The sequence below is a fragment of the Staurois parvus genome, unplaced genomic scaffold (assembly GCF_062004578.1).
Source record: "Staurois parvus isolate SC_StPar_1 unplaced genomic scaffold, SC_StPar_1.0 ptg000717l, whole genome shotgun sequence".
Lineage (NCBI taxonomy): Eukaryota > Metazoa > Chordata > Amphibia > Anura > Ranidae > Staurois > Staurois parvus.
This window is the reverse complement of record NW_028318513.1, coordinates 176,496-278,305: the sequence shown is the minus strand read 5'-3', so window position 1 is coordinate 278,305 and position 101,810 is coordinate 176,496. Positions and strand designations below refer to the sequence as shown.

General features: G+C 43.7%; 1 protein-coding gene across 1 annotated transcript; it reads left to right on the top strand.

The window, feature by feature from the left end:
• Positions 1 to 20,387: 20,387 nt before the first annotated feature.
• SHISA4 (shisa family member 4) lies at positions 20,388 to 88,968 on the top strand. The gene is made up of 5 exons (XM_089653627.1): positions 20,388 to 20,877; positions 80,582 to 80,753; positions 80,880 to 81,013; positions 85,746 to 85,997; positions 88,183 to 88,968. The coding sequence occupies exons 1-5, from the start codon at positions 20,820 to 20,822 to the stop codon at positions 88,221 to 88,223; spliced, it is 657 nt and encodes a 218-aa protein (XP_089509753.1). The 5' UTR covers positions 20,388 to 20,819; the 3' UTR covers positions 88,224 to 88,968.
• The last annotated feature ends 12,842 nt before the right edge of the window (positions 88,969 to 101,810 follow it).

Genomic DNA, 101,810 nt, shown 5'->3' with positions numbered 1-101,810 from the left:
GTTAAGGGTGCCAATACTTTTGTCCAGCCCATTTTTGGGGTTTTGTGTGACATTATGTCATATTTGCTTTTCTGCCTCTGTTTTATATTTGTTCCAATACATACAAAGGGAATAAACATGTGTATAGCAAAACATGTGTTAATGCAATACCTTTTTTGTGTGAAATACTTGATTTTCAGGAAAAATATCAAGGGTGCCAACAATTTCGGCCATGACTGTATATATATATATATATATATATATATATATATATATATATATATATATATAGTGGGGCAAAAAAGTATTTAGTCAGCCACCAATTGTGCAAGTTCTCCCACTTAAAACGATGAGTGAGGCCTGTAATTGGCATCATAGGTAGACCTCAACTATGAGAGACAAAATGAGAAAAAAAATCCAGACAATCACATTGACTGATTTGGAAAGAATTTATTTGCAACTTATGGTGGAAAATAAGTATTTGGTCAATATCAAACATTCATCTCAATACTTTGTTATATATCCTTTGTTGGCAATGACAGAGGTCAAACGTTTCCTGTAAGTCTTCACAAAGTTGGCACACACTGTTGTTGGTATGTTGGCCCATTCCTCCATGCAGATCTCCTCTAGAGCAGTGATGTTTTGGGGCTGTCGCTGGGCAACACAGACTTTCAACTCCCTCCAAAGGTTTTCTATGGGGTTGAGATCTGGAGACTGGCTAGGCCACTCCAGGACCTTGAAATGCTTCTTACGAAGCCACTCCTTCGTTGCCCGGGCGGTATGTTTGGGATCATTGTCATGTTGGAAGATCCAGCCACGTATCATCTTCAATGTCCTTGCTGATGGAAGGAGGTTTGCACTCAAAATCTCACGATACATGGCCCCATTCATTCTGTCCTGTACATAGATCAGTCGTCCTGGTCCCTTTGCGGAGAAACAGCCCCAAAGCATGATGTTGCCACCCTCATGCTTCACAGTAGGTATGGTGTTCTTTGGATGCAACTCCGCATTCTCTCTCCTCCAAACACGACGAGTTGTGTTTCTAGCAAACAGTTCTATTTTGGTTTCATCTGACCATATGACATTCTCCCAATCCTCTTCTGGATCATCCAAATGCTCTCGAGCAAACTTCAGACGGGCCCGGACATGTACTGGCTTAAGCAGGAGGACACGTCTGGCACTGCAGGATCTGAGTCCCTGGCGGCGTAGTGTGTTACTGATGGTAGCCTTTGTTACGTTGGTCCCAGCTCTCTGCAGGTCATTCAGTAGGTCCCCCCGTATGGTCCTGGGATTTTTGCTCACCGTTCTTGTGATCATTTTGACCCCACGGGGTGAGATCTTGCGTGGAGCCCCAGATCGAGGGAGATTATCAGTGGTCTTGTTTGTCTTCCATTTTCTGATTATTGCTCCCACAGTTGATTTGTTCACACCAAGCTGCTTGCCTATTGCAGATTCAGTCTTCCCAGCCTGGAGCAGGTCTACAATTTTGTTTCTGGTGTCCTTCGACAGCTCTTTGGTCTTTACCATAGTGGAGTTTGGAGTGTGACTGTTTGAGGTTGTGGACAGGTGTCTTTTATATGGATAACAAGTTCAAACAGGTGCCATTGATACAGGTAATGAGTGCAGGACAGAGGAGCCTCTTAAAGAAGAAGGTACAGGTCTGTGAGAGCCAGACATCTTGCTTGTTTGTAGGTGACCAAATACTTATTTTTCACCATAAGTTGCAAATAAATTCTTTCCAAATCAGCCAATGTGATTGTCTGGATTATTTTTCTCATTTTGTCTCTCATAGTTGAGGTCTACCTATGATGCCAATTACAGGTCTCTCTCATCTTTTTAAGTGGGAGAACTTGCACAATTGGTGGCTGACTAAATACTTTTTTGCCCCACTGTATGTGTGTGTGTGTGTGTGTGTGTGTATGTATATGTATGTATATATATATATATATGATCCACAGCATACCAGTACACTTGTGGGAAGTTTTAACACAGATTTAATAAGACAGGTAAAACTGCAAATTAACTTGGAAAATAGCAGTTAAATGCAATGAATACACAAACCGTTTAGAATTGGTACAATAACATCAATAAACACAATATTCATGTATATACATATATATTGGTATAGCTATAGATCAGAATTAACCCCCTGCAACTATAGCAGCAATATGTCCCAGCTAAACTGACATCTCTTTAGGCTCAGTCCCAAATTCACTTGTATACAGTGGGATTGTAACACTATGTGAGTCTATGTGTTGCACAGGCCTGTATTAGTGAATCAGTGGAGCGCTCTTAAGGGCTGACGTTACTGGTTAGCAGTTGCAGACCACATCCACAAACAGTCTCCAGGGGTTAACTCCTTGAAGGGATGATGACGGGCTTGGTCTCTCTGGGGCTAGTTTTTTTCTGTTGTCAATTGTCGGTATTGCACAATCTCTGAGGTGCCTCACCTGGGATGGTCACACGCCTTCTCTGCGATTTCCAACATTCTGACCTCTCTCTCTTTGCAGTGGGAGATGTTGTTGCTGTCTGTAATTTCCATCGCGGGTGACTGGTACAAATGATCACAGTTGCTGCTGACTTCAGCTGCTGTAGATAACTGTTGTCCTTAGCAACCTTTGCTGTTCTGGAAACTGTCAGTGTACTTCAACAGTAGGGGCTGCAGACCAGCTTCCACATGTCCTCTGCAAAGGCACACATGGCTCCTCTACCCCCTTCCTCCTTGCAAAGCATCCTGGTCTTGTAGTTCTGTGCAGTATAAAGTTACATTGTCTGCCTCTGTAATGAAACTGCAACTCCCACAAACACTCCAGTACTGCTGAGAGCTGAGCCAATCAAACCCTTTCTGACAACATGCAGTCTTAAAAGGGAAACAGTTCTTTAACCACTTCCATATAGGTCTCTTTTACCCCCTTCCTGCCCAGGCCAATTTTCAGGTTTCAGCGTTCTCACACTTTGAATGACAATTGCGCGGTCATACAACATTGTACCCAAACTAAACTTTTATCATTTTCTTCACACAACTAGAGCTTTCTTTTGGTTTTATTTAATCACCGCTGGGGTTTTTATATTTTGCTAAATTAACAAAAAAAGACCAAAATTTTTGAAAAAAAAACATGTTTTTCTTTGTTTCTGTTATAGAGGTTTGCAAATAAATAATTGTTCTTCATAAATTTAGGCCAAGATGGATTCTACTACATGTCTTTGGTGAAAATAACCCAAATCAGGATGTATTATTTAATCTGTAGGAAAGTTATAGAGTTCACAAACTATGGAATATATCTGAAAATTGATCAATCCTGAAGTACTGACAGTCAATCTAATTTCTTGAGGTCCAAGAATGTCAGAACAGTACAGATATCCCCCAAATGACCCCTTTTTTGCAAAGTAGACAGTCCAACGTATTTCATAACAGGCATGGCGGGTTTTTTTAAGTTGTAATTTTTTTTGTCATACTTTTTCAGAAATGAAGAAATAAAAAAAATGATTTTCACTATTTTTTTTTTACATACTGTCACCAGTGCACTACAGCGTCATCATATAACTGGCATGGTCAGGGACACTGGTGACAGTACAAAAAAAAAATTGATAATTTTTTTTTATTGTTTTATTATTTTTTATTACAATTTTTTCTCTAAGATTTTTTTTTCATATTTCACTATGACCAAAGTAGTATAATGCTACCATAGTAACATTGTACTACTTTGGGGAAGTGATCAGTATTTTTTTTTTTTTACACAATTTTCTTATACCAAAGAATTTCTTTGCTATAAGCAAGCATTTATCTGAATGAAATCGATTAATTCAGGGTTTTTTGTGATCTCTGTGACCATTCACAGGTAGACACACTAGTATACAATGGATGGCATGAAAGGAAGCCATCCATTGTATACAACTGTCATGTGACCTGCTGTGATTGGTCACAGCAGGTCACATGGTACTGGCAACCGGGCCGGTACACGGATCTGTCATTGGCCATGTCCGCGGTACACGGCCGATGACAGATTGCGCCACTGCGCGGCTCTGCGGGGAGGCAAACTGCGCATGCCTGAAAGGACGCCATATGGTGTCCACCCGGAGGGACGAGCTGGTCGCCCGACCGCCATCTGGCTACAGGCCGGGCGGCAAGTGGTTAAAAGGGAAACAATGGCCCCCGCTACATTAAAATCCCCTAAATCTACTGAGGTCAGAAAGCAATTTGGGGGAAGAAAGGACCTGATTGAAAAATTTCATACAAAATGTTTTGTATGCTATGGACACATTCAAAGGTTCAGAATAAGTTGTGTGTGGGGAACTGTGTCACATACCTTTATACTACATCCACAGCCACTCCATTGTCTAATGTTTTTGCTTACCTCCTCCATAAAAAGAAATCAGATTTGTTTGACATCTTCTGTCATGAATCCTTAGTCCTATTTTTTCCAAGCAAAAACTCCTCTGTGTTTTTATTAAACTCAACAGGTCTATAGTTACTTGGTAAATACTTTGATCTCTTTTTAAAAGATAAGTTCACTTTTCATATTACATGTTACACCTATATTCAGAGTGTATTTACCATAAGGCAAACAAGGTGTTTGCCATGGGTGGCATTTTTTGGAGGGCAGCACCGCCACCACCCACAGAAGGGACACATGCGGCATGGGGACCAAGTGGCATCTGAGAGAGGCTGCGGTCTGCTCGACAGTGTAGGTAGAGCCCGACTCTCGTTCCTGAGGGGGAGGGGGGGTGGTAGTGGAAGGCTTTCTTGGCAGGTGGGGGGGGGGTGGCTCTTGGTGGTGCTGTGATGTTGGTCAGTGTCAGGCTCTCTTGGCGAGGGGGGGGGGGAGTATAGGTGGAAGGCGGATGATTTTTGTGCTGTCTAGGGCAGCACAGAACCTACGAGTCACATGACACCGGCGAGGGATAATGTTTGGACATTTTTACTTAAGGGTGTACTCACTTTTGTTACCTGTGGTTTAGACATTAATGGCTGTGTGTTGAGTTATTTTGAGGGGACAGCAAATTTACACTGTTATACAAGCTGTACACTCACTACTTTACATTGTAGCAAAGTGTAATTTCTTCAGGGTTGTCACATCAAAAGATATAATAAAATATTTACAAAAATGTGAGGGGTGTACTCACTTCTTTGAGATACTGTATTTGCCTTATGTCAATCCTGTGGTACTATGCCAGTCATTAGAGTCCTTAAAAATTATAAACAATGGCTCTGAAATTACAGCTCATTTCTTTTAGGACACGTGGGTGTATGCTGTCTGGTCCAGATGCTCTCCACAAGCAGAATAATCAGGCAGGCCTGCATGTGAGGTGACAACGCAGTTAGTGCCATCACAGCTGCTTGGACTTCCCACACATTGGAGATTACCCCGTTTGTCCGGAAACTCCACCTGCCATGAGATGAATGGTGGTTTAAGTGAAACAGCTGTATCACCACGCACAGTGGCTGTTTCGACTAGACCATTATTCATTTCATGGGCTAATATGCCACCCGAGCCTCATATGGTACTCCAGACAATCCGTATATTCATACGATTTGGAGATCCTACCAACGGGAATCGGCATACATGTTGCTATCTGGCGAGCGGTGAAATGACTGCGGAAGAACTGCTGACATAGCTGATAAACACATATTTTAGAAGGCTGGGTGAGCTGAGGTCTATGACCCGTTTATTTTGGTGGTTTTCGAGCCCTATCATGCTTTACATTGGATGCAAATTGAGGCGTTTGGTATTTGGTGACTTCTGTGGGACATTCAATTGCTTTAATACCATCCTGTACCCAGATTGTTTTCCATTTTAACGGACTACTCGGACATCTATAGGATTATTACGGGCCGTTCTATATACATCTAGGAGATATTCATGACTGAAACTGTCCCATATGTTAATTATCAATGATACGCCTTGTATTATCTCTATATAAGTGATTCACACTTTGGTGCATTAGTGGAAGATGTACACATATGTATATATTTGAATGTTACCCACTACCTACCCTATTACCTTCTCAGGCCTCTTGTAATCCAGCTATTAACTATTTATTAAGGGTATATCACACCATCGTTCATGAATGAATGTCGACTGAAGTGAGCAGCTGCCCGGGTGACAAGACCATGTTGTCTTTTTTCACTTTAGTGTGGTGGTGGATAGTGGTTTTAGCTCATGTTTGTGTATATACAATTTTTGTTATATTTTCAATAAAGCCATTCTTCACTGAGCTGCATGATCCCTTTAGAAGCCTCCTTTTGGGGTGATCTATTACCCTTGATTGTTCTACAAGGCATTATTCAGACATGTTGGTCTGATAATTATACCACCATAGGCCCAGCACTTCTTACACTTTTGTTGCTGTTAGTGCTCAGAGGAAGAGGACTGGTGACACTCACTGGCACTCCCCCCCCCCCCCCCTTCCTCCCAGTATCTGCAGCAGGGAAAAAAACTAATTTTCCTCCCCCCACATTAATGTTTCAAATTAGCACATAATCAACGGCCCCCTATCTGCATTTTTCCCTGCAGGGAGCTGTTTGCCAATTCCACAAGCTTCCTGTCCACATCCAAAATGGCTGCAAAGTGGCCCAGTCCACTCTGCACCCCAGCAAACACAACAAATATAGCTGATGTAGTGGACCTTCCCGCACACCTTGTGCATTGAAGCTGCCACTGACATTTAGAGCACTGACTCCAACGCCAGAAAACAGGGTCAGATGCGCCACAAGAGGTATAGCGTTTCTAGTTAAAACACTTCTCAGCCCCAAAAGACCTCCAGAAGGGGCTCCTCCACCTTGTTGGCGCATTTAGTGACCTAAGATGCGAGACTGCACCTTGAGGAGGCTGAACCCAGAAGGATGCTGACCTAGTTAGTAGGTACTAGACTTCTCATTATAACAGTCTTATGGCTGTAGATCTTGAGGACAAAAATTAGAATGAGGTGGATCTCACTTTATCCTTTTATATAAAAATAAAAATTATGTGCACAAGCCTTCAAAATTTCACTTTCAAATAACATTCAGTGCTGCATGGGTTATTCCAGCCTTTTTCAACCAGGGTAACATGGCACCATGAGGTGTCTTCTGGGTTCTTTAGGGGTGCCTTACAAAAATGTCTAAAAATTGCCAAAAAATTGTCAACAAGCTGGTGGGTAGAGCAAGCCTGCCTTTTTCTGTTACACAAAGCCTCCGGTTTTTAATGTGCAGCATTATAAGCTTGGGCATCATGTGGGTCAGCTGCTGGTGTCCTAAAAATCAATGAAGTTGATAAGGAGGACGTCCATGTTTGTACCTATCCTGCCCCTCTCTCAGCACTGGGGTCAGGTTAGGTGAATGAAACTAAAGAGAAGAGAAATGCTGGAATACTAGTCAGTACATGTGTGCAAAGGTGCATTGTTTTGTTAGAATAAATCATCTCTAATGTTGGGTGTCCTACTTGTGTAGATGGTGCTGCTTTTTATGTAAGACTAATATTTTCATTTTTTTAGATTTTAGAATGGGGTGCCTTGAGATTGTGCATAATTTTAAAGTGTGTCTTGGCAGAAAAAAGTTTGAGAAACAATGGATTAGTTAACCATTGACAATAAACTTCTAATTTCTGCAGTGCTCAAAGAAAAAAAAAATATTTAATAGTGCTCACTGCTTTTCACCTTGTGTATGAAACCACAAAGATGTTTTTAGCCTTTTGTTTTCGGTATTGTTTACTTCTGCGTCAGTGACATGGGCTGACTCTGTTTATGTGGAATGGTATTTTCACTTGTGTACAGAAAATAAAGAATTTGAAAAAAAAAAAAATTAGGTTTTGGGCTCTCATTTCTTTAGACTGGCACTCGCATTGGACCTCTTAGAGGTATATTTTTACAGGTGTCCATGTCCCCTCACTTCCTGCCCCTGTGACAAAACAGAATGTAAGGTAACTCTTCACAGCTGGATACAGACAGCAATAAAAACACAGCAACGTTCTTAAATTGGTTCTAAAGCAGAAACATTTTTACCTTAAAGTGGTAGTAAGCTCTTCTTTAAAAAATGTACCTACAGGTAAGCTTATAATAAAGCTTCTCTGTAAGTAAAAGTAATATCTCCTAAACATGAACCATTTAGGAGATATTAACTCATTTTGATATTCGGTGTATGCGCTCTGACGGAACGGCATACCCATGCCGGGTTTACTACCACTTTAATGTATTCTCTGCCCTAAGGTAAAAAATGTTTAGATATTAGTATTGCTCCCCCCATATATTTTCCTGAGTTCTCACTCGATCCAGCACTGTGCCCATCTGCAGCAGCTCTGTTTTCTCTCCTTGCTCTCAAAGGCTTTGCTGAGGCAGCCTTTGGCTATTGCTGCTGACAGTCAAATCCTGTGAGGAGGGAGTGGAGAGTGGGGCCGAGCCATGCTGATTCTACGAATACAGGCTGCGCAGCTTGGGATTGTGCAGCAGGCAAGCCACGATAGGAAGTGGCTTCCTATGTTGGTACACTGAAACGAGGAGGAGGAGCCAGGAACTCCAGCAGGGGACCTCAGAAGAGGAGGATCAGGGCTGCTTTGTGCTATTCCGTTACACAGAGCAGATAAGTATGACATGTTCAGGGGCGGACTGACAACTCATGGGGCCCCTGGGCAATAGGGGATCATGGGGCCCCTCTGTCCTTGCCCAAACTCAAAAATGCCTATGAAAAAGGTACCAGGGGCATCTCATGGGGCCCCCTACTGACCCCGGGCCCTCGGGCAGTGCCAGAGTTTCCAAATGGTCAGTCCGCCCCTGGACATGTTTGTTATATTACAAGTAGGGGCGGACTGACAACTCATGACAACTCATGGGGCCCCCGGGCAATAGGGGATCATGGGGCCCCTGTGTCCTTGCCAAAACTCAAAAAAAGCCTATGAAAAAGGTACCAGAGGCATCTCATGGGGCCCCCTACTGACCCCGGGCCCTCGGGCAGTGCCCGAGTTTCCAAATGGTCAGTCCGCCCCTGATTACAAGTGAATTATAGTGAAGCACTCTACTCACTACATAATAAGTGCATAAATCTTTCAATACCAAAATACATGTTAAAATTAACAAATTTAGTAATGCTAACATATATGTGTCTAAATATCTTCTCAAAAAATGTCCAATAAACAGATGTCAGTAAACCTCTGTGGATTGAGACTTGCCTATTTATATTCTTGCATCCTTTTTGTAAATGTGAGTGGATGTTTTCGGAAGGTTTTAAATAAAAATAATGGTATGCACTATGAAGTCTCTTTTATATTTGATCCCCTGATCAGAGAGAGGTACACTGTGAGAGGAGATCTGTGAAGCCTGTTTCATAAAATGATATCAGACCTGTTATATAGTGGTGAGGTCCAGCACAGGAGGTGAGGTTATATCTGTCAGTGCACTTAGGAGGCCTGCGTGAAAGTCCCAGTGTGATTTACGTGTTATTTTTTTGGACTATTTATTGGACCAGTCTGCTAATTTTTTTGAAAAGATATTTATTCACATGTTATATAAGTTTATATACATATATTTGTTAATGTTTACACTTTTTTTACCATTGGAAGATTTGTGCACTTGTTATGTAGTGAGTGGAGCTCTTCACTATAACTCACTTGTGTATTAGTAATTTATATGTTGTGACTAACATTCTTAGTGGGAGCTTCTCCAGTTAGTGTTTTTTTTTTAACTTTCAATAGATTGTTATTGAAGTTTTGACAGAACAAAACAAATAACTATCATCAGTATCAAAATAGATTAGCACAAGAGATAAGAGGATAATGAACACATATTGAATACAGAGGGGTGCGCAGAATCCAATTCCAGCAATAACAGATGAGCTCAAGAAAATCCTGTGAGTTGTGTCTATGGGAATGTTTGACCATTCTTCCAGAAGTGCATTTGTGAGATCAGGCACTGATGTCAGATGAGAAGGCTTGGCTCACAGTCTCTGCTCTAATTCAAAGGTGTTCTATTGGGTTGAGGTCAGGACAATCAAATTTCTCCACCCCAAAATTGTTCATCCATGTATTTACAGACCTTGCTTTGTGCACTGGTGTGCAGTCATGTTGGAACAGGAAGGGGCCATCGCCAAACTGTTCCAACAAAGTTGGGAGCATGAAATGGTCCAAAATGTCTTGGTATGCTGACACCTTAGTGCTGATTCATGCATGTGAGGTGTGGATTGAAGCTCAGGTTTCACAGCTAATTGACACAGTAGCTGTTCACCGGTTCAGGTCAGGTTTTTATGTCAGGTTCAGGACAGGATCAGCTCAGGATTTTATCCTGTTCACACATGTCAGATTTAGAAATGGTTCTCATAGAAGTCAATAGCCTGTAATCCGCACCTTAACCGGACCGCACTGCTCAGCAATTGAACATGACTCTTTTTTTAAACCACACTGAATCTACTCTGGCAGTGCACCGGACATAAATGAACAGGCACCATAGGAAGCAATGTTATTTCACATGTCATGCGGATTGGATGCGGTTCAAACCGCATCCAAAATGCATATATGTGAACAAGCACTTAAGAGTTCCCTTCACTGGAACTAAGGGGCCAAGCTCAACCCCTGAAACACAACCCACACCATAATCCCCACCAAACTTTACACTTGGCACAATGCAGTCAGGCAGGTACCGTTCTCCGGGCAACTGCCAAAAACACAGACAGGTTCATTGGATTGGCAGATAGAGAAGAGTGATTCGTCACTCCAGAGAACACATCTCCACTGCTCTAGAAGCCAGTGGCAGCATGCTTTACACCACTGCATCCGACGCTTTGCATTCCACTTGGTGATGTAAGGCTTGGCTGCAGCTGCTCATCCATGGAAACCCATTCCATGAAGCTTTTTACACACTGTTGTGCTAATCTGAAGGCCTCACAAAGTTTGGAAGTCTTTAGCTATTGACTCTGCAGACAGTTGGGGACTTCTATGCACTGTGCGCTTCAGCATGCGCTGACCCCTCTCGGTCATTTTATGTGGCCTACCACTTCGTGGCTGAATTGCTGTTGTTCCCAGTTGCTTCCACTTTGTTATAAAACCACTAACAGTTGACCATGGAATATTTAGTGACAAGGAAATTTCATGGATGGAATTATTGCACAGGTGGCAACCTATCACGGTATCACGCTTGAATTCGCCGAGCTCCTGAGAGTGACCTATTCTTTCACAAATGTTTTTAGAAGCAGTCTGCATGCCTAGGTGCAAGGTTTTTCTACACCTGTGGCCATAGAGGTGATTGGAGCACCTGAATCCAATGATTTAGAGGGGTGTCCCAATACTTTTGGCAATTTACTGTATATACACCGCATTCCAAATTATTATGCAAATTCTATTTAAGTGTCACAAAGATGAAATATTTTGTTTTTCAGTTTAACTCATGGATGGCATTGTGTGTCAGGGCTCTTTTGATCACTGAAAACAATCTTGGACACCTGTGATAATTAGATTGGCCGGTGAGCCCAATATAAGAAAAAACTACTAAAGGAGGGTGTTCCACATTATTAAGCAGAGCACCATTTTCAAGCAATATGGGGAAGAAAAAGGATCTCTCTGCTGCCGAAAAGAGTGAAATAGTTCAATGCCTTGGATGAGGTATGAAAACATTAGATATTTCACGAAAACATAAGCATGATCATCGCACTATTAAGAGATTTGTGGCTGATTCAGAGCACAGACAGGTTCGTGCAGATAAAGGCACATTGAGGAAGATTTCTGCCAGATCCATGCATCGGATCAAGAGAGCAGCTGCTAAAATACCATTACATAGCAGCAAACAGATATTTGAAGCTGCTGGGGCCTCTGGAGTCCCACGGACATCAAGGTGTAGAGCCCTCCAGAGTCTTGCAACTGTGCATAAACCTTCTATTCGGCCACCACTAACCAATGCTCACAAGCAGAAACGACTGCATTGAGCAGAAAAATACCTGAAGACTAATTTTCAAACAGTCCTGTTCACTGATGAGTGCTGTGCAACCCTGGATGGTCCAGATGGATGGAGTAGTGGATGGTTGGTGGACGGCCACCCTGTTCCAACAAGGCTGCGACGTCAGCAAGGTGGTGGTGGAGTCATGTTTTGGGCCGGAATCATGGGAACAGAGAGGGTCGGCCCCTTTAGCGCCCCTGAAGGTGTAAAGATGACCTCTGCAAAGTATGTGGAGTTTATGACTGACCACTTTCTTCCCTGGTACAGAAGGAAGAACTATGCTTTCCGTAATAAAATCATCTTCATGCATGACAATGCACCATCTCATGCTGCAAAGAATACCTCTGCATCAATGGCTGCTATGGGGATAAAAGGAGAGAAAGTCATGGTGTGGCCTCCATCCTCCCCTGACCTCAATCCTATTGAGAACCTTTGGAGCATCCTCAAGCAAAAGATCTATGAGGGTGGGAGGAAGTTTACATCCAAACAGCAGCTCTGGGAGGCTATTCTGACATCTTGCAAACAAATTCAAGCTGAAACTGTCCAAAAAGTTCAATGGATGCAAGACTTGTGAAGCTGCTATCAAATAAGGGGTCCTATGTTAAAATGTAACGTGACCTGTTAAAATGTTTAAAAAGTTAAAATGTTGTTAAAAGTTTGATTGAAATAGCTTTTGATTTCAGTAAATATGCTGCAAACACAACAAATGACAATTTTCAGTTCTTTACAACCTATAAAGTGTTTTGAAACTTACTGTGCGTAATAATTTGGAACAGTGCATTGTAAGTTTTTTATGTTTAAAAAAAATACTGTTATTAGGAGGTTTGTTCAATAAAATTTGAATTGTACTCTTAATAGTTGATAACATGAGAATTATGCTGACTGTTATTTACATCAATTATTTAGGTAAATGAGAAAAAAAGCATTTGCATAATAATTTGGAACACGGTGTATACAGCCCTCAAAATTGCCACTCGCCCGCTCACATTGGGTGAGTGGAAATAAGGTAGAGGCTAGCAGTGCTGGGACTAGGGGTGTGTGGGAGGGGTGGCGGTGACAAGCAGTGATCTCCTGTATAGCTTTCAAAGAAGCAGCTGAAAGCCGCTTCATTGAAAGTCATACAGGAGATCGCTGCTTGTCACTGCTGCACAGATCATACTTGATTGTTCAGTTTCTTTTCTGGCCCAACTAGCCCCTCCCCCTATCCACTGCTCCAATAGGAGAATGGGCACTGAGGCGCACACAGCAGGGGGGATGGGGGCTAAGAAAGAAACAGAATGATCAGGTATGATCTGTGCAGCGGTGACAAGCAGCGATCTCCTGTATGGCTTTCAATGAAGCAGCTGGAAGCCAATTCTCCTCCTCTCCCTCCTGAGGCTTTCAGCTGCTTCATTAAAGAAGGAGGAAGGAAAAAGAAAGAGAGGCTGGAATTGCTCTCCCTCCCCCCTGTGCCCACTCACACTCTAATCAGTGCAGCTTCAGAGGATGTGTGGGCGGGAAATTGAACACAGAGCAGCTCTGATGCTTCTGAATAAGCATGTGAGTCCAACCTACCTTCCTTCCTTCCACACACCCCTTCCTTCTTTCCACCCACCCACCCTGTTCTTCCACCTCTTCCTTCCTTTCTTCCACCCCTTCCTTCCACCCACTGTTCCTTCCTTCCACCCACCCCTCTCTTCCTTCCTTCCACCCACCCTTCCCTTCCTTCCTACCACCCACCCTTCCTTCCACCCACTCACCCTTCCTTCCTTCCAACCAACCACCTCTCCCTTCCACCTACCCTTCCTTCCTTCCAACCACGCCTTCCTTCCTTCCACCCACCCTTCCTTCCTTCCTCCTACCCTTCCTTCCTTTCTTCCAACCACCCTTCCTTCCACCCCTCCCTTCCTTCCTTACACCCACCACTCCCTTCCTTCCACCCACCCCTTCCTTCCTTCTAAGCCTCCCTTCCTTCTTTCCTCCCACCCTTCCTTCCTTCCAAACATCCCTCCCTTCCTTCTTTCCACCCACCCTTCCTTCTTTCCACCCACCCCTCCGACCCTTCCTTGCACCCCTCCCTCCCTTCCTTCCACCTACCCTTCCTTCCCTCCTCCCACCCTTCCTTCCTACTACTCACCCTTCCTTCCTTCCAACCACCCCTCCCTTCCTCTCACCCTTCCTTCCTTCCTTCCTTCCTTCCTTCCTTCCACCCTTCCTTCCAACCACCCCTCCCTTCCTTCCTTCCACCCCTCCCTTCCTTCCACCCACCCCTTCCTTACACCCACACCTTCCTTCCTTCCACCAACCCCTTCCTTCCACCCACCCTCCCTTCCTTCCACCCTTCCTTCCATCCACCCCTCCGATCCTTCCTTGCACCCCTCCCTTCCTTCCTTCCACCCACCCCTCCCTTCCTTCCCTTTCTTCCTTTCCTCCATCCCTTCCACCCCTCCCTCCCTTCTCTCCCTTCCTTCCAGCCCTCCCTCTTTGCCTGCTTTCCTTCCTTCCACCCCTACCTCTCTCCCTGCCTTCCTTCCTTCCAACCCTCCCTCCTTTCTTTCCACCCTTCCACCCCTTGTCACTGCTGCACAGATCATACCTGATTGTTCCATTTCTTTCCTGGCCCCCCTAGCCCTTCCCCTATCCACTGCACCAATAGGAGAAAGGGCACTGAACAGCACACAGTGGGGGGGTGGATGGGGGCTAAGAAAGAAACAGAACGATCGGGTATGATCTGTGCAGCGGTGACAAGCAGCAATATCCTGTATGGCTTTCAATGAAGCAGCTGGAAGCTTTCTTCCTTCCACCCACCCTTCCTTCCTTCCACCCACCCTTCCTTCCTCCTACCCTTCCTTACTTCATTCGAACCACCCCTCCCTTCCTTCCTTCCACCCCTTCCATCCTTCCACCCCTTCCTTCCTTCCTTCCTTCCACCCCTCCCTTCCTTCCACCCACACCTTCCTTCCTTCCACGAACCCTTTCCTTCCACTCACCCTCCCTTGCTTCCACCCTTCCTTCCACCTACTATTCCTTCCACCACTTCCTTTATTCTACCTACCCCTCCCTTTCTTCCTTCCACCCACCCTTCCTTCCTTCCACTCACCCCTCCGATCCTTCCTTGCACCCCTCCCTTCCTTCTCCTACCCTCCCTTCCTTCCAGCCACCCCTCCCTTCCACCCACCCTTCTTTCCTTCCACCCACCCCTTTCTTCCTTCCACCCCTCCCTTCCTTTTACTCACCCTTCCTTCCACCCACCCCTCCCTTGCCTTTCAACCATCCTTTCCTTCCTTCCACCCACCTCTCCCTTCCTTCCACCCACCCTTCCAACCACCCCCCCTTCCTTCCTTGCACCCACTCTTCCTTCTAACCACCCCTCCCTTCCTGCCACCCACCCACCCCTCCCTTCCTTCCCTTCTTTTCTTCCATCCCTACCTTCCTTTGTTCCTTCAACCCTGCTGCCTTTCCATCCACCCTTTCTTCCCTTCTTTCCACCCACCCCTTCCTTCCTTTCACCCACCCTTCCACCACTTCCTTCTTTCCACTCACCCCTCCCTTCCTTCCACCCACTCTTCCTTACTTCCTTCCTTCCACCCACCCTTCCCTCCAATCCTTCCTTGTACCCTTCCCTTCCTTCCTTCCTTCCACTCACCCCTTCCTTCACCCCCTCTTTTCCTCCACCCCTACCTTCCTTCATTCCACCCACCCCTTCCTTTCATCAACCCCTTCCTTCCATCCACCGTTCCTTCCTTCCACCCACCCTTCCTTACTTCCTTCCCTCCAATCCTTCCTTGCACCCCTCCCTTCCTTCCACCCACCCCTTCCTTTCACCACTCCCTTCCTTCCTTCCTTCCTTCCACCCATCCCTTCCTTCCAGCCACGTCTTCTTTCCTTCCACCCAATCCTTCCTTCCTTCCAAACACCCTCCCTTCCTTCCACCCACCATTCCTTCCACCACTTCCTTCCTTCAACCTACCCCTCCCTTCCTTCCTTCCTTCCACCCGCCCTTCCTTCCTTCCACCCAACTCATCCTTCCTTGCACCCCTCCCTTACTTCCTTCCACCCATCCTTCCCTCCAATCCTTCCTTGCACCCCTCCCTTCCTTACACCCACCCACCCCTTCCTTATACCCTCCCTTACTTCCAGCCCTCCCATCCACCTCTCCCTTCATTCCTTCCCGCCACCCTTCCCTTCCTTTGTTCCTTCCTTCCACCCACCCCTCCCTTCCTTCTTTTTCTTCCTTTCCTCCACACCTCCCATATTTCCTTCCATCCACCCCTCCCTTTATTCCACCCCTCCCTCTCTCCCTGCTTTGCTTCCATCCACCCCTCCCTCTCTTCTTTCCACCCCTTCCTCCCTTCCACCCCTCCCTTCCTTCCATTTCCTTTCTTCCTTCCTTCATTCTGCATAAAACATTTAACAGTGCCATTTAATGAGATAATTTACGAGGGCGTGTTTAGGGGTGGAATTAGGGGCAGGGCAGATTATGGGTTGGGTGGAGCAAATGGTGGCAGATAACTCTTAAGTCCTGGCTAGTAGCTGAGGACTTGACATTTTGTGCCCTGTATGTATATATATATATATATATATATATATATATATATATATATATATATATATATATATATATAAAAAACATAATCAATTGAGCACAGTGTTGCATGACTGAGTAACTGTCAGAGTATGACAGTGCTGGAAACTGAAAAATGGCCTGGTCAGAAAGGGAGTTTAACCTGCCTGTCTTCTAGTGGTTAAGGTTAATAAAAAATGTATAATACCTACCTCCTTTGCACAATGATGTTGCACCAAGAGTTTGTAATCAACAGGTTTATACATACGAACAGCCCTGAACCTCATCTTTTCAGGTACCCAACCTTTACTCCTGGCTGCTCCCTCGCGCCAAGTGCCCCCATAGAATGCAGCTTTCTATGGGGGTACTCATATGGGCTCGGGAGACAGACTCGCTGTCTGCATTTATTGACAGAGATAGTGGGACTCAGCCCTGACTTTCGCCCCCTCGTCACTGGCTTTTATCGATAGCAGCAAAAGCCAATGGTTCCCACTGCCTCAACAAAGCCAGTGAGTCCAGGAAGTGAGAGGAGAGAAAGCTGAAGACGTACACTGTGCTGGATCGAATGAGCGCTCAGGTAAGTAAAAGGGGAGGTGAGGGGGCATACTGATACCTAAACATTTCTTACCTTAAAGTGGAACTTTATGTAATTAATAAAAATGGGTGAATGAGCAGGATTTTTAGCAAAGCAAACAGACAGGGTTTTTAATGCAGAAGAGACATGCTTTGTCTGTTCTGCATTAAAATTACCTACCTGTCTGTCCACCCCTGTACAGCGAGTTGCGCACACTGTAGAAATTCAGCAATCCCGAAGCAAGCGGAACTCCCATGCATGAGTCATAGCTGTCCAGCCAATGAAGGTGGATGGTAATTGATGCCCGGAGGCCAGGCTGCTTGGGGATGCCATCGGTGAGCTCCAAACAACAGGAAACATCCCACTTAGACTGGGACTTTTAACCACTTGCCCTCCTGAGGATTTACCCCCCTTCCTGACCAGGCCATTTTTTGCGTTACGGCGCTGCATTACTTTAACTGACAATTGCGCAGTCATGCAATGCTGCACCCAAATGAAATTTACGTCCTTTTTTTCCCACAAATAGAGTATTCGTTTGGTGGTAATTGATCGCCTGTGCGTTTTTTTTTTTGTGCTATAAAAAAAAAGCCCGACAATTTTGAGAAAAAAAAACAATATTTTTTACTTTTTGCTATTAAACATGTCCAGTAAAAAATTTCTAAAAATCTAGTTTCATCATAAATTTAGGCCAAAGTGCATTCTGCTACGTCTTTGCTAAAACAATTAAATTGGTTCACGTGAAAGTTATAGCGTTTACAAATGGCGGTATATATACTGGGATTTTTTTTTTAATTTTTACTAGCAGGACTTATAGCGGGACTGCGGTGGGCATTCTGACATTGGGGGGAACTGACTTGGTGTCACTGACATCCCCAGTGACACCAATACAGTGATCAGTGCTAATAAAAAGCACTGACACTGTACTAATGGCACTGGGCAGGAAGCAGTTAACATGTAGGACGTTCAAAGGGTTAACTGTGTGCTGTGTGCCATTTTACATACTGGGATGTGTTTGTGCCTTACTGTAAGCACACTGCTTTGCATGGCTGCAAAGCTGCAGAGCCATGCAAAGCAGTGTGCAGGAGTTGACGAGAGAGAACTGTTTTGTCTCTCCATCGGAGATGCTTGGCAATCACCAGATGCCGGCAGCCAAGGCCGCGAATGGCGGTGCGCGCCCCCCCCTACCTGGAAATGCAAAATCATGTATATATATATACACGTGATTTTATGCACCCATGCCACCCTGTAGCAGTACTTCTCCTATAGGGCGGACGGGAAGTGGTTAAAAGTCCCAGTCTAAGACGGATGTTTCCTGTTGTCTACATATTTTGAGGATGATGACACTATCCCACACCACAGCAATATTTATTGGCGGTTAGCTCCAAGATGTTACATATCTGGAACCGAGGTGAGTATAATTCTGCTTTATTGCAAGGACTGCATTTAAATGGATAGTTCACATTCACCAAAGGACTGCCTATGCAAATAAGTGGTGTCTGTGGATAATAATAAACTATGTGTATCTGACTAAAGTTGAATATTGTCCTTGCTATAGGTGTAGGCCATTTACGTACCTCATGAACCGATTGGAATACTCCCAGGACATTGCTAAGTACTTCCAGGATGTTGCTAAGTGAGGCCTAGTTATTACTTCTCACCCCCACCATCACAGGAGTGTTTTTTTCTCTGATTCAGACCTCCTCACATGCTCTTTCTCTCCCCTGATGTAGTAGCTATGAGCTCAACATCTGAGAACTCACTTCTATGATGGAAGAGATGAGCAGTGATGACTAGGGCCTAAGTTAGCAACATCCTGGGAGTATTCCAGTCAGGCTCCATGAGGTACATAAATGGCCTCCACCTATAGCAAAGGCATTATTTAACTTTAGGCATAGCTGCACAATTTGTTTTGATCTGTATAGGCAGCTTTTTGGTAAAGGTGACCTATCCCTTTAAAGCACGGTCGTCAAAATGGCGGCACTCCAGCTTTTGCCAAACTACAAGCCCCATGAGGCATTGCAAGATTGACAGTTACAAGCATGACTCCCAAAGGCAGAGGCGTGATGGGACTTGTAGTTTTGCAACAGCTGGAGGGCCGCCAGTTTGACATCCCTGCTTTAAAGTAACAATGCTTTATAACTGCTTTAACAATTGCTCCCTTTGAGCTCAGTGTAGGGTTGCCACCTCATATAACTGAACACATATCAATTACACAGGTTCTGTGGCTGATTAAGGTGGAAATTAAACTCACCTACTGCTTTTTTCTGCATTAAATTAGCCTCAGAACCTGTGTAATTAATGTGTTCTGTTTTAACCACTTGCTATCCGCGCTATAGCCGAATGACAGCTACAGCGCGTTTATCCAGTTCTGGGAGGGTGTAATATGACGTCCTCCCAGAATGCGCCCCCCAACAAGCTCCGTCATCGCTGTGTCCTACGTATATAGCTGATCACGTGATGAGGTAAAAGGCCAATCACAGTGGCCTTTTACCACGTGATCAGCTGTGTCCAATGACACAGTAGATCACGCAGTAAATACAGTTGACAGTTATCTGCAGTACTCACCTCATGCTGTCACAGTGTGAAAAAAGTGCTGCCGATAACCGGCAGCTGTCAGAGAGCAGATCGGCACTGATCACCAAGGTACTGATGATCAGTGCCCTGCAGTGCCACCCATCAGCCCCTCCCACCAGTGCCCATCAGTGCTGCCCAGCAATTGTGCCCATCACTGCCGGCAAAATGTTATAATAGAAACAAAGAAAGGCTTTTTTTTTCAAATTGTTTTATTTTTTGCACTATAAACAAAAGAGCAAACACCCAGTGGCGATTAAATACCACCAAAAAAATGGTCTATTTGTGTGGGAAAAAATGACAAAAATTTAATTTGGGTATAATGTTGCATGACTGCGCAATTGTCATTCAAAGTGTGACAGCACTGAAAACTCAAAATTGGCCTGGCCAAGAAGGGGGTAAAAGTGTCCGCTAGGCAAGTGGTTTTTAAAGGGATGAGGTGGCAACCCTTGTTCAGTGGCATTGGGATTCGCACCTGAACTCCAGTCATGTTCACTGAACCCAGGTACATTTGGTATTCACTGAGGGAAATGTGTCCAGCTCATCAGGAACCAGCCGAAATTCGTAGAGTATTTCCTTTACTCTTCCCACAGTAGAACAGAAAAGCATTTCTCTTGCCGCCTGCATACCTGTGGCCAGGCTGGCTGTCACGATGGCCCACACTTTCTGTGGTTTTGGAGACAGGAAGTGAAGCCACAGACAGCAATAAAAGTGATCTAGGTCCACGCCCTTCTGTACTGTATCCCAAACCAAACCACGTTTTCCTGAGGACACCCTGTCACGTCATGCCATATTCATATGGAAAGGGTTTTCTATAAGCAGTCTGTGGAGGGTCAGGCCCACAGGAAGGAGACAAGACAGCCAAGAAGTGTGCTCCTACAAATAAGCAGGGAGAGGACAGGAACCGTTGGAAATAGCCAGTTTCTTTTTTTGTACCACCCCTATGACGGTGTGTAATCTAATACACGTCGCCTCGCCATTCGGTGCATAGATAAACGAGAGCATGGCTTCTTTTAGGCCTGGTCCCCCCTATGTTTGTGTGTGTCTCATGACAAGTGCCTGATGTAGACGTTCCCAGAACAGAGCCAGCACTCGGGAGGTTTACGTGTAGCAGTGAGAGGCGAAGTGTGGAGGAGAAGGCTGGCCGAAGCTGCGCCTCTTTCATACATTCATATTTACACGCAGGCTCCGAGCCGCTGGAGACAGGGAGCCTCAGACACTGACTGCCTCCTCCCAGCGCCTACAGCAGTGCTACTGAAGATGGCACCGCAACTTCTGGGAGCCGCCTGGATCCTACTTCATGTCATGTCACCTCTGGGTAAGTCGGGGGCTACACCCTTCACGAAAGCTCCGTTGGTTTCTAGCTGTATGAGCTACATGATAGCACACCACTTCAATGCCGGGTTTATTTGGCGTGGGGTGGGTGCCCATAGACTTCTGAGGGGAGCAGCTTCGCCTGGAGATGCATAAACAGGGCATCTTGGTTCTGCTGAGCTTCATGAAGGGGAGGTGGGCGAAGGTGGCAAATGCACTTCTTGGGGGGTTACTTTCGAGGTCTAGACTGGTTTATGTAGCTGGGAGGAAGGGAGGGGATGAAAAAGATCGGAACATCATGTTTACATAGCTTTTTGGGAGAGGGGGTTACTTTAGAGATCTAGGTTTGGGTGTGACAGCAGAGAACAGGACAGGTTTACCTAGGTTTGGGGGTGACAGCAGATAATGGGACAGGTTTCCCTAGGTTTGGGGGTGACAGCAGATAACGGGACAGGTTTCCCTAGGTTTGGGGGTGACAGCAGATAACGGGACAGGTTTACCTAGGTTTGGGTGTGACAGCAGAGAACGGGACAGGTTTACCTAGGTTTGAAGGTGACAGCAGATAACGGGACAGGTTTACCTAGGTTTGGGTGTGACAGCAGAGAACGGGACAGGTTTACCTAGGTTTGGGGGTGACAGCAGAGTACGGGACAGATTTCCCTAGGTTTGGAGGTGGCAGCAGAGAACGGGACAGGTTTACCTAGGTTTGGGTGTGACAGCAGATAACGGGACAGGTTTACCTAGGTTTGGAGGTGACAGCAGATAACGGGACAGGTTTACCTAGGTTTGGGTGTGACAGCAGATAACGGGACAGGTTTACCTAGGTTTGGAGGTGACAGCAGATAACGGGACAGGTTTACCTAGGTTTGGGTGTGACAGCAGATAACGGGACAGGTTTACCTAGGTTTGGAGGTGACAGCAGATAACGGGACAGGTTTACCTAGGTTTGGAGGTGACAGCAGAGAACGGGACAGGTTTACCTAGGTTTGGGGGTGACAGCAGAGTACGGGACAGGTTTCCCTAGGTTTGGAGGTGACAGCAGAGAACGGGACAGGTTTACCTAGGTTTGGGGGTGACAGCAGAGTACGGGACAGGTTTCCCTAGGTTTGGGGTGACAGCAGAGAACGGGACAGGTTTACCTAGGTTTGGGTGTGACAGCAGATAACGGGACAGGTTTCCCTAGGTTTGGAGGTGACAGCAGAGAACGGAACAGGTTTACCTAGGTTTGGGGGTGACAGCAGAGAACGGGACAGGTTTCCCTAGGTTTGGGGTGACAGCAGAGAACAGGACAGGTTTACCTAGGTTTGGGTGTGACAGCAGATAACGGGACAGGTTTACCTAGGTTTGGAGGTGACAGCAGAGAACGGGACAGGTTTACCTAGGTTTGGGGGTGACAGCAGAGTACGGGACAGGTTTCCCTAGGTTTGGGGTGACAGCAGAGAACGGGACAGGTTTCCATAGATTTGAGGGTGACAGCAGAGAACGGGACAGGTTTCCATAGGTTTGAGGGTGACAGCAGAGAACGGGACAGGTTTACATAGGTTTGAGGGTGACAGCAGAGAACGGGACAGATTTACCTAGGTTTGGGGGTGACAGCAGAGAATGGGACAGGTTCAACTAGGTTTGGAGGTGACAGCAGAGAACGGGACAGGTTTACCTAGCTTGGGGCTGGGGGGTGATAATAGAGATAGGGACAGGTTTACACAACTTATGGGTGACAATAGAGATCGGGGCAGGTTTACACAGCTTAGGGGTGACAAAAATGATCAGGACAGGTTCACATAGCTGGGGGGGGGGGGGGGTTACAGTAGTGATCAGGACAGATTTGCATAGCGGGGGGGGGGTTACAGTAGCGATGGGGACAGATTTACATAGCGGGGGGGTGACAGTAGAGATTGGGACAGATCTATGTAGCTGGGGGGTGACAAAAGAGATCGGAACAGGTTTATATAGCTGGGGGGATGACAATCGAATTCAGGACAGGTTTACATAGTGGGGGGGGTGGGATAGCGATTAGGAGCGGTTTACGTAGCTGGGGGGGGGGGGGGTGACAATAGAGATGAGGACAGGTTCACATTGGTTGGCAGTGACAATAGAAACCGGGACAGGTTTACACAGACACAGCATAGAGGTGACAATAGAGATCAGGATAGGTTACACATAGTGTGGGGGGGGGGTTGGGGGGTGTTACAGTAGGGATCAGGACAGATTTACATAGCGGGGGGGATTGATAGTGGAGATTTAGGACAGATCTTCGTAGCTAGAGGGTGACAAAAGAGATCTGGACAGGTTTATATAGCTGGGGGGATGACAATAGAAATCAGGACAGGTTTACATAGTAGGGGGAGTGAGCATACAGATTGGGACAAGTTTACATAGCTTGGGGGTGACAGCAGAGAACGGGACAGGACAGGTTTACTTAACTTGGGGGTTACAGTAGAGATTGGGACAGGTTTACATAGCGCGGCGTGACAGTAGAGATTGGGACAGGTTTACTTAATTTGGGAGTAACAATAGAGATCGGGACGGACTGGTTTACATAGCTCGGCGTGACAATAGAGATCAGGACAGGTTCACATAGCTGTTTGTGGGGGGGGGGGTTACAGTAGAGATCAGAACAGATTTAGGGTGCGCGCGGGGGGTGGGGGGAAATGGGTTGACAGGAGACACTTATGGACAGGTTTACATAGCCGGGGGGGGGTGACAATAGAGATCAAGACCAGTTTACATAGGAGGGTGACAGTAGAGCATCGGTTTTCGTAGCTCGGGGAGTGACAGTAGAGATCAGGACAGCTTTATGTAGCTGCGGGGTTTACTGAGATCGGAACAAGTTTACATATCTGGGGAGTGGTGACAGTAGGGATTGTCAATGGTTTATGTAACTGGGGCGATGACAGTGGAGATCAGGACAGGTTTACGTACCTAGCCGACTGACAGTTTCCAAGGCATAGGGACCATAGACCTGAGCTTCATGAATATAGTCCATCTGGTGTTTGCCATACCATGTTTGAGGAAATGGATTGGATGGCCCTGGAACCCTAGGTGGATGTTACTTGGTATATGCGATTGGTATTATCAAAATTGTACTAATATTATCCTGATTGGGCATCTAGGTGATATGTGGGCTGCTTACATACATCAAGGAACTCCCATGGGAAATCTCTGGATAGAAGTATAATGGTTGGTTCAAAATATTGGCGTGCCACACCAAAAAGGTGAAATCCAAAAAAGAGGTTTTATTCCGAACATGTAGTCAACTTAATAGAAAAGAGTTAGTGTTACTAAACCCACAACCATAAAATCAGTCTATATGCAGTAAAGCATTCTTGTTATACTCACTGTGGAACCTAAGGGGTTAATCCTCTGCATTGTGTAAAAATGCTGTTTGATCTTGACTTCTCTGATCCTCCCCTTCTTCCAGTGCCCCTCTCTTATCTCCAGGAGACACTCTGCAGTTTGGTGTGTATTGCTAGAGTTTTTTTTTTTCTTGGGAAAGTGCATGTGATCAGCACAAGGCCAATCAGCACTGTGCTGACAGAGGTCAGGGGTCCTGCATCCTCCTAGAGCAGAAAGAAAACTCCTACAAGCTTTATCCAGTACTCTGCTGGACACTGATCGAAGTTACAAGACTGCTGTAACTGCTGATGAGAAAAGGTATTTAGCAGTTTATAGTTACTAAAATAATTGCATTTCCATGTTGTACTGTGGGAGACCAGATATAGTGAATGCAGGGTCTGCATCATCACTCTCCCCGCTTCCTGCTCTCACAGGAGACACAGGCAGTAACGGGAGCCATAGTCACCTTCTGCTGTCAGTCAAACTCCTGTGAGGAGGGAGCAGGGGGAGGCTTTCTGGCTCTGAGTCTGGCTATGGACCCACATAGCGTGGCTCTGGAGCATGCCTGCACAGGTGACTTCTAAGCACATGGCTTGCTCAGGGGGCAGCTAGAGGAATGAGGAGTGAACAGTGCCAATGCAGAAGAGAAGGTAAGGGACAACCCTGTGCAATACGATGGCACAGAGCAGGCAAGTATAACATCTTTTTTATTTTAGATTTAAAAAAATATTCTTTACAATTATTTTAAATATAGCTTTTTTGTGGTTATAATATGGCAAGGAGAAAATGGGTCTCTGTACTGAGTATTTGTCTTCAGATGATAGATGACAGTTTACTGATGGTCTTAGGAGCATGAAAAACCTCAGACAGCCTTCGATGACATATAGGGTTGCCACCTATTTGGTGTATTACCAACCTGGCTGATAAGAATGGGTTTTGTATTAGTAATAGGAAAGAGATCATGAGGCTGGTATTTTTCCCAGAAAAGGCAGCAAATTTAAAGTGGAACTAAACCATTGGCTAGTATTATAACTGATCACATGTTCAGCATAATGACCAAAACAGATCAAACAAAGGCTAAGATGGTAGGTTCCTTGGATGTAAAGGATAGCAGGGTTTTGTTCTGCATTAATGAAACAAAGTGATCAAAGAGGTAAAAAATCTGTAGGCCTAATTCATAAAGCTGCACAGAGCTCAGGATTACATTCCAGAATACCAGATCGCAGTCTTAGACCAAGGGTTTTCCTTCTACCTTTAAGTGATTGGAAACTGGAAAATAAAGCTGTAAGGATATCCCTAGTATAACCTCTCCCAGCAAGCTTCAGTATTTGTTAGTGTCTTTAGGTATACAGGCATCTTTTCAGACTCCTATTTTATTCTTGGGACCGGTAAAATCTCAAACCATTTGTGGCCACTGTGGTTGAACAGAAATGGTTCTATCGATTGACTTCTGTACCGCCCTGTCGGTATTTTATTGCAAAATCAGCACTATAGACAATAGGTTGCAGCGGTGACCTGCGTATTCTGATGGTGGGAGATTCTCCCCGCTGTCAGAATACAATGACACAGTTGGGAGGATTCTCCCATCCACATCAGATGTGTGGATGGGGGAATTGGCTCAATTTTTTCCTTCAGCCGCCGGTTTCCCCATATAGAATAAATCTTCATTCCTGCTTCAGTTGTAACCTAAAATGTTAGATTTACCTTCACTTTTATTGCTGATGACATTTGTAATCAGGACAATTAAAGTAGAACTTCACTCTCTCAATCAATAGATAGGAAAGTATATCATATTTACTCATTGTAAAAGTTTTTTTACATTTCTTCAGATACATCCTGGTTTCTGGCCTCGGCAAATGATGTTATACATCCCAGGAGTCTTCAGGAGGAAAGGAGGGGCTTTCACAGCTAAGCACACCCTCCTGCCTGCATGCTTGAGCGAAGGGTAGATAGATTCCAGGAAGTAAATGTTACATGAATCATCTGCCCTTGCTCAGGATGGCTGCCGCTAAAAATTCCTGTGCCTGTATTGCATAGTGAAGCACAGCGACCTAGTGATGATGTCACTGGGTCTAAAATAAGTTATGGTATGAAAACAGGTTCTGTTTAATCATTTCATTACCATGATAAATTACTGGGGGGACTGGGCATGACCCAGCAGTCTTGGTCCATGTTGGAACCAATGACAGAATACATGGAAGGTGGAGGCTCCTGAAGAATCAATTTAAAAAACTAGGCTGCAAGTTGAAGGGAAGGACCTCCAAGGTGATATGCTCTGAAATATTACCTGTGCCATGCGCAGCTCCGGAAAGATGGGAAGATTGGAGAACTCAATGCATGGCTGAAGACCTGGTGTAAGAGGGAAGGATTTGGGTTTCTAGAGCACTGGGCTGACTTTTCATTGGGGTGCAACATATATGCTAGAGATGGTTTGCACCTAAATGGAAGGGGGTCTGCTGTGCTTGGGGAGAGGTTATTGGGAAGGCTGGAGGAGTATTTAAACTAGGTTCGAGGGGGGAGGGAGAATTAGATTATAACGGGGTAGACAGATCAGACAGTACTTATTGGTGGTGTCAGAGAGACAGGGTAAATAGGAAAGGTGGTGGTGTTTGTCTCTATGTGAGAAGTGATCTCCGAGCGAGTGGGAAAGAGGACCTAGTTGATGGAGAGTGTGATGAGGCTGAAGTATTATGGGTGGAACTGCATATGGGTGTGCGTACTACAAAGGTAAACATTGGAGTTTGTTATAGGCCTCCCAGTGTTAATGAGGAGGTGGAGACTCAGCTCCTTCAACAGATCAAAAGGGCTGGAACAGTGATAATAATGGGGGATTTTAACTACCCGGAAAATGGTACTGCAGGAACAGTTAAAGGGTTAAAATTTTTGAACCTGCTACAGGACATTACAGGGGTAAATCTACATGCTACTGTAACCGCCATCCTCAACCAACTTCTTGGAAAACCCCCCACAGCTGAACTGGAGCTTGATCAGGTGCACTGGGTTCTGGGCCCCCGCCAGTCCTCTACATCTTCTACTGCTAATACCTCTATTTTGCCTCCCAGAGACGTTCTCTGCCGGGTCCATTTTTACACGTTAAAGGGAGAAATACTACGCCGCGCTTGGACTGCTTGTCCAATTGACTTTGATGGAGTTATGATCCATATATACCCTGACCTCTCTAGGCAAACCCGTATGATGTGGGGGATGCTGCGACCCTTGCTGGAGGTAATTTGTGAGGCTGGGGTAACGTGCCGCTGGGGCTATCCATTCCATCTCATCATCTGTAAAGAAGGGGCTGAGTTACCTCTTTGCTCTCCGGACAAACTACTCGCACTTTTTAACCTCCTGCTGGGCAAGTCTGCTGTTGAGGTGCCAAATTGGCTGGACTCTCTACTGCATTCGGATGCTTCAGCTGCTTCATTTCCGAGGCTGCAGAGGCTCAGGAGGCCCCGATCCAGAGCTTCAAGCCAAGACTCTGTCAGGAGGAGACCCCCTAGGCCTACGCCTGCTGTTCCCGATGATTGATTGGTCCTTTTGCTTGTTACTGTCTGGGTCTCATTGTACCAGGGGCTGCTTAGGGATAATGGAGGGGGCTTCGTGCTTTCCTCTTCCCTTGTCTCCTGAATGTGGGGCGACTCTTTTTTTTTTTCTACTGTTTTTGTTTTTGACTTGGACACCTGATTTTTGCATTTAGGGTGATAACCTCTGTTTTTGATGGATCCAGGTGCTGGAAAGGTCGCTACTGTAACCTACGTTTTTTAATGACATCTGGAGCTCTGTTTGTTGTTTGGTGGGGGTGAGGGGCTTGGTTCCCAGCTGGCCTGGTTCTGTTGGCTAGGTATTATGCCGGTATTATCTCTCCAGGCCGTTCGGGAGGTGGTTGCTTGGCCTCCTCCTCACCTTTCGGTGTGGGGGATGCCTCTGGGGGGGGGGGGGTGGGATGTGCCCCTCCTTTTGGCCATCTATGTGGGTCACACTGTTGGCCCTATGTGATACCTTGCTGCTACCTTTTTCATTATTTGATATTGTCTTACCTGCCCCTGCATATTGTTAACTGCTGTTTGCTTGGGGGGGTGGGGGTGCATTTTACAGTTTCCCGGTCCCCCTGTGCCTTTGGAGTGTGGATTGGCTACCCCGGATTTTTGGTCCTCCTCTTGCCTGGACTCCCAGGACGGATTGGGGGTGTCCTCTCCTCTGCTCCGATGGTGGTAGGAGGACATATATGTGGTTTCCCAGTGTTGTTCCTCAGTGGATCCTAGGGGGAAACTCTCTTACCTGTGTATGCTATACTCCCTCTCTTTATCTTTTGTGTGCCTTTTCTTACTTATCTCTTCTCTTCTGACCTCACCCGCCTGCTGTTTTGTTTTGACTCCTCATAGGGATAATCCTTGTGGAGGTGCTTCGTTCTCCTCCCAGGGACTTCAGTTTGTCCACTATTGTATATATTTCCCATTCCACTCCTCTCCTTTTTACCCTTTCTCTCCCCCACATTCCCTCCTTCTCACCCCCCCCCCTTTTTTTTTTTTTTTTTGTTTCCCACCTGGGGCCCCATGTCGGGCCTCTCTCCTTGTTTAGCAGTTTCTCCTGGCCTCCTTCCATCGTGGGTTCCTTGAAGATAGCCACTCTTAATACTTGGGGTCTCAACACCCCCGAAGAGCGATCGCGGCTGCTGGTTGACCTCAAAAAGAGACTCAAATTGCCTTTCTACAGGAAACACACTTCAAATATGATCATATTCTGAAATTAACTAATTAAGGTTTTCCGTGGGTGTATCACAGTTCTTCCCCCATTTCTAAATCCAAAGGTGTTAGTATTTTGATCGGCAGTGCAGTGACGTGGTCGTGTGTCTCATTGTGGTCGGACCCGCTTAGCCGTTTTCTGTTGCTTAAGGGCACGATTCAGGGAGTGCAGTATGCCTTCATCAACGTCTATTTCCCCAGTGTGGACCAGGTTCAATTCTTGCATGCTCTGCTACCCATTCTTTTGGGCTTTGTCGAGGGGACTTTGATTTTTGGGGGATCTTAATTTTGCAATGTATCCCTTGCTGGATGTTTCTCAGGGCTCCTCTTATCTTTCCTGTGCTTGTCTCCGATGCTTGAAGGGTGACTTACAGCTCTTACGCTTAGTTGACCCGTGGCATCTGCTGAATCCCCAGGGTCGTGACTACTCCTTTTTTTTTTTTTTTCCCCTGTTCATCATACCTATTCTCGTCTCGACTATCTTTTGATCTCACACTCAGCTTCACTGCGGTGCTCCGCTCACAGATTGATGTTATCTCCTTCTCGGACCATGCTCCGGTTTATCTTACCCTTCGACTGGACTCATTGACCCGAGGCCCCCCTCTTGGAGATTGAACGAGACCCTCCTTCAGTCCCCAGATACCTTCAATGCCTTGCGAACAGCTCTGGCAGAGTATTTTGCGACTACTACTGATTCGGTGGCCAACCCCCTCATGGTTTGGGAGGCCCATATTCCAGTGATTAGAGGCCTTTTGATTTGTGCAGGAGCACATCTCAAGCGAGAGCGTTCTCATCAGATTGACAGCTTATTGCAGGACCTTGGCAGGTTGGAGCACTCCCATAAAGCGTCTTTGGCGCGGGCCACCTATCTAGAACTCTCCAGAGTTCGTGAGGACTTGCGATCCCTTCTCTATCTCAAGACCAAACAAAAATTGGCCTGGGCCCGTCGCTTTATGTATGAATTTTCCAATAAACCGGGTACTCTGCTGGTGAGGGCTCGTCGGGCCCCCGAACCTACATTCCACATGTCCAAAATTGTTTGGATCAGAAATTGACTAAGTCAGCCGATATTGCTGCCGAATTCCATAGGTATTATCGTGATCTCTACAATTTTTAGGCTATTCTTCACTGAGAGTCCCCCCCACACACACAAGGGGCACCTTTCCCTCTCTCCTATATTTCAGCCTAGGGTATGCCGTCTCTTACCCCAGAGATTTGTGCAGAGTTAGAGGCCCCTATCACTTTGGAGGAACTTGGAGTTGCTTTGGCCCAGTCAAAGCCCAAGAATGCCCCTGGGCCTGACGGATTTACTCCGACCTATTACCGGACCTTTCTTGATGTCCTCTCTCCCCAATTTTTCTCGGCTCTCAATTCCATTGTCCAAGGACATCCTTTGCCTTGTGATACCCTCAGGGCGTACATCTCTCTGATACCTAAAGAGGGCAAAGACCCTTCCAGGTGTGGAAATTACAAGCTGATTGCTCTACTGAACTCGGATCTGAAATTATTTGCCAGGATTTTGGCAAACAGGTTGTTACCACACTTATCGTCTTTCATTCACCGGGATCAGGCTGGGTTCGTCCCTCTACGGGAACTGAGAGACAACACTGAGAGTCCTTAACCTGATTCATTTGGCCAGAACCTCTCGCCGCCCCCTTCTTCTGCTCTCTACGGATGCAGGGAAGGCCTTCAACAGGGTCAGTTGGCGGTTCATTATGCCCACTTTGCGTCATATTGGCCTGGGACCAGCTATGATGTCATGGATTTCCTCTCTCTACTCTTGCCCCTCTGCGGCCGTTAAGGGCAATGAGACTAGGTTGGACTTTTTTGACATAACAAATGGCATTCGGCAGGGCTGCCCCATTTCTTCATTGATTTTCGTGCTTTCCTTGGAACCTTTTCTCTGCACGATTCGAAGAGATCCAAATATTCCTGGCTTACTCAAGCCCTCCGGGGCTCATAAGGTGGCTGCCTTTGCTGACGATTTGATATTTTTTTAACTGACCCGCTTACCTCCTTGCCAGCCCTGGTAGATGCCTTCCGTGTCTTCGGTTCTCTGTCCTTCTTTCAGATTAACTTTTCCAAATCTGCTGCCCTCAATATTACGACTCTAGATGCTGTGGTGAACCAGCTTCGTCCTATGTTTCCCTTTCGCTGGGCATCTGAGTCTATCTGTTATCTTGGGGTCCATATTACTCCTGCTGCTCTTTACTCGGCCAACTTCTATAGTGTACGAAAACAGATTTATTGTGCTGGCATTCTCTTGCTCTTACATGGTTTGGGTGGTGTAGTGCCCTCAAGATGACGTTGCTCCCCCGGATCCTCTACGTCCTACAGGCCCTCCCCATTCATTTGTCTCCTCTCTTTAAGAAAATTCATGCTCTTTTCCGAAACTTTGTTTGGTCTCATTGGAAACCTCGTCTGCAATTTTGGCTCTTACATTTACCTAAGCGCCTCGGCGGTGTGGGTCTCCCGGATGTCTGCGCTTATTACAGAGCAGCTCACATGACGAGACTGGTGGATTGGCATTGTCATGCGGGGACGAAGCTCTGGGTGGCTATGGAGTTGGAGGATTCGGGAGGGCACTGCCAGAAGCTGGCCCTGGATTTGGTTGAAACTGCCTAGAGCCTTGTTGGATGACCCTACTCTGGGCGGTACTTTACTGGTGTCCCGCAAGACTTTTCGTAACTCCTCCCTCTCCCCACTGCCTTGTCCTATGCTCCCCGTTTTGCGAAACCCTGAGTTTTCTCCGGATTTGGAGGATCCACAGTTCCACCGCTTGGAGGCCTCGGGGCATTCGCACTTTTTCGATTTCCTGGATGCGGATGGTAATCTTGCTCCTTCTGCTTTCTCGATGGCTGCAGATCCTCCGTTGGCTTTCTGGCACAGCCTGCAGCTCCGTACCTTCCTCCGAAAATGTTCTTGTTCTCCGGGGATCAGCTGTTGTCTTATGCTCTTGGAAAATATCTGTCATAAGAGGGAGCCCATTAGGCATTGTCTGTCCATTCTTTATTCTGCCTTGATCAATCCACAAGATGACTTTCAACCTTCTTTTTTCGCTCACTGGGAAGTTGATTTAGGTCTTAGCCTTATGGAAACGCAGGAACTGAAGATTCTACATTTTGCTCAGAAGTCTTTCATTGCATCCAGGGTTCAGGAAACCAGCTAAAAGATTTTAACCCAATGGTATAGGGTCCCTACGACCCTTCACCGTATTTTCCCGCAGGTTTCGGATCTATGCTGGCATTGTGTGCTTGAGCGTGGCACGATGTTTCACATCTTCTGGACTTGCTCTAAGATCCAACCTTTTTGGCAGATGGTAGCCTGATGGGGCCTGATGTCTGTGCATCCACCCACGAGGTCCCTTTTGGTTCTCTAAGGTCAACGAGCTGCGAGATATGGAGGACCTCACGGCCTCTCTGTATGACCATGGGGAGGTATTTAGAGATACTTGGAGGTCCTGGCAATATATTGTCTACACCGATGCCTATTTTCAGGCATCCCCTTGATTTTTCTCGTGGTTGGCCTGACATGCCCACTGTCTGATTGGGGTCTGTCCGGGCGGCCCTTGGGTGGTGTGGCCGCTCTGTTTTGTCCTGTTTTCCGTCGCGGGATATATATATATAATTTCTCTATTTCCTTTCTCTTTCCCTCCCCCCTCTCTCTGCTTCTTCTTTTTTTTTTTTTGACATGTCATTTTTGACATATCATTTGTGCAACCGCAATTTCCAACGTTAATGCAATTCCCCGAGAGGCAATCGGATATTCCCTGGCTCAACTTTACCTATAAATGTTCGTATCCAGTTATACTATGTGTATCTAGGAAAGAATCCAGCCCTTTTTTAAAGCAATCCACAGAACCAACGTGAGGGAGTCTATTCCACATTTTCACAGCTCTCACTGTGAAGAAACCTTTCCGTGTTTGGAGATTAAATTTATTTTCCTCCAGATGTAAAGAGTTCCCCCTTGTCCTCTGTGATGACCTCAGGGTGAATAACTCTACACCGAGTTCACTATATGAACCACTAATGTATTTATATATGTTGATCATATCCCCCCTTAATCTCCTCTTCTCAAGAGAGAATAAATTCAGTTCCTCTAATCTTTCCTCATAGCTGAGCTCCTCCATGCCTTTAGTTTGGTTGCCCTTTTCTGTACTTTCTCCAGTTCCCCGATGTTCTTTTTGTGAATTGGTGCCCAAAACTGAACTGCATATTCCAGATGATGTCTTACTAATGATTTGTACAGGGGTAATATGATATATCTCTCTCTGGAGTCTATACTTCTTTTAATACAAGAGAGGATTTTGCTCGCTTTAGAAACCGCAGCTTGACATTGCATGCCATTATTAAGCTTGTGATCTACCAGAACTCCCAGATCATTCTCCACCATTGATTCCCCCAGTTTTACCCCCCCAGTATGTATGATGCATGCATATTCTTAGACCCCAAGTGCATAACCTTACATTTATCAACATCAAACCTCATTTACCACATAGTTGCCCAATTAAACAGTGCATTGAGGTCAGTTTGTAAGTTGAAGACCTCCTGTAATGATGTTATTCCACTGCACAGCTTGGTGTCATCTGCAAAGACTGAAATTATGTTTTTACTCCCAGACCCTATATTGTTTAAGAATAGAAAGCAGTGGTAACGCCCACATATAATGCTGAGCCTACACGACTGAAAGGACTGAAATCTGATGAATGAGGGGGTGGGCCATGGAAAGTAAGAAAGGGTAGGAAATAGATAGATTATGCTGAATGTCCTCCAGCCAGGAGATGAGATGGGCACTATCTGACTTACTGCAACTTCCAATGTAAACTGTGATCCCATAGTGCTCGGTGATATCAGAGTAAGCAATGTTAATTCAGGAGAAAAGGCTGTACAACTGTACCTTCATTTTGTAAAGCGCTGCGCAAACTGTTGGCGCTATATAAATCCTGTATAATATAATAGTGTATAATTATAACTGTGCAAGACTGACGATCAGGCTGGACTTCAGCTGTAATGCTGTGATTAGGAAATATTACAGTGGAAAGATAGTATTCATAAATTTATACTTATAATAATCAATGCACATCATTTTATACATTCTCACTTTCTGCTTTCCAAATCTGAAGCTTTTCCAGGAATCATTATCTTCCTTTATAATTGCAGTCACGCAACTAAAGCAGTATTAAACCCAAAACCAAAAATGCAATTCATTGCAGCTTGCCAATCATTAGATGTGGTGGCTGCATTAGTTTTTCTTTTTTTTAGTCTTTTTTTTTTCTCCCTCTGGTTATGGTCTGATATGACAGGTGTGACGGTGCATGACTTCAGACCCCAGCCGTTCTCACCAACTTGTGACCGAAGGACCAGCCGATCTAGCAACGCGCTGTCACTTGTGTAACAATGCCACACTCAGCTGCACCCTGCACAAAGAATTTCCAGCTCGTGGGACCACAATCTATGTGCCAGCAGCCTGAGAGCGATTGTTACTGGGTCAAGTTAATTATGCAATTATATAACAATGAATATGCTACAATATAGTTGAAACTTTCCCTACAATTCAAGTGAAAATAATAATGAATATACCACAATACAATGGAAAAAGCTCCCCTACAGTTCAAGTGAAATCAAATCCCAAAAATTGTCCAAAATATCAAAAAGGAAACACCAATATGTCCCTCCTGTGTAATCAAGATGAAATAAGTGTGTCTAAAGAAAACAAAAATATCCTCCCAACGGTTTCCACGATGAATATTACCTCAAAAAAAGAAGAAATACCACATAGTGCATTATCCTTTTTATGATTTAAACATTAATAAGTGACATCACTCTAGTGAATATCCCAAAAACTTTGCAGTGAAAAATTTATGAAAAAATGTGAAACAAACAGTGAAACCCCACTGTGTATGTGAATCACTCTTCAGTGCCCAAAATCAAGCAAACACAGTGTACACTTCTAATTGTAACTAGAAAAGCTACAATTTCTGGGGAAATTGTGTGAAGTGTTCTTGCCTCCACCAGTAGTCTACAACTGGAGTGGGCAGAGTTAATGGGTGGAGTGGCTTGTCACTCTGCTGCCTGCTCACACACCTGGGTTCCTATGGCAACTCACTCTACAGCAAGGGCAGAGAAGAGCGGTTAAAAACAAACTGCTCCAACTTGCTCACTTCACTGGCGGTTGCCATCTTCAGACGGTTGTAGTTTAACAATTATAAATCCTACACCGAAGAGCTTTATATTGTGAGAATCACAAGACCCACACCTACATTTTGATGCATAGTATATCTCTGAAATATTAAAAATGAAGGCACAGTCACAGTTTAGAAATTGCCCTTCAAATTTGAGGTGGCTAGAGTGGAGTTTCAATGAATGTCAATGGGCGGCGTGAGTTGCAAACAAATGGTCATATTGTGAAAACTATCAGGACTATGGCTTAGCCGTGGACATTTTTAGTGGCAGCAGGGATAGCTGAACTTTTTGATATAAGATTTGTGTAGGTGGGCTTGAAAATGAGGGAGTGGTGGCAGTTTAGAAATCATGCCTGATTTTTCAGCTCACACTCTAGCTTTTGTCAGCTCCCACTCTAGTTTTGAACATTCCACCATTCATTCCTATTTGACTAATTTCATCACAAAAACGCTGATATTTTGTGAACCATTCAGCGAAACATTCCACGAAGTAATAGCACACCAATTGGGAACAATCGGCATGTTTCGGTATATTACTGTCTATTTGTGTAAAAACTGTGGGAGGAGTTAGGGTGGTAAATTTGGCTATAATAATAAGAATATATATGTGAGATAACAGTAAGTGGTCTTGCCATGCAAGAATGCTTAATAAGGAGTGGGTACCCTTACCAACAATCCAAAATAATCACGCCTATAATGTAATCCAATCAATGGTGACAAAATGTCCCTCCTGTAGATCTCCACAAGGCGTACACAACCTCCACAGCAATACCTGGATACATCATTCATAGTATTCCATGTGTCCCCATACACCTTGCTCCATCCAGATGCCCATATATGAAGGATAAGAATAGTGTAATACCACCAAGATAACTGAATAAATGAGCTTTACTAAAACTGCTCACATAATTACAGCCTTTAAAACCGCTTAATATATCTGATAAAACCTTTCTGCCATCCAGGAAAAGTCCAGGCTCTTTCAGATGCTCCTTTCCACTTTCCACAAATGGCCGCCGGAGTGCTTCCGGTTTCTGTGTACGTCTGACGTCACTTCCCTTGACGCAGCATTTCGTCTTTGACTTAATCATAAGGGATCAATTATGATACCAAACGTACCAAACATAGCATATCCTGCCACTCAGGATAGAAGAAATTGCTTTCTACTCTCTTGTAGGTGCTAACATAGGGATGTAAGGTCTCATGTGACTCATATTAAAATGACCTATCCAAATATATACTTCATATTAATGTGCCCAGTTCCTGCTGAAGTTTATGAATTTGTATGAAAAATGACTCATGTGGAATGTACGTTTTATGGCACACTCTAGCTATAATGGCCTAACTCAGGTCATGACTGCCTGAGTTATTGTTTTACGATCGGGCAGAGGAAAGTGGTTTTCAAGCAGACCCCCTGGAACCAGACTAATTAGTGGTTTACAGCCATGGAGCTCATTTAGCTGTGTTTTATTTAGGATAAGAGGGCCTTTGACCTCTGTTCACTTACAGACTCACATTCCATTCAAAAGGGAGGAGGGAGGACAGGAGAGACAACATAGCTGTGACCACACAAGATGGCTGTGATGTGCAGCGTCCATGCCTCTATTGCGCACAATAGTCACAGCAGGTAACACATGTCCTGTATTAGGGTGCCTACACTCTTGATGAAGAAGCAACAGACACCTGTGGACAGCAGCATTGTCAGTCTGTGGGGAGGGGAGTGTTAGATGAACTAGCAGACCTAAACACACTAACAAATGGAAGCCAAACTCCAGCTCACACTATAAGCAGTTACAGCAAACCGCTTTTTTTTCCATATGGGATAAATGTTTTACATAAATAAAAGCTGATTATTGTAATCTCCCCTGTCAGTGGTAAATGGTTTGTCTCATCCCTCTAACTGCTACATCTGCAAGAGAGTTTGTTCTTTTGAAAAACAACAGAAAGGAAGCCTAAAAAGGGAAACTAATGTTGCCATCACATCTACGAATTGGTAAGCTGCAATATAATAAATGTTTGATTTTGAGTTTAATACCACTTTCATTTTGTAGACAGAGTTGTTAGTAATTTTATTTAATCAAAGTTAATACTTAACAGTGACTCAAGCCTTCCTGTTTATGACCAGAGTTAGGCCAAAAGATTCCATGAGATGCTTACGACATGCTATATTGTACAAGCATTCATCTGTTTTTTTATTTTTTTCTAAAGCAGACCATGCACTATAATGCAAGGTCTGTTTAAAGTGTTATTAAACCCAGGACCCTGCATTCAATATATCTGGTTTCCCACAGTACACAGAACATGAAAGTGCAATTATTTTAGTAAATATAAACTGTTTGTGACTAACTATTTACTGCTTGGAAAAGTCTTGTGACTTCTATCAGTGTCCAGCTGAACACTGGATAAAGCTTGTAGGAGGAGTTTTCCTTCTTATCTAGGAGGATGCAGAACCTCTGACCTCTGTCTGGACAATGCTGATTGGCCCTGTGCTGATTACATGCACTCTCCCAGGAAAAAAAAAAACAAACTCTAGCAATACACACCAAACTGAGCATATGCAGAGTCATTCCACACAATATGTCTTATCAGGAGATAAGAGGGGGACAATGGAAGAAGGGGAGGCTCAAAGAAGTCAGGATCAAATAGCAATTTTTTTACACAATGCAGAGGATTGTTTACCATTTAGCAACAATTGGCCATTTATTTCATTGGCTAGAATTTTAATAGTGGTTAGGCGATTAAGCAGCTTCAAGTGTTTTTTTCTGCTAAACCTCTACTGCTCCTGGACGCACTGGCTGTGGGGTTTTTTCCTGCCTTTAGCCCTGGTTCACACTGATGCAGTGCGGAATTTGCAGCGTTTTTTGTGTGAATTCCGCAATGGCATCAGAATCGCACCCTGTTCAAGCGAACCTCTGCGGGTGTGTATGTTAAATTAACAACACCCCGAAAGCGGTCTGCAAAACGCGGTGCGACATACAGAATCAGATCACATAGGTGCGCATACCCATGCGATCCGATTCTAGTACAGACCAAAAAAAGGGCCCTGCGCGTTTTTGGTGTGGTGCGATTAGAGCCATGCAAAATGTATGGCTCCAATTGCACCGCATACAAATTGCATGTGATTTGCACAGGATGCGATGCGGTTCCTGTGCGAATCACATGCGATATGCCGCACCGCATATATGTGAAGCCAGGCTAAAACTCTCTACTAATGCTGCTAAAAGCAGGGGAGTTTAGAGGCAGGAGAAAAAAAACACCACACACAGTAGGGGCAGCTGTAAAAACGTTTGGTGCGCATGAGGCTTTAAACAAAAACAAAAATGTATGTACTTTAACCCATTCTCATTGTCTCCTATTTTCCTCCATTTCAATCCTTCCCCGCCCTTTAAAGAGATTGCTCCATTTCCTGTTGCTATGCACTGGACTATTGCTTACCTTTGGAAATCGATGACTTTACCATTTACTCAAATAATTTCTAGAATGGATGCTGTTCTGCTTATGGAGAAAATTTTTCACACAATTTATGATTCTAAATGCATATTTGATGGGATCCTTGGTTTTTGTATCAATTACCCCAATAGTTTATACTGTATTTTTATTCTTGATCTTCATGTAGTGGAACGTAATTTAGCCTGACAATCTTTAACCTTAAAGAGGAGTTTCACCCATTTTTCATGTTTTACCTGATTATGTTGTCCTAATCCATTTTGACGTCGTAAGGCGATTTGCAAGGTCTCCTGGGAAATTGTTTCCAGTATCCCAGGAGTCCTTTGGTTTCCTGTAATCGCGGAACTTGGAAACCGGAAATGACGTGAATGGGAGGTGTTTTGCGCCATTTTACCAGAGTCCAGATTAAAGGAATATGTGTATGCCGTATCCTGCTGTGTCCTATGCTGTGCTCTATGCAGGAATTACAGAGTGTGTACATTGCACCAAGCAGTGTCTGTACTGCGCAGGCTTGAGAACGAGTGGTGCATGTTGGGATAGCCAGCAGTACCGATTCCTAATTCCTGCTTCTGAGATCATGGTAAATTTTTGAGAATTACAAAGTAATTACAATGCTTTTACTATTGAATTATTCCAATTGTTAATGCTATTTGAAAGGTCATCATGGATCTGCTTTTACCAAAAATTTATTAGTGAGACTGGAGCTCCGCTTTAACAGGTTCATGGGTACTTTTTTTTTTTTTGTATTACATTTTCTAAGGAGGTAATTGATACCTTTTATCTCACCACGTACAGTATGCATCTTCTCTCTGTGGGGAATAGTTCTCATTGACTATCTCTCCCTATCTTTTTTTTTTGTTTTTCTTTTGTTTATTTTAATTGCTTGTCTGTTTATTGTACCTAACCAGTATTTATTTATTTATTTATTTTTTAATTGTGGATGGATCCCTTTTGAATCTTTTCTTTTTGATACTGTTGTCATGTGTCATGCTATCCTGCTTTTATAAGACTTTTGTATTTTACTATTGGTTTCGATATAAAAGTTTGTAAACAGAAAAAAAACAAAGAACATATAATACTCACCTTATAAACCGAATATGTGCTGAGAAAATTGATGGAAGCTGACTTGCAGATTTCACTTGAAGAAACATTAGTTTACATCAGTTTTCTTGTGCGCCTCAATGAGTTTTTATATAGGTTTCCGATTCCTGTGCAGAAATAATCTGCATGTGATACCAGTGTTGTGGTGTGAACAGGACACAGAGAACAATAGATTTCCTTGTGCCCTTGCAGAATGCATGCAGAAAAAACTGATGTCTCTGCACCATGGTGTGAACAAGCCCTAAAGGTGGTCCATGCTGGTAATTCTGCCACTGGCAACTCCATGGCAGGAGCAAACTCATTGACAGTGATAGGATTGACACCTGACTGGTTCAAACTGTAAGTGAGCAATGCAATAGGAGAAGGTTTCTTGAGTTTAGCTTCTCTTGGGAGACAATCTAACTAGTTTGACATAGGCCAAATACACATAAACATATGATAGCTGGAACATGCAAATGGCCTTTGTGTCTATCTTTTGTAAAGTCCTCTTACAATCTCTTATAGTACATGAAGTCTGACAGTCCCTCGCACTGTATGCCTTACAAAATGTGTGCAGACTTAAGCTGGCCATACATGTTACAATTTCAATTTATAATCTCCTTTTAGATTTACCAATGTAATGTAATATGAGGCAAACCTAAACAATGCATTCAATATACACTTACAGGCCACTTTATTAGGTATACTGTTCAATTGCTTGGTAACACAATTTGACAATCAGCCGATCACATGGCAGGAAATCAATGCAGTTAGGCATCTAGACGTGGCGAAGACAACTTTCTGAAGTTCAAACTGAGCATCATAATTGGGAAGAAAGGGGATTTAGGTGAATTTGAACGTGGCATGGTTGTTAGTGCCAGACGGGCTGGTGTGAGTATTTAAGAAAAAAAAAAATAGGATTTTCACACACAACTATCTCTAGGGTTTATAGAGAATGGTCTGAAAAAGAGAAAATATCCAGTGAGCGGCAGTTGTGTGGATGAAAATGCCTTGTTGATGTCAGAGGAAAATGGGCAGATTGGTTTGAGAAAGGCAACTCAAATATTCACTCGTTACAACCAAGTTATGCTGAATACCATCTCTACACGTTAAACCTTGAAGCAGATAGGCTACAGCAGCAGAAAACCACACCAAGCGCCAGTTCTGTCAAGAACAGGAAATGAAGACTGCAATTTGCACAGGCTCACTACAATTGGACAACAGAAGATTGGAAAAACATTGCCTGGTCTGATGAGTCTCGATTTCATCTGCAACATTCAGATGGTAGGGTCAGAATTTGGCGTAAACAACATGAAAGCATTGATCCATCCTGCCTTGAATCAGCGGTGGTGGTGGTGTAATGGTTGGGGGGATATTTTCTTGGCACCAACAAGGTGTACTTAATAAAGTAGCTGGTGAATGTATCCCAAATCAGGCAGGCCTTTGCACTATATAGTCTATGGTAGATCTAAAGGAGATTGTACAATTAGATTGTATAGCATATTGTCCGGCTTATAAAACAAGGAAGTGGTTTCTGTCAGCCTTTTGAACTAGGGTTATAATAATGGATTGCAAGTAACGGTGTCCCTATGACTAAAAAGAGCAAAAACGTTTGTGATAGTAAAAAGTATTATTCCTAAACTGTCACTGTGATGCTATGCTTACTAACAAGAAATCACCCTGTATATGTTGGCATTGCTGTTTTTCCTTCAGGTTCAATTATCGCACTAAAAAAAAAAACCATTTTATACCACCTAAAAATGAATGAATCACTGCAAAAGTAGGAGTCTCTTACTGTACCTTAGCCTAAACATTTTTTACCCTAATGTATTCCTTGCAATGGGGTAAAAAAAAATGTTTAGGCAACGGTATTGCCTCCTCACCCCCCTTAGGCCCCTTTCAGACGGGGCGGATCTGCCTGCTTAGCGGGGGATCTCTTCGGTGATCCCACTGAGCAGGCGGATGACAGGTCTGTGTCTGCTCTGCTGCTGCAGAGCGGACACAGACATAGCCTGCTGTTTTCTGTGGGGCAGTCAGATGGAAAAAGACCGCCTTTTCGCTTCCATCTGACTTCCATGCAATCCGATCCACCAGACGGATGGGGAACGGATCCCCATCCATCTGTTTTTGGTGTACAGGATCAGATCCAATCCGCTGACACCTGCCGATCCATAGAGGTCTATGGATGGTCCGATCGGGTCCGCCTGAAAAACTGACAGGTGGACCCCATCAGACTGTCAGTCTGAAAGGGGCCTTATACTTACTTGAGCCCTCATTTGATCCAACACTGTGCACATCTGCAGCTCTTTCCTCCCCTCACTTCCGGGTCTCACAGGCTTTCTAGAGAAAGCTGCTGTCAATCAAAGCTGGTGACAAGGGGACAGGGTCGAGTTTCGCTGTCTGTGTTAATGGCTGCAGCAACAGGGCTCGGGAGGGAGCTTGCACGAGTGCCCCCATGGAAATCCTCTTCCTACTCAAGGCACTAGCCAAACAGGAGGAGCCTGATGTACCAGCGGGTTCACTCTGTGTAGTTCTATTTTACAGAGCAGGTAAGTATAGACATGTTTATTTTTTTTTATTTCCTTTATAATCACTTTAATGTGACTCAAAAATGTAAAGTGTAACTATGGGCAAAAATAAGAATGTCATGATATGGTGCAGTCTGTCAGTAGCATTAATACAACATTATTATTATTATTTTTTTCTTTTTAAGTGTTACTAAACCCAGGACCCTGCATTCATCATATCTGGTCTCCCACAGTACACAGAACATGGAAATGCAAGTATTTTAGTAAATAGAAACTGCTAAATACCTTTTTTCATCAGCAGTGAGAGCAGTCTTGTGACTTCTATCAGTGTCCAACAGAACACTGGTTAAAGCTTGTAGGAGGAGTTTTTATTTTGCTCTAGGAGGATGCAGAACCCCTGACCTCTGTCTGGACAGTGCTGATTGACCCTAAGCTGAACACATGCACTCTCCCAAGAAAAGAAAAAAAAAAAACCTTTTTTTTGCAATACACACCAAACTGAGCATGTACAGAGTGACTCCACACGATATGTTTTAACAGGCGATAAGGGGGGGGACACTGGAAGAAGGGGAGGATCAGAGATGTCAGGATCAAACAGCATTTTTACACAATGCAGAGCATTAACTCCTTAGGTTCCACAGTGAGTATAACAAGCATGCTTTACTGCATATACAGACTGATTTTACTGTTGTGGGTTTAGTAACACTTTAATTCCACCACCCCCCATCCTCCAGTAACATGGTTTTATAGCCTATCGATCCTACCATTAGATTTTTTTTTTTCCCACTTCCTTCCAAACTTCCTGTCCAGCAACAGTGGCTGTTACAAGCTCTTTCATACAGTGCATATGGAGCTGCGTTGCAGGTAGCCTATGTTAGTCAATAAAGATACAGGGACAGGTGCATTGCAACAAACACACAGTGTGCACCTAGAGTGGAGTCCGTGCACGCATGTCAGACTCGGATGTGTGGGTAAGTCCACACAGTCACTGAATCTCCATTGACCAACACGGGAGGCCTGCATACAGCTCCAGATGTGTAATCAAATGGCTCTTCACAATGATGAACTCTGCACCCCTGTGAATGAGTCCTTAAAGCTGAGCTCCACCCAAAATAGGAAGTTACGCTTTCAGGACTAGTCCCCTGCTCCCCGCTAAGGATTTCCACCTTTTGGGGAACGGGTACCTGAAGTTGACAGGTACCCGCTCCCACTTCTGCTACAATCACCTAGGTGATCAGAAAAGGACGTTGACCCCAAATCCCCCTTCCGTAGTTTTCAGGATACCTGACAGGTCCCAGGAGACTACGGGACCATTCAGAAAGCGCAGCACTACTCGTGCATGCGCCGTGGGCACCCGGCTATGAAGCCACAAGCTGTCACAGCCAGGTGCCCACACTGTAGGTTCCGGCGCCCGGAACACAGGGAAGCCGGTGAAACTGGCTGCGGGGGTGGGACTCAATCGAGGGACAGGTGAGTGGCTGAATTTTAAAGGTCAGCAGCTACAGTATTTGTAGCTGCTGACTTTTATTTTATTTTCACTGCAACACCACTTTAAGCAGAATGAATCCCTCTTATTCTTCACAGCTGAAGACAATGCCATTCTGGCCTCTGCTTTGATCTGCAGTTGCTATGGTGCTGTGCTTGTGATCAGCTATGACACTAACCATTTGAAGGCTTAAAAGTTCAGTTGAAATAGCTGCTGATCTCTGTGACAGTTATCAGAGGCATGCCTTTAACCACTTGCCCTCTAGAGGATTTATCCCCCTTAATGACCAGGCCTCTTTTTGCTACTCGGCGCTGCACTAATTCAACTGATAATTGCGAGGTCATGCAATGCTGCACCCAAACAAAATTTACGCTTTTTTTTCACACGAATAGAGCTTTCAGTGGTATTTGATCACCTGTGCGCTTTTTATTTTTTGTGCTATAAACAAAAAAAGACTGAAAATTTTAAAGAATAACGATATTTTTTACTTTCAGCTGTACAAAATATATAATAAACTCAAAGTTAGTTAAACATTTAGGCCAAAATGTATTCTGCTACATGTTTTTGGTAAAAAAAATCCCAATAAGTGTATATTGATTGCTTTGTGTGAAAGTTATAGCGCCTACAAACTATGGTATAGATACTGCAATTTACTCCATTTATTTTGCTATACAGCGCTGCACTAGTTTAACTATAATAACTTTAATTGCGTGGTCATGCAATACGGTACATAAATGAAATTTATGACCTTTTTTTCACACAAATAGAGCTATCTTTGGTCGTATTTGATCACCTGTGCGCTTTTTATTTTTGGCGCAATAAACAAAAGAATTTTGAGAAAAAAACATTTTCTCATTTCTGTCATAAAAAAATATCCAAAAAAACTAAAATTTCGTCATAAATCTAGGCCAAAATGTATTCAGCTACATGTTTTTGGTTAAAAAAATCCCAATAAGTGTATATTTATTGCTTTGTGTGAAAGTTATAGCGTCTACAAACTATGGTATAGATAATGGAATTTACACAGCTTTTACTTTCTGACTGCCCATCACATTTCTTAAGGTGCTAAATTACCAGGACAGTACAAACACCCCCAAATGACCATTTTTCGGAAAGTAGATACCCTAAGCTATCTGTTGAGAGGCATATTGAGTCCATGGAAGATTTATTTTTTTTCTACAAGTTTCTGGAAAATTACAAAACCTTTTTTTTTACACAAAGTTGTCATTAAATTATATATTTCTCGCTCAAGCCATAGGTATATGTGGAATTACACCCCAAAATACATTCTGCTACTTCTAACGAGTATGAGGATACCACATGTGTGAGACTTTTTGGGAGTCTAGCCACACACAGGAGCCTGAAATCCAATGACCACTTTGAAAGCCTGAAGGTGCGTAACTTCCTCATATCACTTCCTCACTACCTATCACAGTTTAGAAGGCCCTGACATGCCATAATAGCACCAACCCCCCCCCCCCCCCCATGACCTCTTTTTGGAAAGTAGACACCCCAAGGAATTTAAAAAGAGGCATGGTGAGTATTTTGAAGGTCTCATTTTTTTCTCACAAGGTTTTGAAATGTAAAATAAAAAATATGTTTTTGTTTTCTTTTCTTCATTTTTCAAAACTTGTGGAAACAAAGGAGATCTGCAAAATACGCAACATGCTTCTTATCAAATTCCTTGGTGTGTCTACTTTCCAGAAAGTGGTCATTTGGGGGGGTTTGGTGCTATCCTGGCATTTCAGGGCCTCCGAAACTGTGATAGGTAGTCAGGAAGTGTAATGAGGAAATAAAACCCTTTAAAAGCCTGAAGGTGCTTATGGTATTTTGGGGTCCTGTACTTGGCTAGACTGCCAAAACGTCTCTCACATGTGGTACCCCCATACTCGGGAGAAGTAGCAGAATGTATTTTGGGGAGTAATTTCACATATACCCATGGCATGTGTGAGCAATAAATCATTTAAATGACAATTTTGTGTTAAAATAATATATATTATTTTGTCATTTTCCAAAAACTTGTGCTAAAAAAAATAAATTCTTCTATTGATTCAACATGCCTCTCAGCAAATAGTTTGGGGTGTCTACTTTCCAAAAAAGTCAGTTTGGGGGGGTGGGGGCATTTAATGCCCAGCATTAGAAGTTTTTATGCCACACATCACTCACTCTTCAAACCACCTGAAGACCAAGCCTTTTTCTGACTCTTTGCTCACATGAAAAAAATCAGTATTTTTTGCTAGGAAATTAATTTAAACCCCCAAACATTCTATATATTTTTAAACAAATACCCTAGTGAATAAAATGGTGGGTGCTGCAATTTTGTATGTCACATAGTACTTGCGCAGCGATTTTTCAAATGAAATTAAAAAAAAAAAATACACTTTTTTACTTCTAATCCACAAAAACACAATATATTGGCCAATTTATTTGGTAATATATAAAAGATGATGGTATGCTGAGTAAATAGATACCAAACATGGCATGCTTTAAAACTGCGCATGTCCCATGCAATGGTGACAAACTGCAAACATTTTTAATATCCATAGGCAACGATTTAAAAGCCTTTACAAGCTACCATTTTAGATTTACAGAGGTCGTTTAGTGCTAGAATTACTGCCCTTGATCTGATGTTCACGGCAATACCTCACATGCATGGTGCAACCGCTGTTTACATACCAGCACAGGGTCAACGCACGCGCACACAGGTTTTTTTTTAAGTTATTTTTTTTATTATTTTTACACTATCCCTTTATATTTTTTATCACTTTTAATGCTATCACAGGGAATGCAAATATCCCCTATAACTTCAATGGGCATTGTCATATATTCTTTTTTGAGAAATCTGGGGTCTATCAGACTCTAGATATCTCCTCTGCCCTTACATTATCTAATCAAACCAAGATCGGTGTGATTAGATGCTTTCCCAGTTTACAAATGGCGCTGTTTATATCCTGCGAAACTGAAGTGATGAAATGCTTGTAGCTTCCGATTTCTTAGGCTATAGAGATGATTGGCACTATTCTGGTCTCCAATGAGCTCTATGGACAGCTGGCAGAAATATCGGCTGCATTCTCAGGTTCCCCCGATGGTACTGGACTGCCCAAAAAGGCCGTGGAAGGCAGCAGGGAAGGGGGGGCAGCATATCCCGCTGCTTGTTAAAGCAATCCTGAAGCTAATTAGCCACTAGGATTGCTTTTACATGAAAGCCGATCACCGGCTGAAAAAAATGATACCAGGATGATGTCTGCAGCTGTAGGCATCATCCTGGTCTAACCATTCAAAGTCCAGGGATGTACCAGTACATCGCTGATCCTTGATGGGTATATATGCTATGTTTTGTGTTTTTTTTTTAAAGGGAGTGCTGCTAATTTTTTTTTTTTTTTTGTATGCAGCCTGTGGACTGAATGAAAAAAAGAGAAGAAATATCTGCCAGAAAAAGTGTGTGGTATGCCCACCATCAGAATATACCACCCTGCATCCACCCACTTCTAATGGTGGGCACACATTAGGTCACACTGTGCCACATGCGCCAGATCCAATATTGTACAAATGTCTAAATAGTGGCACGCTTGAATAAAATTTGTCCACGTATAAGTGGTACCCCACATGGAAAAAGGATGACATCAAGTCCCAAACTATCTTGCCACTACTCCCCATGCAGTCTGATTATCCGGGGGGGCTCCACGTGACTATATTTTCCCTCGTAAATCAGAAACTTATATGTATAGCCTGTTGCCCTCTCACAGGTCTTCTTCATCGTGACCCCATATCTGTCACTCTTGCTGGGGAGAAATTGTTTGAATGCAAGGCGGTCAGAAACATTAATGAGGAACTCCTCAACGCAGATTTTTTGCTGGGGAGTATAGACATCTGCAAATTTTTGGTTAAGGTGATTTAGGAGGGGCCGAATTTAGTGGAGCCGGCCAAATTCAGAGTCACCTCGAGGACAACAGAGTGTATTGTCGTTGAAATGCATAAAACATATATTCTCATATCTATGCTTGGCCATGGCAACAGAGAACACGGGCATATGATGAATCGGGTCTGTGGACCAATACAACCGTAATTTTTTTTATTAATGCCCATGTTGAGGGTTAGGCTCAAAAATTTTAATTTGCAAACTGTAATGGGTTTCCATGCGAAATGAATTTGGGTTGGCGGCAAAAACAAAACGTGAAAAACAGCTCCAAAAGTCAAGGGGAGTAGTTATATTTGCTGTTTCCACCTGAATTCCAGGTTGGGCAGTGAATGGGGGAAGTATGGGTGCTGCAGAATTTGTGGGCTGCCAATCGGGATTTGCAAGCACATCCGGAAGGATACTAGGGGCTTTACGGGCATGTGTGCGAATCCTTGGTGGTTGCGGGACAATACTTGTGCTCGCCACCGCACCAGCTTGTACTGCACTTATGGGGCTCGCCACGTCGCCAAGTGATACTGCAGTGCTGCTATGTGAAAGACCAGGATGTACTAGGCCACTAGTGCATTCCAGTTCACCAAAAGGTAGCACGGCATTAGTACTGGAACTCCACTGCATATGAGAGTCATCAAATTTACCAGCAAGTGCTAACAGAGATCAGGCCTGATTCTGCTAACGCTGCGGTTTTGTGTGCAATGTATCAAGTGACAGTGACCTACTGACACTGCATTTGCTGGGGGAGAAGGGGGGGGTGGTAAGCGTAGGGGCTAAACGCAGGTGCCAGGGCTGATCCCGCTAACGCTGCATTTTTGGGGACGCTATACTAATGTGAACGCTGGTATAGTGCTGATCTGGTCAAAGATATTGATCCGTTCAGACATTATACTAGCAATGAAGGTTTATTGTATATGAGCGTGCTCCTGGCAATCAAGGGGTTAAATGTAATTACTGGTTCACTGACGGGCAATCTGATGCTATCTGAGAGGGGCATGAAAACCACGGGATTGCAAATCACGTGTGTGTGTGTATATATATGTATATATATATATACAGTGGGGATCGAAAGTTTGGGCACCCCAGCTAAACATTTGTATTAATGTGCATAAAGAAGCCAAGGAAAGATGGAAAAATCTCCAAAAAGCATCAAATTACAGATTAGACATTCTTATAATATGTCAACAAAAGTTAGATTTTATTTCCATCATTTACACTTTCAAAATAACAGAAAACAAAAAAATGGCATCTGCAAAAGTTTGGGCACCCTGCAGAGTTAATATCTTGTACTGCCCCCTTTGGCAAGTATCACAGCTTGTAAACGCTTTTTGTAGCCAGCCAAACGTCTTTCAATTCTTGTTTGAGGTATCTTTGCCCATTCTTCCTTACAAAAGTCTTCCAGTTCTTTGAGACTTCTGGGCTGTCTGTCACGTACTGCTCTTTTAAGGTCTATCCATAGATTTTCAATTATGTTGAGGTCAGGAGATTGTGAAGGCCATGGCAAAACCTTCAGTTTACGCCTCTTGATGTAATCCCCCGTGGATTTCGGGGTGTGTTTAGGATCATTATCCATTTGTAGAAGCCATCCTCTCTTTAACTTCAACTTTTTCACAGATGGCATCAAGTTACCATCCAAAATTTGCTGAAATTTTATTGAATCCATTTTTCCTTCTACTCGTGAGATGTTCCCTGTGCCACTGGCTGCAACACAACCCCAAAGCATGATTGATCCAACCCCATGCTTAACAGTTGGACAGAGGTTCTTTTCATTAAATTCTGTGCCCTTTCTTCTCCAAACGTACCTTTGCTCATTCCGGCCAAAAAGTTCAATTTTAACCTCATCGGTCCACAGAACTTGTTTCCAAAATGCATCAGGCTTGCCTATATGTTCATTTGCAAAGTTCAAACGATGCTTTTTGTGGTGAGGACGTAGAAGAGGTTTTCTTCTGATGACTCTTCCGTGAAGACCATATTTGTACAAGCATCTCTTTATAGTGGAATAGTGTACCCAACTCCAGTGTCTGCCAGATCTTTCCGGAGGGATCGTGCAGTCAAACGTGGGTTTTGAATTGTTTTGCTCACAATCCTGCGAGCTGTTCTGTCTGATATTTTTCTTGGTCTTCCAGATCTTGCTTTAACTTCCATGTTCCTGATGACTGCCATTTCTTAATTACATTCCGAACAGAGGATATTGACATCTGAAAACGCTTTGCTATCTTCTTATAGCCTTCTCCAGCTTTGTGAGCGTCAACTATTTTCAGTTTCAGTTTTCTAGACAACTGCTTAGAAGAACCCATGGTACTGATTGTTGGGGCAAGGTCAGATGAGTCTGAGCATTTAAAACCTTTGAGATTGACATAACCTGGTCTTCCCAGACGATGATTGGGAACAATCCATGACACTGGCAGGTCTCAGCTTTGCAAAGGGGGCAGTGCATGCTATAAATTCTGCAGGGTGCCCAAACTTTTGCAGACGCCATTTTTTTGTTTTCTGTTATTTTGAAAGTGTAAATGATAAAAATAAAATCTAACTTTTGTTGACATATTATAAGAATGTCTAATCTGTAATTTGATGCCTTTTGGAGATTTTTCCATCTTTCCTTGGCTTCTTTATGCACATTTAATACAAATTTTTAGCTGGGGTGCCCAAACTTTCGATCCCCACTATATACAGTTGCAAGAAAAAGTATGTGAACCCCTTGGGATTACGTGGAGTTTTTCATAAATTGGGCATAAAATGTGCTCTGAACGTCATCTAAGTCACAACAATAGAAGAACACAGTCTGCTGAACATAATACTACACAAACATTAGATGTTGCCATGGTTTAATTGCACATAAAATTTAAACATTCACAGTGCAGGGAGGAAAAAGTATGTGAACCTTTGGACTTAATAACTGGTTGACCCTCCTTTGGCAGCAATAACCTCAACCAAACATTTCCTGTAGTTGCAGATCAGACCTGCACAATGATCTGGAGTCATTTTGGACCACTCCTCTTCACAAAACTGTTTCAGTGTAGCAATATTCTTGGGATGTCTGGTGTGAATCGCTCTCTTAAGGTCATGCCACAGCATTTCAACCGGGTTGAGGTCAGGACTCTGACTGGGCCACTCCGGAAGGCGTATTCTGTGCTGTTGCAGCCATTGTTTTGTTGAATTACTTGTATGCTTTGGGTCATTGTCCTGTTGCATCACCCATCCTCTGCGGAGCTTCAGTTGGCGGACAGATGGTCATACGTTTTCCTGCAAAATGTCTTGATAAACTCTGGAATTCATTTTCCCATCAATGACAACAATCCGTCCAGGCCCTGAGGCAGCAAAGCAGCCCCAAACCATGATGCTCCCTCCGCCATGTTTTACAGTGGGGATGAGGTTTTGATGTTGGTGTGCTGTGCCTTTGTTTCTCCACACATAGTGTTGTGTGTTCTTCCCAAACAACTCAATCTTGGTTTCATCTGTCCACAGTATATTTTGCCAGTAGTGCTGTGGAACATCCAGGTGCTCTTTTGCAAACTTCAAACGTGCTGCAATATTCTTTTTGGACAGCAATGGCTTCCTCCGTGGTGTCCTCCCATGTAATCCATTCTTGTTTAATGTTTTCCTTATTGTAGATGTGTCAACAAAAATGTTAGCATGTGCCAGAGATTTCTGTAGGTCTTTAGCTGACACTCTGGGATTCTTCTTTACCTCATGCAGCATTCTGCGCTGTGCTCTTGCAGTCATTTTTACAGGACGACCACGCCTAGGGAGAGTAGCAACAGTGCTAAACTTTCTCCATTTGTAGACAGTCTGTCTTACCGTGGACACATGAACATCAAGGCTTTTGGAGATACTTTTGTAACCCTTTTCAGCTTCATGCAAGTCAACAATTCTTGATCGTAGGTCTTCTGAGAGCTCTTTTCTGCGAGGCATGGTTCACATCAGACAGTGCTTCTTGAAACCAGTAAACCCAAAACAGGTGTGTGTTATTTAAGGGCAGGACAGCTGTCAGCAACACATCCAATATCATCACACTGATTGGAGTCAAGGTTGGCTCACTCCTGGCTCCAATTAGCTCTGGGAGAAGTCATTAAGCTAGGGCCTCACATACTTTTTCCTCCCTGCACTGTGAATGTTTACATGTTATGTGCAATTAAACCATGGCAACATCTAATGTTTGTGTAGTATTATGTTCAGCAGACTGTGTTCTTCTATTGTTGTGACTTAGATGATGTTCAGAGCACATTTTATGCCCAATTCATACAAAACTCCACGTAATCCCGAGGGGTTCACATACTTTTTCTTGCAACTGTATATATATATATACACACACACGTGATTTGCTCTGTGGTTTTCATGCCCCTCCCAGACAGCATCAGATTGCCCGTCAGTGAACCAGTAATTACATTTAACAATTTATTTATATATATATATATATATATATATATATATAAAAGGAAATAAGTATTTGATCCCCTGCTGGTTTTGAATGTTTGCCCACTCACAAAGAAATGATCAGTCTAAAAATCAAATGGTAAGTGTATTGTAACACTGAGAGACAGAATATCAACAAAAAATTCTAAAGAAATGCATGTCTAACAAATAATGCATTGATTTGCATGTTCATGAGGGAAATAAGTATTTGATCCCCTTCACAAAACATGACTTAGTACTTGGTGGCAAATCCTTTTTTGGCAACCACAGAGGTCAGACATTTCCTGTAGTTGGCCACCAGGTTTGCACACATCTCAGGAGGGATTTTGGCCCACTCCTCTTGGTACATCCTCTCCAAGTCTTTAAGGTAACTCGAAATGTCAGCTCCCTGCACAGATTTTCAGTCGGATTAAGGTCTGGAGACTGGCTAGGACCTTAATGTGCTTCTTCTTGAGCCACTCCTTTGTTGCCTTGGCTGTGTGCTTTGGGTCATTGTCATGCTGGAACACCCATCCACGACCCATTTTCAATGCCCTGGCTGAGGGAAGAAGGTTCTCACCCAAGATTTGACGTTACATTGCCCTGTCCATTGTCCCTTTTTGATGTGGTGCAGTTGTCCTGTCCCCTTAGCAGAAAAACACCCCCAAAGCAGAATGTTTCCACCACCATGTTTGACAGTTGGGATGGTGTTCTTGGGGTCATAGGCAGCATTCCTCCTCCTCCTCCAAACACGGCGAGTTGAGTTGATGCCAAAGAGCTCGACTTTGGTCTCATCTGACCACAACATTTTCAACTAGTCCTCTGCATCAATCAGATGTTCAGTGGCAAACTTCAAACAGGCCTGGACATGTGCTTTCTTGAGCAGAGGGACCTTGCGGGAACTGCAGTATTTCAATCCTTGTCGGCATAGTGTGTTACCAATTGTTTCCTTGGTGACTGTAGTCCCAGCTGCCTGGAGATCATTGAAAGTGTCAAGGTCCTACCTTTTCCCAGAGGTTATGTTACTCCATGTGCTGGCATCCATCTTGGATTTATGCTGAGCATGGTGGGAAGCTTTTATGCCTTCAGGTCTCTGAGGTCCATCCCCCAGAGGGGTGTGGCTGAGTACATATAAGCCTGTGATCCGCACATGCTCTTTGCACTTGTGTCTTGTGTCTTTGTCTTGCTACAGCTCTGTGTATATGCTCGTGACTCTTCTGGTATTTGACTCGGCTTGTGACTAGACCATTCTCTGTGTTTTCCTTCGATCTGACCTTCCGTTGCTGAACCCGGCCCGTGACCTGTGATTCTCTGTCTACTGTTCTGTACTGTTTTGTCCCGTTGTTGTTGACCCAGCTTGCCTGACTACGCTATTGTCATTCTCACCAGCTACACGCCATTGGCGGCGGCCATTACCGCAGCCGGGGTGTCTCGGGGGCCGCGACCTGGTTCCTGGCTGCGTCAAGTCCATCCCCACCATCAGGGGCCCTGGTGAAGGGCAGCCTGGGACTTAGACTCCGCGCCCTGAGGGACTTCGGTCTGTTGGTGGTTGTCGTCAGCCAGTGCGTTACCCTGCCACTAGGCCTACCTGTCCGTTCCACAGCCCTGCCCTGACAGAAAGATCCTCACGTGTAGTTCTGGGATGATTCCTCACTGTTCTCATAATCATTGACACTTCACGGGGTGAGATCTTGCATGGTGCACCAGACTTAGGGAAACTGACAGTTGTTTTGTATTTCTTCCATTTGCAAATGATTGCACCAACTGTTGTCACCTTCTTACCAAGCTGCTTGGTGATAGTTTTGTAGCCTAGTCCAGTGTTGTGTAGGTCTACAATCTTTTCCCTGACATCCTTGGACAGCTCTTTGGTCTTTGCCATGGTGGAGAGTTTGGAATCTGATTGATTGCTCCTGTGGACAGGTGTCTTTTATACAGGTAACAAAATTATATTAGCAGCACTCCCTTTAAGAGACTGCTTCTAATCTTAGCCTATTACCTGTATGAAAGACACCTGCTTGCCAGAAGTCCTGCTGAATGATAGAGGATCAAATACTTATTTCCCTCATGAACATGCAAATCAGTGCATAATTTGTTAGACATGCATTTCTTTAGAATTTTTTGTTGATATTTTGTCTCTGTGTTACAATACATCTACCAATCGATTTTAGACTGATCTTTTCTTTGTGAGTGGGCAAACATTCAAAATCAGCAGGGATCAAATACTTATTTCCTTCACTGTATATCTATCTATCTATCTATCTATATCTATCTATCCATGCCCTCCTGTAGCAGTATTTCTGCTATAGGGCAGTCAGGAAGTGGTTTGTGTTATGGCGCTGCGTTAGTTTAACTGATTGCGCAATCATGCAACGCTGCACCAAAATTACATTTAAGTCCTTTTTTCCCCACAAATTGGGCTTTCTTTTGGATCACCTGTGCATTTTATTTTTTTGCGCTATAAAAAAAGACTGACAATTTTGAGAAAAAAAAAACAATATTTTGTACTTTTTGCTATAAAACATGTCAAGTAAAAAAATTTAAAAATCCAATTTCATCATAAATTTAGGCCAAAATGTATTCTGCGACATGTCTGCTAAAAAAAAATTCCAATACATGTAAATTAATTGGTTTACATGAAAGTTATAGCGTTTCCAAATGGCGGTATATACAGTATACTGTATTTATTATTTTATTTTTTTTAGATTAATAATAGCTGCGATCAGCGACTAATGGCAGCGATCAGCCACTTATGGCGGGACTGCGGCAGACATTCTGACACGGGGGGGGGGACTGACTTGGGGTCGCTGACATCTCCAGTGACAGCAATACAGCGATCAGTGCAAAAAAAAAAAATCACTGACACTGTACTAATGGCACTGGGGAGGCAATGAAAGGGTTTTACTAGGGGGCGGGGTGTGTGTTCTTCACTGTTGCACACTGTTCCGGAAGGCTGTGATCAGCGATCCAGAATAGTGTGCTGAAAATTGACAGGGAGGAGAGCTCCATTGAAAACAATGCGTAGTGTAGTATTATTATACAGGACTTCTATAGCACCGACAGTTTGCTCAACGCTTTACATTAGGAGGGAGACAGTACAGTAACAATACAGTTCAATACAAGAGGGATTAGAGGGCCCTGCTCCTTGGAGTTTACAATCTAGGAGTATATGTTCTGCGGGCACTCCCCTAGTGGTTAAAGTAACTGTTTTGGTAAACAGAGTAAATTGTAGGCTTATTTCTGGTTTAACCGCTTACCTACCGCCCTATAGCAGATATACTGCTACAGGCCGATTACTCTGCCCAAAATCACGTAAATATACATGATTTTGCATGTCCGGGTAGGGGTCGCGCGCTGCCCTACCCGCGCTGCCATTGGTCGCAGCTGATGTCAATCACCCGGTCCCGGCCGGCGATTCTTAGCCTGCACTCGGAGATCTCTAAAGCTGAGAGGGTAGAGACCTGTGTGTAAACACAGATCTCTCTCCTGTCAGCATGAACATACTGCTTTCTATCTCTGCACAACACACAACACAATAAAAACACTCCCTAACACACAGTTAACCCTTTGATTGCCCCAGATGTTAACCCTTTCCTGCCCAGTGCCATTAGTTTACTTTTTATTAGCACTGATCACTATATTAGTGTCACTGGAGATGTCAGTGGCCATTAGTCAGTTCCCACCCAGTGTCAGAATGGCTGCTGCAGTCCCACTAAAAGTTGCTGATCGCTGCCATTACTGGTATAAAAAAATAAATAAATACAAATTCCAGTATATATACTGCCATTTGTAGACGCTATAACTCTCACGTAAACAAATTAATTTACATGTATTGGGATTTTTTTTAGCAGACATATAGCAGAATACATTTTGGCCTAAAATTTATGACGAGATTTGATTTTTTTGTTTTATATGTTTTACAGCAAAAAGTCAAAAATATTGTTTTTTTTTTCTTCATAATTGACGGTCTTTTTTTGTTTATAGAGCAAAAAATAAAAAGTACAGAGATGATCAAATACCACCTAAAGAAAGCTGTATTTGTGGGAAAAAAACCCGACTATTTCATTTATGTACAGCATTGCATGACCACACAATTGTCAAAGTAATGCAGCACCGTATCGCAAAAAATGGCCTGGTCAGGAAGTGGGGTAAATCCTCTGGAGGACAAGTAGTTAATGTGCTCATCCTTTTCTTAAAGGTGAACTAAACCTTCCATTCCTTTACAGCCAAGGAAGCTGCCATCTTAGCCACTGCTTAACCTCCTTGGCGGTATGATTCCTTCTGATTTTTTGTGCTGAAAGCGGTACCATTTTTTCGCATGGAAATAGTTTTTTATTGTAGGCTGTAATTTTTAGGAAAATTTCCCCACAAATCATTATCACTCAATTCTGTAAGTGGTTCTGATTTACTATCGCTGTTCTCTAGCCGGTCTAAAACCGCTTTTGACGTAAAGGGACGCTTTTTGGACGCCATGGACTTTTCTAAGTTTCCAGGCAGAAAGAACAGACAAAATGCAGGCAGGGCACAGGACAAAGCACTAGGGACAATATGTATGTGAAATGGGATGAAACAGCAATGTTTTACTATTTAAAATTGAAAAAAAAAAAGACATTTTTTTAAATTTCCCGGCGCCGGCGGCGCCCGTACGTCCCGACGTCACGGGAACCGGAACACAGAAGCCGGATGCCGGCATCGGCCGGAGGAGATGGCCGGGGACGCTGCAGGGGACACATCGCGGGAGCGAAGGACAAGGTAAGTGCTGCAGGGACCCCCAGATCAGTGCCGCATGGTAAGCCCGAGTGTAGCTCGGGGTTACCGCTTGTGGTATAGAAATTCTACCCCGAGCTACACTCGGGAAAACCGCCAGGGAGGTTAAAGAGGAATTTCACCCAAAAGGGGAAGTTCCCCTGTTTACCTCCTCTCCCCCTCCACTGCCACATTTGGCACTTTTTGGGGGAGAGGGGGGAATGGGCAACTAGTTTTGACAGATACCCACTTCCAATCACATGTGCTGCAGCGATCTGAGTTTGAAGTTCATTCCTTCCTTCCCCTGCAGCCTTCTGGGACATTTCACAGGTCCCAGAAGACTGTGGGACCATTCACAAAGCACAGCGTGCTTCATGCATGCACAGTAGGAAACCACCTGTGAGTCCAAAAGGCTTCACTTCTGGTTTCCCTTACTGAAGATGCCGGCATCTGCACCTGAAGCCGATAAAGAATCAGCTCAGGTGAGGACATCTCTAGATCCCTGGAAAGGTAAGTGTCTTTAATTAAGTCAGCAGCTACAGTGTAAGCTCGAAAGTGCAGGGCCCTTGACCCCCTCATGTATTGTTTTGTTACTGTATTGTCTCATGTACTGTCCCCTACTATAATGTACAGCGCTGAGCAAACCTTTTAGCACTATATAATAATTGTATAATAATAATATTTGCCTTGTCAGCAGTGGCCATGGTGCTGCACAAGTGATCCATTATGACATCAGCCATTTGATGGCTTGTGTATATTCACAGCATGCCTTGAATATAATGGTTTGGGAAACTGTTAAATCGATGGGTTTAGTTCCACTTTAAAGTGAAACTAAACTCACCAATTTAAAGCAGAACTGAAGTTCCACTTTTGAAAACTGTGCACAGACAGACTCTATAAAGTTAACTTACCTGCATGTCCGCAATCTTCTCTAGAATGAACACTGAGCTGCATAAGCACAGCTCAGTTTGTTCTCCGGCACAGCACCTGAGTGCTGGGATTACTGCATTCCTGTGCTAGCCAAAGAGAATGGCTGCAGCCTGGCACCTGGAAGAAGCTAGGTGGAAGATGGCCGAATTAGCAAGGGACATCGAAATGACATGAGGTAAGTATCACAGAGTTTAGTGCTGGTATAACTAATTTCAGTTACAGAAAGTGGAAAAATACTTACAGGAACAACAGGTAATAAAACCATGTTGCAAAGTAAAAAAAATGCTCTGTTAAATTGATACTAAACTCACACTGTTTAATTTACATTATCCCTTCTCTTTCTGTATATGGATGATGACACTGTAATTATTTTAATTTAAAAAAAAAACAAAAAAAAACCTTTGGGGTACGGAGTAAAAATAAATAATTCATATCAATAAAATGTTTTAAATTGTCATATAAATATACTGTATATTTGAAATAAAATCTTTATTATTTTTTGGCAATAACATAGTGTGAGCAGATTTCTGCTAGTCACAGGTTGTCCCACGCCCCTCCAGCCTGTGTCTTATAGTAATGGAGGTGAAGCCTCCACCAATCAAGATGTAATATCCCACCCCCATTGTGCTTAGCTGGTTAATGAGCATGGAGGAGGAGGAGGGAGGGAATGGACTGTCATTTGACACTATTTATATGTCCACATGTATTACTTCATGGTCACATGGGCTGCTTTAATGTGATAGGGAGGAAATGGTCAGCATAGAAACTCACTGAAAACTGAGCATGTGCAGTAGCTGCGGACACTGCTCTGCAAAATCCCCAGCTGCATTAGGGATATGGACAGGAAAGGGAGATAGAGAACTGCAGGATCAACCAGGTTTTTGCAGACTACAGACTACAAATCCTGTAGTGAGTATGAACAGCATGCAATACAGCATTTATTGATCTTATTTAAATATTTTATTATTTTTCAAATCACCATATCAAACGTACAAAAGCTAATAAAACAGACAGTATACATTACACATTTCTGTCATAGCACTCCCAAGAAATAACCTTACTCTCGGTGACTTTTTACCCATGTTATCCATGATATTATTATGCCTATTTACCACCCTCTGAGACTGGTATACATAGCAATTGAAATTATAGCATAAATTAGGACATGTACAGTATTGCATTTTGTGGAAGAAAGCTTACCCTACCTATAATTATAAGTGATAAAAATAGCAGCATATGAACACTTTCTAAAGACCGAGGGAAAAACAGGAATACAGCACTTCTTGTTTTACCTAGTATGAACTTTGTCTTGTTCATACGTGTAATAAAAAGGACCTATTAGCTATGGACACAGGAAGACTTTTACCTTTTGAGATATACTGTCACCTACAGTAGGATTGGATACTGAGGGAAAAAAAAAGCTTTAGACCATCCCAAGGATATCCCTTCTTATTACTTTTTGCTAGTGTACGAGGATGATTGCCATCTTCTCTACAGCTTGGCTGTGTTGATAACTGCTAGCACCTTTTTGTTTTTATTACTCTTCAAGATTTTTCTTCTTCAGTCAAGACCCTTCTCTACATCACTGTTAGAGCTTGTTACTTCCATTGTAGCTGTCGAGCACTGCCTCACTCAGCCTGACTTTTGATGTGCCGCATCTAGACTGCTGGACTAGACATTGTGGGAATTGCGCGGAAGTGACCTTTGGCTACTGAGTTCCATGTTGGGTTCTTTTAAGACTTTGTCCTGGTAAAAGTTAGCCATGAAGTGCTTTTTCAGGTCCAGAGGCATTGGCATTGCCTCAGTGCTTACCCTGTCTCTAAAGGCCCACTTTGTGAGTAAGCAGTTCAGGCTGAGCACTGGGAGAGCACCAGATTCCACAGCGAGTAATGGCTTAATGCTGTGGAACTGAACACTGACAAAATTTGCTGGGACACACACTGTACATTCTATCCCACCATATGGCTTTTAGGTAGCATCTCCTGTCTGCTGCTCTTTCCTGAAAAAAGCCATGTGGAACATCATTCTTCGATCCATTCCTGCTGCCTGCCTACAATGATTTTTATCATCTTCAACCATCTGATCTTCTGCTACCAACTGTCTAGGTTTCATGAGAACCGGTGGCCTTGCCTTTTACCATGAGCCTTTAGTTGCCTTGCCCCCACACGGTTGGAACATATCTGATTCTATCAACTGTAAATAGGGGCCCAAGGTGACATTCTACTAATAGCTCCTGGGCTGCTTGCAAAGCATCTCTTGATGGCGCAAATATCTACAGCCTAGAATCCTGCTGTCCTCTGCTCCTAAAATCTATCATGCCTTTGGAGTTAGCTCCATCAAACGTGGCTGATTCTTCTCTCCTTTTGGCTGAGGTTTATAGTACAGTCAAGCAAGCTGTTATGGTCCAAATCACCCAGTTATTTGTTGACTCTGACCCCAGAGGCCACAAGCATGTATCTGATCCACCTATGGCCTTGGTGACTTTTTTTAGTCCTCAGTCACTCTAATTCTGAGTTGCTGTAGTCTTTGCCTGATAATCTTGCCCCTAAGGAGTCAAAGTCTACTGCTACTAGTTCCAAGTTAAAGAGACTGTTTTGGTTCTTATCAATGCAGTGCACACCACACTAAACTAGAGGATCAGCCTGTAGCTTTTACTAGTGCTGTTTCCAGTCTTAGGTCTTTTTTCTTCTGTGGGGAACAGAAACAAATCACCCTGAAAAACTCTTTAATCCCTCCAAGTGCTTATTAGCCTTGTACCCATTTATGGAGGATTTTGTAAAGAAGTGGACTATCTCAACTTAGGATCCGGCAGTGCCCTAGCTTATTGAAGATGATGCACCTGCCTTTAAGGCAGGAGTTCAGGAGTTGTCCAGGCTTTCTGTTTTTGCATGAGAGTCTTGGACCCATTTGCTCAATTTCATTCCTTACCGCTACTACGCATTCTATCATCATGTGACAAGTCAATCAAGTCCCTGGACAGACCAATTCATTTGGCACCAAAGACAATATTGTACATGGCCTAGTGGCTCATGAATCTGGCTTTGAAATTGGAGAAGTCTTTATTACCTGTCTCCTGAAAGATCCTCATGACGGATGTCAGCAGGGGAGTAGTCCTTGACATCTTTTCAGTCCAAGGGACTTAACCACTGGAGTAGTCTCCCGATCAACAACCTGTATGAAAGCAGCCTTAGACACCTGGGCAGCAGTAAGTTGCTCCAGGTCTGTTAGTCAGGGAACATGTGTGTTAGTAAGATTCCAAGAGCCAAGAATTCATTTTCTTACTTTTTGTTTTATTCCTGTAGGAGCTGCAGTTTGTTCTGCCTGTTTAAACTGCTGTGGATGGAGTCATGTACAAAAATGCTATAGGTTATATATAGAAGTCTGAACGCCCCTGCCATTTGGATCTATAGAAAAGGGGTCAGCAACCTGTAGCTCACTGCCAGGTGACAGGTAGATCGCGGTCTGGGCTTGCTGACCTGCCTTCCCAGAGCATCAGAATGCAATGCAGAGGGACTACTTGTAAAGTTGGAACTGTAGTAGGGAGCAAGGGCCGCATAAGCTGATACTTCCATTGTAGTGCTGACTCCTGTCCCATGTGAAGTGATACCAACTGCACGCCACCTCTTATCCCGGCTAGCAGGCTCCAGAGTGGTGCCAGCAGTAGGGAAGAAAGGTTCTTCAGGTCACTGTAAAGCAATACACTGGGCATAATAGTATAGGGCTGCTTTCACACTGATGTGCTGCTGTTGTCATCACAAATTTTATCAGTCTTATTTTTGAAGTGATTAGCGAGCTCCTGGGCAGTGAGTGAGTTAGAGGGTGGAGGTAAAGAAGGACGAAGTAGAGAGTTAAAAGTAGAAAAGAGTTGACAGGTATTGCGTGAGAGGGTGTTAATGAGAGTGATAAAATAGGTCTGTTTGGCAGTGTGGAGACAGGAGTTGTATTTTTGAAGGGCAGATTTATATTGGTCGAAGTCTTGCTGGGTCTTAGTCTTACGCCATAGACGCTTCAGAGCACGGCTACGTTTTTTGAGGCATCTGGTATTGTCTGTTTGCCAGGGCTGTAGTGGTCGGGGCCTAATTCTGTGTGTATTGGGGGGGGCCAATGTGTCCAAGGTGGATGACAATGAACTGTGGTAGACAGAAGTGGCCCGGTTGGGGCAGGACAGGGCTGAGATTTTGTCTTAGAGACAATCTGTTGCCGAAAAAAGAAGAGGGGTTAAGATCGTGAAGGTTTCTACGGGTAACTGTTTGGTACTTGGAAGACAAGGAGGAGGAAGTCAAGGAGAGAGTGAAGCTAATAAGGGAGTGATCAGAGAGAGGAAAAGGAAAGTTGGTGCCATGCAAGACTCCTGGAGACCGTTAGTGCAATCTGTCTGTCCGTACATTGTACAGACAAGCTGTTTCACATGAACAGGAAGAATCAATGAACTACCAGAGCGCTCAACAGTGTCTTGGTAGTTCATTGAGAACTAAAAGCCGACATCGGCAAAGGATGTTTCTACTCATGGTTGATTTTTTGTTTAAAATTTACCTTCCCAGAACAACATGTCCTGGGTGTCGGGCGATACAAATTGCACATCCCTGGCAATCTGGTGCATGCTTATTGTAACAGTTGACCTATTGTTGCCATTGTGTGGTGTATGATTGCTCATTTGGTGGCCTATGTGATGTTAGACCAGACTTTCTATTTTGGCTTGGGTATTGTGAAGTTAGCACTATTTAGAGCAAGGGTCTCCAAACTTTTCAAACAAAGGGCCAGGGTACTGTCCGTCAGATTTTAGGGGGGCTGGATTGTGGTCATTACTGGGAGGAATAATACTCCATCATTGGTATCAGTGAGAGGAATAGTGCCTCATCATTGATATTAGTGGGGGGAATTGTACCCCACCATTAATGTCATTAGCAGGAATTGTTGTTGTCAGTGGGAGGAATACTGCAATACAGCTCCAAGGACTGGATAAAGGCCTGCAAAGAGCCCTGACAAGCCCTTAGGCCGCAGTACAGAGATCAGTGGTTTAGAGGACCATATTACTGTATTTTAGTCCCCTGTAGGCTTGTCACTATCAAAGTTGATAATATGAAGTCCTCCTGCGATTATATGGATTCTGCCTATCCCTAAGCTGCCGGCACTAGTACCTCAACCCCAAGGTGTATATGAATTCAAGAGAATATATGGTAGTGGAGCGCTATGAATATATACTAATTCCCTCCAAGACAGTGATAAGATCCTATATGGATCTGTACATATAAAAAAACGTGACACAGAGATGATCTAATATACACACGTGAACCATAAATAAATTCCTAATCCCCCTCCAATCCACACTTGAGGGATCACTTAATTACAGATGAATGGTGCAAAACTATATGTATATATATCGATATCCTGAAGAAGTCACGTAATTTAGTGTGACGTAATGCGTAGGTATGCGTGGAGGAGTAAGTGCCACCATTGATGACACCGAGTGGGGTGATTGACCCACGAAGAGTACTACCTGTGAGGATCGTGGTGTGATCCTAAAAGCGAGCTGGCCCTTTGTGGTCACTGTAAGGAGGTGAGGGGGCATTTTGGCCATTTGAGGATTTGCATCTGTGATGTGACCACGACTACACAATACCACCTGCATGTTTTTTTTTTTATATTTGGAGCACTATTTAATATTTTATTTGCACTATATTTATTTAAGCATTTAAGGGGAGGGTCCTGATTTGCATTTGTATTTGCATTTTAGTGTGGATTTTTTATGTTGTCAAGTGTGGTTCACTTATCACATTGTAGTAATTTATCCCTGTACAGGGATGCAGATATAGTTTTACACCATTCATCTGTAATTAAGTGATCCCTTAAGTGTGGATTGGAGGGGGATTAGGAATATTTATGGTTCACGTGTGTATATTGGATCATCACTGTGTCACTTTTTTTTATATGTACAGATCCATATAGGATCTTATCACTGTCTTGGAGGGAATTAATATATATTCATAGCGCTGCATTATCATATATTCTCTTGTCACTATCAAAGCATGCCATTATTACCCACATATTTTACCAGGCTGCACTACCCAATAGTACCAACCCCAATAATATCTTAATATTTAATCTCAGAACAGTATGTGTGCTGCTATTATGACCTTGAATTCTATTTTATTTTATTTTTAACCAACATGATTCTAAATCAAACATTCTCATAAATCTCCACTGTCACATTTTTTATCTCCATTATTAGTATGAATATAGGGGAATCTTTGTCTTCATGCAGGTTTTTTCAGTCACATTACTCTCTACTGGACCCTATAGACGTGATTAGTCAAGCATCTTTTTCCCATATAATGGTGGTATGTTTTTCTGAATAATTAATAAAATAAATACTTGGCATTACATCTGAAAAATACAAATAGCCTGCAGAACTTTGACAACAGGTAAAGACACTTAAAGCCTCTCCTGTAAGTGTTTACTTCACGCTAGCAATCATAAGATGGGTATGAAGTGAATGTTACTAGAGTTAGAACACCCAGGCAGTAATAAAAAGTTACTGACAAAAAAAAATAAAAAATTTGACATTGGAAGCACATATTACTGCTAGCTGAGATTTTCCATGTTATTGGGGAATCTGTGGATGATTTACAGTTGCAAGAAAAAGTATGTGAACCCCTTGGGATTACGTGGAGTTTTGCATGAATTGGGCATAAAATATGCTCTGAACGTCATCTAAGTCACAACAATAGAAGAACACAGTCTGCTGAACATAATACTACACAAACATTAGATGTTGCCATGGTTTAATTGCACATAACATGTAAACATTCACAGTGCAGGGAGGAAAAAGTATGTGAGGCCCTAGCTTAATGACTTCTCCCAGAGCTAATTGGAGCCAGGAGTGAGCCAACCTTGACTCCAATCAGTGTGATGATATTGGATGTGTTGCTGACACCTGTTTTGGGTTTACTGGTTTCAAGAAGCACTGTCTGATGTGAACCATGCCTCGCAGAAAAGAGCTCTCAGAAGACCTACGATCAAGAATTGTTGACTTGCATGAAGCTGGAAAGGTTTACAAAAGTATCTCCAAAAGCCTTGATGTTCATGTGTCCACGGTAAGACAGACTGTCTACAAATGGAGAAAGTTTAGCACTGTTGCTACTCTCCCTAGGCGTGGTCGTCCTGTAAAAATGACTGCAAGAGCACAGCGCAGAATGCTGCATGAGGTAAAGAAGAATCCCAGAGTGTCAGCTAAAGACCTACAGAAATCTCTGGCACATGCTAACATTTTTGTTGACACATCTACAATAAGGAAAACATTAAACAAGAATGGTGTACATGGGAGGACACCACGGAGGAAGCCATTGCTGTCCAAAAAGAATATTGCAGCACGTTTGAAGTTTGCAAAAGAGCACCTGGATGTTCCACAGCACTACTGGCAAAATATACTGTGGACAGATGAAACCAAGATTGAGTTGTTTGGGAAGAACACACAACACTATGTGTGGAGAAAAAAAGGCACAGCACACCAACATCAAAACCTCATCCCCACTGTGAAACATGGCGGAGGGAGCATCATGGTTTGGGGCTGCTTTGCTGCCTCAGGGCCTGGACGGATTGTTGTCATTGATGGGAAAATGAATTCCAGAGGTTATCAAGACATTTTGCAGGAAAACGTACGACCATCTGTCCGCCAACTGAAGCTCCGCAGAGGATGGGGGATGCAACAGGACAATGACCCAAAGCATACAAGTAAATCAACAAAACAATGGCTGCAACAGCACAGAATACGCTTTCTAGAGTGGCCCAGTCAGAGTCCTGACCTCAACCCAATTGAAATGCTGTGGCATGACCTTAAGAGAGCGATTCACACCAGACATCCCAAGAATATTGCTACACTGAAACAGTTTTGTGAAGAGGAGTGGTCCAAAATTACTCCCGATCGTTGTGCAGGTCTGATCTGCAACTACAGGAAATGTTTGGTTGAGGTTATTGCTGCCAAAGGAGGGTCAACCAGTTATTAAATCCAAAGGTTCACATACTTTTTCCTCCCTGCACTGTGAATGTTTACATGTTATGTGCAATTAAACCATGGCAACATCTAATGTTTGTGTAGTATTATGTTCAGCAGACTGTGTTCTTCTATTGTTGTGACTTAGATGACTTTCAGAGCACATTTTATGCCCAATTTATGCAAAACTCCACATAATCCCAAGGGGTTCACATACTTTTTCTTGCAACTGTAGCTAAACCTTTCCACTTTTCATTAGGAAGATGGAATTAATTGCTGTCTGGAGCCATATTGGCCTAGGCTCAGTCTCATAAAGTAAAACCCTAACTGTGTGATCTTGTACTGTACTGTAAACAATTGCCATCTTTATAAAATAAAGCACTTGTTTTCTCTTTTTCTCATCCTATGTTGCATCTGTTCAGCAGCCTCTTCAGGCTTACTTGCATGGACCCCAGTAATTCCATGGCAGGTTTTCTGGTGATAAAAACAATGGACAATGCTTGAGTAGTGAGTTTTGAAACACCAACTTCCATTGACAGAGGATTTGATAGGGTGACTAGAATATTTGGGCTAGACATCTGTTTCTGCCTATATTTTGACAAACTGTACATTGCATTTAGGGCCCATTCATACCTGTAAAGCAACTATTTCTAGCGCAGCCACAATGTATGCAGTACTTTTTTTTTTTTTTTTAGTGCAGCAGGTTGCAATGCAAACCATTGCAATGCAACACACTTCGGTGAATAGAAATCTACTGAAATGTCATGAGTCTGTGAAAAAAACCAGTTTGATGCACTTTAATGATTTTTGTACTTTCAGATCTTTGGGTGAGGCAGCACAGGGTTAGGTTGTGTGAATATCATGATAATGATAATGTGTACACTGGTTGGTTAAGTAATGAGGGGCAGCAGCTATGTAAGGCAAGTGCAAACATCTGGAAACATAAAGCCTAATGCACAGATATTGGTATTTACTTGGTCTTGTCATCTCTGGTCCAGGGAAAAATCCTGAATGTGGATAATACCTGTACAAAATTGTGCATACTATGCCATCTAAGGGAGAAAAAAGATTTGGATGTTGTCAGGAAGACTACTGTAATCTCAGTGAGAATTAATAAATTCCATATATTATAAAGAATGCATGCTCTTCTGGAAGCTGCCACTTCCTTATTTAGGAGGTACAGGCTGCTTAATCAGCCCATATATTTGTAGCACTGCCCCTTGGGACAAGCTGGAATATATTATGGGTCCTGCGCTCAATAGATCCAACCCTAAGCAAACCCAATCCCTCTGGCACAACTGGTAATGAATAGCAAATACCCCGCCAAGAAATTTGCTGACACAGGGTTAAATAAAACAAGAACAATTTTATGGAGAATGAAATGCAGTGTAGAGGGGTGGGGTTCCCCTTTCAACTTCAAAACTTACTTTTCTTCTTTTATGCAATGCAGTAAATTTGGTCTGCCACTAGAGGGCTTCACAGCCAAGAGTCTCCGGATGGCAGAGTTGCACTTTAAGCAGAATACAACTGATATCAAACAAATAAACTTACTTATACTCTATCAATGAAATGTATTACCCACACCGGTGTATGATTCTGCTTCTGAGGGGCGTTAGCCAAAAATCACCTCAGAGTCAGAACAGGATGCAATAAAGAGGTACCTCTAATAAGGTTACTAAGCCAGATTCCCCCACTTCAGTCCTTGTAACGGTGGAGCTCTAGTTGGTGCACGTTTAGTCCTTACAATGAAGTAAATAGCAGCTGAAGGCTTCTTTGGAGTTTCAGCTGGTGTGGGTTACATCCAATTTCACTAGGTTTCTGGGCTGAGAGGGTCCAACCTCAGTGTCTAAACGCAACACAAAGCACCCAAAGACTAGGGGCAGTCGCAGGATGCAATCTCCCAGTATGTGTCAGTCCCCGGGGCAGACAGTCTCAATTACACTGGTGGTGAGGGGCAAAGCAGGCAGAGGGATCTGTGGCTTGCACAGGGCCCCGGATGGGTGAGATCCCAGCAGTGGGGTGCGGATGTCCCAGTCTATATGCAAAGTGTAAATGGTGTGTCTTACTCTCTCCAGGGGGACAGCTCACCAGACTCTGAACACACAGCAGGGTCCCTCTATCCGCGCTGAGTGCTGTAGTGCCTCCTCCTCTGCTTGGACGGGCTCCACATGTCCCTGTCTTTTCTCCAGCCTTGTGTCTCTCTGTTCTCCCCTTCACTTCCTGCTTCCTCCCCCTCCCAGCGTTCTTTGCTGTGTAGTGGATGAGTCATCAACTTGGCAGAATGCCCAGGTTTTACAAACAGGAGAGAGAGAGAAAGGACTGACTGCTGAACATGTGATTCCTTCTGAATCCTCTTGTACTAGGAGCCTGCTACACACTCCCCCCCACCAGAGAAGCTTTGGTCCTCCAAAGACAGCAGTAAAAGCAACCTGTTACATGCTTTTTATATACACGCGGAGAAAAAGCAAAGTTAGTACACACAGGAAATTATATTATTCACACTTGCATAAGAATCTGGCAGAGGAACCTCCCACCATGTAGCAGAGTGAGGGTTGTCCTGCCCATAGGCCACACTAATGGGAATGGCCCAACCAGATGTGCCAGGGGGTGAGTTGGGGCTGTTCTCTACCGAAACTGCTGTAGGAGAACCAGGCGTCACGAGATTCCTTCTAGAAGCATGTACTACTTCCTCAGAGTTTTCACCCAACACATCATATGTCAGTCTTTTTGGGGGTTGAATAACTCTACGCTCTCTCTGTTCCCTGGGCTCTAGCAATGGTTCTGGCGTTGCTTCCGATGTTGGTTCTGACACTAATGACTCATCAACCCTCGCTTCTTGCTCGACGCTCTCTGTCTCTCCCAGTTCAGCTTCCTCCACATCTTCTCCCTCATCCACAATGGACCACCAGTCTTCAGGTTCTTGCAAGTCTTCTGCAGGTTGGGCCTGAGGCACAAATTCAGGAGCCTCTGGCCTAAGAGGAACTACGTCAGTCACTCCAGTGGAAAAAGGAATGGTGGGTTCGGAAATGTCAGATGGCCACAGCAAATCTGTCCCTACCTCCTCACTCTCACTGTCCTCTTCATCTGCAGGAGGTGGTGTGGGTTGTGACCTGGTCACAGGTCTAGTCCTCTGAGAAGTTGAGGGGGTAGACTGGATCAGATTGTGATGCTAGACGGACTGCATCTGACAAAGGCAAAAGGTGGTTGCGGTGCCAGGTTTTGAGTGGGCCAACACCCTTTTCTGGTCGAATCTGGTAAACTGGCAATCCAGGCAATTGTTTGCAGATGACATAGGGCTCTAATCGCCACCTATCCGCCAACTTGTGTTTTCCAGGGATACCCAGATTTCTCAGTAAGACTCTGTCTCCAGATTGTAAGTCCTGTACTCGCACTCTGAGATCAAAGTTCTCTTTGTTTCTCTGTCCCCTGGCGTCTGAGGTGGCTTGAGCCTTATCATAAGCAATCTTCAGGCTTTTCCTTAGGCGGTCCACATATCCTCTATGGGAAGCTGCAGAGGTATGGTCTACAGAGGTTCCAAAAGCCAAGTCTACTGGCAGTCGGGCTTCCCGGCCGAACATCAGCCGGTAAGGAGAGTATCCTGTAGCATCGTTGGCAGTGCTATTGTAGGCATGTACGATGGCTGCTACATGCTTACTCCAGTGTTGCTTTTGCACTGAAGTCAAAGTCCCGAGCATATTCAGGAGGGTACGATTGAATCTCTCTGGCTGAGGATCTCCCTGAGGATGGTATGGAGTAGTCCTCGACTTTTGGATGCCTAGTAGACTCAAGAGTCTCTTGATGAGATTGCTCTCGAAATCTCTCCCTTGGTCTGAGTGGATACGTTGTGGTAGTCCGTAATGCACAAAGAACCTTTCTACTAAAATCTTTGCCACAGTTGATGCTAACTGATCTCTAGCAGGAAAAGCCTGGGCATACCTGGTAAAATGGTCAGTCACTACCAGGATATTTCCCTGTCCACTCTAATCCGACTCTAGGCACAGGAAGTCAATGCACACCAACTCCATGGGTCCCTGACTTTGAAGGTGGCCCATTGGGGCAGCTCGTTGAGGCAGAGTCTCCTTCTCAATACATTGGATGCAGGAGTGACAGTAACTTTCAACTTCTGTCCGCATGCAGGGCCAGTAGAAGCGGTCTCTTACCAAACAAAAGGTTCTTTCTGGTCCCAGATGGCCATGGTCATCATGGAGAGCGGCCAGCACCGTTTCTCTGTGTTTTGCGGGCAAAAGTAGCTGCCATTTCTCTTCAGGATCATCAGAGGGGCCCCTTCGGTAGACCACTCCGTGGCGTAACTGTAGCCGATCCCACTCACGATGTAGCCGCCGGGCCTCCCTTGACGATGTAAGAAGCAAATCGGGGCTTTTGCTTTCTAAAGCCTTCAATACTAGGCCGCAGAGGGGGTCTTCCAACTGATCTCTTCGCAGATCCTTCCTGGAAAGCTTGGGCAGACCTTCACCCCCAACCTGGGTGACATTGCAATAACACCTGGGAACGCCAGACGCCGAAATCCCAATGTCTTCTGCCCTGGACCCACCTCTTGTTCGGTGTTCCACTCCTTGGCATAAGGCTCGTACCCCTTCAGAGGGCACCTGAGTCCACTCTTCTGGGGAATCCTTGGAACAGTGAGGTCTTCGGGATAAGGCCTCTGCATCCCTATTCCCAATCCCTGGCCGATAACTGAGGCTGAAAGTGAACTCCGATAAGGCAGCTAACCACCTGTGGCCAGTAGCATCCAGCTTAGCTGTAGTGAGAATGTATGTGAGGGGGTTATTATCTGTTTTTATCACGAATTCTGCTCCATATAGGTAATCTCGAAGTTTGTCCACTACTGCCCACTTCAAGGCCAAGAATTTAAGCTTGTGGGTGGGGTAGTTCTTCTCAGCGGATGCCAAACCCCGGCTCACATAGGCGACAGGTCGCAAGCATCCATTCTGTTCTTGATAGAGGACTCCCCCTAACCCATCTCTACTTGCATCCACATGCAATTCGTACAGCTTGGCTGGGTCTGCATAGGCCAGGATTGGGGCGGTGGTTAGACTCTTTTTCAGCCGTTCAAAGGCCTCTTCACACTGGGTTGTCCATTGTCCTTGAATAGATTCCCTAGGCCTCCTGGGTCCCACTGCTGGCTTCGCAGGTCTAGAAAGATCTGCATCATCGTCTTCTTCGTTTCTGAGCAGTTCATTGAGTGGGCGGGCTATCCGAGCAAAGCCCTGGACGAATCTGCGATAATAGGAGCAAAACCCCAGGAAAGATCTGAGCTCTGTGACATTTGTGGGCCTCGGCCATGAGGTGACAGCTTCCAGCTTCTTGGGGTCAGTGGCCACTCCATCGGCAGATACGATATGACCCAGGTAATTGACTGAGGGTTGGTAAAACTGGCACTTCTCCAAAGACAACTTCAGTCCCTCATCATGAAGTCTCTTGAGCACCTTCTCCAATCTCTCCTTATGTTCCTCCAGGGTCTTCCCAAACACAATGATGTCGTCCAAGTATACCAGTACTTCAATTAAATTCATGTCACCCACCGTCTTCTCCATCAGCCTTTGAAAGGTGGCTGGAGAGTTGCACAAACCTTGAGGCATCCGGTCAAATTCAAAGAACCCTATTGGGGTTATGAACGCGGTCTTTTCTCGGTCTTCCGGGTGCATGGGGGATCTGGTAATACCCATTCTTCAGGTCCAGCACACTGAACCACTTTGCCCCTGATAGGCTTTGCAAAGCATCCTCTATCCTGGGGGTGGTATACTGATCAGGAACAGTTCTTCGGTTTAGCGTCCGGTAGTCGATGCACAATCTTAAAGATCCGTTCTTCTTCCGGACCACCACTATCGGAGAGGCGTATGGGCTTCGGGACTCTCTGATGATGCCTGTCCTCTTCAACTCTGCCAGTTGCTCACGCAGGTCTTCCAAATCTCCCAATGGAACTCGTCGAACCCTTTCCTTGAATGGGGCGTCTTCTCGAAGCCGGATCCGATGATGGGCACTCTCTGCACACCCCACATCAAACTCACTTCTGGAGAATGCAGCCCGCCACCTTAGGAGTTGATTCTTCGCTCTCTCTCTCCATTCCGGGGAAAGGGGGGTGTTCCTTGGGTAAAACACATCGACAGGGATTTCTTTCTCTCTTCCGTCCCCTAGCTCAGTGGGCAAGATTGGGGTTGCAGGATCCACATGTCCTAACAGCACCCGAGCTGGGATTTTCACTGGGGCAGCAGTTGGATTATGAACACTGACCGAAACCTTTCCGTGGCTCCTCCGTAGCGCTTTTGTTGACACTACCTCCGGGAGGATCTCCACTCCTGTGTTCTCTTCACAGCCACCAGCCTCAAGGACAATGAAGGGGCCTGGCTGCTTCCAGGTCAATTTGACTGATGTCTGTAAACACGCCACCTCTATGGGTTGTAGCACCTTCTCATGTTGATCCAGGCGCCATATCTTCCCTATTCTTTCCGCTGGGGTTCTCCTCTCTTGTACCAGGCGCTGATATGCTTGCCTCAGCATGGGATGTACAGAAGTGGGTTGATCATTGGGCTCTTCGACCAATGGCGCCAGCAGCCTTCTGACAAGATTGGTGTTGGTCCCTATGATTAGGGGACTCCTATCGGCCCCAGGCGGCCGGGGACAGATGACGACTAAGGCTTCGAAAGTCTCAGCCTTCCCTGTCATGGAAGGATCAAAAGTTAGTCTGACCGATAGGTAACCATCATAGGGAAACTTCTGGGTTCCTATGCCCCATATTTCCAGATCTTCCAGCTTCTGCAAGGGCAAATGCTTCAAATGCTTGTCATAGAAGTCTCGGTACAGAAGGGTTACTTGGGCTCCGGTGTCCAGAAGAGCCCTGGTATAAATCCCTTCTACCTGAATCGGGACGACAGGGGAGGGTCCCACTAAATTCTCAGGGAGTGGTGAACAGGTAGCCGTCTTCTTCTGTTCTGCAGTTCTTATCCTTACTCTCCTCCTGGGGGAGTTTTGGCTCGGCCTAAGCCGTGGTTGACTCCCAGGTTTGAGGTGTGCACTGTCTCCCTGAGGTGAAGTGGCATTTTCCCTAGGCTGTTTGTAAGGGATGGTGGGGTCCTTCTGGATAGGACCAGATAATCTCCTCGCCCCCTTTTACTTGGTTGAGTGGAGCTAGCTACGGTGGTGGGGTCCCTGGGTTGCTCCTTCACCAGGGCCCTCTGAAGTTTTCCGCCGGTTTTTGGCACTTAGCTTCAGGCTTCCTGGGGCTCGGACAGACTCTCCTGACATGTCCAGTCCCTCCACAATTAAAGCAGGTCATTTGAATGGTGGGACTAGTTGCTTGCGTTGGGACAACTCCTGACAGGTTTTCAGAAACTGCTCTCATCTCTCTCGCTAAACCCGACGGTCCCGCCATTAGTAAGGTCACCATCTCCATTAGTTGGGACACCTGAGTCTTAAGGAGTTCAACTTCAGGGGTGTCACCTCCCACATTGACTACTCGGACCCCTACAACAGAGTCTGACTGTCTCTCTTTGTCATCCAACATGGCTTCCTCCTCTCTCACAGTCCGGATCAAGTCTGGATAGTTCAGGAGGCCACCATCTCGCTGAGTTCGTAATAGAATAGCAATGGGTCTAGGGGCCTGGCTCCCCGTAGGACTTGTTGCGCCCGAACCTCATCTACTCTTTCAGGGCCTATTCCCCTTTTTAGCAGAATTTGGTATATTATCTTGTCTAGACGTCCCATGTAACTGGAGAGTTTCTCCCCTTCATTTTGGTAGGTATGCTCTAGCTGATAGATGAGGTCTGAAGCCTTTTCAGTACGCCCAAATACATCTTGTAAAATATCTAGATAGTCCTGAGCAGTGCAATCCTGTTTGCTAAGTTTTAGGTTGCGAATGGCCTCCAATGGAGGGCCCCTTAGGTTCTCCGTAATCCTCTGTTTCTTGTGGGCCTCAGGAATGTCCCATTCACTTAGTGCTTGCATGGCTTGGTCTAGCCACTCTTCAAAGCCATCCTCCCCGGTAGGTAGTGGTTGCCTACCCGAGAAGAATCGGAGCTTCCGATACATCCCTGTGTATGGAGAGGGGTCTTTGTGGCATTTTAACATGAAGTCCCTCAATGCAGTGAGGAATTCCGGGCCTATGGTGGCTAGAGGTGTCTGGGACAGGGGTTCTTCCCTCTCAGGTTTTGCACAACTAGGCCCTGGGGTGTTCAACTGAAGTAACTGGAGCCTTGTCCCATCCTCTATTTGGATATTGGCTCCTTGGAAACTGTCAGGGATCCCCTTCTTCCACTCTAGCAGGGCATATGCCAGGGTGGTGTCTGAGGCGGGTATCACATCTATCACGCACGTTTTCTTCCCCTCTGTGGGTAGTGCATTCACTATCTTGTTAATCTGTTCTTCGGTCCCCTTTTCTCTGGGGAACTCGATCACTACACTCCGTTCTGGGCAAGCATTTTCCCTGCTGCACCACTTGGTCGCGGCTGCGACGTCCATCTTAGGAGTTGGTATAGGGCACTGCTTGAGTGGTTGTTGGGTAATTGAGCAGCAAGAATCCCGGACGAGCCCCCACGTGTAGCACTGCCTCTTGGGACAAGCTGGAATATATTATGGGTCCTGCGCTCAATAGATCCAACCCTAAGCAAACCCAATCCCTCTGGCACAACTGGTAATGAATAGCAAATACCCTGCCAAGAAATTTGCTGACACAGGGTTAAATAAAACAAGAACAATTTTATGGAGAATGAAATGCAGTGTAGAGGGGTGGGGTTCCCCTTTCAACTTCAAAACTTTTCTTCTTTTATGCAATGCAGTAAATTTGGTCTGCCACTAGAGGGCTTCACAGCCAAGAGTCTCCGGATGGCAGAGTTGCACTTTAAGCAGAATACAACTGATATCAAACAAATAAACTTACTTATACTCTATCAATGAAATGTATTACCCACACCGGTGTATGATTCTGCTTCTGAGGGGCGTTAGCCAAAAATCACCTCAGAGTCAGAACAGGATGCAATAAAGAGGTGCCTCTAATAAGGCTACTAAGCCAGATTCCCCCACTTCAGTCCTTGTAACGGTGGAGCTCTAGTTGGTGCACGTTTAGTCCTTACAATGAAGTAAATAGCAGCTGAAGGCTTCTTTGGAGTTTCAGCTGGTGTGGGTTACATCCAATTTCACTAGGTTTCTGGGCTGAGAGGGTCCAACCTCAGTGTCTAAACGCAACACAAAGCACCCCAAGACCAGGGGCAGTCGCAGGATGCAATCTCCCAGTATGTGTCAGTCCCCGGGGCAGACAGTCTCAATTACACTGGTGGTGAGGGGCAAAGCAGGCAGAGGGATCTGTGGCTTGCACAGGGCCCCGGATGGGTGAGATTTCAGCAGTGGGGTGCGGATGTCCCAGTCTATATGCAAAGTGTAAATGGTGTGTCTTACTCTCTCCAGGGGGACAGCTCACCAGACTCTGAACACACAGCAGGGTCCCTCTATCCGCGCTGAGTGCTGTAGTGCCTCCTCCTCTGCTTGGACGGGCTCCACATGTCCCTGTCTTTTCTCCAGCCTTGTGTCTCTCTGTTCTCCCCTTCACTTCCTGCTTCCTCCCCCTCCCAGCGTTCTTTGCTGTGTAGTAGATGAGTCATCAACTTGGCAGAATGCCCAGGTTTTACAAACAGGAGAGAGAGAGAAAGGACTGACTGCTGAACATGTGATTCCTTCTGAATCCTCTTGTACAAGGAGCCTGCTACATATTAATCATTTGTTTTTTCCCGTTTTGTTGACTGGGAAAAAAATGATCTGATTCATTCATCGAAACACTTGATGTGGGTGGGGGAATCACTCCCGCTGTACTATTGTGTTCTGATGGCGGGGAACATTCCCCTCCATCAGAACACGCTGATCAGTTTTTCTTTTGGCTTTTGTACAACCAGCCTGCCCATACATGGATCGAAATTTGGCATGTCCCTGCAGAATACGTCACTTTTTGATTTGTGTAGGGCCACCTTTATACTCCCTTCACTACCAAGTAAGTCACTGACCTGGAACAACCATGTGCATTGCAGGTGTAACAACACTTGATTAAACACATACTCATTTCATGTCAGTGACTCACAAGGTAGCAAAAAAGCAAGCATAAGCACAACAGCCTTGTAGCCTGTATGCCCAAAACAAGTCAGCCATATGTTTACTGGTTCCTTTGTCATTTTTAAACTACAGCATTACAAAAGTGGTTAAAATGGTTATTTACTCAGTACCATTTATAAGTAGTACTGGCTAGAGCACTGTTGGGCAGAAGCTGCACCCTTTAATGTCTGTGATTCGAGACACTCTTGGAAGAAAAAATTATCTGAAATTAATTTGGGTACACTGTTGCACAACCGAACAATTGTCAAAGTAGGTTAGTTGCAGTATTCCATTGAATCCAGAGGAGGGAGTTTTCCACTACAGGCTGTAAAACACCCATCCATCCATTAAGGAGACCTCTGGCTGGATCCAACTTGTGCTCACCCAGGAGACATCCACAGAGCTGGATATCACCCAGAGGGAGGAGAATCCCTACTCGGCTTATCTCATTCATTCCATCCTTAAAGGGGATCTCTGGCTATATTGTTTACATATGTATTTGAAATGCGCATCTGGTGAGTGTGTATTTTTACTACACCTTTGGCACATCACTGAAGTTTGGAGTAATTATCAGTCCTTGCTCAGCACTTTACCACAAACTGTCACTTTATGAATATCATATCTAAATCTCTTATTACCTACATCATATGAACTATTATTTGGAGTATTATTTGGTTTAATGTAATTTTAGCACTGCACTTTTTATTATTTATCTGTGGAGGTTTTATCTGGTTACCTTTGTGTGCATCAGCGGCTATTTTTAAGCGCTCACTGATCCTTTTCTATTTTATAATTGTCAAAGTATCGCAGCTTTGGAAATTGAAAAATAGCCTCGTAATGAATGGAGGGGACAGACCTATCAGTCATCTGCCCATCCTCCGTTTTTAGATTTATAGAAGATGTAGTACAGCTTCTATGAATGGAGCAGCTGGGACTAAAGGGTGGCCATAGTCAGGCTCTCTTGATGAGAGCCTGTTGGTTATATTAACCCCAAACATGAAAAAATATACACCGCTCAGCCATAGCATTATGGTCACCCACCATAACCTGTTGAGGCATGCACTCCACTAGATCTCTGAAGGCATACTGTTGTATCTGGCTCTAAGCTTTCAGAAGCAAATCCTTTAAGTCAGCGGAAGGCAACCTTAAATAGGTGGAGATCTACCTGAACAACATGGGAGATGTCAAAGATCACCAGGCACAGTATTGCTTCCTCGCACCCGATTTAAACCATACCACCGTGTCACAATCATGTGCATTGCATGGCAATCGTGGGTTTAAATCAGGTAGTGAGGAGGCAACATATCGCCTCCTCACCTGTCAAGCATACTTGGTTCACTGCATTTGTGAATGAGCTCTTGTTTGCATTCGGCAGTGGCACCCTTCAGGCTCGTTCTTGCGTAAAGTTGGGGGGGTTGTAAATCCTTTCAGTTGAGTCATGTTTTTTCTGCCTGAGACAGCAGCCAAGGTGTATACATGCTGCAGCAGGAATAAAACCCCTGTTGCTTTTGGTGGGTGCTACCACCTTCAGACCATGACCCATTCAGGTAAATGGGGCCATTCTGCAAGCGCCCCACAACTGTATGCTGTGGTGTTAAAGCAGGTGGTGAAAAAGCTTTAACCCCTTGTTTGCTGTACTGGACAAGGTAGGGCACTTTCAGAGCAGCCTCAGTGCCTTGAATGGGCCTTGCTTGGCAGGTGCTACACTCACCAACCATGACAGGGCGTAAAACTCCTGCTGCTGTTGTGACATGTGTACACCCTTGGCCACTGCAGCTAAAGGGGGGTGTGGTTGAAGTGGGGATGGTAAAAACATGCCTTAACAATGGGGTTTTACCACCCTCCAAACTGCAAATGTAAATGAACCCTTACTGGTCTGAGCCCTCTATAAGGCTGCTTTCACACTGATGTGCTGCGGTTTACCTGTAGTGTGGGTGCAGCGCAGTGTATCTGTGACTTTCCTGGGTTAGCTGCGATTTGCCGTAGACTTCTATTATATCCTGCAGGTGTGGTGCACTTTCTAAAAAGCACACCAAAACTCCTGCATTTAGTAGTTTTGGTGCACTTTCAGAAAGCGCACCAAACCCGCAGGATATATTAGAAGTCTATGGCCAAGTGCAGCAAACTCGCAGGAAAGCTGCGGGTATACTGCCCATTGTAGTTGCTTTTGGCTGTGGATACAGTCCCTTACATAACAAACTGCGATGCATTGTGTGTTCTGACACCTTTCTACTGGAACCAGCATGAACTTTTTAAGCAATATGAGCTACAGTAGCTCTTCTGTTGGATCAGAGTACAAGAGTCGGCTTTGTTCCCCACATGCATCAATAAGCCTTTGCCGCCCCTGACCCTGTTGTCAGTTTACTGGTTTTCCTTCCTTGAACCTCTTTTGGTAGGTCCTGACCACTTCAGACTGGCAACATCCCACAGGAGCTGTAGTTCTGGAGTTACTCTGACCCAGTCGTCTAGCCATTATAATTTCGCCCCTGTCAAAGTTGCTCAAAACCTTGACCATTATTTCTATTTTCAACGCATCTGCTTAAGGGACAATATGACCACTTGCTGCCTAATAAATCCCACCCACTTTCAGGTGCCATTGTAACAAGATAACCAATGATATGCGCTTCACCTGTCATTGGTCATAATGTTGTGGCAGATTAGTGTATGTGATGTTACATTAGCTTTGATTGAATATTGGTTTCTCTTTTATTGTGCAAGCCATCTGTAATCATTCACTCTGTAGCTAATTGCTTGGCTGTCACATGAGTAACCAAACTCAGCTCCACTTTCCTCAAACAGGTAAAAAAACATAATGATGGGGTTGGTGTTTTTTTACTATTGCATGAGTCTGCAGAAATGTTATGTTTAGAATCAGAGGAACTGGTGATTTAGAAAACATACGGAAGTTCCTTCTCTACTGATTCTAGATCAGTGGTCACCAAGCTGCGGCCCGGGGGCCGGATGTGGTCCTTTGCATGCCTTTATCTGGCCCTTGGGCACTATGCCACCAACTGGCACCATTCCCCCCCTATTGACACCATCCATGGGGCACTATTCTTCTCATTGATATCAACAATGGGGCACTATTCCTCCGTTACAACCAATGATGGGGCATTTTCTACTCCCACTGGCCACAGTCCAGCCCCCGTAAAGCCTGAAGGACAGTAAACTGGCCCTTTTGCTTAGAAAGTTTGGAGACCCCTGCTCTAGACTTATTTTGTAACCAGGCACATGATCTCCTAGTCTGTACAGCTAGATGGTGCTGCAGACTGAGGAACTGAACTTTTGAACAGCATCTGTATCCTTTCTTCCTGGCAGTCTGCCTCTGAAAAATTGCCTGTGCTCCTCCCTGAATGCACTTTAAGCAGCCTAAGAGAACAGCATTGCTAGAGATAAGGCAGGTCTTTTTCTGATATCATGAAATGTAATACTCCTGATTATTTCCTCATAGACAGTAAGGGGGAGATTACCCAACATGCACAGAATAGTGAATGAGCATGATGAGCGACAGTCCATGATCGATCACATTCCCTTATGTATGACCACCTGTGCTGTAACAGTGGTATCCTGCTATCGCAGAAATCACCATAGGGCCTCAGTCTTTTAAAATACAATTAGATTACAATCCACGGATCCTTTCCCAGAGCTGTGATGACAGAGTAATGTGTAATACTAGGCCTTCACATCTCACAAAGAGCATACAATAAATAATGCAAAAGGTTAGCTCAAACAAATAAATGTATATTTAATGGGCGTCAACCGTGGATCAGTTATATTTGTAAGCATTTATCTAAGTACAGTGTGTGTGTATATGAAAAGCATAAATTATCTGCAGATGCAGTGTACAGATTGATTTCTCATCCTGTCCATAGAATCTATTCGAGTCTGGTATCCAGTCTAATTTTTTAACAGTTCTTACACACAGAGCAGCTTGAATCCTTCTCTTCTCAGGTCCCCGCTAGCGCTCCTGGCTCCTCTCCCCTGCCGAATGCCCCCTTAGCAAGCTGCTTGTTAGGGGGGTACTCATGCAGGTTCGCTCCCAAGCCAATCTTTGTGTGTCCATTGACATACAGAGAATGGCTCCCCACTCCCTCCTCATTGACTGTGACTGATAGCACACAGTGGGCGGCACAGTGCCTTAGTGGTTTGCACGTCTGCCTTGCAGTAAATAGGTCATGGGTTCGATTCCCGACCATGGCGCCTCCTGCATGGAGTTTGCATGTTCTCCCTGTGCTTGTGTGGGTTTCCTCCGGGTACTCTGGTTTCCTCCCACACTCTAAAGACATGCTGGTAGTTAATTGTCTCCTGTCTAAATTGGCCCTAATATGTGTATGTATGAATGTGAATTAGGGACTTTAGATTGTACGCCCCTTGAGGGATAGGGACTGATGTGAATGTACAATATATATGTAAAAGCGCTGCATAAATTGACAGCGCTATATAAGTACCTGAAATAAATAAATAGCAGGAGGAGCCATTGGCTCCTTCTGCTATCTCTGAGCCTGTGAGGAGAGAGCCGCTGCTCTCATGCACAATGCTGTATCGAGATCAGGCTCAGGTAAGTATAAGGGGGGGGGGGGGGGGGGGGCAGCAAAACCCAAAAGGTTTTTTACCATAATATAGATAATGCTTTTAAGTAGAAAAAACATTCAACTTTACAACCACTTTAACAACAACCTAATGTGCCAGAAAACTGCCATGTACATGTGGGTTTTTTGTGTTTGGACTGTATTCAGGTCTCTTCCATTTCTGCCATATATTTTTCAATATTATATTTACATCAATAGTAATCATTTACATCTTTGAGCCTAGGTGCCATTTTTACGATGCACTTTATTGTTGTGTTTTCTCTTTCAGTGTCAGCAGGTGAAGACTGCTTGTGGTATCAGGATCACAGTGGTGGTTGGCATCCTAGCCTAGATTGTAGATATGGGACTTTTTGCTGTGGAGACTGCTACCAAAGATATTGCTGCTTGGAACCTAGTAAACTAATCACTGAGAGGATGCAGAAGGGCTGTCTTTCTTTAAGGTACTGTTTAAACAAGCATATTTCATAACTGAGCATGTTACATTATTAATTTCCAGTATCTTATTTTTTGTGGTGTTCAGTTCCCACCACTTCTGTGTAATCTGAACTTTTTTACCTCTGTTATAGCCCGAAGACCATTGCAGGCATTGGATTTGCTGTGCTACTCTTCTTTGTGGTAATTGTTACATTGATTTGCTGCTTCATGTGCTCTTGTTGTTATCTGTATCAGCGTCGCCACCAGCGTTCAACACCATACAGAGGTAAGACCAAACATTCGAACTGAATTTTTAAATTCTTTACCTCATCTTTATTCTCTCAGCTGGCTGGATTATATATGTGGATTCCCAGCTCTCTTGTTCTGAGCAACTATTGAACTTGCTATCTCAACTCACATAAAAAGGAGACAGAGCTGTGAGTGACAACATTGTTTTTTTGATGGTTATCATTAACCAGTCAATCCCCTAAAAGTGTATTTCAGTTGTAAGTGGAATTTTGGGAAATCTGCTGGCTTCTAATATTTCTTAGAAACATATTCCCTGAAATTCATAAAGACTGGAACAGGCAGATTTTGCAAAAATGGCTCACATGCATTCTAAAAGTGGTGAAGAATGGGCCAAATTCATGCACCGGTTTAGAACTTGTACTTGAATTTGGCTCATGCTGCTTCACTTTTAGAATGCACATGAGACAATTTTTCTCTCTGTATGCCTAAAGAGAGTTGGTCTTAATTAGCTCCACTTTTACATTGTGTCACATTGAATGCTCCAAATGTAAAAGTGGCAAATTAATTACTTGCCTACTGGCCACTTTTTTACCCCCTTCCTGCCTAGGCCAATTTTCAGCTTTCAGCGCTGTCACACTTTGGATGATAATTGCTTGGTCATGCAACACTGTACCCATATGAAATTTATATAATTTATTTCACACAAATTGAGCTCTCTTTTGGTGGTATTTAATCACTACTGGGTTTTTTTAGTTTTTGCACTAGAAACAAAAAAAAAGACAGAACATTTTTAAAAAATAAAACATTTTTCTTCATTTCTATTATAACATTTTGCAAACAGCTAATTTTTCTACCGTTATTGTGTGAAAAACGTATAAATAACTAATTTTCCATAAATAAATAAATTTATACTTCTAGTGCATTACAACATGTGTAAACATGATCTCAATAAATACATCAGTTCACAAAGTCCACATAATGTGCGTGATTATCCAACACCAAAATTATACACGTGCTGCTTGTAAACTTCACATAAAAAAGTTCCATCTCTATGCACACAGAACTCTCACCTCCAGATTTATATCACAATGCGCATATATGACATTCCATCCAGATTCCACCAACTCTTTCTGCTCTTGACCACTAGGGACTCTCCACTCCTTGCTTACTTGGAACCAATTAATCCAGGACTGGAAGACTACGCTGTAGTTGTCATTCGGCTATAATGTAGTTAAGAAGTGGTTAAATGCGACACAAGGTAAAAGTGACATATATTAGAACTATCTGAATTTGGTGCACAAGTCACTGTCAGAATCAAATTAATTTGGCGCAATAAATTAACAAGAGGGATTAATACAAGAAAAGTGGAGCAGCAGCGTTATTGATTTCCCCCCATTGGGGGAATATTCAATAAAATTCAGATATACACCATGTTTACATTGTGTCACATTGAATGCAACACTTTTACACTGTGTCACACTGAATGTGCTAAATGTAAAAGTGGAGCTAATTATGACCAACTCTCATTTGGTGTACAGAGAGAAAAAGTGGCTGAGACAGATTTAGCGAAAGTGTCCCATATGCATTCTAAAAGCGGCGCAGCATGAGCCAAATTTAAGTACAAGTTCTAGACAGCTACATGAATTTGGGGCATTCTTCACCACTTTTAGAATGCATGAGAGACATGCAAAATCTGCCTGCGCCAGTCTTTATGAATTCATGGGATTATCTTTCTGATATAGTTCCTTTTATCTGTTCTTTCCAGCCTTTGTATTGGGACAGATCAGACTGAACTAGCTGAGAAATTTTTGCAGTCAGCCATGACTACTTCACCTTAGAAACATCTTAAAGGTAATAAATACCGTATTTTTCGCTACATAAGATGCACCGGACCATAAGACGCACCTAGGTTTTAGAGGAGGAAAACAAGAAAAAAAAATTCTGAACCAATGGACTGCAGACACAGTACAGGAGATGACCAGAGACTGCAGACCTTTGGGGAGCAGGTACCCAAATTTGACAGGTACCCGCTCCCACTTCCACGGAGTTGTCCTCCCTTTCTGTCTTCTGGGACACGTAACAGGTCCCAGAAGACTGCTGGACCATTCACAAAGCGCAGCGCTTCTTGTGCATGCGCAATGGGCACCCGGCTGTGAAGCCGCAAGCTGAGACACCAATCAGCTTCCAGGTTTTTTGGTCAAAGCTCAATAGAACAAGCTGAAGTTAGAAGCTGATTGGCTACCATACACAGCTGCACCAAATTTTGCGCTCTTCCGTTTTAATAAATCAACCCCATTGTATTTTTTATTTTTTTTTCAAATTTGACTGTACTTGCTTAAAGTGGAAGTAAAGACAAATCCTAACTAACTCTAAACCTACTCTCAGCCATATTCTAAGCCTAATATATCTAGTCCTGTAAAGAAAAAAAAAACACTATACTTACCTGTTCTGCAGCCGCTCCAGTTCAGTCCCACCCTGAGCCGTCAGCAATGGTTTCAGTGTGTAGCAGTGTTCAGGAGAGGCAACCAACAACAAAAGCCTCATAGTAACTCTATGGGTGACGTCCCTTTCCAGGCATTTCCCAACTGCTGTCGGCTGTGTCCAGCACACAGAGGGTGCCGTTGGAGACCAGAGCGGCTGCAGAACAGATAAGTGTAGCGATTTTTTTTTTCTTTACAGGGCTAGATAAATGAGGCTTGCAATGTGGGTGAGAGTAGGTTTAGAGTTTGTTAGGCATTGCCTCTATTTCCACCTTAAATGTGATTGGTCAAAAAGCCTGTTCCACTGTGATTACAGCCTTCTGCACAGTGCCAGACTGTTTACCTAAGTTTCCAAATTTGACAATTCTTGTCAGAGATGTGTTCCATCTATACTTTTGAGGTTACCTGTAAAACATAAACTGCTGGTGGACAAGTTTGGTAAGAAAATGCAATAGGTGGTGATGACCACTTAGCCATAACTTAAAGACGGGCCTAAATACACACTAGATCAGCCTTTCTCAACCGGCGTGCCGCCAGAGGTCTTCAGAGGTGCAGTTTTGTCCTGTCAGAGAAAGGCTGTCAGTTGAACCCGAGCTCCCGATCCCCAGTCGCACTGTACGTTGGCACTTGGAGCCGTTAGACTGTTGAGCAAAGTGAAAGCAAAGATTGTCTTCTGTGCCTCCCCCTAGAGTGCAGTACCCGGCTGTGTGAGCAAAGGTAAGGTACTGTAACTTTTCATAGGGCTGTATACATGTGTGTGCATACATGTGTCTCTGCGTGTGTGTGTGTTCATGTGTTGGTATGTGTGTGTTTTAATCTGTGTGTTTTTGTTTTTATGTGTGTATGTATGTATGTGTGTCACTTAATCGTGACCCCCTATTCCTGTCCTTTCAGAATTGCTTTTTTAGGACTTGTTCATAATAGCAGCAAGAACTGAAAAGCAATGCATGCTCGGATCACTTTTCAGAGACATTTGACAGGTGGTAAAGCAATATGTTTCCTCCTCACCACCTGTTTTAACCCTGTAAAAAGCAGCATCACCACACCACAACCTCATGCAATACACACACAGTTGCGGGGTGGTTGTAGTTCAACCCCATTCACCTGGAGGTATACTTCCAGCTGTGGCCACAGCATGTGTATACCCCCAGCTGCTATTTCTGCAGCTAAAGGGGAAGCTGTTGGGGGTGGTAAAAACAGCTCAGTTGCGTGGTTTTACCGCCCTCCACCCTCACAGGTGAACAAGCTCTTGGTTCACATCTGTGTGGCTGTGTGTAGGGCAGCCCATTCACTTCAATGGGCTGCCTTACCTGCAGAAATGCAGGGAAAGTCATTCCTGACCCTTTTTTAAAGTTGCACCACACCAAAAACACCCCGGGTTTGCCAATATATGGGGTACCCCTAAAGAGCAGAGCATTTGTCTGCATGTCAGGAATGAGCGCGATTTCACGCGTGTTACGCAACACACAGTAATGTGAACCAAGCCTTGGACAGGGGTGCCTTGTGACTGAAAATACTTTTCAAGGTCGTCCCGACTGGAAAAAGGTTTAGAAACAATGCACTAGATTAGTGGTCTCCAAACTGCGGCCCTTTGCTTTCCTTTATCCAGCCCTTGAGGCATTATTCCTGCCACTGACACCAATGATGAGGCACCATTTCTCCTCCTTAATACCAAAGATGGGACAATGTTTACGCCTACATGACACAGTCCGGCCCCCTAAAGTCTGAAGGATATTAAACTGGCCCTTTGTTTAGAAAGTTTGGAGACCCCTGCACTAGATAAACCGCTAGTATAAAAAAAATGCAGGCATCAAGAGGTGTCTGCTTTGGAGGACGCCAATATTTTCATTCACATGGTTTTAATCACCTTAAAATTAAAGTTTCTGTAGCTGCTCAAGCAGCATGTTATAGTTAATTCCAACTCCTGTCGCTGCCACTTTTGCTAGACAGCATGGTCTGAATGATGTAATTGTAGACAAAAACAATGATTAAATTGTCTGAAATAAAAAAACTATCATTAGAGGTTTTACCTCCTGAGGGTTAAACAGAGTAAACGTTTTTATTGATAGTGGGCCAATAGCAATTAACACTCTTTATTGAATGTAGCTGAGAATAGCTTGTTGGTCATATAGCTGAAATCTAAAGAATGTGAAGCACTTTTATAATTGAATAAAGTCTTCCTTGTCTGCTTGCAGTAAATCAAGTGCTTTTTTTCTTTTTTCTCCATGTTTTGAAAGGATGAACTTTTAACATGAATACATTTTCTGGATTATGTTCTTTTTTTGCCAGCTCAAGAAATCCAGATGTCGGGTGTTTCCCAGCAACCTCTCTATCCTACACAACCTCCATACCCCACCCAGGCTCCTTACCCAGCACAGCCTCCATACCCAACCCAGCCTCCATATCCCACACAACCCTATCCAATGGATCCCAAGTTTGCACCACCTCAGCCTGGATATGAACCTGTGCCTATGTACCCACCAAGTGGACCAACAGCCCAGTATCCTGTATATCCTCCACCACCAATGTACAATCCAAACTGTAAGCTATATGTTACATCATAAACGGTGATATGCTTTGTTCATTCAGGGAAAAAGATACAGGTTCACTTTAATGTAGACCTTCTCACCTGTGAACTGAGGGAAATACATGGAATTACTGGCCAGAGCCGCCCCACGCAGGGGCTCTGTAAACCTGTGTAAACTAAAACTCCAGAGACTTAAGCCCCATTCTACTTCGCATAGCGGGAACTCGCATTTTCACTCCCGATTTTGATTTTTTTGATTTTGACATGATTCTGCGTGTCACACATAGGGCAGCCCATTCATTTTAATGGGCTGCACTATGTGCATTTGTTTGCCTAAAAGAAGTTCTTACTCTTTTTTTTGGGTGCCAAGGTTTAAACGATTTTGATTTAATGCGAAGTCGAAATCCAACGTGATTCTGTCTCCTGACAACTGCGGCAAAATCGCACAGCATTTGGGGTGCCATTTTGAAGGAATGGCACCCAAATGTGCGTTGCGCGTTTTGCACCAATTGCCATGCAATTTGGAACTGTGGGCAGAATTACGGCAATTACACCCAAGATTCTAGATCACCAAATGTGAATGGGGTTTTATAGCTTACACAGGGCTTTTCTACCCTTCTCATCAACTGAGGGTAGGTATTTTTTAGTGACCCTGTCACAACACTATGCCTATGAAGATATTTATCTCAAGCTGAATTATCTATGTAAGTATATTTTAGGCTGCAGATGTTCGAAAACATCTTTGGCCTGCTGTACTGAAAACAGACATTAGCTTTTTAGCCTCTCTGACACTTCTAGTAGCATCTTAAAACATGAAGGATTAACGTTCCAGACACACACAACTGCTCCCCTCACCTGACCCTATTATCAGCTAAAGATCTGGGAAAGGGCTATGAAAGTCTTGTGTGATCTGCTTTGACAATATCTGCAGATCAGAATCATCAGTTTTTTACATACTAAATTGAAAGAACAAAGAATTGCCAAAGCAAATATTACTAATATCTGTGGACAGGAACATTTACGTTGCGTAAAATGGTCAATATATTCATCAAGCCCTTGCTGTAACCCATAGCTGTGATTGATATTCTTACATAGTTCATCCCTTACATCTCTGATGCCCATTGTGTGGTCCTTTGGTACTGTCTAGCTCTTGGACCCAAGCAGTCAGTTGTAGTCAATAGTAGTAGAGAAAAAAATAATAAATATGTATGGACTGTGAAAATGGATATACATACATACAGTATAAATCAATGAGAATATTTATGGTTATTGTCAAAATGATTGTCTATGTATGTGTAAAACTGGTCACTGGTCTGTGTATTCTTTCCCTCCTGGAATCTGACATTAGAACATCTTAGGACATCAGAAGAAGGTGCTGCACATCACTTTCTCATGGATTAAAATCATGCTGATGAGGAATTCCCTCATGGTTTGGGAGATGAGGACTTGCGTGCTACTTTACTTGTAATGAGAGCTGAGACTGCTTACTAGGATAAAGTTTACAGGGTAGATCCAGCATCACAGGGGAAAAGATAATGTTTCATCTCTTCCTGTTGATGCTGAAATTTACCCTCTCTGACATTCCACAAATTTCTATTGCCGCCAAGGCAGATCATCATAGTAATAGGCATAGGCTTGAAGCTTAATAGAGAAGCAGAATACCAAAAGCTGCTGCAGGTATGCTCTATTTAGTTCTACTACCAGATTTAATGACAAATGCCAGACAGACAAGGTAGAATAAGAGAAAAAGTAAATCTTTCACACTGGGCGGACTCCATTTTGATCAGCAGGGAATTGGGGAGATCCACCCACTCTGCTCTATGGGCGGCTGGGTGTAAACGTTTACACCCGCAAGTCCATAAAGGTGAATGGACCCTTTGCATGAAAGGGGCTTTATGGTAAACAGGGTCATGCTTTTGAGTTTTAATTACATAGTTACATTGTGTAACCATATTTGGAGATTCTGTAACTCCTAATTAGTAGCACAGAAAAATGTATGTACTTTATCTAATCTCAATAGGAGTCTGTTGAGCACATTCAGAAGACAAACCATGAAAATGGATGTGTTACAGTGTAAAGACTGTTCAGGCTACATACTGGTCAGGAAAATGTTACTGCAAGAACATGTACATGAGAAAAGCATCAAAAATCTTTTCGATAAACTTCACAATAGTAATTTTGTATTCTTTCCATTCTTAGTTGCCATGCCACCTCCGAACACAATGCATCCCGGGCAGTGACTACAAGAGAACAGGACGATTATTACATTGTTTTCACTTGTTTTGTTTTATTGAATATGGATTTTGTCGGAAGAATTTTCTGTATTACATACTGTGTGACTTTCAGCATTTCATTTCTCCACCATGACAAAGACTTTCTTTGTACACTTGATTCATTTGGTCATGCCACAGGAATGAAAGATTCTTTGTGCACATTGTCATCTGGCAGGCTGCAGAAATACTCATTATTGGGTTGAGCTGCATGGTTACCTTGACTAATGTTACTGGATTACATTTTACTAATGTCTGTTGTGGATGTAATAATATAGTGTCTGACTTCAATTCTTTTCAGACTTAAAGTAAAATTGTACTAACTTTTGTGTATGTGAGCTGCCAGCAAGATGTTACATCAAGCACTCAGATATACCAACATGCATCAGTAATCTTTAGTGCTCTCCAGGAGAGGTGAATTATGGAAATCGTAATTTTACTTAAATTTGGTGCTTTATCCCACCTCCCACACTTCACTATTGGTCAGTAAGGCAACCCATCACTTGTTGAGCCAGTGAGATTGGGTTAATGAGTTAAACTACTACAAAGTACTTTTCATTAACATCCTGATGCCAGTTTGCAAAAAAAAAACAAAATGTACATTTTAGAGTTGCTTGATATGGCTGCTGTCAGAGCACTGAATGTAAAGTATGTATTTTTAAGTTAAACTACAATATTTTTTACAGTAAATAAATTACTGTTGCATTATTTTAAACATTGTAAATGGTGTTTCTATTGTCTTATGCTAGGCCTCAGGCATAAACACCTAATAATGCCACCCATAATATCTATTTGCCTGCCATCTTACATTTTCTTAACAGATTTGAAAATGTAAGATGACAGGCAAATATATATTATGGGTGGCATTATTAGGTAATTTCATTTTATTAGGTAATTAATGCTACAGTTGGAAAATGGTTAATCTGTTCTTTGTTCCAGTTTTTGATTTTTTTTTTTTTTCTATAGGCATGCTCTGTTGGGCATACACTGCTATATGATGACAAGTTACTGTAAGTACTATCAACTGCCAGGCTGTAGCAGCAGAAAAATTGCACAGAATGTGCATAGAATAGAACTTGTTATCTGACGTAAGCTATCACTTATCCTTATTTAACCGCCTCCCGCCTGCCATATAAGGAAGTGACAGGCGCAAGGCGGTTCTCTTGTTCTGGAAGGACATCATAGGACGTCCTCCCACTCTTACCACACGTGCGCGCCCCCGGGGGCACGCAGCTCGGCGATTGGTGGTTTGCTGTGTCCCTGGGACACAGCAGATCACTGAACGACAGAAAGAGCAAAAGACGTCGGCTCTGTCGTGATCAGCTGTGTCCAATCACAGCTGATCGCATGTAAATAAGGAAATGCCGGTTGTTGGCATTCCTCTCCTCACGAGCTGTCACGCTGACAGCTCGTCAGGAGAGGAGAGCCGGTAATCGGCATTACTCAGAGGGGACATGTACACTGATCATCAGGGCACTGATGATCAGTGTGCCCTGATGATCAGTGTAGCCCCATCAGTGCCATCTGTCAGTGCCCATCAATGCCACCTGCCAGTGCCACATTAATGCCACATATCAGTGCCTACTAGTGCACATCAGTGCCCATCTGAGCTGCCAATCAGTGCCAGTCAGTGCCGCCTATCAGTCCCATATGAGTGCTGCCTTTCAGTGCCCATCAGTGATGTCTGTCAATGCCCATCAGTGCCTCCTCATCAGTGCAGCCTATCAGTGCCTATCACTGCAGCCTCATTAATGCACATCAGTGAAGGAGAAAAATCACTTATTTACAAAATTTTATAACAGAAACTAAGAAAAAACTTTTTCTTTTTTTCAAAAGTTTTTGTTGTTTTTGGTTTGTTTAGAAAAAGCTAAAAAACTCAAAGGTGATTAAATACCACCAAAAGATATCTGTCTCAAAACAATGATAAAAATTTAATATGGGTACAGTGTTGCATGACCGCGCAATTGTCATTCAAAGTGCGACAATGCTGAAAGCTGAAAATTGGCCTGGGCAGGAAGGGCCCTGTAGGCAAGTCGTTAAAGGGCCACTGTGCTTTATATACAGTATTTTCATAAATTGGTTCACCCAGAATGTTTATTTGAGAATGCTGTTAATAATAAAAATAGCAACAACATTTGGTCAGTAGAACAATACAAAATTGAAAGCATACAGTTTGTCAGTATAGTTTGAGAACCAGGTATCATTGCTGGGTCGAAGGATGGACATTAAAAAACAAAAAGTACTGTATGTAAACATTTTTTGAGGTTATTAGAACAAAAGATAGGCCAAGGGGACCATGAGAAGTTTTATTTTTCAATACATATCTTACCCTCTTACAAGTAATCATTTAAAGCAGTATTAAACCCAAAACAAACATATATTGCAGCTTACCAATTCTTAGATGTGGTGCCTGTGTTTGTTTTCTTTTTTAGGCTTTCTTTCCTTTATTTTCACCTAGTGCTCTAGCCAGAAAGTCTGTTGTTTTTCAACAGAACAAGCTTTCCTACAGATGTAGCAGTTAGAGGGTTGGGAGAAACCACTTTTCACGGGTGCTTATGATGGTCAGCTGTTATTCATTTATGTAAAACCTTTAAGAGCAGTTACAGCAACAGTTTTGCTGCTTTGGGGATAAAGTGTTAGCTAGAGTTCAGCTTCAATCTGTTTAGTGTATCTAGCACACAGGTTGACAATGCTGCTGTCCAAGGGTGTCTCTGTTGCTCCTTCATCCATAGTGGAGGCACTCTAATACAGGGGATGTGTTACTGGTCAGATTACCAGGTGAAACTAGAGGGGGGGGAAAGTCTAAAAAAATAAAACTAATGCAGCCACCACATCTAATGATTGATTTGCGGCAATATCTTACATTTTTGGTTTTGGGTTTCCAGATGTCATTTTGTTACCTGCCTATGCCTCCACTGGCAGCTTACATAAAACACTAGGCTATACAGAAAAGCATTATAAATGCCAAATATTTCCATTTTGGTAAAGGTATGGGAGCTTTTACTTAGATATAATGGTTTTAATATTTCTTGATCATGCATTCTGCTGTCAGAGTAATGACATCTGTGTGAAAAGAAACTTCAAATTAAAACAATATAAGAATATGCACACATGTATCCTTGCCTGCAGCAGTGCAAACAAGACTCTCTGGAAAATGGCAGTTTCTGTGCACAAACGAAAACACTAGTTTGCCAAATAAAATACAAAAAACAAGTGGAACCTTTTGGAGAAGTGTGTCTGCATCCATAGCTACGTGTGTGTTCATACTGTATCATATTTTATCATGCCTAAGAACACAATTATTTCCATTATATTGTACTATACATTTCATGATTTCCCATGTCTTGGGTCATTATTACATCATGAATGCCCTTGTGTTGGGTCATTATGTACATCACGATTCGCATGTCTTGGGTCATTAGGTACATGATGATTTCCAATGTCTTGGGTCATAAAAAAAGACAGGTGCATCCCAGTTTGCAATGGTCCCTGCTGATCAATGTACATGGGAACATGTATATGAACATATGCTTACATGCTAAACATTTTGGCAAATGTTTAGAAATAATAAGTAAAAACAAGATCAGAAAACTTACAATTTCAATGCACAATTATTTATTTGCATTGAATGGACTGGGGGAAAAAAACTGCTGAAGTTTAAATTTCTGCTAGTTGATCAAATACTGTTTTCTATGCACCAATCCAGAACAATCTTGGCAAAGATTACTTAGCAAAGCGGCTGAAGGATATAAAATCATAACTGAACGCTTTCTTCCTCGAAGAATACCAGTAAAGTATATTCCAGCTATCCAAAGTGGATACTACTCCCCTTTCAATGTGACTGAGAGAACACATACAGTTGTGTTCAAAATAATAGCAGTCAGACATCACTAACCTGATCAATCACTGTTTTTGGTAGAAATGATATTTCTACATGGCAAATAATTTACTAGCAGGTGTAGTAGAGTAATAGAAATCCAACAGACCCAACAATCATGACATGCATGCTGCTGATTCTGTGTAATTGAATCACTAATTGAAAGGGGCATGTTCAAAATAATAGCAGTGTGGAGTTCTATTAGTGAGGTCATTCATTCTTTGAAAAACAGGTGGCAATTATTGCCCTTATTTAAGGAAGGAAGGCAGCAAATGTTGTACATGCTGGTTACAGTGCATTTCTCTCTGAAATTCTGAGGAAAATGGGTTGTTCCAGACATTGTTCAGAAGAACAGCATACCTTGATTGAAAAGTTGAAAATGGCAAGGACTCAGCCAACAATCAGCTCCAGGAAGATCAAAGAAGGTCTAAAGTTACCTCTGAGTACTGTCACAATTAGAAGACGCCTATGTGAAGCCAAGCTATCTGCAAGAAGCCCCCACAAAGTCCCACTGTTGAAAAAAAGACATGCTAAAGAGGTTACAATTTGCCAAAGAGCACATTGACTGGCCTAAAGAGAAATGGCACAACATTTTGTGGACTGATGAAAGTAAGATTGTTCTTTTTGGGTCTAGTGGCCGAAGGCAGTTTGTCAGACGACCCCCAAACACTGAATTCAAGCCACAGTACACTGTTCACAGTACACTGTGAAGACAGTGAAGCATGAAGACGTGCTTGAGTACGATACGCGTCAGAAGGAGCCACACCACGCCGTGACATCACGCCGCCGGAGCAACGTGGAGCCCCGGCGGCCATCTTTGTTTACCAGCTGGTCAGTTCCTTTACAGACTACTGTCTGCAACGCTGTATTCTTTTTATCTGATACACCTGATTGAATTAATAAATTTGAGGTTTAACTTACTACACTATGGGAGTGTTCTTGTCGCCCCCTGGGGGAGTGCTCTAGTCCGCAGACCCACTTCAAGAACGGATCGCTACTCACCACTCAGGCCACCTGTAGTGACAGCACCCACTAGGACCACATAAGGGGACCTCTAGAGGAGAAGGACCAATTACCTAGGATCCGATAGAGGGGAGACCGCCCACCACCTGGCAGCAGAATAATTATACTCAATGCACATTTAATATGCGTGTCCGGTGAGTGCGCATTTCATTACCACCTCTACACGGATATCAAAGTCACCTCAACTATTTATGTTTATCCACGGGACTACCCAATATATATTTTTCTGATTTACCAGGGACTTTTACATATAAATTGTTGCTTACTAGTGCTGCACTTTTCATATATATATATATTGTCTATTTCATAGGTCATTGGTACCTATCTTGTGCATAGCAGCTTGTTGTTTTTTACTAAGGCGCTTTTTACCATTTCATGTATGATATGGGGATGTTTCTCATACTACGGTGTTGGGCCTATTTATCGCATACCAGGGATCATGGATCAGTTTGAATGGGTGTTCCAACAAGACATCGACCCCAAACACACCAGTAAACGTGCAACATCTTGGTTCCAGACCAACAAGATTGACGTTATGGAGTGGCCAGCCCAATCCCCGGATCTTAATCCAATAGAAAACTTGTGGGGGGACATCAAAATGCAGTTTCTGAGGCAAAACCAAGAAATAGAGAAGAACTGTGGAATGTAGTCCAATCATCCTGGGATGGAATACCTGTTCACAGGTGCCAGAAGTTGGTTGACTCCATGCAACACAGATGTACAGCAGTTCTCAGAAACAGTGCTTATACAACGAAATATTAATTGATTCAAAGGAAAGCAAAATCTTCAAACATTTTTCAGTTCATATAGTGAATGTTTGAGTTTGTAAAGAAGAATACAAACACTGCTATTTTTTTTGAACAGTCTAATACACAAATTTGATATATTTTTTTTCATGTTTTGATTTAGAATAGAATGTGTAGTGTTCCCAATGCATTTGTGTGTATGGAAATAAAAGCTATTAGAAGGATTTTGAGCTTTATCCACTTTTTTTCAACACACTGCTATTATTTTGAACACAACTGAATGTATAATCACAAAAGACAAACTTGTGGAACAGATTACCTGAAGCAGGGGTAAGCAACCCCCAGCACTAGTGCCAGAGTTGGCATGCGACAACATCAAGGACGGCACCCAAGGGGAGTCCTGGAAGACCCACCTTCCAACAATAAAGCTGGCTAGCAGCTGCATACAGAAGAAGCAGCGTGGCTTGTGCCCACCCACCTCTTTTCCTGCTGGTGTTGGTTCCTGCATTGCTGTCTCCTCACTGAAGCTGGGTAAGAGTCAGATTCCCCAGGCTGCTTGTCCTCACTTTGAAAGGGTAATTACTGTATATTCAGTATTTTTCCTCCTCTGGTATGGGACTCTCTTAGCCTGAGCCAGCTCATGGCTAGGCTTTTACTATCGGTGTACCTGCCTTCCCGCCAAACATTTCTCTCCCTCAGCATCCATGCACCTGGTATGGAGGGGATATAGCCAGAGAGGTTTATCTTCAAATGGCTATTAACCCTTTCCACAGCAATCATTTGAGTAACTCAATACAAAGAAGGACTTAATGTGGAGGGAGTAGAGTTTTAAAAGCTTTTCTGACATAACATCTATTGGGAACTACTAATTTAGGCTACATTCGCACAGGCATTTAGGCACAGTTTTCAAAACCAGTGAGTAGTTAGCTGCAGCCGTCAAGCCTGTACAGTACAATATAATGACAGGTTACTGGGTGCTGCAACTATTCCTGACACAGTCAGTGGTTACTTGTGATGGCTGCTGAACACACTCTTTGCGTGCATTCAGCAGCGATCACCACAGGTAATCGCCAGTTGTGTAAACAGTCCTGAATAGCTGTAAGGGTGCAGGAATTGGAGATGATCAGAGGTGTAAATGTGCAGGTATTTGGGTGATCTGAGGTGGAAAAATGGAGGAATTGGGACTGATCTGAGGTCTGAAGGAGCAGGAATTGGGGCTGATCTGAGTTGTAAAAATCCAGGAATTAGGGTAAACTGAGGTTTAGAGGTGCAGAACTTGAGGCAGAGGTGTAAACGTACAGAAATTGGGACTGACCTGAGGTGTGAAGGTGCAGGAATTGGAGCTGATCTGAGGTGTGAACGTGCAGGAATTGAGGTGATCTGTGGTATGAATGTGCAGGAATTGGGGTGATCTGAGGTCTGAAGTTGCAGGAATTAGGACTGATCTGAGGTCTGGAGGTGCAGAAATTGGGGTGATCTGAGGTGTGAAGGTGCAGAATTTGAGGTGAGTTGAAATGTGAAGGTGCAGGAATTGGGGTGATATGAGCTGTAAGGGTGCAGGAATTGGAAATGATCAGAGGTGTACAGATGCAGGTATTTGTGTGATCTGGGTTGTAAAAATGCAGGAATTGGGGTGAACTGAGGTCCGGAGGTGCATGAATTGGAATATCATGATATGTGTGAAGGTGCAAATATTGGGAGTGACCTGAGGTGTGAAGGTGCAGGAAATAGGATGTTCTGAGATTTGAAGGTGCATGGATTGGGGTGATCTGAGGTGTGAAGGTGCAGAGACTGGGATAATCTGAGGTGTGAAGGTGCACAAATTAGTGCTGATCTAAGTCTTGGAAGTGCAGAAACTGGGGTTGATCTGAGGTCTAAAGGTGCAGGAACTGGGGTGATCTGAGGTGTGAGGGTGCATAAATTATGATCAGAGTTCTAGGGGTTCAGGAACTGGGGCTTATCTGAGGCTTGAAGGCACTGGAATTGTTGCTGGGAACTGTGATATGAAGTTGCATGAATTAGTGTAAACAAAGGGGTGAAGGTGCAGGCACTGGGGTGATCTGAAATGTGAAGATGCAGGAGTAGAGGTGATCTGAGGTGTGAAGGTGCAGGAATTGGGGCTGATCTGAGGCCTGGAGATGCAGGCATTGCAGCTGATCTGAGGTCTGGAGGTGCAGGAATTGAAGCTGATCTAGGGTGTGAAAGTGCAGAGACTGGAGCTGATTTGAGGCCTGAAGAAACATGAATTGGGCCTGATCTGAGGTGCAAAAGTGAAGGACTTTGGTGATCTGAGGTGTGAAGGTGCGGGAATTGGGGCTGATCTTGGCTGTGAAAGTGCAGGTATTGGGGTGATCTGAGGGGCGAAGGTGCAGGAATTAGTGTGATCTGAGGTGTAAAGATGCAGGAATTGGGGTGATTTGAGATGTGAAGGTACAGGAATTGGGGTGATTTGAGGTGTATTAGGGTGACCACTATCAACTCACTCTTCATTTCCAGCTGTATATTTCACAGAAATCCTCGGCTGACATATTGATTTCAAACTTGCCATACTTCACAGCACATCTGTTCTGAAAAAAGGGTAAGTTATCATTTACCATCCTTAAAAACTCAATGTTTTCTTACTATTATTCAGATAGTTTACAGCATTTACTGTATAAACATTCCTTTTCGCAATAAAGCATGTAAAGTTAAAATTTTCGAATATAACTGGCATTTCAATTTCTTTGAAAACACTATGCTCGAAAGGTTTGTGAATAATTATATGCTATAATAAATATAAATCCTCAATCATAACACAAAATTTTAAAAATATCAAATAATGCAAAAGAAAATGTCCAAAATATATACAAAATAAAATGGTGTCCTTCAAAGTTTATAGTCACTCGGTGAAAAAATTCCAAAACAATCCTCGTGTTGAAACCTTCCAAGTGTAATAGCCAGACCTCTAGGAATGTCCTAGTATCCTCCACATGTAATTCCGAGAGGAACTGCCAAAATCCAAGATCCAAGAGAGTAAGTCCGATGACGAAATGTATCAAGGGAAGTGACGTCAGCCGCACAGCGGAACCTGAAGTGACTGAGCGGCCATCTTGGATACTGGCAGTTCCTCTCGGAATTACATGTGGAGGATACCAGGACATTCTTAGAGGTCTGGCTATTACATATTGGTGTTTTTAAAGATGGAGTAAAGTGTAAGCATATTAATAAAGTATATTCTATTGCTGTATTACGGGTTTACACTATACTTTGTTTCATATATGGTGGGCATCAGTGGAGCTTGGAGATTGGTGTTAGAAGGATAAGGAATATGCAGGTTGCTGTACCCAGATGACATCAGGGACGTATCCATGAGGCTGTGATGATATCCTGAAAGGATCTCCTCGGTGGAGCATATTATGTGGAAATATTTTGTCCTGATTGTTATAAGGCGTGTTATTTATTTTATTTGGTAAGGGTATTCACTCCTTACACAATAGAAGTGGAAACGGTTTTTACACTTGCTGCTGGATTGAAATTTTTGCACTTGATTGTTTCACTGTCACGTTTTGACACATTAATTCACTTTGTCACTATTAATGATCATGTGTGTTTTTGCGTTTTTCTGTAAACCACATTTGCTTATCCAGTGTATAATTTAAGGTTTGTCAAGAATAATGCCCTATGTGAATTTTCTTTTCTTTTGAGGTTTTCTATTGGCCAAAGGAGCCATTTGGAAGGTTTCAACAGGATTGTTTTGGAATTTTTTCACTGAGTGACTATAAACTTTGAAGGACACTATTTTATTTTTGTATATATTTTGGACATTTTCTTTTACATTATTTGATATTTTTTTAAATTTTGTGTTATGATTGAGGATTTATATTTATTATAGCATATCATTATTCACAGATTATTACACTTTTGGGGTGAAAGTGTTCACATATGCTATAGGGTTTTGGATATAGTTTGTTGAGGGGATTTCATATATTTAGATAATTTATGCTCAAAAGGTTGCCTACCCCTGAGCTGAAGCCTATATAGCCACGAACATAAATTTTTGTGTTCTCCCAGTGGGGACACCTTCCACTGCCCCCCCCCCCCTCCCCCGGGAGTGATTCCCGTTGACACTGATTGCAGGAAAGCAATTTGCTCTGTCTATGGCCATTCTAAGATACACAGCCTATAAATGTATCTCTTTAGATGCAAATCAAGACATTCCAAGACAATCACAAGGAAAAGATCATCTGAGCAAATGGTAATGTACAAGGTGTGACAGTTTAATTCCTGGAATGCTGTGGCATAGCATTATGGTAGTGAATCACACAGCCATTCACATTTTAGCGTGTTCTGACATGTTTTAACTTGCACTTGGCTGGGTCATAGATCAGTTGACTCTACAGAGTCTTTACAGAGTAGCAGAAGAAATAAAACGTGCGTGCATTGTTGGTGGAAAATGATTGACAGGAATCTGGAGCAGTGGATTAACATCAAATTATGTGTGAAAATTGGCAGAAAAAGTGCAGGGGAAACTTTAGCTGTTACAACAGGCTTATGGTGAACATTCTATGAAGAAATCAAGTGTTTTTGAATGACATAGGGCAGTTTAAAGCGATACCAAAGGTTCATTTTGGTTTTTTTTGTTTTTTTGCAAAATACCAAACATGTCTATACTTATAAATGTAAGAACAGTGCCATGCTCCACTTTATACAAAATAAACAAGCAATAAAATATACAAAATCTTCCAACAAATTATTCAAGTGTCCACATCAAATCTGTGATTCACTGTAATCACTGTAGTTCACCTCTTGTGATATAACCAGACCTACACCTCCACCAGTTTTGCTCTCACCTTGTGTATATGACCAAATCGCTAAGTAAGGTCATATAAAGCATGTGCCCCTTTAATTGGACTGTGATGAGATTATTATCCAAAAGGTTTGGATCTCCTTCACTCCTCTACTTGTCTTCCTCTATCGATTCAAATGCCAAGAAAAATAACCAAAACATAGTGTTTTATCCTAATAAAAATAAGCTGTATTCCACTCACATGTGTAACATAATTATGCGCTTTGTGCAAAAAACAATTACTCCAGATTACCGTTAGCGATTCTAGCATGCACAGCCAGCTGATACCTCTCTCACTGCTTGCCGAGCGTCATGACGTCAAAGCTTCTCCCCTGCGTGTTATGCCACTAGGTCACGTGGCTTCATCTATACATACCTGCTCTGTGTAGTGGTTTTGCACAGCGCAGTCTGGATCTTCCTCTTCTTAGGTCCCCCACAGGCTCTCCTGGCTCCTTCTTTATGTTGGATGCCCCCATAGCAAGCTGCTCCGTTTATCCATTCATTATACATTATCCCGCCCCCTCTCTTTCCTTATTGGCTTACTGGCTGTGATTGACAGCAGTGAGAGCCAATGGCTCCCACTTGCTGTTTCAGTCAATGAGGAGGCAGAGACCCTGGATAGCCCAGACTGTCATGCACATCACTGGATTTCGATGGGGCTCAGGAAAGTATTGAGGGGGCTGGGGGCCACTCTCACAATAATGAATTGACCAGGGTGACCAAAATGTCAACAGATCCGATCCATGCCACAACCCCTCCAACAAAAACTGTTCCCAAGCAACAGTGGGGTGACTTCCTGTTTTAACAACCATCACCTCCTGCCTAATAGATTCTTTTAGTTCTTTAATAGCCTTCTTTTAACACAGTGAATGAAGAGAGATATTTCTGGCAGTCCATTGTCACAGATTTTAATCCTTTTGTCAGCTCTACCCAAGCTCCTTCATCCTCCTGATTCCATGTTACAGCCTCTTGAAGGATAGCAGTGAATTCCACTGCATTTTCTGTACTCACACGGGCCTTCAAGGCCCATTTCAGCTGCATAGACCAGATCCCGAAAATAAATTGATCATGGATCATCACAAGTATGGCAGTGCAACCAACTTTAATTTTCAGGTGGTACCAGAGCTCCTGTATGGCCATCTAATATTAAAGAATAGTCTCTTGTTGATTCTGCATAAAGTTATTCTTATGGAGTTCTGCCAGGCAGGTAATATCACCATACAGAAATTTCAAGAAAGCCACTACGGCTGCTATAGTGTCTCTCTCCTTCTCAGGCAAAGCTAACTCTGCTCAGGGACCCCCACCATCCAGGGAATAGATAGCTAAATTAGGAAAGTATGCTATAGAAATCTGGAACATATGTGCAGAGCTCTGCATATGTTCTGCCCAGTCTGTCAGGGGAAATGTGTGCCAATACATTTTGGTTTTGGGATTAATGCCAGTGCAGATTCATAAGGCACCATGCCTGGAGCCCAAAGCAGGAGACAAACAAGTCCTCAGTAGTCTAGTGCCAGCCTAAAGAAATGGCACACTGCCTCCTTCAGGTCAGCAGATATACTGCAGCCCAACACTTGCCTACAAATGCAGCAGCCCATTGTAAAGAGTCGCTTACACCAGCGTTTCTCAACCAGGGTGCCACGAAGAGTCCCCAGGAAAATTGCCATAATATCCCCCAATCTATGCAAAATAGATTTCTCACCACCAGCAATGTTTTTCTTTACAGCGGTGCCGGTCCGCTGAGTACTTCTAGCTGCGGTGGTGGACAGCGCCCTTCTGTTGGCAGCTGAGGCGCCACAAGCTGGCGAGTGAGAGGGCAGAAAAAGACACAGCTTTTCTTCAGTGCGCTGCATATGAGCTCTGGGAGGTAGAAACTATGATAGCAGCACTGTAGCAGGTGATTGCAGATTTGGTGATTGTTTTTTATGTAATCAAATTAAAAAAAAATAAAAAAATATATATATATATATACACTTTTTTGTTTGTTTGCTATGAGGTTTTCATTACTTTCTAATGTTGTGCGGCACTTCTTTTTATTTATTTTGTATTCTTCATGCACATTGCCCTGCTGTAGTTTGGCCAAAGTGTGTCTGAGAGTGTGTCTGTGTGTACATGTGTCTGTGTGTGTATATGTGTGTGCATGTATGTAAGTTGGCGTGTGTGTCTGTGTACATGTGTGTGTGTGTGTTTATATGTATGTGTGTTTGCACATTACTTTTAATCCTGACCCCTATTCCTGTACTATCAGAACTGATTTTTTAGGGCTTGTTCATAATAGCAACATGAACTGCTGCTCTGTTGAAAAGCAGTCCATGCTCAGATTGCTTTTCAGAGGCATTTGACAGGTGGTAAAGAGACAATGTGTTGCTTCTTCACCACCTGTTTTAACCTCATAAATGCAACATCACCACACCACAACTGCGTGTAATGCACACAGTTGCATGGTGGTTGCAGTGCAGTCCATTCATCTGGTGGTATCCTTCCAGCCATGGCAACATCATGTGTACACTCCCAGCTGCTGCCTCTGCAGCTAAAGGGGAGCAATTTGGGGTAGTAAAAAAGGCTCAACCACGTGTTTTTACCACCCCTAACCGCACATGTGAACAAGCCCTTGGTACACATCTGTGTGGCTGCATGTAGCGCAGCCCATTCATTTCAGTGGGCTTCCCTATCCGCAGAAATGCAGGGAAAGAAGTCCCCGACCCTTTTTTTTTAATTGTGCCGCACCAAAACATCCAGCGTCTGCCAATGTGTGGAGTACCATTAACAATTCATGGCACTCCCAAAGTGCAGAGCATTTGTCTGCGTGTCATGAACGAGCATAATTTTGTATGTGTTCCGCGACACACAGTAATGTGAACCAAGCCTTAGACAGGGGGGCCTCAAAACTGAAAATACTTTTCAAGGGCGCCACTGGAAAAAGGTTGAGAAACACTGGCTTACACAAATGTGATCTACATGGAAAAGTCATTAAATGATAATATTAATTTGTTCTCATTACAAACACACTTTGGAATGCAGTTTGTAACCCAGTGCTGTAGTTTTATAAACCAATGTTGAAGATAACCAACAAGACAGTGAAACCAAAA

What these genes read in the sequence shown, in the direction of transcription:
- SHISA4 (XM_089653627.1), top strand. Translation starts at nt 20,820, where the DNA reads ATGGCACCGCAACTTCTGGGAGCCGCCTGGATCCTACTTCATGTCATG. An exon ending in AAGGGCTGTCTTTCTTTAAG is followed by an intron (nt 80,754 to 80,879) that starts GTACTGTTTAAA and finishes CCTCTGTTATAG; the next exon opens with CCCGAAGACCATTGCAGGCA. An exon ending in GCGTTCAACACCATACAGAG is followed by an intron (nt 81,014 to 85,745) that starts GTAAGACCAAAC and finishes TTTTTTTGCCAG; the next exon opens with CTCAAGAAATCCAGATGTCG.